Genomic DNA, 119,819 nt, shown 5'->3' with positions numbered 1-119,819 from the left:
GCAGTTGAAGGTAAGTCCCTTGGTAAGCACGACCTGATCAACAGGTTCCTGAGAGGCGCCAGGAGGCTGAACCCTCCTAGGCCATGCCTCTTTCCCTCATGGGACCTCTCCGTGGTCCTGTGAGGCCTTCAGAGAGTCCCGTTCAAGCCCCTAGAGTTAGACGAGTTAAAGGCTGTCTAATTAAAGACTGCCCTCCTGACTGGTCAGGGACCTGCAAGCGTTCTCTGTCAGCGATTTCGGTCTGGGAGACTCTCACGTGATCCTGAGATCCCGACTATGGGCTATTGGGCAATGTGCCCAAGGTTCCTACAACCTCTTTTAGGTATCAGGTGGTGAGCCTGCAAGCACTGCCCCCGGTGGATGCAGACCCAGTCTTATCATTGCTGTGTCTGGTGGGTGCTTTGTGCATCTACTTGGATTGCAAGCAGAGCTTTAGATGCTCTGAGCAGCTCTTTGTCTGCTTTGGAGGAGAGCGGAAAGGAAACGCTGTCTACAAACCGAGGCTTGCCCACTGGATTGTGGACGCCATTGTGTTGGCCTACCAGACCCAGGCCATGCCCGCCCCCTTGAGAGTTGGAGCACACTCTACATGGAGTGTGGCATCCTTGTAAGCACTGGCCAATGGCAGCTCTCTAGCAGACATCTGCAGAGCACCAGGCTGGGCAACACCCAATACCTTCACGAGATTTTACAATCTCCATGTTGAGCCAGTTTCGTCCCATATAGGTATGAACAGGTAAGTTTCGTAATGTGGGGCAGCTGGCCGGGTGTACCACTTGCGTATAGCTCCTTTCCCCTCCAGGAGGTGAAGCCGTATGCTCTTCTCTCCCATGTGAGTTCAAGAACTGTGAAATCTGGATGACCTTCCTCCTAGCCCTCCGGCTCACAAATTCAGCGGAGGAATTTGTTGTTGGACCCAGTATTTGTGCTACATGCCCCGTACTGGTTACCCTGGTAACCTCCTGTGATGTATCTTTCGTGGCACGGTCTCCCTTTGGTAGACCCGCATATCCCTTGGGCAGAGTCCTCTCTGCCCAGGTCGCTGTGTTTCTAGAGCTCCTCCCCTTCGAAGGGCAGGACCTACCGCCACGCCCCTTGTGCGGCCTTGAGCCCATGTGATGTATTTGTCACATGTTTACCCTCCGTTCGGGGCAGAGTGTGGTCTCCACGGGGTCTTTTTCCCCCTGAAAGAATAGGAAAGGAAAAGAAGGCATTCCCCTGCACATTTTATGAGCATTAAAAGACCCCAGCCGAATCTAATACACTGTGGAGAGAAAAACTGCGGCTGGCGCGCCCTGCTCCCATACTAGATACGTCTCTTTAGCCCCAGGAATGTGGGGAAATACACAACATTTTTTGGGCCGTCTTTGGAGGCTACATGCAGTCCGAGTGCATCTGTTCCTATGCTTGCAGTAACCTGCTTAAACTTGCATTGGCAGTTCACTTAACACAGTTCAGCCATTGTGGCGTTTTATATAGGGAACCCTAGTGTCATTACATCGACTCAATGTCGAGTGAGTGACAGAAGGGGAACGTCTCTTGATGACCATTCCCTGATGGAGGGATCAAGATGTTGTGTCCCTCTTGCCACAGGCTGTACTACACGCTGAAATGTCTGGGACCCTGTCTTGGCTCCTCAGCACAAAATCTGAATGACCTCTGCATTCCAGCTCCCTTTTATACCTGTATGTCTGGGGGAGTGGCATGCAAATTCCAATCGCCAATTCTCGTTAGCCTTTTCTCAAAGATTTTAGGTGTTTTGGGGCTCTGAAGAGCGACCCCTAGTGTCACTACATCAACACAAGGTCTCATTCCCTCCATCAGGGAATGGAGGTTACGGCAGTAACCGAGATATTTCATGTTTTCTCATATTTTTTTTATGATTTCAATGGTTTCAACATTTTTCAGTTTTGGTGTGTCATATTTGTATTTACTGTATTTATTTGTAATGTTTAAACTGTCTGTAATGAGATGTTTAATGGCATCTCCCCATTGTTACAACTTACCCCACACGGTGTGACAACCCTAATGTGGGTTGCCCCACTGTGTTGTGTTTTCAATATAATTTTTTCCTTGGCAATAATAGTAAAATTGTTCAAGAGCTTTTTTTAAGGTACACATATGTGAGAAAATTCTGTGAAACATATTTTAGAAAATAACTTAAAAGTAAATTTAAATGGTAAAGTAATATTATTATAATTTTAGAGAAGTAATATGTAGTGGATTACTTTTTGAGTAGTACAGTAGTTGACTTAAAATAAACTTAAAAATGTACTTAAAAAATGTCAACCAGCTCTGTTCTCCTTGATCTCAACACATTTAATTTATACGCTTATCAGTGAGAAACCACCAATCCACATTCATAACTTCCTCGCTAAGCTTCCTCTCTCTGATGACAGGCATGGGCATAGACAGTTCTGAATAGATAATTATATCTTGATCTTAAAATATAAATGTACAGATGGGGCTTATGGCAAAAATGTAAATTTCTCACCTTTAACCACCATTAGTTTGACAGTGACCAAGTCTCCCATAACTGCGAGAGTACAGTGGACTGAGTTCAGTCAGGTGAGAGGTGACAGGGCCATATGTTGGATCTCCTGCCAGTGACAGGCTGTCATTTGGAGAAGTGTGCCATGTGGCTGTCTCTCATCCTGTCTTTGAGTTGAAGGATGACCCCTCCTGCTCACTGGGGCTTCACCGGCCTTGCCATCCCTGTCTCTCAACCTCCACGTCTGACAGGAGACATGACGTCCGAGACTCGTCGACTCCATCTTTAGGTGGGCCTGTCCTGCGTTTTTGGTGATGTTTCAGGCAGGGAGAGAAAATGAGAGAGAAAAGTGTGTGTGTGTGTGTGTGTGTGTGTGTGTCTTGTTATTTCTATAAGTACAGAAGAGATGTTTCATGTAAATTATAAGGGGGACCGGTGCTAGTTGTCTCAAGGACAATATCTCATTAACTATGAGGTTTTGAGTCAAAAGACCAAGTAGACAAATGTGTGTTTTCTCTAGCAGTGGTTTTTATGTTTGATTGAAACACCTAGATACTCTTGAATTAGAGAAAAAGTTTGTAAATTAAATTCTACAAACTAAAATTCAACATCATCATATTTTTGCAAATGATCACAAAACCATGCTAGCATACAGTATAGTTAGTCAAGAATCAGCTATATAATGAAGGTAGTTTTTAACTGAAATGTATTTACATATAATATTAGAATTACAATTAATGACCAAAACAGTGGCTTGACATTTTTGTATACATTATCCTTAACCTTTTGCTAATGGGGCATGTTGTCAACTTGTGCTGACAACTGTATCTCTTTTTCCAGGCCAATAAACGTGGACATTTTTTGTTGTCAAGACACTGAAAAGAAATATTCCTTGGTTTAACAACAATAATGTTAGAAAATAAATAGCTTTTTACTCAGAAACAAACATATTTATGACATTTATAGTTTTGCAGTAATGTGTACAATGCAAAATATGACTTATAAGGTGAACTTCAAGAGATACATAAAGTAAAAGAATAATTGTGTGTTCGTTGAACTTCTTTGGCTTGAAAATCAATAAAATCAAGATTTTAAGTAATACTATCTCTTGTGGTTGAATAATTTAAGAACATTTGTTTGGTCCAAATGAACTTATCCAAGCATTTAATTTGTTCTTATTAAGAATTCATAGAGATTTTCTCTCTTTTTAACATAGTGATGTTGTTTTACTGTAATTAGTTGTTTTGTGTAGTATTGATGTGCACTTGTTTGGGGAATCAATTGTTTAAAGATTATTTTCTCTTGAGCCTTTTAAATTAGGTAGAAACATTAATATTAAAGTTAATTTGAAAAAAAAAACCTATTAGTTTTTAAATTTTAATTGTGTGACATACCTTTTTAAGTAAATAAAGTTGAATGAACTGATAAATGTGTGTATATCTAACAAAGGTTTTCCAGATATATTGACATAAAATGACCATAGGTTGAATTTACTTAAAATGTGTGATGCAAAAATGTTACATATACAGTATATTTTAAGTAAACCCAACACATAATTTTTTTCAGTGTATGTGCCTATACAGAAATTGACTGAGAAATATTAATTGTAGTTAAAAGTGTGACAACTAGCCCCTGACCTCATAGAAATTGATATTTTAGAAAGTGTATTGCGTACCTTTTAAACCAGCCTGAAGACCAAGCCTCAAGGTTGAGTGTTTTCATGGAGGTGAAAGGTGTACTTAATGAGATTTGGAGGATATTTTCACCAAAAATCCTTCATCGTTGACATAAATGCATTCTTGCAATTAACTGACCTTCCTGATAGAGTAATTTAACTTGATTTGTGGCTATTTTGGAGGACAAAATGCATATCAGTTCTCCAATAACAAACATATTCATCATTTTCTCACACAGTTTATAAAAACAAAGAAATGAAAAAGCATGTCCATGGACATGTAAGGACTTCATTCATTTTTCCTTAATTATGTGTAAAGCACACACGCATAACTTAAAGGATGAAATACTTCAAACAGCAAGCACACAAATGTGTGTATTGGGTCTGTCAACACATCACAACATAATCATTAATGAGAGGAGGAACTCAATGGACAACATAGTGCAGCCTACATATTGTAACATCTCCAAATTTCTACCCATCTCCAACTCCAACTCCATTCTGACCTGCTGTATCACAGTCTGGTATGACAGCTGCACATCCTTAGACCGGAAAGCCCTTCAGCGGGTGTCAAACCTGCCCAGTGCGTCGCTGGACTCAGCTACAGGCCACCGCCAGCAAAGTGCTCTCCAGATCATCAGGGATTCCATCCACCCCAAAAAAAAGTCTGTTTTCGTCTCTGCCAGAGGCCTGTACTGACACATATGAACACGGACCAGAAGACTTAGGAACAGTTTATTCCCTTGAGCTGTTGCATAAGCTAAACTCTGCCCCCCACTGTCATCTGACCTATTCTAACATCACCTCTCTACAAATCCAACACTGTACAACTAATTACTGTTGCTTTACTAATATTGTGTAACTGCATTTTATATACAATTTTTTCTCCATGATACCATACTGTTCATATATTGTATATAGTCAATTTATTTAATATACTGTATACTGTTATTTCCAATGAAATTACATACTATATACCTTTATTTGCTAGACTATTGATAGACTTTCTTTTGCCCAATCACATGGTTGTGTCACATATCTTTCCTTATTATTTATGTTTACATGTTGCATTGTATCTAACAGAGTTGCATCATCAAATTTGTTGTATTTTTGTTGCAAAATTACTATGGATGAAATTAATTTAATTCTTGTACAAATAAAGATACGTTTTGCTATGACCCTAAAGCAACCTGTCTCGTAACAAAGTTACCAAAATTACTTAAATTAACAAGGGACACAAAAGCAAATGGATTAAAAAGTCAGATTTTAATAAACAGTTAAAAAATAACACAAAAGGATCACAAAACTCCTGCCTTTACATAAATTAAAAAAATAACTAATTGTATTAAAAAGTTCATGATGTTTTAAAAACTTTTAAATAATAGGCATCCTTAGTCAGAACACATAGTGCAGTACATTAGATGTATAATATATATGAATATATATCAGTTAGTTACGGCTGCATCACTGTGTGTGTATCACTCCACTTGTATTCGTGCCGTTCTAAACTAAAGCGTAAGAGCAGTGCATATGTGTTAAGAGTTCTGTTTGTCTATTTTTTTTTTTTTTTTTTACATTACATACAGTATGTTAGCCAGCAAGTGGTGGCAAAAGATAATTTTTATGTGTAATATGAGCCAGTTAGGTGAGGTGAACCGAATCCTTGTCAGCCGTTTACATAAAACAGCTCTTCGTGATCACTTGTATTTCTACTACTAACACTAGAAAATAGCTTTAAACGGCATTAAATGAACAACTTCAGCATTGCGGCTCATCACAGCTGAGAGACACAACAGACTGTTTAATTACACAATGGGTGCTGTTTAAAATGACGGAGGACATTGCGGTTTCTATAGTGATCGACTATTGCAAGGCTACTGCAAAATAGGGAGAAATACCCCCGCTTGGATGCTACTTTTCCACTGAGATAGCATCTCTGCTTGGGTGTGGCAACAGGTGATCTCACATGCTCCATCTCTCTCTCTCTCTCTCTCTCTCTCTCTCTCTCAAACACACACAAACATCAATACACATCAAGGTCACACATCCTTGTTTATCCAATAACTTGTTAGAAACAGCACAAGCCATGATACTATTTCTCAAGTGACATTTTCGAATTACTATCGAAGGCTTAGACGTATCATTTGTTTTGATCCATTAGTGGCAGATCCTGATCCGTCACGTAATAAAGTATTTCCATGCACAAATGCGTTTTTATGACTGTACTTGGTTTTTCCAAATTTTTTACAATTTACTTGTTCATTGAACTGTTGTATATAAGCAATATCACACTCGCAATCGTGGTATATGGCCCTACATCAGCATTGCTGTGACGAATCACAGCAGTGCTGATGTAGGGCCATATAGCACTCTTGCTCAAGTGATATTGCCTTCATATATGTATTAGCCTAAATAAAATATATATGAAGCATATTCAGTAGATTAAACATTAATCAGGCCAATTATTAATCATCAGGAGAGAAATTAATGCAGAGTGAGAAAGTCAAACACGGTTTCTTTTTTCTTCATCTTCTTTTTAAAAAAATGTTTTTAGATGTAAGCACATTGTCCTCCCCTGCTGCAATATCAGAGTGTAGCTGGACATATTTGCATGCTCAGCACTGTGTGTCTGCAGTAATTCATCATTGGTCTCTGAGGTATTGAAAGCATCAGCATCCGTCAGCAAGCTTATGTCAATGACTCTGTTATTAAAAGAACAAAATAATTATTTCTCATCAGAAGAGCTCTTATTTTTAAATAGCCTTGTGTCTCCAAAAATATCTCCAAATGCAGTGGAGAAGAAAGTCGAACATAATGGCCTGTAAGACCACAATACTGACAAAAAAATACAAAATAAATAAAAAATATCAAAGATCCAACTGCAAAACTGGCTATATATGCCCAGTGCAGCTAAAATGACTGCCAAAGGTCATATTTGTTTTAAACTCTAATAATAATCATAGATATATACAGTTTACTAGCCTACTAACAAATACAACCTTATTGTACTTGTGTTACCATGACAACAAAAGATCTGCTCAAAAACCATAATATTCAAAGTTTAAAAGATATAGATATCCAGAGAGTAACAGATGCACATAAACATTGTCTTCAATGTCCACTGGTGCACATTACTGTGCAACAAATAGGCTAATGTATAGGCCTGCTATTTATCTTGCAATTATGTATATTGCCACTTTATATAAAATAACAACAAAAGATCATGTCCGCTCTAAGCCCTAATGATAATCAAAGATGTTAATTCCCACTGACACTATGATGTTTTACCGTATAACTGATTTTAAACACTAATAATCTAATAGCAATCATAAGTCCAGTGTTAAATGTGCTCTGTGCCTAGCTACTCTAAACAAAGAGATCAGATCGCATTGCGCAAGATTTGTTTATTTATGCTGCGCTGTCTTGTTTGCGACGTGACTCCATCAGTATAAAGTCGTCATGTCTTGCATTTGCAGCAGAGGAGCGTAGATACGCAGACGAGCGCGTCTGTCGGGGAGAATGACACGCGTGCCACTTTGCTGCGCGTGTTTTTTGCTCCTCATTCTTATGATCTCCAGCTGCCACATCAAACGCCTCCTGCCCTTCTCCGTCTCTTTCTCCCATCAATTAGATTTAATCGCCCCGGTGGGTCACATATAGCCCAGATGCGTGTGATCCTGGGCCCCCAAGATAGTTTTGATCAAGAAAAGTAGATTAGTAGATTAAAAGAGCTACCAGGACCTTTAAGAGCAATTAAGAACGCACCTCACTACTCTTTGTCCATAATAATTATGCCTTGGGTCACATTGGGGGAAAAATGTGACCTTAAAGGGATAGTTCACCCAAAAATTTTAAGTTCTCTCAACATTTACTCACCCTCATGTCATCCCGGATGTTTTTTTTTTCTTCTGTAAGCACAAAATGTGATTTTTCAAAGAACATCTCAGCTCTGTAGTTCAATACAATGCAAGTGAATGGTGACCAGATCTTTCAAGCTCAAAAATCACATAAAGGCAACATAAAAGTAGTCCAGTGGTTTACTCCATGTCTTCAGAAGTGATCTGATAAGTGTGGGTGAGAAACAGATCAATATTTCAGTCCTTTTTTTTATATAAATCTTTACTTTCACTTTCACATCTACATTCTCCTTTTGTTTTTTGGTGATTTGCATTCTTCTTGCATATCAGGCTGGTCAAAGGTGGGAATTTATAATAAAAAAGGAATGTAATATTGATCTGTTTCTCAACCAAACCTATAAAATTTATTTAGAAGACATGGATTTAACCAGTGGAGTGTAGGGATTACTTATATGCTGCCTTTATGTGCTTTTTTAGCTTCAAAATTCTGGTCACCATTCACTTGCATTGAAAGGACCTACAGAGCTGAGATATTCTTCTAGAAATCTTTGTTTGTGTGCTGCAGAAGAAAGAAATTCACACACATCTGGGATGGCAAGAGGATGTGTAAATGATGAGAGAATTTTCATTTGTAGATGAACTATTCCTAACTGCGCTTCATGTGGTAAAATCGAAATTAACTGGTTTTATTCAAGTAAAGAAACTCATTAAACATTACTAATACATAAGGTTACACCACCAACATATTACCAAGATACCATATGTAAATGTACATTATTTGTAGATATTTAGTGAAGCAGCTTGGAAATAAACTTTGCTACTATAAATGTAGGCCTTCTTAACTATAGTAACAGATAACAATAATAAATTATATATTATATAATAATATATTATGAATAAATAAAATTTTGCATGAAAATGTAAAAAAAAACTTTTTTTAGTACCATTATGATTATTTGTAAAATTATTTTCACGACAATTAAGCATAATAATAAACTGTAATTAACAGTTTTGGGATGTTTCACTTTTGCAAATTATCAATAGTGATTAGTGCAATATTACAATAGTTTGTAAGTTTCATAGTGATTCTCATAAAAATCTGATTACTGTAAAACAATAATTCTTTAGGCTTTTTTTAAGTAAAATATAATATATTTTCTTCTTTTGATTTTGGGGTGAATATATGACTAGGACAAGTTCCTGACAAGTTCCTGAGACCCTAATAGTGAAAATAAAGTGTTCATTGCTGTACCATTACCATTACATACAGTATATTAAGCAACTAACGGCCTCTGCTGGACAATTCCTAAATGTATCCCATGGGAATAGCTGTTGAAAGCACATTTTATGAAGTGTATTTTGTTTTCTAAACAAACTGAAGTACACATTTTGACAGCAAAATAATAAAAATAATTAAAAAAAAAATAAATAAATAAAAATAATAAAAAAACTATACTCTGGTCTAGTACAACTGATGTGCTTTATTTGGCAGTTTACAGCATGTGCGATGATTTGATTGTGTGGTCCATCTGAGTCTTGGCTGCGGTATATGCCGTTTTGTGCTTTTCCCAACAGCTATTCAGTTGAGGACAAGACTTTGGCTCTGTACAACAGTCACACGCAGGAAGATACATTTCTCAAGAACCTCTTAACATAGCAGTTACACAGAAGTAACATGAAGAAGAACACAGTCATTACAAATTGCGACTCCAAAAAGGAACAACTGGCGTCACTAGCATGTTAATACACTTTAAAACATTACATTCTCATCCTTCAGGTCATAATATGCCCGTCATCAAGATATCACTCCAATTCTGTTGAATATACCTGCAACAATAATAGTCCAGATGGGTGTCCATATACACATAACATGTAACATTGATACTGGCATTTCAGGGGTTAGATGCCAGATTTTAACACTGAATAAAAAACAAACAACAAAAAAACAATCACCATGTTGTCATATTTTGACTTTATATAGCATTACTCTTTATTTCCAGAGTCTGTAGGAATAAACCTGGTAGTATGAGCAGTATTGAACTGTCGCATGATCCTGGGGGCTGATCTGTCATTGCAGACCGCTTTCCTGAGACGCACCCCCCTACGGATGGTCTTCAGCATGTCTCCTCCATCCTGGTCATGCCCTTGATCCTGCTGGTTGTCCTGGATGGGCTGGAGGTCCGTGGGGAACGGGAACTGGCCTTCACCAAGAGCATGAGCATTAGCAACCAGCTCTCCAATCTTCTCCACCAGACTGTGGCGGTTGGCAGCGAGTATCTGGTCTTCTTCAGAGCTGAAGCCCATAGATCCAGGTCGCTGACCATACACGCTCCTCTCTTGTCCACCTCCACCACCCCGAGCTGGGTTAGACAGACTCATTCGCTTGGGAGAGGCCTTGTACACTAGAATGTCCATCGAGTCGTCATTGTACAGGCTTTCTTCACTTCCATTGTGCTCCGGGGGAGGGCTGGGAAATCTTGGTGAGTCCGGGACAGTGGGGGTCTTTACAGGGACGATTGGTGGTCGAATTGGAATTGGACCACCAATGGAGGGGGTGCGTCTCACATTTGTTTTAGAAGAAGGGGTTCTGCGAATGGTGGCTGTTCCTGAAGATATGACACCACTTCCTCCTTTTCCATTGGTTGTGGGGGCACCCTGGGCACCCAATCCTCCATGCAGCCCAGCAGTGCTGGCAGGTCTCTTGGATTGGATCATACGTCTGTAGTTCTGAGCCAAGTTGCTATGGCGAGGGACGGTGCAGGACTTGTCAAAGTCTGTCTGAGAGTCGTTATCAGGATCCCCATTCATAGAGTAACAATCATATTCAGATCCTTCAAAGAGAGAGGGGGAAGAGAGAATGTCATTGCAAGTCAACCTGGGCCTTATAAACACTGACTTCTAACAAGGATACTTTTTGTCTGTGACAGAAAAGGTGTCCTTTGAATATAGACGATTAAATTGATGAAATTGTGTCTGTTCTAAAGCCTGGTGAGCTACTAATGCAGATAGCATTTTAAGGCTTTCTTCTGGGCAACTTCTAAGGTTGTATTGGATGTATTCCTTAAGGAGGGGGCAATCTCATAATGCACTGCAACGAGCTCACTGAAAAAATAGGGATGGGCAGATTGATCCTAAAATACCAATACTTTTGATATTGATGTTGTATCGAGAATATCAATCCTCACATAAAAATATTTATATCGGGAAGACACGCAGGCTTGAGTGAAGTTTGAGATGCCATTTACTTGATTGATGTAAAACGGGAGGTAATGTCTCTCTCTTTGGCATAGGCCCCGTCCGAGGTAGTTGTACCCGGAACCGTCATGTCCTGCCGGAGATAGGAGGCAGGGGCGAGGAGCCTACCCCCCTGCGAGACAGGGCTCAACTGGTGGTGGTGGGGAGGTGGAGGTTGCAGTGTTGCACACCGAAACAGCAATGTGATAGATTGTGAGCGGACTTATAAAGCATTGGCTTATGTGTGATTGGCTAGGAGTTACCCAGCTAATGGTGTGATGATGTTCACCTGCTGGTCTTCCCGCTAGAACTACGCACCACTTCCATTGATTGTAAAGTGTTTTTTTTTTTAAACTAGTGATATTATTATATGATTACAATAAACATGGATATTAATCATAAACTTCAAAGTGAAAAAAAGAGGATTATATTAACAAATACTTGCTCAGGATGGGAACTGCTTATTCTTACACTCATCTTAACGTGTATAAATGCTGAAAGACGCGAGCAGCGACACAGAAAGTGATTGCGTTAATCAGTCACAGCACTTGTTCAAACAAGAGGGAGAATTGCTTGGCTGAGGTAATAGAAAATCAGAGAAACTGCTTCTGGAGTTAATTCAAACTAAATAAAGACAAATTTAAAGGTGACATTTGTTACAATAGGTTCATGTGACATTTGTTACAAGTTTATTTAAATTAAAGGTTGTTAGAACACTGATTTTGTTCTGTAATTGTTGTTAATAAATGATACACTTAAGAAAATGAACCATGGTTTTACTATAGTAATATTATAGTAACTATAGTTAATTTTGTAGTAAGTATGGTTTAACTAAATACCTCCATTCAAGATGTCGGACTAAGTGAGAGAAACCCCTACGTCCGAATATGCATACTTTGCTAAAGTCAATGGAGTAGTATATCCTCACTATTTACAGTGCATTCAGAAGTATTCAGACCCTTTTTTTTTTTTTTTTACATTTTGTTATGTTGCAGTCTTATGCTAAAATGCTTTAAATAAATGTTTTCACATTTATCTATATATATATAAATCTATACTTCATACTCAATAATGGCAATGCCAAAACCAGATTTTTGACAATCTTGCAAATTTATAAAAAAATACAAAACTGAAATATTAAGTTGACATAAGTATTCTGAATCTTTGCTTTAACACTTGCAATGTAGCTCAGGTGCATCCCATTTCTCTGGATCATCTTTGAGATGTGTCTACACTTTGATTGGAGTCCACCTATGGCAAATTCAATTGATTGGACATGATTTGGAAAGGGACACACCTGTTAATATAAGGTCTCACAGCCGAAAATACATATCAGAGCAAAAAATAAGCCATGAGGTCAAAGAAACTGCCTGCTGAGCTATGAGACAGGATCGTGTTGAGGTACTGATCTGGGGAAGGCTACAAAAAATTCAGCTGCATTGAAGCTTCCCAAGAGCACAGTGGCTTCCATAAATCTTAAATGGAAGAAGTTTGGAACAACCAGGACTCTTCCCAGAGCTCGATGCCCAGCCAAACTGAGTCATCCCAACGTTGAAGCATGGTGGTAGCATCATGCTGTGGGGGTGTTTTTCAGTGGCAGGAACTGGCGCACTAGTCAAGGTTTAAGGAAAACTGAATGCAGCAAAATACAGAGATATCCTTGATGAAAACCTGCTCCAGAGCGCTCAGGACCTCAGACTTCCAATAGATCAAGCCAAGACCACGCAAGAGTGGCTTCGGGACAACTCTGTGAATGTCCAGACTTGAACCCATTTGAACATCTCTGGAGAGATCTGAAAATGGCTGTCCACTGACGGTTCACATCCAACTTGACAGATCTTGAGAGGATCTGTAGAGAAGAATGGCAGAAAATCCCCAAATCCAGGTGTGCAAAGCTTGTTGCATCATACCCAATAACACTTTAAGTTAAGGGTCTGAATACTTATGTCATTGTAATATTTCAGTTAACAAAAATCTGAATTGTGCTTTGTTGCAGGTATAGAGTGTAGATTGATGTGAAAAAATAATTTAAATAATTTTAGCATAAGGCTGCAACATAACAAAATGTGAAAAAATGAAGAGGTCTGAATACACTCAATACATTAAATTTCTGAATGCTCTGTAAAAACAGTAGGCAAGAAATACCAAAATGACCAACTACATCTGGTTAGATTTTGAAGTGCACATCCACTGAACACTGTACTATCCAATAATGCCACAGGAGCGGAGGAGATGTCAGATTTAAATAGCTGAATAAATAAATAAAAGATACCGTGAGGTTCTTTCCAACTGTAAGAAATTTGTTCCTAGTGGTTAAGTTGTGCTTGTTTAACAAAAGAAGCGAAAATTATTTTCGCGGACCTACAGAACATACTTTTTTCTGGCCAAAAATGACGTTCTTTATCAAATGCAATACATACACTAACAGTAAGCAAATTTGGATGCAGGCAAATTGATTATACATATACCTATAATTCGTTCGGTACCAAGAAATATTGATGAAAATATTTAATTCTAATAAACAATATACTATTTTACACACTATTTGAATATTATTCACACATACAAATTGTGTGTGCTATGTATAAAAGTATCACCTATTTAGCTTAGCAACATGCTAATGCTAGACTCTATTGAAATAAATTGTAAATCAAAACTTACATTAATGACATGCCTGTGCTATATGTATGACGCAAGGAGTTATTGCCTATATAGAGCATTCCAAATCAGTCACTTATGAGGTTCTATATCAGTTAGGATGCTAAATGGAGCAGACAGCAAGGCAGCTCACTATGTTTGGAAACTGAGCATACGTGTTTATTTGTCAGTCATTAAGTTTGTAAATATATATTTATTTCTCTAAACGAGCTGGACACATATATACGATTTCTGTACCTTTATGGGCATCAGTAGTTAGGCTGTGTGTGTGTGTTTATGTTTGTCCTTATAGTTTACCCTGTGAGGGGATAGTGTCCTCTGAACAGGATGGAGTAGTGTTTTGTGTACTGTATCCACTGGAGTACTGCAGAGAGTCACAGCTGCTCTTCTGCTGCTGTTCTACACTCAGCCCACGAGTCAGAACCATGGCCAGCTCACTAGCAGCAGATGACATCGGCTTACCATGCTGAGAGATACAGACAGAAAGACAGAAGCAGGCCAATGGTTTATTGATATTTAATAATAAATTAATATACTATAGTTAATGAATAAAAAAGGACAAAGGAATAAAGGACCATTTTAAGTCTCAAAAATAAGGATGACCCTAGATGGGGCCAGTGTGAGGGAGTTTCGGGCCAGTTGGCGGAACTTTTACTTGCCCAATAGGGCCAGTGATACATTCTAAGACATCTTTCATGTTTTTATGCCTTAAACTTATACATACACATTTGGGTTTCTGTGATGTATTGAATTTTGTTGTTTTTGCAAATTTAGCTGATTTCAATACTGAACAAAGGTAAATATAAATAAACTAGTTAAGTTAGGTTAGTGTCTAAAGGTCAACAGTTTAATAGCAATGAGTAATTTTCTAAGTACCTTGGCAGTGATGTCTTTAGAACTCACTCTGACCCTGTAAGGATCCTCGGGGTGAATCATTCCATTCCCTCCCATACCACCAGAGGGCTCTACAGCCTCAGTGCTGTGTTGCTGGGCAGCAACTGTGTGCTCATAGTGACCTGCCTTTGACCAGTCCTGCTGCAAAAAGGAAATTGTCTTCAGAATAATGGAAATATAACCAGAACAGGACAGAACCTGCGTATGGATCAGCAGTTTTGTTTATTTTAGATATGATTTATTTGGAGCGTTTGTGGAATTTTAAATTATCCAATTAGTAAAAATAACAAGCAAACCTGAGCCTGATGTTAGTTCATTATGGAAAGCGGATGATACGGAAATGAAATGGGATGACAAACAAACAAAAAAGCTAAAATTAATAATGTTTTGCAAGGCATAACAGAGAATAATAAAGCAAACAAAGGGTGACCAAATGGTCAAAATGAAAAACACACCTTCCAGTAAGGAACCTTTGATATGGGTGATGGGGAGTTTGATCCTGAGGATTGGTTATAAGAAGGGGACGCAGGAAGTATGTAAGAGTGAGGCCTGATGGAGTCATTAAAACAGTGAGCAGGGCGAAAGGTAGCAAAGGATGAACCAAACTGTGGAAACGGAATGACAGGTTGGCCCAATCAAAAATGGAAGAACCACAAGACAAAGGCTTCAATGAATACCCATTACCAAATAACAGAGTAATCACAAAATAATATGGATCGCACACTTAACCATTTCATGCATGAATAATAATAATAAAAAAATTAGATCATTATTTGTTTTGAATGAACAACTGAATACACTGATAGAGATAAAGAGCATTATTTCTAACATTCCATGTTTCCCAATGTGGCAATCAAAACTTTAAAAGTTAACATGGAATAGAGTTCAAACTTATTTTAAATCCCTAATGTGATATATTTCTGAGTGAAACAGGATATTAAATGGAAAACACGTCAATGACTAACCCCTAACCTCAGGTGAAACAGAAAGTAATTTCAGATGTGGGGCAAGTTATTGCATTTTAAATAAAGCGATTACTAAGAAAAACAAATTTTGTAAATGAATTGTTCATAAGACCACTATGAACGTGTATTGTGTGTAACCCTTACCAAAAATCTAAACTAGCTGCAAACTTTCCACAGATTTGCAGCAAATTTACCACTCATGCAAATGAGCATTTGATTCACTGCAAATGTTTGCCAGAAGTTTGCAGCTCTTCGCTGGTAGTGGTGAACCTCTGGCAAACCTTTGGCAACAATGGTCAATTTGCTGCAAGTTTGCTGCAAAGCTCATTTACATGTGAAAATGATCAGTGGCGAATTTGTGGCAAATTTGCCTTGAAATCTAGATTTTCGTAAGTGTGTATAGTTCACCCAAAAATGTACATTTGCTCATCGTTTACACACCCTCACATTCTCTCGTAAAAGTTTGCATTCCCTCACAATACATTTTTCGTTTCCTCACAATAGTTTGCATACCCTCACAATACATTTACAGTGTTTTTTACTACAGTAAGCATATTTTAACAATGATATTCGTAGTGAAACCATAGTGATAATACAGTAAAACTAAAATAATGGTGGTAAAAATCATAATTTTGTGGTAATTATGGTTTTACCATGCAAATAACATTAACCTATGATTTTTATACTATATCTATATCTATATTTAACTATAGCGTTTGACGGAAATTCTGGTTTTACTATTGTCTAAATGTATTAACTATGAAAAGTAAGTTGAGTTACCATGTTTTTTTTTTGGTGGTATACTGTATCCGTATAGTAATCGTGTTTTTACTATAGATTTACCACGGTTAATATTGTGGTTACTGTGGTTTAAATACCATGGTATTTGTAGTAAAACCATAATAACCACAAAATTAGGATTTTTTTATCAATATAGTTTTCGTTTTCCTGTATTATTACTATTAGGGATGTCCTGATACCATTTTCTGAGAATGATTACGAGTACCGATACTTTCTTTCTGATACTCACCTATACCTGAACTCCATATTAACAAATAATTTCAATTTTATCATCAAAATGGTGTTTAAATAAATTAATGAATAAACTTTAAACAAATGAAAATATTAAAATGTATATTGGACATAATATTGTTTTATTTTTTTAATCAAATTAAGTGATTTTATACAGAACCTCACAGCAAAACCCAAAATAAAGCATTTGAGTTATATTTTTGTCAAATAAATTGCTGCATAACATAGCATCACAGATGTGAGATATGGCTTATATATAATACAATTACCATTAATTTATTATTCTAATTATTATTAGTAGTAGTAATATAAGTAAAACAATACATTTTATATAACTCTCCAATAGTGAAATATTTCTGTCACACTTTTATTTTTTTCATTTAAATTGAGCTTTTATTTGATGGAACATTTATTCGATTATTAAATATTTCTGTGTGATGACGGTAGCTTTTCAGTCTGAAAAAGCTGTGACTCAAAGTGATTATTAAACTGCAAAAGCCTGCTATTTATATATGTAAAGTATGTACTCTGTATGTGCCTCCCACTACAAAGTGAATTTGCACTCTGTCTGCTGTCATCTGCTACAAACAGAGTGCTTGATGCTAATAACAGTGTTTTTCCTGTATGAGCCAAGGGATGAGCTTTAAAAGGTACATGCGGCAGCCGGCATCTGCACAAAACTGTTTCCAAACATTCTTTAGTGCTCTGGTTACATTTGAAGTGCCCTGCACATGCAAAATAAACGATATATTTAACTTAATACGCAAGACGTTTTAGGTATAGGAGCACTTTTATGACCTCGAGGACAAGTACATGAGTATGGTATCATACCCCATTCCAATACCAGTATCGGGACATCCCTAATTACTATGGTTTCACTATGAATATAAAGGTTAAACTATGGTTACTGTAGTAAAATCATGGTAGATTTATTGTGAGGGCATGCAAAACGTATTGTGAGGGCACGCAAAACTATTTCAGAAAAAAAAAAAATCCTGCCCTGTCCTCTAAGGGGCTCCATACCCTCATGCCATCCCAGATGTGTATGACTTTCTTTCTCCTGCTGAAAACAAACAAAGATTTTTAGTAGAATATTTCAGCTCTGTAGGTCCATACACTGCAAGTGAATGGTACCAAAGCCTTTAAATTCAAAAAGCACATAAAGGCAGACTAAAAGTAATTCGTAGGTCTCCAGTGGTTTAATCCATGTCTTCTGAAGTGATATGATAGGTGTGGGTGAGAAATAGATCAATGTTCCTTTTTTCTATAAAATCTCCTCCCTGCCCAGTAGGTGGCAATATGCATGAAGAATGTGAATCACCAAAAACAAAAGAAGAATGTGAAAGTGGAGACTGATAATAAATAAGTACTTAAATATTGATATTTGTCTCACCCAAACTTATCATATCACTTCTAGAGACATGGATTTAACCACTGGAATCTTATGAATTCCTTTTTTGTTGCTTTTATTTGCTGTTGGAGCTTCAAAGTTCTGGTACCCTTTAATTTGCATTGTATCAACCTACAGAGCTGAGATATTTTGGGTGAACTATTCCTTTAAAAAAATTAATAGGGTCCATTTTTATGTTGACTTATGCCCTCATACAAGGACACCATGCATGAAAGGGTTAAATAAAAAGGAAAATATACATAAATTACTGTAAGGACAAATTATGGAAAATACAAAATACTGGCAAAATGAGTCGGTCAATATAACAAAAGATTGTATAATAGAGCTCATGCATCAACCCTTAACATGCTGTGTGCTAGTAGTGAGATACATTTTTTACTTCAATCATTTAATTTAATTTACAGATTGTAAATAACACTTACTATTGTGGGAGAGCCACACTCACTGACTGACTGACAGGTTTCTGAAGCTTCTGAGGATGCAGAACTGGATGACTTCTGTTCACCAGGGAGAGAGTTTAGAAAGCATTAAACAAAACAGTCGAACAAAAAAACACCAGTAAACTAAATGTCATGCTAATTACCTGGCTTGTGATGTCAGACGGCATAGGGGAGGGAGGTTTGGAGTGCACATTTGCATCCTGAGAGACAAATCCTGAATCATGAGAGGAGACGCTGCTCAGACGATGGGTGCCACCTGGTGGCAGATGCACCAGACTGAAAGAAAGACAAATAAACATCGTCATGCTTTATTCTCACAACATACATAAAACACAATGAAAACTATGTAATAAATGGATTATCACATTGAAATTGCTGAGGAAAACAGGTCACACCTCTATAACAGTTATAAATTTGACAAATTGCTAAAACAATGAAACTTTATACTGATCTTAAGTCTTAAAAGGTAAGAACCTGCAAAGGTTGCTCTTTCTGGAGCCGATACTACTGGGAGAAGAAGGTGGAGTCTGGTATGACCAGTTGTAGTCAGAACCCTTAAGATCCAATATGGCCTAATGGAAGAAATTAAATGCACTTAAAGGACCAACTGTGTATGTTTTCAAGTCGGTTTTAGGCTGGACTCTCGTGTGTGATTTAAGCACCTGTTCACTGGCCTCCGGTAGTTTATGTGGGTCAGTGGTCAATACAGTGAGGTCATCTATAATGGCCTGGAGATGTGTGGCTTCTCCCAGCATGGCAATCTCACCATTCTGAGAAAGTGGAAATATAAACTCAGATTGATGCACATTAATGTACCATGTCATGTTTTATTCATACACATTATTAATAAAAAACAGAAAACAGCTCTGCTGTGCTCTAAATTGAATACTTTCTTATTACTTACTGAATACTGCACAGTATACACAGTAATTTGCCTATTATTGTTTTAAAAATAGTAAGTGAAACAGTATGTAGTATACAATGATAAACATCTCAAACAGAATACAACATCGATCACACTACGTTGCATGATTAGTTAAGCAGGTGGCATACAGATATCATCTTGGGAATAAATGTTATATAGCTTTTTTGCAAATAATGATTCAAGAAAGAGATGTTAAAAACGACGGTTTATATGACTATACTGCATTACAGTATTCAGCCCACTTTATATTAGGTGTCTTAAATTACTGTGTACTTAAGCATTTGATACAATGTACTTATTATGTACATATGTGTTGTTGCATTGTACTTATATGTAAAGTAACTGCATGTAAGGTTAACAGTTACACTGTTAATCTTACCCCTAACCCAAATTTTAAATTAGCAGCAAATGTGAATCTTGTGAGAATTTTGCAGAACATCATGTAGTAACACAATAAAAACATTTTTGTAAGCATTTTTATGTTAGTACATAGTAGTTAAAGACAAATAAAATTAAGTGGGAGCCAGTATTCCTTCCACAATATGTGCTCAAAGTATACCCCATTTGACCACCAAGATATCTTTCTATTTCTATATGATCACCATTACAAATCATGAGAAGATGTCAAAGCTGAAATGTATTAAATACATTCTTAATAGCAACATAGAAAGATATGTCGTCAATATCTGTAAAATAATTAGGCAACTATACTTCAATAAAGGGTTGCAAAAATGAGTACACCCTTGATTAAATTTAAAAAATTTGTTTAATTCTAGTACTTATTAAATGTCCTCAATTTCTTTTAAGCATGGCTCTGACCCTACTTGACACTGAGTGCACTAGTTCAAAACACATCGTCACGTCTATCCTGTTCCACTCCTGGAGGTGCCTTAATGTTTGATGGGGAATGCTTCTTAACTTGCCTCTTCAAAATGCCCCACATGTGTTCAATAGGGTTGATGTTGGGATACATACTTGGCCACTGCAGCACTTTCAACTTGTTTTTCCTCAAGAATGCAGCAGTAGCCTTGGAAGAATGTTTAGGGTCATTGTCATGTTGAAAAAGTGCTCGATGACCCAGGGTGTGGAGAGAGGGTAGAATCTTCTCTTTCAAAATGTTCAGTGCATCTGAGAATTCAAGATGCCATTGATGATTGCAATTCCCCCACACGTTTAGCACTCATACATCACCATTAAATAACTTTACCACAACTTTGCTTTACAGTGGGGATCATGCACTTCTCACTGTATATTTCCCTTTTGCAACGGCATACATTTTGGATGCCATCAGATCCAAAAAGATTGACTTTGGGCTCATCAGACCAGAGTAAAGATTTCTGTTCTTTAGGGTAGAATGAGCCTCCACTGTGACATGCACAATGAGCCACGTGATAAGATGCGTGGATTGACTTTCTCAAAAGCGGAGGCAACTGAGACGTCCTCCACCACCCGGATTGAGGTGAGTAACCACGCCACCATGAGGAGGAAGTAGTGGGAATTGGGCATTCCAAATTGGGGAGAAAAAGGTGAGAAAAAATAATAATAATAATATTTTTTTTTTAAATTGCTCATCACAAGATGAAAGCTTCTACATTTCAGGGGGTTAAAACATTTTTTATATAATTTTTGCTATTGTGTTCTGACTTAATAACAGTGATTTGATAGTCCTCTTGCCCTCTTTTCTGCAATAAAATCTTTTTCTTTCTCAAGTCTCCGGAAAATTCTCTCCAATGTTGTCAGCATGAAGTCTGAGTCATTCAATGGGTTAAGTTACATTTTTAATTCTTAATTACACCTGTTTGAGTGTGAAGGTTCAAAACACTCATGTGCTGACTCATTCTGCCCTTAACTAACACCAGAAAACATTTTATTCCATTTTATTTGTTACTTTCAAGAGGGTGTTCTCATTTTTGTAACATTGCCTTTTATCATTTAGATAAGAAAATCATATTTTCCTGTTAGGTATTGACATGGTTCATTGCTGAATTATAAACCAGAGTTGCTGGAACATGATATCCCAAATATGTCCTATATGTAAAGAGAGGTAGCTGAATTTGTTAGGTTTCCGAGGAGATCTACTCTATTTATGCTGTGTCCTGTATATTATATACTGCAGAAATACTAAGAGTCGAATTGTAGTATACTATTTCAAACAGAGCCCTTGCTTTCCTCTAGTGATTGGTGCTTTCGAAACACTGCTTCATGAAGCTTCAAAACTTTATGAATAATTTGTTTTGAACCAATGCTTCGGAGCACATATAAAACTGTCTAAGTCGTGTGATTTTACACAAACGACATACTGTTTTGAAATGTTTCTCAGTTGATCCCACATTAAACCCTGAGTCAGTGTTAAATAAAGTCTGTAAGTTAACTAGATTCAGTTCAGCAATAACTTAGGTCTATTAAATAAGACTGACTCAAACAAGAGTTGCTGATTTTAATTTAATCATTTTAATTTCCCTGTCGATCACACTTGAGTTGTGTTCCCACCTATCTACGGTAGATTAATTGACAGATATTTTGTGATATTTAAAAATATTTTTTTACAAAATGTGACAGTTGAATTTCAACTATTGTTCATGATAACACACCTTTACCTTCTTTTTTTCTTTTTCTTTTTATTAAGTAAACACAATTTCATATGGTTACAAATGCTGTGTAGTGGATAACACACTTGCCAATTATTCTCAAGCATTCAATATTTGTGGTGGAATCCCATACTAAGTGAAAATAATACACATAAAGTTCTGTTTTCATGTTATGTCTAGATATTAAGCTGATTTGAAATCTGTTGTAGTCCCTGGGACTAGTCTCTGCATGTCACAGGAGTGCGCACAATATACGACCATTCGTTGTGAGATCTGAGACTTCTCTTTGCAGACCAGTTGCTGCCTCAAAACAGCAAAGAAAACGAGCTGGAGTCATGTAGTGTACAATTGGCTTTAGCGTGCAGTATTTCGAGTGCTTCGAAACAGTGAATCTATTTCCAAAGCAATTGGTTCAATTGATTCAAAGTTACACAAAGCTTTGTTTCTCCCATTTCATCTTTTCTCTAGATTCCTAGATGTAACCTTTGACCTAGAACCTGAACTCATTCTCACCACAACAGGCTGCAGGAAGTTGATGAAGTTGCAGTAGCGCCCCCTTTCCTCCAGGAGGGCTCGGCGCACTGCCTGCTTTTCAGTCTCTTCCATCAACAGGTACATGTCACTTACATCCTGCATGGCACTGTTTAGCTGAGGCTGCAGACCTCCTCGACCTGAGAGGAAGACAATGTGAGAGAGATACAGTGAGACAGGAGTGAGATAAAAGGCAATAAAAGGGTGGGCGGAAAAGTACGGAAGGGATAATCAATTCATTATGTAAAATTAAGGCCCTGGCCCAAAAGCCACTCTAAGCCCTTTCTCCAAGTCCGAGCTTTGTTTACATAATACCCCAGAGTAGTCACGATTACAAAGTAATCATTTACTGTAATCTAATAACTTTTAGTGAAAGAGCAGTGTAAAAGATTACATTCTTGTAATCAGACTTTCAGGTAGTTTTCACACTGGGCATTTTGCTGAGGTCCGAATCCCAGTGCGATTGTTCTCAGCGCCACACGTAGCTTTGGTCTGGTTTTAGACTTTTCAGATTCGGTCGAACTCGTGCCTCTGTGTGTAGCATGCCATAATTAATCAAATATGCATGTCTGGGACAAGGCAACTATTTATGATGCTTGCAAACTCTCTTTTTGAGGAGACAGCTGATGGCGAGTAATGTATTTGCAGCTCTGCTTAAGTTACGCTGCCACTCATGGTGCATATGTGTGTGTTTGTGCAACTGATGATATCGTCATGCTTAAATCTGCAAAAACTTGTGCTTAAGTTATTTTAGTTCCTGAACAAGTGCGGACCTGAGCACAGGATGCTTTCTTACTCATGCAATCCCTGCCACAATTCCATTGCAACTGAGCTCAGCCTATCTCCTACAGGTAGTCTCGGGTTCGGTACCACTGTCTGCAAAACAGCTTTCATATTACCAATTTTTCATGGGAAGTGTGCTCCGTTTCGGACTAAACTGCTAGTGTAAAAGCCCCCTCAGTTACATTGCAATTACATTTCTTGAGTTATACATATTTCTAAAATAAAATGTTTGTGCATTTAAATCATGAATTACACTCATGCGCACATCTACAGTATTTGCAAAAGTCATGCGCCACATATTGTGTCATTGTACAGTAAGGGGGGAAAGCATGGTGCTGAGTGTATGACTTGCATACATCAAAGGACAAGGAGCAAATATAGTATAGACTACATTTTGAATTCAATGCTGAGTGTGACCGCCCTTTTAGTAGATGTTACAGAAAGTAACTTTAGAGAAGTAATTAGTAATTTGTAGTGGATTAAGTTTTTGAGTAATTTACCCAAGATTGCTTATGTGCACCCTTTAGAATAATAAAATGACAAATAGGAAACCCTCATAACTCTCATTAACTTCACAGACACGTGAAAATGACGATCATAGCAATGCATTTGGGACAAGGCCATAGTCAAACTCATCATGTGTGACAAGATGCACTAACTGGATTATGAACTGAAAATGCAAATTGTAGCTATGATGTGACACATGAAATGTTTGATGAAGATGTTAACATAGATGTCCCAATGGTCAGCACAACCACAGACAGATTAGGGTGGATAATGTCAACACAGCAACCAGGCATTCTGTCGGCCTTCATGTAAGTAAACATTCTCGACAACGATGAAAATAAAGCACATTGATAGAGTTGATGCTTTGTATCTAAACAACCCAAGGTTCAAATATCTCATGATTGTACATTGTGATTTACTTTCACAACACTGATGCTTGTTATGTCTGATGTAAAGAATGACAATGAGATGAGTACACTGTGTAGACAATGGGACTGTATGCAGTGTCTCCCAAGGACAATAAAACATTCCAATGAAACACACGCAAAACATTTCTGTTGTATAAATTAATTATGAGTTATGAGTTAGTCAGAAAGTCATGCTAATCATGGTGAAGGAACTGCCTACATACCTGGTAGTTCTACAGTTTATATGCAGAAGCCAAGCGAATCATAGTATGGAAGAGAGAAAGACAGAAAAGGAGAGAGAGACAAAGATAAAAAGAGCATTGCCATGAAGAAATTGCAAAGGTGAGGGAATGGACCTGTTTCAGAGCAATACAAAATATAAATATTTGGATAGGAATAAAAATGAGTCTGTGAGGGATAGACTTATAGTCTCTTCAATGGCTTGTTCTGTTGTTTATATTGATTTTGATCATTCCACTGGTGAAACACTGCAAAAAAAATCTTTCATTATACAAAAAAAATAACAAATACCATAAGTATTAGTTAGATTATATGTAATCTAGTAATCTAGTTATACATCTTAAACAGTTCACACCATTGAAGAGACTAGGGGCTCTATTTTCGTAAATGTGCAGAGCCCAACGCTACACGCCAAAACCGTGTGCTATATCTTATCCAATTTTCATGACAGTGCTAATTCTAAGTGCAATTTTATGCCAAGACAAAGGGCAAGTGGGTCTAATTTGAGTTTTTGCGCAATCTGTGGGTGTATGCATGCAAACTGTGGTTGTATTGTATGTTAATGAAGTGCCGCAAAGTGCAATTTGCTATTGGCCTGAGATATAGGTCATTACGCTAAGACGTTTCAATACTTGTTTTCAGCACAGTCTAAATTCAGTTCCAACATTTGCAGTTTGGAGATTCCACCAAAGGGTGGTAATAAAGTTCATGTCCGACCTCTGAAAATAAAGTGAAAAGTCAAATAATGTCCATGACGATCAATGTTGTAGCCATTTTATTAAATACACATTTATGAGATTTGAATTTTGATTCTATTTTAATTTCATTTGAAGTGTAATTTGAATATAGAAATATTTGTGATTTAATTTTTTCATGCTTCAATAAATAAATTACATTTTTCAAAATCAAAATCAACTGTTAGAAGTGAAGTGTGTTTCGATACAATCACTGTTAATACTAGCCATGATTTGTGTGTCAGTAGATGAAAATCGTTAATAATACTTACATTCTCTATAATTTAACAGAGCCTACATCCATTTCCTGAAGTGCATTTTCCATGCATATAAAAGGAGCGTGTCCCATTCAACAAGGATGCAGTTAATGTGCAAAGTCCATATTTCTATTCTTCTAATTCACTACATATAGTTCATTTACACTACCAACTTCTTATGAATGTGTTGTCTTTTTTATATATCACAGGTGGTTGACAGGGAGTTGACTATATAATTGGATGCAGACAGTGGAATAACCAGAAAAGAAACTCAGAATTAAATTGCACTTCATCCAGCCCATTAAGCTTTGCTTGCGTGATTTCGCCAAACTTACTTGCTCCTAGACTTAGCACATGCTTGCACAAATATACCAAGACATTTTTTTAAAGACCATTTTCCACCCTCCTTCTGACTCTTAGAATTCAACAAGTAATTATTTTGCTCCTGTGTCTTTAAGACTGTATTAATGCCCTATTCACATGTGAAATTATTAAGAGCGCTTTGATACACTCACACACAAGTTAGATTTGCTGTTGAGTGCATTCCAGTTATTAACTGCCCTTTTATAATAGCCTCTTTGCCATGTCTGCATGATACTGTGGCAGCTTAATAATTACAGCTGTCAGAATTAACACGTTAACGCATGCGATTAATTAAAAAAGTTTAATGCGTTAATGTTTCTTAATCGCGATTAACACATTTATCATTAATACAGCATTAACACTTGTATGAAGTGCGGAGCCTTTGTAATGTATCCGCCTGGAGTCATTACACTGACGCACACTTCACACAAACAGACACAGCGCCATAGCCCTTCTACCAAGGATAGCCTACAAGTTTAGCATAACGTGGCGATCCCATTTACGGGTGGTACTGTCCTAATACTCTCCTATGGTACAGCCACGGAGGTTGTATTACAATAAATAAAAGAATCTCAGACAGCACTTCCCTGTAGCTCTGAATGATGTACAAAACAAACCCCAGATGGGGCTTGTAAGGCACATTTTAATTACCACAGAAGCAAGTCAAGTCTTTAACTATCACCAAATGCATAAATGCAGCTTCTCGTTTGCTGTAACAAAACGGATAGCCACAGTCTACTAGCAGATTAATATTGCAGAGGATGAGAGTTTAAGAGACTTAATGCGCATTGCAATGAATATGCATCCTATGGGGAAACTAGTTCTTTCAATTTGTCAAACTCCCACTTACACTGGTGTCCAAAAATGTGGAATACTGTACAGATTTTGATGTTTCAGAAGGAAATTGTTACTTTAATTCACCAAAGTGGCATTCAACTGATCACAAAGTATAGTCAGGACATTACTGATGTAAAAAACAGCACTATCACTATTTCAAAAAAGTAATTTTTGATCTAGACAGACCCCATTTCCACCAGTTTGAGAAACAGATGCCTTACATGTCCTCAGCTGACAGCTTCATTGAATTCTACCCGCTCAACACCAGTTTCATGTACAACAGTAAAGAGAAGACTCAGGGATGAAGGCATTATGGCAAGAATTGCAAAGAAAAACCCACTTTTGAAACAGAAAAACAAAAAGAAAAGGTTTGAGTGGGCAAAGAAACAGACACTGGACAACAGATAATTGGAAAATGTATTTTAACCCCATTGAGATTTTGTGGGATCATCTAGACTGTAAGGTGCGTGAGAAGTGCCCGACAAGACACATCTATGGCAAGGGCTACAGGAAGTGTGGGGTGAAATGTCACCTGAGTATCTGGACAAACTGATAGCTAGAATACAAAGAATATGCAAAGCTGTCATTGCTGCACATGGAGGATTTTTTGTTGAGAACTCTTTGAAGTAGTTCAAGAAGTTCTGAAAAAACAATTTCAGATTGTAATAGTAATTTTTCATGTTATTTATGTCTATGCAGTTTAATGCCACTTTGGTGAATAAAAGTACCAATTTCTTTCCATAAGAGCAAAATCTGTACATTATTCCAAACGTTTGGCCGCCAGTATAGACTTTGGGAAATGTTTAATGTTACTTAAATTGGTGCTATTTTTGTGTATTTATTGTGGCTTTGTTTTGAAAATGTTGATAAAGCATTATATTGTTACATATTGTTTTGTTTTCTTTCCTAAGATGAAAATAAATGCACTTTGACAAGAAAATAAGTAAATATAGTGTCAAATTTCAGCACTTTCAAAATCTGCAATTAATCACGATTAACTACACAAAAATTATGCAATTAATCACAATTAGTGACAGCACAAAAAAATGCAATCCCCACCAAGTTGATTAAATAGGTGTCATTGACGTGTATATGTGGGAGGGCATTTGTTAATATTTCAGGTTTCTGACTGCAGAAACAAGCCATACAGGTCTATCCAATAATGTCTGAGTGCTGAAAACTTTCATTGTCAGCACACAGCGTTCTTGTCCAAGAGTATGCACGTCTCACATACGTTTCTCAGAGGTGCTCTAACAAGGTTCAATGCTACTGGTGTTGAGACATACAGTAACGGACCCATTCCTGAACTGTTGTTTTTGTATCACATGTTCACACACATGGCTACGTTCACAGCTCTAGTTTAGCTCAAAAATGCAAACCTTTTTATCTCAAGCATACAGCTCAGTTTCAATGGTCTTTTTGGACTGGGGAGGAGGTTTTCAGTTCTAAAAGTTACAGTATGTTTTCATAGTACAAAGTACTCGTTAATTTCAAATAATTGAGAAAATATTTTTTTTTTCATTATAAAAGCACATAATCAAAATAGAAGCCTTCTTACTTAGACTGTGGTAGGCTGTACTGTTCATACTACTGCAACAATTTGACCTCACTCTTGAAACCTTTTAATCTGTCTTTGACCTAATTACTCTTGACATCAGAAGTCAGCAAGCAAGAGAGGGGGGAAAGAGCCCAGCACTGACACATATTCACTAATTCTCTAACATACTGATAGCACTAATCCTCTAAAAACTTATATTCATCGAGAAGTGACAGGGAAAGAGAAAATCATTCCGTTCATAGACGAAAAGAGAGACAGACCTTTTCTAGCTTTCTTCTGGAGCTTTAATGTATCAGATGATTTCTTCTTGATCTCCTGCCTAGAGCGCTTGTACTCTGGTGAACAGAAAGAGGTGTGAATTGAGGACAGAGACATTAGTATTCCAGAGAGTGCAAAATGTTTTTCTCAGTCAATCCTTCTGTACCTTTGGCGTGGTCTTTATCAAGCAGGGCAGTGGTTTTCTTCCACTCTTCTATCTTGTCTTGGAGTGGGCCGATCATTTTTTCCATAAGAGCACTTAATCGAACAGGGCAAGAATGAAACAACAAAAAGAAAACCAGGGGCCAACATGTGGTCAGCAGCATCATTGTATTATTTAAAAGAAAGAACATTTGTAACAATTTAAGTTTCAGTGTTCCTCAAACAAAGTTGTCATATGGCTCGTGTTTCACGTGTTCTACATTTATACTAATTATATCATGCTTTTTTGTTATTTTTGGAGCTTGACAGTCCCAGTAACCATTCACTTTCATTGCATCAAAAACTGTGTGAACATTCTGCTTCCTTTCTTGTGCCACTGAAGAAAGTCATATAGGTTTGAATAACATGAGAATGAGTTAATAATGACAGAACTGTATTTTTAGGTGAACTATTCCATTAAGATAATCATTCATATACAGTATGTAGTTGCTTATTTGCTCCTACTTTAGTCTGCAAGCTAATTTAGTCTCTCTGAAGACAACACATTAAAGCCTTCGAGCAGTGTGTTTGATTTATGGAAGTTTGCTCATCTCTGCAGTGGAAAATCAATGCAGGCACAGATATAAAATCCTATCTCTGCCATCTAACTGGTGGGTTGCAAGGCATGAAAGTATTCACACCATAGTCAGATCGATCACTCACTTGGTGAAGTGGCGCAGTTTGGCGTCGATGCTGCGGTGTCGCATGCACATCCGGGTCAAAGCGGAGCCGATATCCCTGGTGGCACCTGACAACAAGAAAGATTTATGTTAATTGAAGTGGTAAATATGAAGAGTCAACACTTTGTAGTCTTAAATTGTGTGGCATTAGACATCAAGAGTCACTACTGTAAGTTTCATCTTTGGAAACATTCGACAATCTTGTTTTTCACAAGTAAACGCAGATACAAAAATGGCCACAAGGGTGCAGACTAATCAGGAACACAAAGGCAGGTCCATTAAAGTAAAAACTATGAGTTTTGTCAGTGAAAATGCAAGATAACTGCACAGTATTCAAAAGTGACATAGCTTCAAATACCACAAACAGTGCACTTTCCAAAATCCATGGCTCGAATCCATCAAGAAATACTCACTCAATTGGTGACCTTAATTATAATTACATAGCGGTGTTAACTTTCCTCTCCGGCCAAGTGTAATTAAAATGAGGTTTTAAGCTGTAAAGCCCAGACTGGGCCATAACACAACCAGTTCAGCCAAGATTTTCCCAATCTTACAGCCATATCTGATGAAATTTAACCCTGGCTGGCAATCAGTGCCAAGGTCTCTGTTCATAGAGTTCATTGGGTGAGTGGATATCAAGGAAAATCTGTTGAAGCAATGTTCGGTAAGATATATGATTCTTCCAATGAAACTTTCTTCAAAAATTTTAAGAGGACGTGAAGATGTCATATTGAAATAAAGGCTCAACAACAATGTTTTAAAGGAATAGTTATTACAAAAATAAAAATTCTCTAATCATTTACCCTTATGCCATCCTGGATGTGTATGAATTTCTTTCTTCAGCAGACCACAAACAAAGATTTTAGAAGAATGTATCACATGGATCAGCATAAAAGTAATTCATCTGTCTCCAGTGGTTATTTTAGAAAATTTTTACAATACAGTATCTCACAGAAGTGAATACACCCCTCACATTTTTGTCAATATTTGATTATATCTTTTCATGTGACATCACTGAAGAAATGACACTTTGCTACAATGTAAAGTAGTGAGTTTACAGCTTGTATAACAGTGTACATTTTCTGTCCCCTCAAAATAAATCACAGCCATTAATGTCTAAACCACTAGCAACAAAAGTGTGTACACCCCTAAGTGAAAATGTACAAATCTGGCACAATTAGCCATTTTCCCTCCCCAGTGTCATGTGACTCGTTAGTGTTACAAGGTCTCAGGTGTGAATGGGGAGCAGGTGTGTTAAATTTGGTGTCATCGCTCTCACACTCCCTCAAACTGGTCACTGGAAGTTCAACATGGCACCTCATGGCAAAGAACTCTCTGAGGATCTGAAAACAAATGTGTTGCTCTACATAAAGATGGCTATAAGAAGATTGCCAAGACCCTAACACTGAGCTGCAGCATGGTGGCAAGACCATACAGCAGTTTAACAGGACAGGTTCCACTCAGAACAGGCCTCGCCATGGTCGACCAAAGAAGTTGAGTGCATGTGCTCAGCGTCATATCCAGAGGTTGTCTTTGGGAAATAGACATATGAGTGCTGCCAGCATTGCTGCAGAGGTTGAAGGGGTGGGGGGTCAACCTGTCAGTGCTCAGACCATACGCTGCACACTGCATCAAATTGGTCTGCATGGCTTTCGTCCCAGAAGGAAGCCTCTTCTAAAAATGATGTACAAGAAAGCCTGCAAACAGTTTGCTGAAGTTGGATTACTGGAACCATGTCCTGTGGTCTGATGAGACCAAGATAAACTTATTTGGTTCAGATGGTGTCAAGCGTGTGTGGCGGAAACCAGATGAGGAGTACAAAGACAAGTGTGTCTTGCCTACAGTCAAGCATGGTGGTAGGAGTGTCACGGTCTGGGGCTGCATGAGTGCTTCCAGCACTGGGGAGCTACAGTTCATTGAGGGAACCATGAATACCAACATGTACTGTGACATACTGAAGCAGAGCATGATCCCCTCCCTTCGGAGACTGGGCCGCAGGGCAGTATTCCAGCATGATAACGACCCCAAACACACCTCCAAGACGACCACTGCCTTGCTAAAGAAGCTGAGGGTGAAGGTGATGGACAGGCCAAGCATGTCTCCAGACCTAAACCCTATTGAGCATCTGTGGGGCATCCTCAAATGGAAGGTGGAGGAGCACAAGTTCTCTAACATCCACCAGCTCCGTGATGTCATCATGGAGGAGTGGAAGAGGACTCCAGTGGCAACTTGTGAAGCTCTGGTGAATTCCATGCCCAAGAGGGTTAAAGCAGTGCTGGAAAATAATGGTGGCCACACAAAATATTGACACTTTGGGCCCAATTTGGACATTTTCACTTAGGGGTGTACTCACTTTTGTTGCCAGCGGTTTAGACATTAATGGCTGTGTGTTGAGTTATTTTGAGTGGACAGCAAATTTACACTGTTATATAAGCTGTACACTCATTACTTTACATTGTAGCAAAGTGTCATTTCTTCAGTGTTGTCACATTAAAATATATAATCAAATATTGACAACAATGTGCGGGGTGTACTCACTTTTGTGAGATACTGTATATACTTCTCCCTGCTCAGTCAATCTCCACTTTAACTTTCAAATTTTTTTTGTGTTCTTGGTGATTCACATTCTTCATGAATATGGCCCCTACTGGGCAGAGAGAAGAATTTCTAATGATCTGTTTTTCACCCACACCTATCACATCACTTCTGAAGATGGATTTAACCACTGGAGTCTTATGGATTACTTGTATGCTGTCTTTACGTGCTTTGTGGCACGTCAACATTTTAGCACCCATTAATTTGCATTGTATGGACATACAGAGCTGAAATATTCTTCTAAAATCTTAATTTGTGTTCTGCAGAAGAAACAAAGTCATACACATCTGGGATGGCATGAATTATGAGAGAATTTTCATTTTTGGGTGAACTATTCCTTTAAAGAAGCCCCCATGAAAACGCAAGATGAGCTCAGTCTTCTGTCCTGTGTTAACATAGGCTATTTCCTATTGAAACAGGATGTTTGGGTGGGACATATATTGATGTGCCAAAACATAATGACCACTCAACAGTCAATTCCGTTGATCATCTCCTAAAAAGGCCATACGTCAAGGTCTGTGTAGATTAGATGGTAAGCGAACAATCAGTTCTCATAGTCAACTTGTTGAATGAAGGAGAATTGGGCAGGAGTAAAGACGTGAGTGACTTTGACAATGGCCAAATTGTTATGGCCAGACAACTGGGTCAGAGCATCTCTGGTCAGCAGTGGTGAGTACCTACCGACAGTGGTCCGAGGAAATACAAAGCACAAACCGGTGACAGGGTGTTGGGCACCCAAGGTTCATCGATGTGTGAGGGCAATAAAGGCTATCCCGTCTGGTCTGAACCGACAGAAGATCTACTGTGTCACCAAATTTTTTATTGATGGTTACGTGAGGAATGTGCCACAATACACAGTGCATCGCACCTTGCTGCGTATGGGGCTGCGCAGCTGCAGACCAATCAGGTGTCATGATGACCCCTGTCCAACGTCGAAAACGCCTACAATGGGCTAAACTGGACCTTGGAGCAGTGGATGATTCCCTTTTTCTTTTACATCACACAGCCGTGTTTACCTGGGAAAGTGATGGCACCAGGATGCACTGTGGGAAGATGACAAGCAGGTAGAGGGAGTATGATGCTCTGGGCAATGTTCTCCAGGGAAACCCTGGGTCCGGCAATTCATGTGGATTTTTCTATTAGTTGTTTTTGTACATCAAATATAAATCTGTGTGTGTGTGTGTGTGTGTGTGTGTGTGTGTGTGTGTGTGTGTGTGTGTGTGCATTGTGTATGTGCAAGTTGAAACAGGAGCAGACCAGAAGAACAGTCCTGCCAGACCTCTCCCATCTCTTCATCCAGCCTGGTCCAAAAGGAAAAGGAGGGAGCCCGGTAAAGGGATATCCCTCCATTCTTCTACTCTGTGTCTGCCTTTCCTGTCTGCTCATGTTTCCTAAACACCATTATTACAGGAGAGAATGGGAGAAGCCGGCAATAACCTGCCCTACTAAAACCACACACACTCACACACCCCGACTCCTGAAAAAACTTTTACAAACAGCCTCCTACATGAGAGCCCATACCAAAAAAGTTAATTTTTGGGGGAGACTTAAATATCTGTAAAGTGTATACATTTGAAGATTCAGCTTAAATAGTTAATTCACCCAAAAATAACAATTCTGCCATCATTTACACCCCTATGACGTTCTTACTTCTGTGGAACACCAACTTGACTTGACTTGAACTAAAAGCATCATAAAAGTAGTTCTTATGACTCATGCACTATATTTCAAGTCTTCTAAAGACATTTAATAGCTTTGTGTGAGAAAGAGGCTGAAATTGTAATAATTATTTACTGAAAATCTTGCTTGACAGCACGATCAACTTTCATTGTATGGACAAGATCAGCATGAATATTGTTCTATAAATAACGTTTTTTGTGTTCACAGAAGGAATAAGGTCAAAGAGTTTGGAACAATATAAGGGTGAGTAAATTCTTCAAACAATATTTGATTTGCTTTGAAAGCTTCTTTATCAATAAATTAAAAAAGAACATAAAAACACCAAAGCATAAATGAAAAGTAAGTTCTCTTCTTTGAAATTGGAGCAAATATTATCATGTTTTCATTCAAAGAAAGTTTCATGGCTTCATAAATGCACATTTCACAATTTGGTTGCATTGTGTAGAATAATGACAGATTAAATGGCTGCCAAAGCAGATGACAGCAGAAAGGCTACAGTTCATCCAGCTGAGTCCTCAGTCAGATGGGCTGTACTAAGTAAAAGATGTTGAAAAAATTCCCTGTATCTCCCATTTGGCTCACAGGTCTATCTGATAGTGTCTGTGTGCTGATAAAGTTCATTGTCAGCACACAGCGTTCTTGTCCAACAGCATGCATGTCTCACATCCGCTTCTCTGAGGCGCTCTAGCAAGGTTCAATGCTACTGGTGTTGAGACATAACGGACCCATTCCTGAACTGAGTTGTTTTTGTATCACATGTCCACACATATGGCTCAGTACTAAGTTAACAGCTGTAATTTAGCTAAAAAATGCAAACCTTTTTATCTCAAATACAGACCTTCGCTACATCACTGCTACATTCAAGATGATACGCTACATACACACACACACACACACACACACACACACACACACACACACACACACACACACACACACACACACACACCTGCCAGGATCCTCTTTCCTTCCATTGAGGGATCAGCTGACAGCTCCATCCTGAAAGCATTAAGAAACTTCCTGTATCAAGAGTCTCTTGGCTTCCCACACTGGACGGACACATGCAACTCCCACTGCCTTCCCTTTAGATCACATGACTGGCCTCAGATGCTCCATTCAGCTCACTGCCACCAACACCTGCCCGTGACTGGGAAACTATTATGCAGACCTAGGGCTGTGGATGCACCGGAAACCTTGATGAATTACTTGTGATCAACAGCTCTCTAAGTTTGAGACAAGGAACAGTCCTCCTTTAATCAAAACTGTCAATGTTGATAAAAATTGTTGAGATGGTAAAGAATATTGCCATAACATAATGGAGAGATGTTATTATTGTCCGCATATATTAAAGTGCCACTTCTTAGGCCAGAAACATCCTCCATACAAACATGCTAGCACAAACACTCCCCAATTTGGCATGCCCAATTCCCAATGTGGTCTAAGTCCTTTTGGTGGCTTAGTGACTCACCTCAATCCAGGTGATGGATGACAAATCTCAGCTGCCACTGCGTCTGAGACCGTCAATCCACGCATCTTATCACATGGCTTGTTGAGCTCGTTACCGCAGAGATATAGCACACGTGGAGGCTTCAAGCCATCCACCGCGGCATCCACGCACAACTCACCATGCGCACATCATACCACATTATAGCGATCGCGAGGAGGTTACCCCGTGTGAATCTATCCTTCCTAGCATCCGGGTCAATTTGGTTGCTTAGGAGACCTGGCTGGAGTCACTCAGCACTCCCTGGATTTGAACTAGCGAACTCCAGGGGTGGTAGCCAGCATCTTTACCACTGAGCAACCCAGGCCCCCAATAAAATAAAATTAGTAATATTAATTGTTTCTTATTATACCAGTTAGAAGGTCCACTGTTTAATTAACAGAATTAGCTGAGAAAGAATATCTTTCATATGACAGTAAAATGTATATTATAACTGAAATATACTCAAATGAATCGTATCGAATAGAATAGAAATTGAAATAAAAACATGAGATGGTTAATCGGAATCGAATTATAACAGGACATCTAGAGCCCTAGTGGAAACGCAGAACATTCAAAATGTGTAGCTTTTTGTTGTTTTGTATGAAAGCAAGCAAATAAGACCTTATTACAGGCATTATTTTAAAGCCCTTTTCCACCAAGGGGCCGAATGTTTTTTATTGCAGAATCATGCCATTCCATATACCAATCTGGGTATAATGGCGTGGTTTGTTTTTCCACTGTGGTGCAGTGAAATCAGAATTAGAATAAAAATAACTGTCAACTGGCCAATCGTGAGTCACCACATCATTACAGGCGTTCCACCAGCACAGATCTCTCTCCTGAGCACAGTTTTCTAACCATGCTAAGAAGTCTGTGGCAGGAACAATTTTTAATTGCATCATTCCAAACTGTGTTCAAGTAAAAATGCTATTGGAACTATTAATCACCATGTTCAGAAACATTCTACCTGATGGTAGAAAAGCGTCTTTAATCAAAATTTCTGCCTTAGCAGACAAGTGCCTGAAAATGTTGAACTAAGGAGAAGTCCCTAATACTTTCCCTATCTTACTCTGAAAGGGTACATGTGCAGGTGCAGAAGACGGGCTGGCAAACACTCTTAACAGAGCCGAAGGATGACTCTGTGAATGGCTGGCACTACATCAGTCGCAATGAGAGAGTCAAACAGAATTATTCATGGATCTTCTCGGTCTCCCAACAGCTCATCGTGAAGGTTCTGCTTCATGCAAACTGCAGTCAAAACAGCAGAAGATAAAGTAACTGCTTCATCGGTATCACATTTTATTTGACATGTCAAACACCGTGGGAGGGCCAAGGTCTCATAAGTTAAATAAAAATAGAGATGTGAACTACAGTAATTTGTTAAGCAACACAAAGAAATGTCTTTTTGAGCCATCGTAGTATCTCAAATAATGTACCACATAAAACAAAAGGCAGGATATTCAATGATTTCATGTAAATACATCCATGTAACCCAACGGTAACCTCAAACATACATAAACACAAGTAAAAACAAACACATCAACTGCTTTTCCTCTTTTCTCACGTTTTTAGCCGCATGAAGTTCTCTGTAAAAGTTTCTGAGGGTTATATAACAATTTAATAAACAGTTGTCTAATAAACAAAAGGAATGAATGTTGAAGACATTAAGGGGTGTATATGCCTCCTATGCACGTTCAGTCCCACATGAGTATGCAGAGAGAGAGAGAGAGAGAGAGAGAGAGAGAGAGAGACAGCAAGGAACAGACAGGAAGACCAATGAGAGCAAAGCTGAGCTTGGCCCCCTGCCTTCAGTCTGTCTGTTCTCAATTACTCCAGACTTCCCATGACTCTCTCCTGGCATGGGGAGGGGACAGAAAGAGTGCTCGTGTGTGTATGGCTTAGTGTACAGTATGTGTGTGTGTTTACAGCCTCTAAGACTTCCTGTCTAGGGGACCGAGCACTGCTGCTAAAAATACTCCATAGTCCTCTTCTGCAGATGTGCTTCACATTAAAGTTACAGCAATAAAATCACATACATTTTTTTACTATGGGTCTCAATAAAAGACATAGTTGAGAGCTCACCTCTCTGTCTCTCTCCCTTTCTCTCTGTCCATGACAGCAGTTCAGTCAGTAGGAGAGAGATGGAGATAACTAGAGGAATATTTATATTAATCAAAATGTGTGTACGGCATTACGTCATTACGCTGAAAATATTATGGTACTTGGATGTTCTGATTTGACCAGAGGTGGTACTTGGCCTAAAAGTTTGAGGACCACTGCTCTAGCATATTTGTTTACACTTTCTCTGTTCTCTTTCTTTCTGTGTTTTCCTTTTTAACTCTCTTTTCCACAGGATGTAGCTGAACATAGTGTTCTGTTCTTTTAATACTTTTTTTATTGTTTTCATGCCTCTCTTTGTTTGGCTTCAAAAGCTGAATGTAACTGATTCCAAGCGTAATGTGCTGATACTGGAAGCTTTAAATGCACTCGTGCTTTCCTCTAAATTGAGGACAATTTTTGTGGTAAAAGCTGTTATAAGAGTCATTCTAGGATATAAAATAAGAGTTTGCTTTCCTGATCTCAAATAATGTAAAACAGAAGTCAACTTTCACATCTGCCTGAGTGTTGGTTCTTCATTCTGAATTTAAACTAAGCTTCACTCTTAGGTTACTATATGTTCAACAATCCTCACAAAACTTAATGTGACCGTACCATGGTACAGTGATGGTATTACCATGGAATATAGAAACTATGGTGCTACATGTGTAAAAAATAACATGTAACTGCAAAGTTACATGCCCAAACACCATGGAAGTGTCATTGTATTTTTTTGTTATAATGTTCAGGATCTATCTTTTATATGCTTATAGTTAACTTGTACACATGTATTAATTTGAATTCATTAATAGTTAATATTTACAGAATTATTTTGTTATATATAGGCCATAATATGTTAGATAAAGATAAGGGTCAATACACTAATACACAAAACCCCATGTTATGTGGTAATCACTAAGTCCCCATGAATAGTTTGGTGACCCATAGACCTGCTAAAAAGAACTGTTTTAATAGAAATGAGTGAAATGTAGCAAGTGTGAATCTGACAGTAATCTCCAGTGCCAAGCAAGGCAAATTCTTGCCCATGCCCCACACTCCAGATGGCTGGCACGGATACATGCCATCTGTCAGTCCAAAGCTGCGGGGAAGATTAGCAGCCCACTGCGTCCCACTGACACACACTCGAACTGACATGTACAAACTCAGTCTGTAAGTCAGAACAAGGTAAAGCGGATTACACATCTCTGCCTGGCCACTGCAAGCCGGGGAAATCGCCTCCAAGCTCCTTCCATGTTTAGACATACTGTACATCCGCATACAGGGAAGAGCATTGTAACACTTTTTGGTTTTGTAGATTTATTCAGAAAATGTTTAGCCTAAACGTTTTTAGAATTTTGTTTAAACGTCAAAATTTTGCCTAAAAAATCTATGATATATTAGCAGTCATTATCTGTGTTAATTCAATTTACAACCCAATCAAATGGTCCGTTGATACTTTCATACTACCGATGCTCAATAGCCAACTCTAACTGTGGTATGTGATAAATGTCACAGGAAATGAAAAAGCTCTATAATGTGAATAATTATGTTTTATGAGTACATACTAATTTTAGACATTACACAACACATTACAAACACATATAGACATATCATAAGATTATTCAAGAAGTGCTTTAATAGTGACATCTAACTGTATGCATGCACAAAGCAAGCCAGTTGAAATGGCAAATACAGCTTTAAATAAACTTTAAACATCAAAGCACTGTATAAGAACAAAAGTGAAATACAACATTAAAAAAAAATCTACCCTTCATCCACATTTTAATCACTCTGCCTACCTAGAGACATCTACATTCATACAAGTAGGAAGAAAGATAGGAGTTTTTGTAATATCAAATCAGGCCTGAAAACCATGACAACTTGTGTAAGGAGAATGTTTAAAAGTATGCATGATTTTATTTATTAATACAATTACGACCCTAAAACCAAAAATTAAAAGATGAACACATCTAATTAATTTTTCCAGGACAGTTTTGTTTTTAATATTCAAGAAAATTATTTTGGAAGGAGGTTTGGAGGATTGAATTATGCTTGCATAAACATGATATGGCCAATGTTACACTTAATGAGTATTAGAATTGTTCTTGTTCTACTATATATACTGAACAAAAACATGTAGTGATGAAGTTAATATAGAAGAAAGGATTAAGTACTTTCTAAAGTTAGATTAAGCGTGAACTTAAAAATATTAAGTAAATTCTGAAATTTTACTCAATTAAAATATGTGAAAATTAATGCTCAAGCTTATAATTAAATATTATTTATGATTGTTTGTTATCTTTACGATGCATCGTCATGTATCAATCCTAAGTAGGAAACCTCGTAATATTTATTCGCTAATTTGAATAAATCTGATTTGCTTTTAGGAGTGGCATTTTGTTTGGTCCCACACTGGTCACACCATCCATGTAAGCTTGATTTTTTGTGACCTTAAAATAAGTACATTTTATTTAACTTTTCGAAGCTGGTGTTCCCAGGATGCATCAGGCTTGGATAATTAATGAGCTTTCATGGTTTCACTGTTTGTATGTTTATTTACACCATTTTTATTGTTGTTTTTGTTGTTATGTTTGGTAACTTTTTGTCATAATCAAAAAAATAACTTGTGATTGTTAACGTCGTCAAGTTTTTTTTACACCAAGTGTTGAGGTATACATGCACAACTCTTTATCTTATTTCTATCACTAGTAAGGCAAAGTGAAATTGTATAAAAGACTACATTATGCTTTCCCATGGAAGTCATAGTATGTCCTGTGTACATTATTAAACTTACACCGATCAGCCACAACATTTAAACCACATGCCTAATATTGTGTAGATCCCCCTCATGCTGCCAAAACAGCACCAACCCGCATCTCAGAATAGCATTCTGAGATTATATTCTTCTCACCAAAATTGTACAGAGTGGTTATCTGAGTTACCATAGACTTTGTCAGTTCAAACCAGTCTGACCATTCTCTGTTGACCTCTCTCATCAACAAGTATCATACACTCATTGATTGTTTTTGTTTTTGGCACCATTCTGAGTAAACTCTAGAGACTGTTGTGTGTGAAAATCCCAGGAGATAAACAGTTACAGAAATACTCAAACCAGCCCGTCTGACAACAACAATCATCATACGGGTCAGGAGCTTCAAAGTATTCAAAGCAAATGTTTTGAAGTATTCAAAGTGCTTTACACTGTGACTCATTCACCCATTCACACACACATTCGTACACCAGACGTCCTCATTGGTCAGAAAGGCCCCTCAGCAACCTGACCTACTTGAGTTAAAGCAGACTTTTGTAAGGTTACAAGGACCATCAGATTTGCACAACTCTATGACATTTCATCTTAATCTAGCCTTGCTACATAATGCTGAAAATCACTTTGAACTGTGGTAACGTTTGTACCTGACAAATTAATGATTATAGACTGATGGACCTCTTTAAAATGTGTGTAGCGATATGCAATCACCTATAAGTGATAAGTATAATCTTTAATTTTGTATGATTCATTTCACTCTACTAAGAATGGTAACTATATGGTTTAATTTGATAAAATACAATGATGTGTGGTGCGGCACGGTGGTGCAGCAGTTAGCACTGTCGCCTCACAGCAAGAAGGTCGTGGGTTCAAACCCTGGTTGCCCCGGCCTTTCTGTGTGGAGTTTGCATGTGCTCCCCGTGTCTGCGTGGGTTCTCTCCGGGTACTCCGGCTTCCTCCCACCATCCAAAAGACATGCAGGCTAGGTTAATTGGTGTCTCCAAAAAAAATTGCCCTAGGTGTGAATGTGGATGTGGATGTGGATGTGGAGGTGAGTGTGAGTGTATGTCTGTCTATGTGTGGCCCTGCGATGGACTGGCGACCTGTCCAGGGTGTCCCCCGCCTTTTGCCCAATGTTAGCTGGGATAGGCTCCAGCCCCCCGCGACCCTGTACACAGGATAAGCGGTTGACGATGGATGGATGGATGGACAATGATGTGTAAAACCAATATGATTTTGTAAACAGGGATTTTCATGTTTTATTACCTACACGTATAACAGCCATGAAAAATGTCATATTTGGTATGCAAGCATTTGTTTGGGTACATAGAGAATTCTGATGACAACGAATATCGTGTCTCTTGTACCATTTGCAAGATATAAAGTTCATGATTAAATGTGCACTAGTTTTGAGCAGGAAAATAGTGAGAATCTCTAACAAAGGACCATAAATCGACTATCAGAATGGACAGCCCAGTCGACCATGTGACTCTGAAAAGTCACTTCTGATTGGGGCAGGACACCTTTGGGGATGCGGCCAATTTCAGTTTAAATATTTCCAAACAGGAAGAACACCATCTTCCTTCTCTCTTCTCTTCTCTTCTCTTCTCTTCTCTTCTCTTCTCTGTCTCTTCTCTTCTGCTTCATCTTCTGCTCCGCTGAATGCTCAGGCTTCGCGCTGACTCTACCCCATGTGAGATCCACGGAAGCTCGGGACTCGACATCCCGAGAAGGAGTGAGAAGGCCTCGCTTCACAGCTAACCTCACTAATTCATACAGACAATAAACTTCAATCATACAGAGTCAAAAACATAGACGGAACAAACTTTTGACCAAGCGCCAAGAAGCAAGCAACACAAAGAATGCAAGTATGTCTCCAATAAAGTGCTGGTGTATTAATTAAATAATTTGGGTAATACAATAGCATGTAGACTCAAAGAAGGATAAATGGTTCTTAAGGTATTGTCAACAGACATTTTCACTGTACTGATCACTCTTTTCACCAACCTGTCTTATGTATATACAGTGAGGAAAATAAGTATTTGAACACCCTGCTTCCACCGTTTCCAAGGTTACTGTTGGTAATACACTAAGACGTCATGGTTTGAAATCATGCATGGCACAGAAGGTTCCCCTGCTTAAACTAGCACATGTCAAGGCCCGTCTTAAGTTTGCCAATGACCATTTGGATGATCCAGAGGAGTCATGGGAGAAAGTCATGTGGTTAGATGAGACCAAAATAGAACTTTTTGGTCATAATTCCACTAACCGTGTTTGGAGGAAGAAGAATGATGAGTACCATCCCAAGAACACCATCCCTACTGTGAAGCATGGGGGTGGTAACATCATGCTTTGTGGGTGTTTTTCTGCACATGGGACAGGGCGACTGCACTGTATTAAGGAGAGGATGACCGGGGCCATGTATTGCGAGATTTTGGGGAACAACCTCCTTCCCTCAGTTAGAGCATTGAAGATGGGTCGAGGCTGGGTCTTCCAACATGACAATGACCCGAAGCACACAGCCAGGATAACCAATGAGTGGCTCTGTAAGAAGCATATCAAGGTTCTGGCGTGGCCTAGCCAGTCTCCAGACCTAAACCCAATAGAGAATCAAAGTGTGTGCAAACCTGGTGAAAAACTACAGGAAACGTTTGACCTCTGTAATTGCAAACAAAGGCTACTGTACCAAATATTAACATTGATTTTCTCAGGTGTTCAAATACTTATTTGCAGCTGTATCATACAAATAAATAGTTAAAAAATCATACATTGTGATTTCTGGATTTTTTTTTTTAGATTATGTCTCTCACAGTGGACATGCACCTACGATGAAAATTTCAGACCCCTCCATGATTTCGAAGTGGGAGAACTTGCAAAATAGCAGGGTGTTCAAATACTTATTTTCCTCACTGTATGTGTTAGATTAGATTTAGGTTTATAAATTATTATTATTATTATGTATAATGGTCTAATTAATAATGGTTGTCAAACGCGACTAATTCCGTTATACATTTCATTACCTAATAAGGTACAATAAGGACAGTTTAATTTAGTTCATAGCTCACATATTTCAAGACCCTAAATTCCCTTCTAAATTTAGCATACCAAATATCCTTACATATAATGGTGGTAGAATGCATGCAAAATACCCTACATAACTGATCCCGTCCACATCTCTAAATTATATATGTAATACCCTACAGTACTAACCCACTGCATACCGGGAACACCCCACAAGACCTGTCGTTTTGGAGATGCTCTGACCCAGTCATCTAGCTATCACAATTTGACCCTCATAAAAGTCGCTCAGATCCTTTTGCTTGCCCATTTTTCCTGCTTCCAACACATGAAATTCAAGAACTGACTGTTCACTTGCTTGCCATTGTAACGAGATAATCAATGTTATTCACTTCACTTGCCAGTGGTTTTAATGTTGTGGCTGATCAGCGTAAATACACAATGACTTGGAAGTGTAACTAAAAACCTAGTCGAACAAAGCATGTGTCATTACAACTGACTTGTGTTCCAGTAAACATCCCCCTCTGACATTCATCACTGGAAGTGAATGTAAGCAAATGCAGCTATTCATAGATACCACTCACACAAACGCAAGTCAAATAGACATCAAACACTTCCCTGCCTGTCTTACATGTGCTCAGATAGACTGCCCTCAAATTGCACATCTTCTCTATAAAAATTATGACAATAAAGATCACAAACAAGCCAGACAGTTGGACTCCTTTTCTACTTTATAGCTTTAACTGACCTTTCCTTGAGAATATATCATTTCTACAAGCAAATATAAGAACAAACAACTGACCCTCCACCTACAGTACTGTGGTCACAAAAACAGGTAAGATTTGGAAAGATAAGTCACACTTAAAAATATATGAATGTCATTGCATTTATTAGAAAGTCAGCATAAGCAAACTTTTCAACAAAACATTTAATTGTAAGGTTTGAAATTATAAAACAATAGATATACTCTTTAAAATTAAGACAAAAATAATTTGTGCAACTTTGTGTAACATCTCCATATTAATGTAACGAATCTTTAGTGTGATTATTTTCTAGGTATTTTGTTGTCTAATACAATTATGTTAATACATTTTAAATTTGGCTTTTAGGTGAAATTTGTCATTTCTGTGCTAAATGGAATTAACGGAAAAATAATGAAAGGTTTTCCAAACAGTCCCGCCGTCTGCCATCTGGTTGGACAAAAAGGTAATTCTGCCCCAAATTCACACCATTGATTGAGCCAGTGTTTCTTTGTCAGGCTGGTTGGGATGCTCAAACAGATGCACAAACTAAACTGTACAGTTATACATCCATAAAGATGAATTTGAAAGATTAACCAAAGATCTAACACTTTACACGTGCAACATTTATAGGGTCTTGGTCCTCTGTTAATGTGAAAGTCCAAAGCGGTAACACCAGTGACTGTGAGTGATTATGGAGCTCCTAACTGGGGTGATGAAGAAAGAAGTCAGTGAGATGAGAATCTGTCTGATGTTAGTATTTTAGCGAGATCTCCAGCTGTGCCAGTGCCCCTAACCTGTCTCTAATTCAAAGAGAATGCATGCCTACTGTTGCTGACACTTAATACCAGAGATGATATACTGCACTCTCATTGGTGGATTGGTGAAGATACAATTTCAATTTGGCACTACAAAAAAACAAGGCCATTTTGTCCACACAAAAATGATAAAAAAACAAAAATAGGGAAAAGGTCACTGCCCAAAGGTCCTTCAATACATTACAGTCATAGTATAACTACTTGTAACTTTTAAATCAACGCAAAGTCATAAATAATGGTCTGTTCACAGTCAGACAAGGTCAGAGGTTAAAATACTCAGATGACAGGCATCCACTAAAAGTATTGACAGTTCACCAAACTAATTTATGGCAGTGCTGTGTGTTTGGAGTCCTGTGCAGAACAAAGCATTCCCCCAGGACAAATGGAATCAATCTGGTTCACTGACATATGGTAATGATTCTGGACCGGGCAACAGGGTGAAGGTGGATAGGTGGCTGTATTTTAGTTTAAGACTTTGCATTGGCCTTGACTTGAAACAATTAAATGTGCAGTGTGACTCAGGCCATGTCCACACTAATACGTTTTCGTTTGAAAACCCATCTTTTTCTCTATGTTTTGGACTTCCCTCCACACTGAGATGCGGGTTTTTGACAGCAAAAGCGGCCATCGTTAAAAATGGGTACATTTGAAAATGACGTCTTTGCATTCTAATGTGGACAGGGAAACAGAGATATCTGAAAAAGTTTAAGTATTTGTTGTCATGTGATCCATGTAACCCAAAACATTCAAGATGGCGGCCCATGTTGTAGCACCATTGCTGTACCTGCGATACACTTTGATACCATTGTTAAAGTCGAATGTTACTTTGTACAACCTTCACATTGCATCCTTCAAAGGCGATGGGAAATTTACTGGGAATTGCTGTCTGGTGACAGAATAAGATGATAATTGCGTTTCAGACCATATGGAATGGCCATTAAATATGTTTCTGTGTGGATGAGCAACCTTTGGAAAATGCTTGAAAATGGCAGTGTGGATGGAGATTGTTTCAAAATCGAAAACGCAGTTTGCAAATGTATCTGGATTAATGTGGACATATAGCCTTAATTTGCTTACACTGCAAGTGTTGTGATTTAACCAGCTTCAATAAAGCTATTGGTCACTCAAAAACTGCAGTGACTGGCAGAGCGAACAAGGTTGAGAGTGAAGTTAAACCAGGCTACCACACTGGATTTTGGGGTAAAAATGCTCCTAGCATTGATTTAACCTCTCTGCTGAACACAAACCAATGGCTTACTGCAATGAGCCTGATTAAACCTTATATAAACATTGTTTTTGGGTGATCCAATCACAGTCAACAGCACTAAATACAATGTAAAAGGGGTACAAAATGCTGAAAATGCATGCGACACAAAGCATTTCAAGCGTAAATGCTAATCTGTCCTGATGCTTCCTGGAAGACAATGAAGGACCACCTTCTCATTTGTCAATCAACAATTGAAAAAGTTCTATACGTTGCCAACTAGATACTGATTTAAAATAAACTAACTATCCGATATATATATATATATATTAATTATGCAGACTTCAGCATACCATAAGTACTAGGTGTAAACAAGGCCTCGACCCAACCCAACCGCCAAAACACTTGTATGTGCGTAATTAATGTTTAAAATAAACTATTCCATCATAATTTCTCTCCAATGGAAGACAAACATGTGCTTTTCATCTATTCAGTATGTGGTCTCTGTGAGGTATCTAAGCAATATAATTCCAGTGGAAGCTGAACTGGCAGATTTTGGTAGCCAATACCAGCTGGGACCTTTGCCTAATGTGGTTGGAAACACCCTAGTACTGTACACACAATCGCACATGAACTGCATGGGATATTAAGATTAAGTTCCAGTGCATTTTGCACTTGTGTACATGTGATGCAATTTACCATACAGATATAAATTATTAATTCTGCTCTAGCCTGTCAGCTATGTCTGACCCACATACTATGACTTGTTGATAAAGACTAGATTTGTTTGGCCTTGTCTGGTCCCTGCAGGCAGTAACGAAGGACTTTAATGGCGCAGGAAGGATTCAGTTTCAGATATCCGATGGTTGCTTGGTAGAAGCACATTTAAACAGTGCGGAAATATGACTCTGAGTCATTTCCTCATTATCAGTCCTAAAAGCAAATGAAAATGGGAGATATAGAGCAACAAAAAACTAATTAAAACCCAAAGAGACCTTTCTGCTGTATTATGATTGGAGGATGACTCTCTGCCTCATTCCAATGGCATTTAATAGACTACATTTGGCACTGTTGACAATCATAGGTTGATATAGTCACCCATCAGCCTGACTGCACCCCAAAAACCTTGGTTCGTCACTGTGACCTCATTATTTCAATTGTAATTCTCCAGCTCAATGGAAAGACTTACCTCTCGTGTTGGTTGCCATGTCTGCCACCTTCTGAAAGGCATCAAGGAAAGCTGCAGCAGCCAAAACTGTAGTTCTGTGAAGGGAACAAACATCCAAATATTTACAAAAAACATTTAGCACCAATTTAGGAACAGCAAGCGAGATAGAAATAAAAATGAATGAATATCAATTTCATTCCCATCCTGAGATTGCAGATTATGATGAACATAAAAATGTGTAATGGACACCTATTTTACAAAAACGATGATATCGAAATTTTGTCCATGTGTGTTTGCATTGAGTCTATTGGCAAATTAGAAAATTGTCAACACTGGAAAGAAAACAGCGCTTGTCAAGCCAGTTCATTTATTAAAAAAAAAAAAAAAAAACTAAATAATGAAGAAAATATCTTGTGAACTGTTAGGGCATCACCTTAGCTGAGAGTGTAGTTTTGTGGCCTTTGCAATAAAGTCTTCCCACACTGGATAGGAGTACTACAGAAGAGGAAGAAGAAAGAGACACATAAGAAAGTTAGAATGGACATAAACCTCAACACCGGACTGCATACACATAGGTAAACCAATACAGACACATTTAGAAACCCATGAACCACAAAGACAGTGCAAAACACTTCAGATGAGGACCAGATGTCTCTTTAAGTACAAACAGTCACTCTTTCACACTCTTGCATCTGTTTTGGGAGAACATTCTCTACATCAGCACAATATTGTCCAGTTGTGCAGACCTTGTCTGTCACCATGGCTTAACAGTTCTCAGTTAACAACAGTAAAGTGATAACAGAGTGACTGAGATTAAAGATCTTTAAAAATATGATTCAGATCAAGCTTCAAGACGCAATAACTTTTACAAAATACAAATGAAAACCTGCTGTTCCTAGGCCTACAGCTTAACTAACATAGGATCAATTCAAGAGAATGTCTGTCTTTAGAAAACCAAAATTTATATGGACTGGAAAAGTGTTTATGAAATGGTGCTGTAAGCCCTTTTTAAAGGGAAATTACATTTACAATGTACAAATGGTGACAACAAAAATTGTCACCATTTACTCACTCTCATGTTTGTCCAAACTTGTATGAAATTCTTCCGTGTAACACAAAAGAAGATGTTGGGCAGAATGTTAGCCTAAGTCACCATTCACTTTCAGTGCATATTTTTTCCCATACAATGAAAGTGAATGTGACTAAGGCTCACACCATGCCTGACTTTTCCTTTTGTGTTCCACTAAAGAAAGAAAGATAGTTAGTCATAATGTTGGCCTCAGTCACCACTCACTTTCAGTGCATATTTATTTCTATACAATTAATGTAAAAAGTTAACTGAGGCTCACATCCTGCCTGACTTTTCATTTTGTGTTCCACTAAGGAAAGTAATAAAGGTTTGAAATGACATGAGGGTGAGTGAATAATGAAAGAATTTTCATTTTGGGTGAAATAACCCAAAATGCTTAACAGACTTAACACTAAACCATCTGTAGGTAACAGTTTGTCTGTTTGACAAGGCATGGTCTCAAGTCTAAGAAAATATTTGACCTGTGTTTTAAAAGTGCATTTCAATTGGAAACTGATATTCATCAGATTTAAAGTCCAACTGAATGTCAACCACATTCTTAAAGCATATTTGCGTTAAAAGTTGGAAAGAAGGGAAAAGTGGTAGTCAAAAACTGTTGCATGTGTGGCTTCTGAGACCAGATTTGCTGACAAAACCACCAAATGTAGAGAAAAACACAAGGCACGTGCTTAAACACCTGAGATACATATATTCTGAACAATATACAGTGGTTTCTTATTATTTAATACAAGTTCTTTCAAAGCATGGATCTGTGCTTTTCACTCCCTGTGAGAAGAGAGCCTGATGGTTTAGTTGTTGACATTGGAATTAAGGTGTTGTGTTATTATACAGTATGTGTAACTTGTGAGTAATTCAGCGCAACAGTCCACTGTGTAAATAAAATGAAGGATTTTTGTACTTAGTAATTTCCATTTCTAAAACTGCCTTAAACATAATCCTAGTTTAACTAACAAAAACGCACAAGTTCAATATATCTTTTAGACTCCAGCACTAACTCTAACATATCTATCTCACAGGTGGTTAATTAGCTTTCAGGTAGCAAGGGCATGATGGACAGGAGGAGATTGAGATTGAGACAGATTTAAACCAAAAAGGTTGTTGCAGGTTAAGAACATATCTTAGAACCTCAAATCCAGGAGGATCCCCCCATTTACATAGTATCAGCCAGCTTTTAACTTTAATACGTCTTGATCAGCCTGGTCACTTTAGCTGATACTGTGGCCAATTCACATATACTGCAAGGCAGCAGTAGATTTGAGTTTATTTACTTAGCTTATTTTATGTCATCATCTTATATATATATATATATTTAAATAGTTCAGGATATTTTATAGCATATTTTTATCTACATCTATATTACCTATCATTATAGATTAACAAAAATCAGGTTGAACCCATTTGACTTGTGTATAATCTTCTCTGATTAAACTATTCCGTTTTAGCTGTTAATCAACCGCAAGGTTTTTATAAAGTATTTCATGGATGGTAAAAATGTTCCTTGTCTTTCCTTACTATGACAGGTGCAGACATAGAAGCTCCAAGAGTCAAAAATAAATAAAATCCCAGATGCAATTGATTGTGCAACCAAAATTTAAATAACAAAAGAATCCAGATTTGGTGCATAACATGGGACTTTTAACTATAAACAAGCCTGAAATTCAAAGAGGACTCTTATTATGCTCTATTTTTAAGTATTTACCAAATCAAGATTTTTATAGCCAATATATTCACAAGATAATGGATTTTGCAAACCCTCAATTCAATTTTGAACACTAAATATGCATTGAAGTGAGGATAAAAATGTGGATGAATATTGCCAATGATGAAAGATTAAGATCCAGGAAATCCCCAATAGGTGCTAATTATTGTTTACTGTTATACTGAAGAACCAAGCAGCTTTAACTGTACAATCCGTCATCGCTGCCACAGAGGAACATGGAGGAATAGTAATAATAATAATAAAAACCTTTCAGCAACTATCGCCATAGTTTTTACAGATAACTGAGTTCCAAATAGCAACTAGAATCAGAATGAGCTTTATTGCCAATTATGCTTACACACACAAGGAATTTGCCATGGTGACAGAAGCTTCCAGTGCAAAGAGAATTTACAAAAAATATACATATACAACATATACATTCAAACATTTGAAATATACATATAAACATATATACGTAAACAGTGAAATAAGAATACAAATTAAATACAACAGATAAATATATAGAGGAAACTTACAGCAATAATAATGTTGTTCAAATTTGTTGTATACAGTTATGTGCAAGGTGATTGCATGTATTGTGCAGAAGAGGTAGTATATGTCAAATAAATATAAATGGAATATATTTAAGAATGAATAGTTGAAAATGCACATGATTGTATTGCCATAATGGAGAGTATTGAGGGCAGTTTTAACTGTTCATAAGGTTAATGGGCTGAGGGAAGAAATTGTTCTTGTGCCTGACTGTACTGGGACTCAGTGCTCTGTAGCGCTGGCCAGAGGGCAACGGTTCAAAAAGGTGTGCTGGGTGAATGGGGTCCAAAGCGATTTTTCTAGCCCTTTTCCTCACTCTGGAGGTGTACAGATCTTGAATGGTGGGAAGGTGAGAACCAATAATCCGTTCAGCAGTCTGAACTATCCTTTGAGGTCTTCTGATGTCTGACTTGGTAGCTGCACCAAACCAGACAGTTATTGAAGTGCAGAGGACAGACTCAATGACTGCTGAGTAGAACTGGATCAGCAGCAAATGTGGCAGGTTGAACTTCCCTAGCTGGCAAAGGAAGTACAACCTCTGCTGGGCCTTTTTCATTATGAAGTCAATGTGGGTCTCCCACTTCAGGTCCTGTGAGATGGTAGTGCCCAGGAACCAGAATGACTCCACTGCTGCCAGAGTGCTGTTTAGAATGGTAAGCGGGATCGATGCCGGGGTGTTTCTAAAGTCCAATATCATCTCCACTGTTTTAAGTGTGTTCAGCTCCAGGTTGTTCTGACAGCACAGCTGTTTAACCTGTGAGCTCATCCAGGTCAGTGGCTGCAGCTTCAAAAACACTCAGTGCAGTCAAAACAGGCTTGCAATTCCAGCTCTACTTCATTGGTCCCCTCTTTACAGTCTTAACTACAGGTATAGCTGATTTTAGTTTCTGCCTGTAGGTTGGAAAAAGACGAATCAGACAGTGATCAGAGAGTCCCAAAGCTGCTCTAGGGACAGAGCGATATGCATCCTTTAATGTAGTTTAACAGTGGTCCAGTATATTTCTGTCTCTGGTTGGGCATGTAATGTGTTGTTTTTATTTGGGCAGTTCACGTGTGAGGTTTGCTTTGTTAGAATCCCCAAGAATAATAATAAGTGAGTCCAGATGTTGTTGCTCTGTGTCTGTGATGTGATGAGCCAGCTGTTGCAGCGCTGTGTTCAAGCTCGCTTGTGGAGGAATGTAAACATTCGCCAGAATAAACAAGGAAAAATCCTGTGGCGAGTAGAAAGGCTTACAGTTGAGGAAGAGCGCTTCTAAATTAGGGCAGCACATCTTCTTCAAAGCTGTTACATCTGTACACCAACTTGCATTGATGTAAAAGCATGTTCCACTGACTCTCGTTTTCCCTGATAACTTTGTTATGCGATCTGCTCTGGTCAGCTGAAAGCCCAGCAGATGTAACGCGCTGTCCGTAATGGTTTCACTCAGCCAGGTTTCCCTGAAGCACAGAGCAGCAGAGTTAGCAAAGTCCTTATTTGTACGGGTTAGTAAGTAGTTTGTCCGTTTTGTTAGGAAGAGAGCATAGATTCGCTAGATGTATTTGTCAGAAGTCGCATTGATGCCGTTTGACCAGCACGCCGGCTTGCTTCCCTCGCTTGCGTATTTCAGTGCGCTTGTACAGCCCGCAGCTCCTCCAACAAAAATGTGCAACAAAACATCAGAATTATCAAATACCGGTAAAAAATTACCTTGTGTTTGCTGCTGAATATATAACAGTTCGTCTCTGGTGAAACTGATCTAAAAGACATTACTAAGCAAAGGACAAACAAACAAAAACAGCAGAAGAAATATAGAGCTCCACACCGTGGTGGCTATCTGCGGTGCCATCGTAGATTCTTATCCAATCATTAGCTGAAAGTCTGATTAACCCTAAAATATGTTGTCAGTTCCAATTAGACTGCATACTACCCTTTTTAAGGTATCCTACAGCCCCTGTGGCCAAAAAAACACACCAAACAAAGTGTAAAGACGTAACACACCAACTCAAAATGAAACTATGACCTTCAGCCATTGAGATTATCTTTTTTCATGAAGGCTCTGTTTATCACCGATACCATCACCATCATAAAGTTTGCAAACATCAAAGATGTTGACCTTACTGCAAAATAATATAAAAAATATAAAAATAAAGAATGCTATTCACTATATGTACAGACAAAGTGATTTTTTTATATGTTTTACATAGTTTATTAGAGTTATGAATATCATGAGCAAATTTACTGAAATGATATGTTTAAAAAAACAATTCACAATTGAACAAACATAATTAAAACATTTTATAATCAATTAATTTAATAAATGAACTGTTATGAACTCCTGATTATAATTAGGTTTATTGAATTTAATTTAATATTAGTTAAATTCCATTTAATTTCATTTTTGTAGGGAAAGCACCATATGTTTTCTGTTTTATTTCATACAGTTGAAAGAAAACCTTTGGGCTTGACTGTAAACCTTTTTATAGATTTTGGTCTTTGCTGAAGGCACTGAGTACCGAAAGATATGAGCATTTTTTAAGAGGAGTTTGCCTTACCTACACATATCATCTGTGCCCTCTTTCCAAGTGTTGATAAACTGCATGTCAAACATGCTGAGCATTGCCAGGATTTGTCCTAAGCCAAGTCTGGAGCCTTTCACAATATATGAACACCAGATCTGGCATCTGGCCACTGAACTTGACTCAAACACCAACTTTCAGTAATAACATTCACTACAGGAGCCACAAGAGAACACGGAAACCATTTATGGAATGGTACATGCAGCCACAGGGTTCTGCTCCAGCAAAGCAACAGGCTGGAAAGCACTCCAAAAAACTTGAAAATAGCAGAAGGAAACAAGATCATGTCTGAGAGATGGCCATAAAAGGCTGCGAAGTGTAACTGTGTTACAGGAGAGATTATATCCAATTTATGACGTAAATGTACAAAGACCTTAGCTCCCACCTTCAATAAAATACTGCATCCTGATTAGTGGTTGACCGCTATGTTTTTTTTGTTTTGTTTTTTATGGCGATGCCGATATTGATATGTACAGTGCAGAAAGAATACAAATGCCGATGAACATAATGCAATTTAACAACAGCAAATAAGTACACAACATTTCTAAAGAAAAACAAACACTTAATTTATGCAATATTGTCTCAAATTCGCATAAACGTGAAAAGAAAAAAATTGAAAACAAAAAGTGTTGATTATCCATTGACAAATCTACTGGCACAAGGGAAAGTGAACACTTCTGTAAATCTGCCAAACAAACAAGGTTATTGATACAGATGATCGCAAAATGGCCAAATATTGGCTGATTAATCGTCATGGCCGATAATTGGTCTATCACTAATCCTAATTTTAATGACATCACACATTTCCCACAAAAATATTTATTTTAAAAACACTTATGGTTAATTATGGCATGTTCTACAATAGGCTTTCTAAACATAAATATATGGAAAGCACATTGTGCTAAGTGTAGTGAAATCATTTACATGCCATGTTATATTGTCTCTCTTACTGATATTTGGAAGGCTATATTGGACCAGACTGAACAACTGTGATTACAAAATGTATCAATCCCAACATTACCCACAGTTGAGCATAAATGCATTTATATCCTTTTCTAAAATAAATATTCACTTTATTTCCATGCAAAAAAATAATTAATTATGAGACAAAACAGGATTCTGAAGAAGTGAGAGTGCAACTGAGGTCCAGGTTAAAATGAATCTGATGCGAATGCATTTATATCACTTTATGAATGAATATTTTTTAATGCCTGCGCAACAACATTGCTTTAAGAAATCATCTATATGAAAGCGAGTCCACCTGAGTGATATTTTGACTGGAGTCCAAAAGTGGTTAATGTCTTTTGCTTATTGGACAACCGATAGCTGGGCAGATTTGTTAGTGCACCATTACCAAACCTGTAACATCTAGTGGTATGGCATATTACATTTTGGTGGATTTTGTGGCACATCCAGTGGCATTTCTGTTTTTTTAGTGGCACGTTCCACTGAATTTTGTGGCACGTCTGGTCAACTGACACATGCCACTGTATTTTAAAGCATATTGTAGACGCTGTCAACAATACGAGCCAGTTTATTCAACCACAGTGCTGGCATGCGGACATACTGCATAACGTGCGTTGCATCCAGACATTAGCTTTTAGCAGGCTACCCGCACATAAATGTAATAGATAAGAAAATATTATTTTACACTGTATTTTAGGTCTGTCTCATGTTCTGCTGTAATACGCATTATGCCATTGTAATAAAGCCATTGTCATTTCATAACACATGTTGGCCTTTTATTACTTTGCTTTAACAACATAGGCATTTTATTTTGAAAATGTGCTCTAACAGCTTAAATATTTAAACTGCTTAACTTTTCATTATATTTGTGTGGTTAAGAGATGTCATTGTGATCACCAATGTGTGATTATTCTGTAAAATTTAACTGTAAAATTTAAAGAGAGAAAAAGGACAATTTGCCACCAAGAATTTACAATCAGGTTTGGCTTAGATCATTTGTAGACTAGCAATGTGGAATATGACAAGATTATACAGTGGCACCGTTTGTCCTTTGTCTGGAATTACATATGAAAGGACCCTACAGTTGAAATTGCAAGTGTCCTGGACATCTATAAACTGGCACATCACAATTCTGTGTAAACATAGGTCTAAAGATGCCATCTAAAACCAAAAGGCAATGTATACTTCCATTCCTTTCACATTGTAAAAAAGAATAGCAAAAGAGAAATATATATTTTAATCAATCATTCCTCCAAATTGTTTGCATAAATGATATTTAAAGCCACCAGTATTTAACCATCAATTAATTATTTTTGATTTATCTGTATTATAAATTAACTTGTAAATTATGTTACTTGTGCCTTTACCTGTTCACACACACACACACACACACACACACACACACACATAGATGTTATATTTGCACCTTTGTCAAATTCTTAATAGAGGATGAGTGCTTAAAAACACAGATTTATGTATACTATTGCAAAAACATGCAATGGACATACAAGGTAGACATGGTTGCAGGGAGACATTAAGAGTGATTCTGGATAAATTCTGGATGCATCAATCACATGGGTTCACTATTTTTCAAATACTTCTTTCAATGGCTAATAGCTATTCCATAAATTTTTACAGCACAGTAGAGTTTTGTGTGCTGCTGACTTCTCAAGTGTCTCTTAGATGAACATGTTCCAAAATGGATTATCGATGGTATCAAAATGCAGCAGCATGTGTAAGTGCCACAAAATCACTGGTATATGCCACAACTTCCAGTGGCACATGCCACTCACAACCGGATGTGCCACAACTTCCAACGGCATCAAAACATAAGATGCCATCCCACAAAATGTTAATACCACTACTGGGTAAATGTTAAGTGCTATATCAGGAATAATTCATTGGGTTAAAATATAATTATATGCTCCATTTAAAACTAGAACTATATCTCAATATTACCCTAAACATACTAAATCAGACACCAGGACGTATGAAAAAACAGATATATATTCTAACATATAAGGTGCTTCCAAAGGCTATATCTTGGCTTATATTATTTGAAAATGATTTGACCTCTTATACTATGCACATTCTTTTAAATTGTCTAAAATATAACAAACACAAAAGGAACGAAAGACATGCTTCAACATATTGTATGTTCTAACATATACAAAAGGGGACCAGTTTTCATTTCACAACAAAGCCCTCCATGCTGAGACCCCCATACCATTAATCACAGCATCAGTGGTGCAGGCAGCTGGAGCTCTAATGAAAACAAAGGCAGTAAAACACAGTCATCCGTTTTGCTACATATTGGATACTTTGCATCAATTAAACACAGCTGGTACCTTCATATCATTGACGATGGCCTGGAATAATCCACCCAGAGCTCCGCACTCCTTCTCCACACTCTCCATCACGTCACCAAGTCCTTGATTCTTGTTCTACTCTCAATGAATTAACTACACTATATCAAATATTCTGATCCAAATTAATTAATTTCTTCTTCAGGTATGAAAGTGGTCCATCATCTCCTGATACGTTCGGCTTGTTGGTGTGGATGCAAATGTAAGCAACATGCAGCAGATGCCAGCAAAAAAAAGGAAACAACAACTGAGGCTGTCGGGTGGCTCTGTGCCCGTTATCCAGGGAATGATGCAGCTGGGGTCAAAAGATCTAGTTATCCCCTCCCAACCCCCAGTCTAGGCTCCGTCAAAGGAAACAGAAGACGGCTGGTGTTTCATACTAACAATATGCGCAGTCCGTATGAACAATCTTAGGCGACCGGCAACAAGAGGTTCCGCTCAAACAGAGAAACTGGCACTTTTTAGGATGAAATACTGAGACGAATGGTGCAGAGCGAGACGGATGCGATATTAGATCCTCCAGGTTGGTGGGCGGCGCCTTAGGGGCTGAGGGGCGGGGCTTAAGGGTGAACATACTGTTTAGCGAGTTGGGAGAGGACAACAAGGTCACTTTTAAGTAGCTATTGTTACTGAAAGTTATTGTTGTGCATGAAAATCCCAGGAGATCAGCAGTTAAAGAAATATAATATTATATACAGTAGACATCACATATAATATTTTATAGACGAAGTTTATTTCCAAGTAGGCCTATACTTTGATCACATTTCATAGTGCTCTGTGATATTCTTTTTGTCTGACAATAACAATACAATAAACAACATTTCAAAAACTTGCCCTAGACGGTTGTCCGTTTCTGAAAACAATAAAATCAGTTTAACCTAAAACTGAATTTCTGATACAACAAAATATTTAGCTGACAACTGAATAAATGTCTGGTGAACCATTAGCTGGTTTGATATACAAGTATTATACTGTATGAGCCAACTGCATTTAACTGACCACAGTGAGACAGCGACCACAGTTTCCTGGACTACTGCTAAAGAAATATAAAAAAAACTCCAGAACATTTCCAAACGAGTATGATGTTGTTTTGTTCTTGTAACCACACAACCAGGAACATTCTGTTCTTTAAAGCAGCTAAATTCCTTCAAAAGACAAAGTCAAGGAGCCACCTCTGACCTTCACAGTGTTTAAGCAGCTGTATACCTCATAAATTTGACATGTGTACTCTTGAGCCAAGATGGAAGCTTAATGTTTTTCAATGAAATGCAGCCTTTGTGTATACAGTTGTGGCCAAAATATTGGCAACCTTGGTTAATATGAGCAAAGAAAGCTGTGTAAAATATGCTGTATTGTTTATCCTTTTGATCTTTCAATCAAATTATTCACCAAAAATAAATCTATCCTCTAATGGATATGAAACAATTGCAAACACAACACAAGTTTTATCCATTTTTTAAAAACATTATTTTTTTTTTTTTCAAATCTATGTGTGCCACAATTATTGGCACCCTTTTATTCAATACTTTGTGCATCCTCCCTTTCCCAAGCGCCGAGTCTTCTCCTAAAATGCCTAATGACACCTGGCAAGTGATCTGAGACCATTCCTCATTACAGAATTTCTCCAGATCCTTCAAATTCTGAGGTCCACGCTGGTGGACTCTCCTCTTCAGTTCACCCCACAGGTTTTCTATGGGGTTCAGGTCAGGGGACTGGGATGGCCATGGCAAAACCTTGATTTTGTGGTCAGTGAACCATTTTTGTGTTGATTTTGATGTCTGTTTTGGATCATTGTCCTGCTGGAAGATCCAACCATGGCCCATTTTAAGCTCTCTGGCAGAGGCAGTCAGGTTTTGATTTTTTATCTGTTGGTATTTGATAGAGTCCATGATGCCATGTATCCGAACAAGATGTCCAGGACCTCTGGCAGAAGAACAGCCTCACAACATTAAACACCACCATTTTTAACCATGGGCATGAGGTACTTTTTCATATGGCCACATCTCTGTGTGTGTCAAACCCATCTCTGGTGTTTGCTACCAAAAATCTCTCATTTTGTTTCATCTGACCATAGAACCCGGTTCTGAAATTCTGCAGCTGTGATCCTTGGAGAATGTTTGACCACTCAAACCATCCTTCTCACTGTGCGTTGAGACAATATAGACACACGTGCTCTTCCAGGCCGATTCTCATCTCCAGTTGATTGGAACTTCTTAATTATTGCCATGATGGTGGAAATGGGCATTTTCAATGCTTAAGAAAATAGCTAATAGCCAATATTTCCCCAATGTTAACTCGCAAGTAAGGAATCTTGGTGTCATTATAGATCCTGACATAAGCTTAGTAAGACAGATAAATTCAGTAGTGACAAATATTTTTTATCAGTTACGAATGATTGCTAAATTTAAATCAGCTTTATCTTTTCAAGACCTGGAGACTGTTATTCATGCCTTTATCACCTCTCGATTGGATTTTTGTAATTCCCTTTATTTTGGACTTCCTCAATCCTCTCTTTTACATCTTCAATTGGTTCAAAATGCTGCGGCCAGATTTTTGACATCATCTAGAAAATGTGATCATATTACCCCAAGCCTCTTTGCACTGGCTTCCTGTTTATTTCAGGATACAATTTAAAATACTGTTGTTTGTTTTTAAAGCTCTTAATGACCAGGCCCCATCATATATTAGGGACTTAATACGGCCATACTTACCTACTAGGTCTTTAAGATCTGCTGACAAACTATTATTGCCTATTCCCTGGTCATGTCTTATACATAAGTGTGAAAGAGCCTTTGCAGTTGCTGCCCCTAGGCTATGGAAATAGCTACCACTGGACATTAGGCAAGCTTCATCACTGTCTATTTTTAAATGCAGGCCTGAAACGCACTTGTATTTTCTAGCATTTTGCAGTATTAATTGAGATTGTCTTGTCACATTTTATTGTATGTATTTTAATGTATTTGTTTTATTTTACTATATTGTAGAATTTTCTGTTCAGCACTTCGGTCAGCTTTGCTTTTTTACTTACTTTACTTACTTCCTATATTGTAAAGCTCAACAACCTTTTGCTGCACATCATAACTTTATTCTTTGGTCTTATCAATTGAGATCGATGATTAAGGGAATTTGGCTTTCATATTTTTACTCCTGTGAAACAGAAAGCCATGGCTGAACAATTTCATGTTCCTATAGTCACCCAGGTGTGCTAAATGTTTTTGAATATGAATGGAAATATACTTCAGATATATTTTACTCATAACAATTTCTAGGGGTGCCAATAATTGTGGCAAACATGTTTTTGAAAAAAATAAAAAATATGAATTATGACATTTTCCACCCCTTTCAAATAGTTTACTTCAATTAAAGGTTAGGTTTTTGTGATTATTTTGAATGAAAGTTCAAAAGGATAAAGAAAAAATACATAATTACCAAGTGTGCCAATATTGTTTTGCCACAACTGTATGACAGCTTTCTTGGGCATCTTGGATGACAGTACCACCACACACAGTCCATCAGACAATCTCTATGACCCTTGTGGGTGAAAAAGATTGAATAGAGAGCATTCTTTGCAACGTAAGTATCTGAAAACAGTCCTGATGCATTTTAATCCATATAAGTAATAAAAGAACTCACACTCAATTCAAGATATGCCATGAATACAAGTCTTAAAGGGATAATTGACCTAAAAATGAAAATTTTGGCATCTATTAGTCACCCTCGTGTTGCTTAAATCCATATGACTTTCTTTCCTATTTAAAACATTAAAGTAGATATTGGGTAGAATGACAAAAGTAGTCACCAATCACTTTCATTGCATCTTTTTTCCATACAATGAAAGTGAATGGTGGCATTGTATTCCATGGAAGAAAGAAAGTCACACAGGTTTTTTTTTTGGTTTTGTTTTTTTCATAAAAAACAACAGTGCCATAATATAAACAAACTGGCATTTAAAGGGTTAAAATCCTGAACATGAATGAATATTTGTTAGTTATGATTAGGACTGAGGTTGGTTAAAAAAATTAACTCATTGAAAGTGGAAAATAATATTAATATATAATATTATTATGGCAGTTTTTTTGACACCAACCTTTTTTTCCCCTCTAAGGACCTCTGAGTAACTTTTTTAAATTGACGCACAAGGGTTAAGATGCACATATGTTTGAGGAACAGTTATTTTTTATGATCATGGTGATAGTTAAATACCTTTCTAACTGTCTGCTGACTGGAGGAGAATCATCTGTTGTTCATTCCTCTTGGCCCCCTCGCTGCCCCTGCATGCAGAGGAGTTGGTGGGATCCTGGGTCCTTGATCCACACTGGGGCTTTCACTGAGAACATTTGAGCCTGTGGAATTTCCTTTTGCGCAGCGTACTAAGCCAAAGGATTCCTCAAGATCTGCTAAACAGCACAGAGGCACGTGCATCTCCTTGTGCTTGTGCAACAGACAGAGTGAGGGAGAGAAAGAAAGAAAGTTGACAAGGAGCAAAATATGCAGAGAGAGCATGAAGCAGAGTGTACTGGATGCCCCTGTGTGTGTGTGTGTGTGTGTATATATATACACATATATATATATATATATATATATTCTACGTAGAAACACAGGGAATGTGTTAAACTACACCTGTGGTGAATTTGAAGGAAAATGACTAAACATCAAATAAAAATAAAATTAACACCATTTGGTTCACAATTAACTGCATAAATAGCTAAAAAAGGAAAATTAATTCTTAAATATAGTCTAGAATAATTTGTTAGCAGATCCCATTTCATTTGATATTATGATATTCATTCAGTTTTAAGTGTGACTTAAAGGAATAGTTCACCCAAGATGATTTGCGTTCTTTGTGCATATCTGTAATATTACCCATATCCACACTGTAAAAACTCCTTCTTGAAATGGTCCTAGACTTAAGTAACTTTTAACATACACCTTTACAATACTCTAAACAACCTCTGCACTGTAAAGCCACTTGTTCTGACAAACACTAAAAATATTTGTCACAAAATCAATTGTATAAAAAAACTGCAGGATTGGCCTGCGATCCATCTCTCTCCATCAGACTGTCAAGAGGAAAGCAAGAAGCATTTTTCCTCACTCTGTTTTCCTTAGGGAAGGACTCTGACATACATATAAAACAATACAAGGTATCTTAACAGAGGGCAAAAAAGGCCAGGTATCAAAGACTGGGCTGCAGGAATAGAGAAAGCTTGCCATGGGACAGAGACCCAAGGTCATAGTGCCAAGTATAATACTGCAGCTTTCTGAAAATGCGTTATAGTGAAATTGTATTGGGGGAACCCGGGGAAGTGCAAAGAACATGTAAATGTTGCCCTCTGCTGGAATTCATGAGAACATGTACTGAATTCTACTACAGCCGTGGCCAAAAGTATCAGTGACATACATTTTTCGTTTTGCAAAGTTTACTGCTTCAGTATTTGTAGATAATTTTTCACATGTTTCTATGGTATACTGGAAAACAATGATAAGCATTTCATGAGTTTGAAAGGCTTTTATTGGCAAAAACATTCAATATGCAATATTTACAGTGTTGACCCTTGTTCTTCATAACCTCTGCAATTTGCTCTGGCATGCTGGATATCAGCTTCTGGGCCAAATCCTGACTGATGGCGATCCATTCTTGTCTTATTAGTGCTCGGATTTGATCACAATTTGTGGCCTTCTGCTTGTCCACTTGCCTTTTGAGGATTGACCACAGGTTCTCTATGGGATTAAGATCCTGGGTGTTACCTGGCCACAGATCCAATATTTCAATGTAATGCAGGATGCTTCACTGTTGGCACAACACGGGACTCATGGTAGTTTTCACCTTTTCTTCTCCGGACTACCGATTTTCCAGATGTCCCAAATAGTCGGAAGGGGGCTTCATCAGAGGACATATCTTTGCGCCAGTCTTCTGCTGTCCAATCCTTGTACTTCCTGCAGAATTTCAGTCGGTCCTTATGTTTTTCTTGGAGAGAAGTAGATTCTTTGCTGCCCTTCTTGACACCAAGCCATTGTCCAAAAGTCTTCGCTTCACTGTGCGTGCAGATTCACTCACACCATCCTGCTGCCAATATTGAGCAAGCTCTGCACTGGTGGCGATACGATTCCATAGCTGACTCCTCAGAAGGAGACGGTCCTAGTGCATGCTGGATGCTCTGGGACGTCCTGAAGCCTTTTTCACTACAGTTGAACCGCTCTCCTTGAAGTTCTTGATGATCTGGTAAATGGTTCTTATGGTGCAATATTCTTTGCAGCAATTTCCTTGCATGTGAGGACATTTTGATGCCAAGTAAGAGATGCTGTAAACATTGCTAACAAGAACACAATGATTGGAAGCACTTCTTCCCTCCATTTACAGCAATCAGAATTATTGAGTGATTTCACCTGACTAGTACTCATTCACACTTTCACTGCTGATATGATTAGTGAAATTATATTAGCTGGTCATTTTGTGGCAGGGCATTTGGTTTTTGTGATAAAGTTTCTTTGCAATTATTTCAAATGCATCTGATCACTGCACAATAATCTAGAAAAATGTGTATAAACAGCAAAACAACTGAGCAGAAAACTTTGCAAAACACAAAATGTATGTCACTGCCAATACTTTTGGCCATGGCTGTAGACTAGCTCAAGTGCAAGTCATTAAATAGATCATTCGTAAATACACTTGAATATGAAAGATTAGAAATATAACACTAAATCAGAAAAAAATATTTTAAAACTGTATTTTAATCATTCTACATTTGCTGTCTCATAAGAATTTTAAAAGATACAACAAACGTTTAATGTGATCAATCAAACAATCTGCTCAATGCACACGTCATTTACCTCTGCATAAAAACAACACAATTTTCCTGTATTCTCTGCATCTGTGACTGTGGCCAGGTTGACAAACTGTTTTGAATTAAGTTAATACTGTTGTACTTGCAAAACATTTCTTGTCCTCATAAAGGTCTACAGGCCATTTTGCCATTTAAGAGGACACATATACAAAGAGATGTATAGGCATACAGACATTTACATTACAGTCCTCAAATGTAATTACAGAATTAATTTTAAATAATAACTTGTAATTTGTTGATGGGATTCTCTCCACAGAATAAGTTTTATGCTCTCATGTTCTTCAGCAGGTTAGCTGCAGGTCTAATTCAAGTTGGTAATTTAACTGTTCCCAACAATGGAGCAACACAAGTTGAAACACTGAATAAAACAGCACACAACACACTTTGTGGACACAAAAACAGTACAAAAGGAAACACAAGTCTGTAATTGACAAATGGTACAAAGCAAATTGATGATATTGGAGTGAAAAGAGAAAAAATATTGGAGTGTTCAGTACAAGCAATCTCAGAGAGCTGTCTCTTTAGACTCCGTCCCCGCTGGCCCTGGCTGGAAGGTCAAAATTTCTGTGAAGGTGAGTCCTGGAAAGAATAGAGAAAATAAATGGAGGGGAAAATGTAAAAAAACAGATATTTCTTATATCACTGGAATAAACCTGAAATTATAAACAAACTTGTCCAAATAGTTTAATTTAAGAACTATTTACCAGTCAATTAAATATTACATTTTTGCATTTGGCAGATGCTTTTTTTTTAATTCAAAGAGGCTTACAGTCCATTCAAAGTAGACCTTGCCATTTCAATTACAAGGACACAGTAAATCCCATAAAAGAGTAAAAGGAGTAAAGTAAAACATTTATTTTCCCCAGAATACTGTCTAATTAACCCATAATAACTTCAAATCTCATAAATGTGAACCAAGCTTCACTCATATCATGCTTTCAAGTTCATGTGTAGAACACCCCTTTCCCCAAACCTACTTTTCCACTGGTCCACTGACAGATCAGCCTCATCCAATGAATGATCATATGGTGGGGCCTCGGTTTCCTCCTCTGGTTCACGGAATTCAGAGAAGAAAGGAAGAGCCAGTCCTTCTGCTGCTGTTATTCTACTTTCAGGGTCCAAGAGTAACATGCAGTCTAAAACATGAATCGCTGAGACAGAGAGCAACAAGAGTCATAGTAGACAGACTTACTGTATTTGAAATTCAAACATGTTTTCAGCAAAGACATGCATGACAGGATGCTTTATTTTATCATGAGCTTCTGGGCATGAAAAGTCCCTGGACTTTTTTTAATCAACATCAAGATTTCAGTTTAAAATGTATGTGAATATATGCCTCAATGCCTTCATATTTCACTTTAAATGGTTCAACGGTGTGGGAAAACAAAACAAAAACAGATTTTCCATGTAGTCTCTTAATTAATGAGGTCTGAACACAAAATAATTATAAAAGAATGAGCAAAATGCTTTATAAAATATTTTTAGCTAGCATGTCACACTGCAGGATGTCAACTAACCAAATGTATGATAAAAACAATGAAAACCCTAAAAACATGCATGCATTTCCTTTTTTTGCACTGTATCAATTTAATATATGAAAACAATATTTTTTTCAAAATGATCTTACCTTGCTGGTTAACATTTGGTAACAATGCCCGAAGATCTCTCTTTCTATGTTTTGGCAACTTTGCAACATAGTTTCTAGCCTAGAAAATACATATCACATTATTTTGGATATTCATATCTCTAAAGCTTGCATGACATACAGTACTGTGCAAAAGTTTTAGGTGCATGAGAAACAATGTTGCATAGTAAGGATTTCTTCAATAATGATCTCATAAATATTTTCCATTCATCAATTAATGTTATACTAAGTCCAGTAAACACAAAAAAGCTAAATCAATATTTGGTGTGATAACATTTGCCTTCAAAACAGCACCAATTCTCCTAGGTACACCTGGACATGTTTTTTCTTGGCTGTTGACAGATAGAATTCACCACAGTTCTTCTATCTATTTAGGCTGTCTCAATTGCTTCGGTCTCTTCAAGTATTGATGTTCAGTAGGGGATCTGTTGGGGCAATGACTTCTGTTGCAGGGCTCCCTGTTCTTCTATTCTTTTCTATTTGCAAAAGGAACATTTGGGAGTCTAACATTCATATTTCCCATTGACATACTAAAGCTGTAGATCTAAATAACCATCTTAAGATAAATGTTTTTGTGAAACTTTTGCACAACAATGTATCTGATGAGAATTCTGCAGACGGATCTTAGTAAGAAATGAAACGTACATCTTCAGATTGTAGTTTGGCAGTAAACTCTTTTGTGGGGGTTCCAGTAATCTTCATGATCTCCATCAGTTGATCCAGGTCTAAAGGAGTGGGGTCAAGGATTACAATAAAATAAAAAACAAACAAATGGAAAATCATCTAGTGAGTTGCTATTTGAACATTACAATCACAGATTTGCAGCAAGGAAGGATACGGTCGTTTCCTTTGAACAGTGGTTTCCCAAGCAGCATCTCTGCCATGATGCAACCAACCGACCAGATGTCCACTGAAGAGAATTTTAATTAAACATGTTCTGATTAACTGCATTATCATCAGTTTAAATACCAATTGTTCAATTCTAATGGTGTATCTCATTAATCAAGCAGCTTCTATTGCCTTTATGAGGGCAATAAAATAGATTAACATCTTCAGCCTAATTAAAGAACTTTGTAGATCCTCTTTAGTTCATCCAAAGCTACAGCAATAGAGTAATTCCAAGAACAGTCTTCAAGAAGCAACCTGTACTCAGTAGAGTGAAAAAGACATTAAATGCAGCGAGTGAATTACCAGTCTGTGTGTAATGCATCCAGCTGAGTATGACCTCTGGTGCTCTGTACCAGCGTGTCACAACGTAGCCCGTCATTTCACTGTCTGCTTGCCTTGCTAGGCCAAAATCCAAGATCTATTGCATAACACAAGGCTTTATTTACACTCAGAGCTGGCTTGAGGCACAAAGCATAAAAGTGGAGGATGCTACCAGATGCAACAATACATACAGTGTCAAGGAAAAGTATGTGAACACTTAGAAATTTACTGCATTCATGTATAAAATTGTTTTACAATCCGGTTTGATCTTCATCTAAGTTACAATAATGAACAAACACAATCTGTTTTAAATAATAACATACAAATTATTGTATTGTACTTGTACATACTGAATACATCATTCAAACATTCAAAGTGTAGGTTGGAAAAATATGTGAACCCCTAGGCTAATTATGTCAACAAAAACTAATACGAGTCTGAAGTTAAAAAACCTGGCTTCCAGTTAATGAAACGAGATTGGAGTTGTGGGTTAGAGCTACTTTGACTCATAAAAAGCACTCAAACATTTAGCATTTGCTATGCACAAGAAGCATCTGCTGACAAGGATCATGCATCGCAAAAATGAGATCTCAGAAGACCTACAATCGTGAATTGTTGCTTTGCATAAAGCTGGAAAGGGTTACAAAGTTATCTCGAAGAGCTTAGATATTCATATGTCCACAGTTAGAAATGTTTTCTATAAATAGAGATTAATTTGTACTGTGGCTACTCTTCCTAGAAGTGGAAAATGTTTTGTGGACTGATGAAACTAAGGTTGAATTGTTTGGGAGAACATGCAGCACTGTGAATGGCGTAAAAATTGCACTGCATATCAACATGAAATCATCATCCCAACGGTGAAATACAGTAGATGATTTGGGGCTGGTTCACTGCTTCGGGGCATGGACCACTTGCCATCATCGAGGGAAAAATGAATTCCCAAGTTCGCCATGATATCCTACAGGATAATGTCAGGATGGCTGTGTGCTAGCTAAAGCTTCAGTAGAAGTTGGGTGATACAGCAGGACAATAACCCTAAACATCGAAGTAAATCCACTACAGAATGGTTTAAAAAAATAAAATCCACCTTTTGAAGTGGTCCAGTTAGAGCCCAAAGATTCACTTTCTTTTTCCACAGCACTGTGATTGTTTAATGGGATGAGTTCAATAAAGACATGAAAGTATATAACTGTTGTGTGTTGTTAGCCTAATGTTGTGACTTTGATGAAGATGAGATCACATTTTATTACCAGTTAATGCAGAAACCAGCTGATACAAAAGGGTTCACATATGGTTTCTTATAACTGTAAAGAACTTTCATACATCCACATGGTGAAATACCTTGAGCTCACATTCTTCATTTATTGCTAGATTGCCTGGTTTGAGATCCTGCAAGTTTAAAGAGATAAAGTCAGTGGTTTGTAGAAATAAATACAGGTATATGGATAGGACCAAATTAAGTGTACTCACCCTGTGTATGATCCCAGCAGCATGAATATACTGTATTAACATAAAAAGACCAATGAAAACATGCTTGAACGAACATGAGGATTTTCAATAAGAGCTTAAAACTCACTTTGAGCCCTCTTAACATTTGGTAGACCAGGTACTGAACCCTGTCCTCTGACATTCTCTCCATTTTCATCAACTTTCCAAGATCTGTACCCATGAAAGGCATGACCAAGTAACTGCACAATTGGATGGAAGAAGGGGAGAGAGAATATAAATCTTATTTTAGGGAAGAATCATAAATCTAAGGATAACTATGCATCTATCAACATGTAGCAACACACTGACATATTGAATGATGTATGTAATCACAAAATCAGAGGCATAAAATGAAAGGTGGTCACAGGAGATGTATTGTTACTTCCAGGTATAAATAGTTATCCGTCTCGTCGCCTGATGACTTGTGAATGAATCACCTGAGACACATGTTAATACCAGGTGTCAGGGCCCAAGACAAGCGGACACAGTGAGTTGACTATTAGAGCAAAATGTCAAATTACAGCGGTTTAGGATAGTTAAATGCTCACAAGTCGTGGAAATTGTCGAGAGATAGGTCTGCGGTGAAAACATCCAGGAGTCCAATAACCTGTACCAATTACAACAAAAAGGTGCTTGTCAAAAAGAGCATAAAGCCTGAAAATCTGCTCATTCAAGTGAGATGAGAAAGTTTGAACATGGAGTGTCAGTCTTTGGTTTCCTACATTTTCATGCTTCATGTGTTTAAGCAGCCTGAGTTCCCGATAAGCTCTCTTAGCAAACAGGTCAGACTGGAACGGACGATGGAGCTTCTTTATGGCCACCTTTGCCCCCATCCTCCGGTCAAATGCATAGCTGAGGAATAGATCAATTGTAAATCTTTAAAGGCATTTAGAATAACTGGTAACACTTCACAATAAGGTTGTATTTGTTAACATTAGTTAACTACATTAGTTATTATGAACCAACAATGTACAATACTTTTTCAATACTTAATCTTGATTGCTGTTTATTTAAAAAATACAATTATACGTTACCATTAGTTAATGAATTATAAATAACTAACAATAAACAACTGTACTTTTTATAAATAAACATGAACAAAGATTAATAAATGCTGTAAAAATATATTGTTAGTTCATGAAACCTACAGTAATGCATTTACTAATGTAAAAAATTATAAAATGTTAAGAGCTATCAAATTAATTTGTACACAACAGGATTGCTGGATAAAGTAATTAAGACTTTTTTAAAGTCCTGAACAAATAAAATGAATCCTTTATCCCAATACCAAAACAAACCCACACAATAAATCATGTATCACAGACTCTCATAAACAGGCAGTGACACACATTCAACATGGCCTAAACATTGTTTATCAGTAAAAGAGGGTAGAATATATGGAAGTTTAAAATACTCAATGTGTTTTCCACATATTGTATTTATCACATTAAAATTAGTTACCATTATATATAAAAAATAAATAAATACAAATTAGAGGTCGACTGATATTGGATTGTGCTGATTCGATAATGTGCTGAAAGCAAGCCAGTAAGTTTCCAAATAGTTTATTTTAAATTGGTAGCCTATATTAAATGTTCTTAGTCTTTTTTATTTTATTTTTTCCCTGTGATGGGGATTGCCAGACACTACTAGATTCTAAATTTAATTAAATTCCAGATGCACTTTAAAGACACTTTAACCTTGAAATACACCCGGGACTCTTATTTTGAAATGTTTGCGCTTCACTGATCCAGCTGCTCATTAAAACAGTCCTACAAAAAATTACAATATAAACAGTTAAAAGTAAACATTGTCATATTTCATCAACACTATATCATCAACAGTTGATCTTTAGTGATGGTTTGTCATAAATACCCGATACAGCTTAATGATTGCGAACTGCTCTGCAACAGCTGAAAACACTCACAAGCCTGCGAGTTCTTGGAGAAAATACAACAGTGCTGCGTTTTAACTGCATGTAACGCATGCATATATTTAATTAAATCATATTCTTTAAAAGTTTGATAATCACATTAGGCCATATCACAATTCATGTCCTGCCCCCAATTTTAAGACTTTTGTTTCGCAAAACTGAATTTAAGACAGGATCTGCGGGAACCCTGCACAAATACAGATGCATCTGCCTTGATTATAAGGCCATAAGGAATCTGCGGATTAAGAACTGCAAAGATTTCCGATGAATCGCAACATCTGTCATTCGTAAGTTTTACCCATTTCTCAACCCTTAAGTGTTTATTAATTATTTAGGCTAATTTCATGATGTACTGAAATGAGTGCAGAGAATTCCGCAGATTTTTCCTCGAAATCAGTGCAGAAAACGCTGCAGATTCCATCCGGACAAAGAAAAGCACATTACAGTAAAACAACTCATGGTAGAATAACATTCCCCAATCCATGCTGGATGCAGTGCATTAAACTATACATTACTTGACAGACAATTGACAACTGATGTTCACAATTAAATAACATTTGCAAAACATCAGATGCACTTTCATATACATACTGTTGTTAAAAGACAGGAATGCACGGACATAGAACCCTTACAAAACGAGTGCTGTTAATTTTTTTTTGCTGCTTGTTCAATTTAATTAAAATAAACTAAAGCAACACAATCCTAGAACATTGTCACAACTTGATTTCATTGCGTTCCATTTAAATTTATAAAAGTTTACTCAATCTATTAGAGTTGGGACTACAAATATATTAAATGTAGTGTGAAAGTAGTGTTGATGAAACTAGGGTTTGAGTCCACCTGAGTCAAGTCCATGTCTTTAAACAATCGAGTCAGAGTTGAGTCAGAGTCCAAAAGGGGCCGAGTTGGACTCAAGACCGAGTCCATAACAGGCCAAGTCCGAATGAATCTGAATTAAATTTGTAACCGTAAACTCAACATCAATATTTTAAGCCTATTTTAAACTTCACAACTAAGAAAAACAGTTTGTCAATATAAATGTTACAAAAAAAAAACACTGTTGCCTTTCATATATATATATATATATATATTTATTATGACTAGTTTCCTGCTGAAGAAACTTCAAAGTGGTTTCAGAATGAAAGCATATGCTGTAGGTGTATATGAAGATAAAACTGTCCGTCAACAATTCTTATTGCTTTCTGTTGACATATCAGTCATTTGTTGCTGTTCCCCTCCACTCAAACATAGACTAAAGAAAGTGAAAGCTACATTAGTCATTACAACCAGAGATATTATTTCTAATTTTAATTTAGTTTTTATTTCTACTTTTCGATTCAATTTAATTGTGTTTTATTTATCCCTATCTTATAATAATAGTCTATACTGAGATCTCTTTCTGAATCTTTTTCTACTGCCTACTGATTTGGGAAAATACAGAACACATTAATGAGTCAACACAGTAGTAATAAGCACTCGTTTACGATGAAGACAAGTTAGATGTCGCACATGAATTGTATTGCTCCCTTTGTTCAATTGCTGTGCTAACCATATTAGAGAGTTACTAAACTACACTCTGTAGTGCTTCCAACCAGCATGTTAAAGGAAAGTTTCAGTACAAGTTATGCTCAATCGACAGCATTTGTGGCATAATGTTGATTACGACAAAAACATTTTTTTTTCAAAAAAGCAAATATAGGTTACAGTCAGGCACTTACAATGAAAGGGAATGTGGACAATATTTGGAGGGTTTAAAACCAGAAATGGGAAGCTTATAATAGACAACATAATTTGAAAGTTAAGAAAACTCATTTCAAACACATGGAACCACCGTGGTACACTGAATACCCAAAAAAATGGTAGCACTGGTATTTATGGTACTTTTTCATTAGTAGAATTTTTTTAGGGGAGTACTTTCTTTGAGGAATGACAAGGACAATAGCAGTCTATAGTTTTAACTAAAAAATATATATATTATCTGTTGCCTCATATATGGTCACCAATAGTAAAACTTGTTTGTGTAAAACATAAATTGTTTTAATAGCAAAAACAATCATATGTACATATTATATATGATATCGTCCATGTAAAGCTGGGTGAGAGAAAGACGATGCAATACAAACAAAAATCAGCGCACGCTCTGAAGTGATCGGACGACCAGCATGCAATTAACCATTATCACCCGACCAGACAGCATTCGTCAACAGCTGCCATCTTTAATTATTAACCAAATACTTCTATCGAACAAGCAGTGTAGTTTTGCATTCAAACGGAATTATCCATTGAAAAACGACGTTTTTGTGACTTGTATACATTTATAAAAACACAAGCATACAGCCGAAACACTGAGTAATACGTAGATGCCTTATTCCCAATTGCATTACTGAATCAAAACATTGTACATCTTATATCTGTAAAGCAAACTTACTTTCACTTCTGCTTAACACTATCTGTTCACATCGCTTGTTTTGAACACAATCTTGCCACATGGATCGACCTCTATTGACGGGATGTATTCATTGTTTTTAAAAGAGAAGCCAATTTCAGGAAGTAGTGAAATGAGACGCACTCACCATACTGTACCATATGCCCCTGTCCCCACCTGTTTCAGATCTCTGTATTTCTCCGGCACCTCCCAAACTGTTTTATTCACTTCCTGGCGATAATAGCCAGGTCTTGAGCGGACTGACATAATGGTGAATACGCTTTTAAGCCTGTTACTTCGAGTCCAGCGGCGGTGATTTCCAAATTTACCTGAGCAATGATGAAGGTAGTCTACCTGTGCGCGTACATGGACGGTGCGTGTGCACGCGACCGCTCCCTCTCCAGCGTGGCCGTTTGTTACGTCACTGAGACAAAACATCCAAGAACTTGGTCCTTCAATGCATGCGAGAACTGCTGCCTGCTTATTCATCCACAGCATTGAATATAAAAAAATTTAATTATTTAAAAGTACCATCGAAAATTGTGTTTTACAGTATAAACAAAGAGTGTTTCACCCTCTGTATAAGACATTTTCCTGTCTGCAAATACTTGGCACTGTTTAGAATATATTTTCCATACCTGAACCCGTATTAACATGTTCCCAAACTATTGGGCCCCCGGCACATACATTCCTCACCAAATAAGCACAATAAACACTTTTTCCTCAGCACTCACTATTAAAAGGTTTTAAGTGTATTTTACAAGTGTAAAATGTTGACTTTACAAAAATAATACTGGTTAAGAAAACTAGAACACAGATTTGTGATATGTTTATTATATTACTTTATCTTGGAAATACTGCATATTACTCAGGGCAGTTCATAAAAAGCTTAAAAAATAAAAATGCAAACCATGTCTGAAAAACATCTGAAATTCTGTTAATCATATTTGGAACAGAACTGAAAGAGAATTTCAGGAATGAGCACAAAGGATATAAAAATACTCCTCCAGTTGACTCCAAAATAAAAATGTGTAATTACAAATTACCCCTCCCAATGATTTGTGATGCATTTTGCAATTACATTTTTAAAAATATGATTCAGTTTTGCCAAAGACAGTTGGGAAACCTGGAAAATATGCTTATTGAAAGTCAGGCCACTTTTGCCAAGTATAACCAGCTTTTGACTGTTGCAAACTAGTACAATGGGATTAAGTACTAAATCAGTGCTACATACTAACTACATGATTCAAAGTGAGATAGATGTCCATTAACGGATTACACCTGTTTGTGCATTTAAGCTTCATTGCTCAGTGGCTTGCGCGATTAACTACGAACACCCTTCTACATTCAAATCCAGACATTTTACTGTATATATATACTGTATATTGAGGAAAAACTTCTGTCTTTCAGACCAAGACCTGTCATTGTGAGACTGGTAATCTAAGTCTTCATTCATAACCAGTTTAACAAACAGAGATAAATGTGCAGGACTGTAGTATGAATACTGAAGATAACAACGAGATTATCATTAAGCCTTTACACATGATCTTACTGCAAGTTTTTAACTGATGGACAGGAGTTTAATACCTCTTTTAATGCCTTCACTGACACCCAACCAGCTTCTGCAGGATTATTCTGCATTAAGGAACAGGTAGGTTGTCATGAAGGTTTTAAGATGATCAGGTGACACAGATCTCATTGGCCCAGGTAGGGGGCCTGCTGTCATATGGGACAAGTCCTCGAGCCTCTGCTCTTGATCCTATGCCCTCTCTTGAAGTATTCCCATCTTCTCCTGCCTCATCTCTCTCTCCTGGATCCTCCACTTCTCCTCTACCCATCCAGCCTGGCTGTTCAAGACCTTCCTGCACAGAGAACGGCCTTTCCAACACTTTCAGAACTCTCTGGACCTAATGGATTTGAGAAGATGAAAAGTTGGACAAAAGAAATGGACAGAAGAAATGCACATTTCTAACTCTTAGAATTTTGATTATATGGACCAATACAAATACATCACAAGAGATATGTAAATTAATGCAGATCACAAAGAATAGGACTAATCACCTCTGAAAAGTCACCATTTTCAGCAGCCTCTATAGCATTCTGGGCGATGTAGTTTCTGAGAACCACACGTGGGTTGGTGCTGTTCATCACATGAACTCTCTCCTCCTGTACAGCTTTGAAATTAACTGCGAACTCACACTCACGAGCAAGCCGCTGCCTTATGAGTTGAATAGACAACATGTGCAGTACATTAAATTGAGTTTCAGGTCAATAAGTGTAGTATCGTTAAGGAAAATAAATCAAATAAATTAAAAAGGGCCATTCAGAAGTGGATAAAGCACTGATTCTGAGAAAACAGAACTTTGGAAATGAAAAAGTTTCATACTAAAAGTAAAAATGTCTAGTGATACTACTGTATGCTGCTACAGTTCATTTCAGTTTCAGATAGCAATGCTTTATGAAAAAAATAGTTCAAAAGTCTCTTTACCAACCACTCAAAACCACCTTAAATGTACCTGTATTTCTGGATCCAGCAGGTCCAGTCTTTACTCTGCTTAGCCTTAAGCTGTTCCTCACTGATGTCCATCAGCTCCTTCAATCTTGAGAGTCTCTCCAGCTGCTGGGCCAGTGTTTTCCTGTCTGACAACATCTGGAACAGTGCAGGGTTACTCTGAGCCATGGACAGCAGCATTGTAAGCTCACTATGTGGAAGGAAAGGAGACATTGCAACAGAATGCCACAAATACAAGATATATTTTAGGCTAGGAACATTAATGTTACCGTGGGTCCATGGTAGGTCTGTTTGCGGCTTTCAGCTCCTCTAGAGAGGCACACTGCTGTAGGAGCAGCTCTGTGGCTTGTCTAATAGCCTCATTGTCATCTTCTCCCTCCTCCTGTGTAGGGCAGGATATTTGACTCAAACTGCGGAAAGTATTGGTAAAGTCTGCACCTGAGAGGAGGAAGGGGTGAGGCAGCAATCAGAGATAGAAAGAGGGTCTACTACCACAAAATATTAAATTTTTTGGTTGTGATAAGTCAAAAAAATCTTCATACCAGTGTTATGCATTGTCTGCATAAGTTCTGTGATGAGCATCTCGTCCTCTGGTTCCTCATTCCTTAGCAGACCCAGTTTTTTTCTCATGTTGCTCAGGTAGAAGGCATTATAAAGAGGCAGGTATTCATCCAGCAAAGGTTCGGCCCGGTCAGGAGGTAGGTCAGGGACTAGGGCTTCTGCTAGCCGAGCTAAATTCCAGCGGCAGATGGCCGGCTGTGCCTGGTAAGAGTACCGCCCCGAGTTATCAGAAGCATTGCAGATGAAATCTGGGTCAAAACTAGAGAAAACAAGGAAAGATTTGTTCATGTTCAAATTATGAATACTTTGTGGAATACTAAACTGAAGAATTAACTGAATGATGTATTAGTACTCAAAGTAATCAGTCACTGACCACCAGGTTATTAAAGCCATGATTTTGTGTGAGGGTTTTACCGGTCCATGAAGCTAAAAGGGCCATAGTCCAAAGTGATGCCCAGGATGCTCATGTTATCAGTATTGAGGACTCCATGACAGAAACCCACACACTGCCATTGTGCCACCAGCCTAGCTGTTCGTACAGTCACCTAGAAATAAAGATACACATACCTGTACATTAATGTAAATCTAAACACAATAAAGTTGCACAAATATAATATATCTGATATTAAATTTATTTAAAAATAATATATATATTATTTAGAAAGAATATCTAGGAAGTAGTCTGCACAAGTGCCACTAAAAATGATAGTCAACTTACTAGTTTGGGTTATACAATATATATTCTGTCAAACCTTGAACTTTATCTGAGATTACAAAATATATAATAATAAATACTTTTATAGAAGAAAAGAATTAAGAAATAAAAATGAATTGTGGTCTTATTTAATTTGGCCATATTATGAATACAACTTTTTTTAATTGGCTAGCTATATCACTGATTAAAGCCAACACTGTCCTGGTGCATGAAAAGCTAATCTGTTGACGGCTGCCTCCCAAATACTGTCAATTAGGATAATAAGGCGACTGGAGACAGTAGAGCTGGGCGATATTCAAGAAATATATTCACGATAATTGTATTAAAAAAGTATCGCGATATCCGATTACATTGTTAACCCCCCTGCCCTCACTGCCAAAGGATCAGTGAATATTTTTGCTTTAAAAATTAATGTATTGAAACATGAAGAACTTAAACCAAAGTAATTTCAATATTCAAATTGCACTTGCAATTAAAACAACGAACTGGTCAAAAAAATCTTATATACAACAACAGGGGGATAACACGAATACAAATTAAGGTCTAAATAAAATTAGCAAACTAAACTCAGAGCACCTAGGTCATTAGACGACACTATAATTGCCAACTGTTTTTAGATGCCTGAAACAGAAAAGAAAGTGTGAGAAGAAATGTTCCACGAGACACGCTATTGCACCTCTGAACAAACAACGAATCAGATGGCTTTTCTTTCATCTGTTCTACAAAATATAATGAAGTGTGTTTCTTCAAGCACGTGTTTTGTGTCTAACAGTATTTATTGTCGTGTAGTAGTGTTGTCAAAAATACCGGTACCAAGTCTGTACTCAAACAAAACATTTTATGATACCAGAATTTCTGAAGGTACCAGAGTACAGAGTACCGGGTCTACCCGGTTCCCAATTGGAGTCGGGAACTTTTGAACGCTCACAACAAGCAAAAGATGATGACAAGCAAAGCTGCTGCTGCTGCTGCTGGAGGCTCAACTTAATTTGTCGAAATGAAAAGTGGAAAAAGTCAGGTTTGGAAATTCTTTGGATTTAAGGCTGATGAAAAGGGAAACATCATAGATCAGCAAAAACCTATTTGTAAACGGTGCTTTCACAATTTTCTGACGAAAGGAGGAAACACATCAAACTTAATAAAGCACATGAAAGACAGATGCCCGGATTTATTCAAGCAAATAAAGCAGGTGAGTTTAAAAGTATATTATCATTTGCATTAGGGCTGAAACATTTAGTCGACAACGTCGGAAAAAAAAAATTGTCGAGAAAATGTTTCGTTGTCTAATAGTCGTTTGATCTCATTGAACGTAACATGAAATCACATTAAACTGTAATGATGAAGCGTGAGAGCAGCACTGCAGTTCACGCCTGATGGAGGAGAGGAATAATTACACAGATCACAGTCCAGATGCACTCTAAACTTTCACAGCTTCATCTTATGTAGATCCCAAAGTATTAGGGAATTATTAAAAAGAATAATAATAAATTCAGAAGCACTCTCGTTGTGGAATAAGCGGAGCCGGAGCTCTTTAAAGGAAACATGCGTTACATCTTAAATGCAGTTATTTTAATGTGTTATAGCTTTATTAAAAGTTCAAATAATACAGAAGCAGATCATGTTAATAACTTTAACCTCAGAAACTGGCATTTCTCTGTGTGGTCGGTGCCTCTTCTAGGAGTTGCGCGAATGTCACGATCTAAGGGGGAGAAACTGAATCTGCACCCGGCTGAGAGAGACTCTGCCTCGGGGACGCTCATCCCTCGAGCGCAGACGCTTAATGCAGCTAGATTATAACGCGATGGCTTGCAACTCATTTAGTCATAATATATGTCACTGTGCATTTATTATCGTGAAGAAATTTGGCAATATGCAGCTTTATTAATACGAGAACACTTTGCACATTAGTTTGGAAATAGTTTTTTATTCATTCTATTGTATGCTTGTTTATTTAGTTTTTTTTAGTACTTGGTAAAAACTTAAAGTAAAAGTTGCAAAAGTTGAAGCAAATCTTATATAAGTGTACAATGTATGCTTAAAGTATTTTTGAACAGTTTTGTTATAATTCAAAAAGAATATATTTAACTTGAAGTGTTGCTCAATGGTATATTTTTGTTGTTAATTTGTTAACTTTGTTAATAAAAGAGTGTTGTTCAGTAACCTGTTTTTGTGTTTTGCTTTGGTACAGAAAATGGTATCGAGTACCGTAAAATTTCAATGGTATTGGTACCGACTTCTGAAATTTTGGTACCATGACAACACTATTGTGTATCACTCAGAGACATCTTACAGGTCGCCCGTCACAGTGTCGGATAGATGAGCAAAATTACCAGCATTTGACTAGTGCTAATTTCATACCCTGTGATACTATTTCATATTTTTGGCAACCTCCCAGCTCCATGGTTTTGTCATTTACCGACATTATCGATCATCATCCGTCAATGAATGTAGGAATCTGCATGGGGATATTTGATTTCCGATTAGAACGTCCTATCGCCCAGCACTGAACTACAGGAACTTATTAGTGCAGCAAAACATGACAATTATTTTTCAGGTGACTTGGTGTAAGGTGCCAATACCACAACCACAGCACTGATATTATTAAGAGAAATATTTTTATCTCAGTCTACCTCTCTAAAGAAGGCAGTGATCCTCTCTACACGGTCTGAGTGACTCTGCTGGATCTCGGGGTAGAAGTTCTCAATTACATAATCCAACATCTGGGTTCTGATCTCATCATAGCCATAGCTGGGACCTTGACGCCCTGTAAACTCATCAGCTCGCTTGAAGATTTCAAATGATCCAAATCTGGAAGAAGAGAATCAGGAAAGGAGCTTCTTTACAGTTCAAATATATATATATATATATATATATATATATATATATATATATATATATATATATATATATATATATATACATACACACACACACACACACACACACACACACACACACACACACACCTAAAGGATTATTAGGAACACCTGTTCAATTTCTCATTAATGCGATTATCTAATCAACCAATCACATGGCAGTTGCTTCAATGCATTTAGGGGTGTGGTCCTGGTCAAGACAATCTCCTGAAATCCAAACTGAATGTCAAAATGGGAAAGAAAGGTGATTTAAGCAATTTTGAGCGTGGCATGGTTGTTGGTGCCAGATGGGCCGGTCTGAGTATTTCACAATCTGCTCAGTTACTGGGATTTTCACGCACAACCATTTCTAGGGTTTACAAAGAATGGTGTGAAAAGGAAAAACATCCAGTATGCGGCAGTCCTGTGGGCTGAAAATGCCTTGTTGATGCTAGAGGTCAGAGGAGAATGGGCCGACTGATTCAAGCTGATAGAAGAGCAACTTTGCCTGAAATAACCACTCGTTACAACCGAGGTATAAAGCAAAGCATTTGTGAAGCCACAACACGCACAACCTTGAGGCGGATGGGCTACAACAGCAGAAGACCCCACCGGGTACCACTCATCTCCACTACAAATAGGAAAAAGAGGCTACAATTTGCAAGAGCTCACCAAAATTGGACAATTGAAGACTGGAAAAATGTTGCCTGGTCTGATTAGTCTCGATTTCTGTTGAGACATTCAGATGGTAGAGTCAGAATTTGGCATAAACAGAATGAGAACATGGATCCATCATGCCTTGTTACCACTGTGCAGGCTGGTGGTGGTGGTGTAATGGTGTGGGGGATGTATTCTTGGCACACTTTAGGTCCCTTTGTGCCAATTGGGCATCGTTTAAATGCCACGGCCTACCTGAGCATTGTTTCTGACCATGTCCATCCCTTTATGGCCATCATGTACCCATCCTCTGATGGCTACTTCCAGCAGGATAATGCACCATGTCACAAAGCTCGAATCATTTCAAATTGGTTTCTTGAACATGACAATGAGTTCACTGTACTAAAATGGCCCCCACAGTCACCAGATCTCAACCCAATAGAGCATCTTTGGGATGTGGTGGAATGGGAGCTTCGTGCCCTGGATGTGCATCCCACAAATCTCCATCAACTGCAAGATGCTATCCCATCAATATGGGCCAACATTTCTAAAGAATGCTTTCAGCACCTTGTTGAATCAATGCCACGTAGAATTAAGGCAGTTCTGAAGGCTAAAGGGGTCAAACACAGTATTAGTATGGTGTTCCTAATAATCCTTTAGGTGAGTGTGTATATATAGTATATATATATATATATATATATATATATATATATATATATATATATATATATATATATATATATATACACACACACACACATATATATACACACACACACACTTAGTGTTCATAATTCAACTAAGTCAAGTTGAAACAAATAATACATAATTTCAGTATCTCTAAACTCAGTATGAATAAGTCAATTTATGAATAACAAACTAAGGTCACCTAATGAAGCTGGGAGCAATGCGCAAGACTACAGAGCATCTTTCCATCTGTGGATTCCCGTCGTAGTGGATATCCCTCACGACCCACGAATCTGAGGTAACTACAGATCCTGCTCTTGTGGTTGGCACTCCCAAGGAATAAACCGCCTCACTGCAAAGGAACTCACGGATGCTGGAGCGCAAAACTTTTCGGCCATCTGCTTGCCTGAAGAAAGCAGGAGACAAAAAACAAACAAAAAAAGTTTAACATGTCTATGCCCTTAAGTGAAAATGATTCTTCTGTCTCAGGACCTGGAAATAATTAAGTCATTTGTTTACTCTGTTCCAGTCATTTACTGTCTTTTGTATAATTTAAGATGAGTATGATATAAGGTATAAGCAAGAAATAAAGGCAAATCAGGATTTAAAAGGCACATTTTATTTTGCATGACTTACCCAGCCAAGAACCAGATCGTAATATGTCAAGTCAATGTCAACATAATATACTGCTATATCTCACTCACAAAAGGCCTACCTAGAATATGGTGTCAGCCCAGCACCTTTCACCTGGATTTCCCAGCGACCTGTGGGATTCTCATGCTGTAACTCAGGGCACTGATCCACTGGGGCTTTCACCTCTCCCAGATAGCATGCAGCTCCATCACCCAGCTGTCCTGCAAACTGTCCAAACTGGTGCCCGCAGTAGCAATGGGCAGCAGGCTCTGATCCAGGCATCAATTTAGACCCACTGAGATACTCTGGGCCCAGTGGATCCTTCAGGACATCATTAGCATTAAGACCCAGAAGTGCAAGAGCTGGCCCCGAAACTGCCACAAACTTTGGTTTATTGAGAGGTGTTGGTAGTACTCTAGAGAAGCACGCACCTCGTACCTGTCGGACTCCCGGTTCAGTGGATGGATCCAACGGGAGTTTTTTAAGGGCAACATTGTCAAACTCCAGCCGCTCAAGACAGGAACGGCTCATGCTGATGCCCATGTCGTCCATTCCTACATGAGAAAGAGATCTACGTAAAATAACACCGGAACATAAGCTATAAAGCCGTGTTAAACGACCTCCAGTATAAGCCATTCATACCATACTAACGTCTACAAGCTATATAACTTGTTGAATCCTTACGTAAAGCACAAATGTCCATGGAACTCCGGTTCGTTCTTGTTTTTATTCCCCCTAGAAACAAACGCATCCGGAACGAATAGTTGTTTATCTCTTGACAAATGTCGTATATTGGAAAAATAATTTTTACATATTATTTTAGATTGATGCAGTTTTAAATATATATATATATATATATATATATATATATATATATATATATATATATATATATATATATATATATATATAAATACACACACACACAGACCACTTTATTGTGTACACCTGTACACCTAATTATTATTGCGATAATCTAATCATCCAACCGTGTGATAGCAGTGTAATGTACAAAATCATGCAGATATGGTTCAGCAACTTCAGCTAATGTTCACATCAACCATCAAAAAAAATGCGATCTCAGTGATTTTGACCATGCCATGATTGTTGGTGCTAGATGGGCTGGTTTGAGTATCTGTAACTGCTGATCGCCTGGGATTTTCACACACAAAAGCTAGAGGCTAGAGTGTAAAGAGAATGGTGCGAAAAACAAAGAACAACCAGTGAGGAGCTATGTGGGTGAAAACGACTTGTTGATGAGAGAGGTCAGAGGAGAATGGCCAGACTGGTTCAAGCTGACAGAAAGGCCACAGTAACTCAGATAACCCCTCTGTACAATTGTAGTGAGCGGAATAGCATCTCAGAATGCACTACATTTCGAAAGTTTAGGCGGCTCGGCAACAACAGAAGACGACCATGTCAGATTCCACTTCTGTCAGCCTAAACAAAATACTGAGGCTGAAATGGGCCTACCATTTGTGTACCTCAGCAGAAATCCAGATTTGTCAGGCCAGGCAATATTTTATCCAATCATCTACTGTACATTTTTGGTGAGCCTGTGCCCACTGCAGCCTCAGTTTCCTGTTCTAAGCTGACAGAAGTGGTACTTGGAGGGGTCTTCTACTGCTGTATCGACATCCGCCTCAATGTTCAACAGGAATGCTTTTCAGAAATGCTGTTCTGCATAGCACGTAATACAGTACTGTTGTAATGCTGTTGTGTTTATTTGGGTTACTGTAACATTCCTGTCAGCTTGGACCAGTCTGGCCATTCTCCTCTGAGCTCTGCCATTAACAATCTGTTTTCGCCCCCAGAACTGCCACTAGCTGGATGTTTTTTTCTCTTTACACTCTAGAGATTATTGTGTATGAAAATCCCAGGAGATCAGCAGTTACAGAAATACTCAAACCCATCTGAAACCAACAATCATCCAAGCGATTATCTAATCAGCCAAACGTGTGGCAGTGTTGGAGTGCATAAAATCATTCAAATACAGGTCAGGAGCTTCAGTTAATGTTCACATCAACCATCAGAATAGGAAAAATGTGATCTCAAGTGATTTGGACCATGGCATGATTGTTGGTGCCAGATTGGCTGGTTTCAGTATTTCTGTGACTGTTGATATCCTGGGATTTTCACACACAACATCTCTAGACTTTTCTCAGAATGGTGTCAAAATAAAAAAAATATCCAGTGAACAGCAGTTCTGTGGACGGATATGCTTTGCCTTAGTTGTTAAATCTTTTTGTCCATACAAATATTTACACATGTTCAGTTTGCTGAAAATAAAAGCAGTTGAAAGTGAGAGTACGTTTCTTTTTTGCTGAGTTTATATATAATTTTTTAATGGAAAATTAATATTACAATGAGCTATTGATTAGTAGAATTAACATTTGTATGTAGACAATGACAAAAAGACAACTGTATGATCATTTTATTCCCCTTTCCATAGTTAACAATGGTTAGAAACTATTTCATTTGTAGCAGAAAAGTTAAAGGATGTACAATAATGATGTATCAAGTATATCTTGCCCATGCCCTTTCTCACAATATGCATTGTATCTATGACATCAAGTGAAGTACTGCATAAAGTTCACAGGAAGACCAATGTTTTTTTAGTTTACAGGAAAACAGCAGCATTTTGAGACCAACATTAGAGTAGGGGAAGAATGGGGTCATTTAGTCCTTCTACATTTTTTTTAATACATTAAGTTATAATCCATCTAATCAATCCAATAAAAAGAAAGTTAAATGCAGAGGGGAGTTGCTCTACTGATATCAGTACTCAATATAATTATGCACAAGGGCCACTGACAAATACCTCAAAATGCTATTATACATTTCAAACCACCACAATATTGTGTACAGATTGCTTAAACTGTGAGTATATGACAATAGGCCATCTACATTTAAAAATCATGCCAATACATTAGACCTTTTTTTTCCTAATTTCTCACATAAACACACATGGTTAATATGCAAAGTTTTAAACACATCTTAATCTGAGCCTCTTCATGGTTCAAAACCGATTCCCTTTCTAAAATCTAGAGTTCTGGCAAACTAGCCACAAATTTTACACTCATTATTTTCACATGCAAATGAGCTTGTGTTTCGCAATGTTTGCCAGATCTCTTCACAATTACTGGTGAACCTGTAACAAACTTTTTGGCAACTTAGGACAATTTTGCTGCAAGTTTGCCACAAAGAAAATTGGCATGTGATAATATTAAGTGGTAAATTTGTGGCACATTTGCCAAGAACTCTCGATTTTTGTAAGGGTTGGTTTCCATTAAGGGCAATGTAAAAAGAACAAATAATTTTTGGCATGACTCATTCTCCCAACACTTTTATAGTCACACAAACATTAGTATTGTGCTTAGAATGTCCATGTGACCAGGTTGACACCTCTGAAATTCATTATCAGTCATCCTAACAGACATAATAAGCGACATATGGAAAAACAAAATCAAAATGTGAAGAACAGGTAAAGGCAGCAGTTTAAGGCTTTAAGCAAACAAACAGCAGAAATACCCTCCACCTTCCCCTATATATATATATATAAAGCATAATTCCAGAATTGGTCCATGCAAGAGATGGCTTTTCTTACTATTTGCATGTCAAATTTACATTCTTATCAAATCATATTTGATGGTCTCATTTGTCATTTAGGACTAACAGCTTCAGATAATGATTAATAATGGAGATAAGGTTACAATTCATAGCTTGATTTTGACTTTAAAGTATTATCAAATATAAAAAAAACATAGTACTATTAGAAATTAGCTTGAACTTTTTAGTTTGACCAATTTTGTGAATTGTACTTCCATGAACTCAGGAGTGAAAAAAGCAATATTAATAAGACGCATTTAAATTGGAATTAACCAGAATTGATTGCTTTTGCGTTTTTGTTTAAAAAGTGAATCATTCAAACAGCCTCCTTTCAAAACAAAACAATCACATAAACAACAACAGTAACTTGTCTAAATACTTGTAAAAATACTTGTTTCACTTGTTCTTAGACAGTACATTCCAGCTATTAGCAAGATTGGTTATTTTACCTATTAATAAGTGGAGAGGTGACGTGTATAAAACAGAGGACTCCGAATTTAAAAGTACCCATTTATTATGACTATATGGAGAAAGAAAACATCAATCTGACCAGTATTTATTACTTTTAGCCCTTTCCAGGTCAGAGGCACTTGATAGCTAACATGGTCAAAGTTTATGATGGGCTTATCAAGAAACTACAAAAACCAAGCAACCACACTTTCCCATAGACCGTACAATTACACATTCAGTGAATGTAACTATGTGTGATTTGGTTGATGGTTGGGTGGCTTTACTATTCATTCTGAATGAACTACAGGTTTTGGCCCAGAGTATGCTGTATATTAAAATGTTGACTTAGAGGGCATTGTAATACTGGACTGCCTAACTCCACCAGCTGAAAAATACACTATCACCCAATGGCTGGAGCCAACCATCAAATAATCACAACAGAATACAATTAATTTAGTTTAAGTTAGGTAATAACATGTCAGAGAGAGGGTGTCCTGCTACAACTAATTACCTAGAGAGTCAAACTTTAAGAATGAGAAAAAATGAAAAGGGGAAAGAAAGCATGGTCCAATTTCTTTGGCAGTAAACTCTGCATCCACAGGTACACAGAGCAAATGGACAGAGGGTTGAGAAGATGACAGAGAGCAAGTCAAAGGCTTCCACCCATAAAATGCAGTTCACTTCACATGGAATGGAGAATATGTCTGGCTCTAATCTTCCCCTTATCCCCCACTTCCATCCTGTAGTTAAGGCTATTGGTGTTCAGTTTGACATCCAGATCTCACTGTTGAAAAGTCTGTGCCAATTAGAGTAGGGTCAAACGGCAGGTGTTCGTATATTTTCAAACAATGATTGGACAGTGGGTAGGGGGTGTAACGCCCTGACCACTCCCTTGCTGGCACGGAAACAGGCATAACCAAAAAGCCCCCACATGGCTCCCTTGAACACGTTGCGTAATACACGACCAAATAGAGATGGAGGAGCCACACTAAGAGAAAAGAAACACAAAGATTTTTGTCATGACAAATCTGGTACAATTAGACACCACCAGTACATGGGTAGTTGACATTTCCTGCAATGTGACACGCTATACTCCATCTTCAACTATTTTAAATAGCATTTTGCCAATTCTTTTATAATTTTTATACATGCAGCTTTTAAGACCTCATATTGACTGCCACATTGTAGGTCTATTTAAATTAACTTGAAGGCAAAAAGTTTATTATAAATGGTAAAAATCTTAAAAGAAATTGTACACACCAGGAATTGGAAGTTAAGCCTCGTGAAGCTCTGAAGCTTTTCACTGATTGTTATTGGAAAAGATTCAAAGCCTTGTCAAAAAAGTGCCATCTGGGGGTTGTTTAAATTTAAAGCAGCCATAAACCAGGGTATGCATCTCCATTAAGGCCAAAGTACACTTTAGTTGTCCGCGTTGCTGATCGTTCCACGCAGAGTACGCATGATGCAAAATTTGTCATCAGCAAAGATGCGCAGCCTGACTGTGCATTACCCAGATTTTCTTGACCTGCGCAGCCTCGTCTGTGCGCATTGACAGCGCATGCGCTGGCCATTGACTGTACTGAAAGATTGTCACAAACCATAGTAGAACGCATGAGTCAAACACGTTCGTATTCGCTCGAGGTTGGAATAGTATACTTTAGGGGGCCTGGGTAGCTCAGTGAGTAAAGACACTGACTACCACCCTGGAGTTCGTGAGTTCGAATAACACCCAACACCCAATTCCCAATAACACGCTCAAGCCACATGATAAGATGTGCTTGTCTCAGACACGGAGACAAATGAGAGTCCTCCACCAGCCGGATTGAGGTGAGTCACTATGCAACCACGAGGACTTAAGAGTGCATTGAGAATTGGGCATTCCAAATTGGAGAGAAAAAGATAAATAAATAAATAATAAATGTATTGGCGTGATCCAATCTGAAATACGGAAAAACTAAATATACCTGGGCCTTTAAGATGAAGACCCAGATGTAGTTTTACTCCTGTATACAAAAATAAAAGCATAACAGTGCTAAGTGTGTTTTCACCTTCTGAAAATATAACATGTAATAAAAAAGGGGGCATCAAATATGTATTAATGCATCTAACAAAGAATCAGTGAAGAATTGGAAACAACAAAGAAATGAACTTTAATGTTACTAGTTAATGTAACTAATAATGTTTTTCTTGTATCTGGATTAGCTGTGCATGTATATGTAGTGTTTATACATAGTTCTACAGGTCTTCATTCAGAGAATGTGACATCCACAACACACAATTAGGCAAAGAAATGTGTGATGCACATTTCCTTCAGGTTCAAAGCAAATGTTAAATTCTTTCAGGCAACATGAAATAGTGAGTTCCAAAACTTTACTGTGATAAACCGTTTGGTCTTTAGTTACATGAAATAATTATCTGAACAAAATTAACCTGTAATAACCGGTTAGCAGCATTTATTAATAACTTTTTCACTCCGGAACAACTGAAAATCCCTTTGTTCTGGTTTCCGGATAGGTTCTGATCAAATGTTGTTCAATTTCGGGTTTTGTTTTATTTCCTTGAACCATTCCTAGTCCCTGGATTACAGGTCGACCGATTAATCGGCCGGCCGATTTTGTAAATTTTTTAACATAATCGGCATTGGCCAATATCCAAGTATATCAAGCCGATTATTAGGCAGGCGCATACGTGGACAGCCTAGTGTTGTTGTGGAACACGTGTTCGATGCATGCTGCCCCTAGAGTCATTTTCCAGCAGAGTGAGCAGACCTCATCCAGTGCCTAAGGAAGGCCTCATCCAGTGCCTAAGCTCCTTGGAGAAAATGGTAAGGATTATATTTGTATAACTTATTTATATTTAATTAAAAACTTTTGCTATGTTACTGCCAACTTCGAGAAAAAACGCGACATGCCGTTCAGCTACTTTGGATATTGATAGCGTAGTTGAAGTTGCATTATCACAGCTATCATGTCACAATAAGTAAGCAAGTATTTTGCAATTACAGACAGTGAATCTGAGACTTTTATTTGTTCTGTTTGTGTGTCTTATATTTGAGAGGGTTGTCACTCAATGCAGATAAATAAGTAATAAAAAAGATACCAATGCACAGTTGGTTAGTGAAGGACTGGCTTTGGTAAGCTCGGACGTTACCGGTTCTGCTGTCGGTACTGGAGAAATTAAGAAAATACATTAATTATTGCTATAAAGAGAAAGTTATTTTATCTCGCCAGCCATTTCTATGTATAATAATATGAAACCATTTGTCTGTGATGCAATTTAGCTATTCGCAGTCGGAGAGAGGGAGAGAGAGAGAGAGAGAGAGATCTCGCGCACAGCGAGCACAACACGAGCCCTGCTTAATGAGTGACATAACTAAACATTCAAACATAGCCTGGTTTAGATCTGTGATATTAGTCTGATTTTATTTTACATTTCGCCTTCCAAAGATTATAAAAATAATATTTATACATAAGTCGCATTCTGTCTAGCACAACTTCCTTCCCTTCACAGCGGTGCACTGACATTTCTCCCTAAAACTCAAACTTAACGTTAGAATCAGCACGATCGGTGATTGTTGTAAAATGCAGTCTAGCAACTGTTGCTAAATTGCGGGACGAGTTTAATAATAAAAAGAGCGCAAGAGATACCGTTCCCAAGGCGGCGCGCGTTCTGAAACAGACCGCAAAGAGACAAGCAAAGTATAGGCTACTTGGGTTTCATGTGCGCGTCTAAACGATCAACTATACACAAAAATATGTCAAAACGACCGGCTTGGAGATTCACTTAAACACAGTTTATGTCTTAAATGGACGTAGTTATGGAAATAGTTGGGAGAAAATATGGCGCATCAGGAGTCTATTATACTCTGTCTTAAAGGGGAAGCAGTCTAATGAACATGCTGACGATCGAGCCATTACTGCGAATCAAACAACAAAAGGCAAAGAGAAAATCACTTACAGCTCTTGAATGAATAACTTCTGCATTAATCTATCTATGATAAACTATGCAGTGTTATTTTACAATTGATTACTTTTTAGATTTCTTTTTAGACCACACCTGAACAGTAATGTTAGTAGACCTTCCTGAAATTAAATCACTGTGCCTATATAACGTTTATCTTTGTTTAATATATATATATATATATATATATATATATATATATATATATATATATATATGCTCTGTGCTTCTCTTGGATGCTCTGAATATTGGATTACGTGTCTGGATTGCCCCTTAATTAAAGCTGCATTTGGATCTCAACCTTCGTGTCTCGGAGCAGTTCGTAACACCTGCTTTGTTTATTTAATATATTTGTTATACAATATTTATACAATATGTTTTAACATTATACATTTTTAATTTAAGTGTACAAGTGCAGATTGGTCAAGTGTTCAATAAATGTATTTGTTGAGAAATTTTGTCTATCTTAAGTAATTATTTGTGTTACATTTTATCTTTCAAATAAAAGGTTCAAATAAGAGCTTAAAAACAAGGACATATCGGCCAAATATCGTCCAAAATAAATCGGCAGCATTAATCGGCCATCGGCCGACCCGGATTTCAAAAGATAGGCATCGGCCTGAAAAAAACAATATCAATAAACAACCTCTACCCTGGATAATAACAATAATATTTACATAAATACGACTACGACTAGATGTGACTGGACAGAAAGTGAGGCTTCGTTTTTTTGCCGATCACGAAATTCTCAGAAAAGAATTTACGCTCGATATGGGCTTCATTGGAAATTGTGCTGCATACTCAACACAAGCATTGAACCTTCAGTGTCATACGTAACATCACTAGATACAGACACACACACTGTACTTTTTTGTACATTTCATAATATCAAAATCTTGATGTTGATTTAAAACAAAGTTCATGGACATGCTTTGCAATGCACTTTATATCTGTGACTGCACATACACACCTCATGATCTCATGAATATTGAGCTCCTTATCCCAGTTCCTCTCAATGCCAGGGACATGACCCATCCCAACCACTCCAACCACAACAGCAGGCACTTCTGAGAAAGAGGAAATATGAACAAGGATTCACACAACAAAAAATAACATGACTCAGTACTTCAGACTCAAAATAAAGTCTGAAAATTTCAGAATAAAATTGTGAAACAATACTGCAGTACTCACTCTCAGCACTAGTAGGTGGCTCCACGAAGCGTGCTGCCTGTCTAAGTGTATGTGTGAGGTAGATGTCTCGTTCTGCAACAATTGTGCGGTGGAGGGCTGGAAACTCGCCAATCATCTCTGACATAGTCTGCTCTAGAAGATCCTTTTGTTTACATTTCTCTACATCCTCTTTACTGATAAAAGCACAAAGACACATATTCACTTTTCAGCTGAATCTCATGAACCCTGTCTAGGACATGTCCAGGGTAAGATTTTAAATTTTTTGGGGGGATGAATGTAGATCTACAATAGATGTAAATCCAAAGTGAATTTTTGTAAACATGTTTGCCAGGACAGTTATAGCTTTTATAGACTCTAAGAGACCTTGTGAAAAAAGCTCCAGGAATGTGACTGCTGTACATACAGACAAAGTAGTGTTTGTAGATATCGGGCTAGTACCTACCTGATGGGGTCAGATAGGAAGCACAGGCCCCAGGCCAGTCGAGCCTTCTGCCACAGACTTAAAGCAGCAATTGCACGTTTAAATGTTACTGGGATGGGCCGATCCCCAAGGTGAAATTTACAGAAGGGCACTTTTCCTGCCTGAGTTAGGTATAAAGAAAAAAAGTAAATCCATTTTGTTAATTTGTGTAGAGCACTCATTGCTGTGACACGTATTGTAGTGTCCAAATGTTTCATATTTAAAGTTTTGTGACCACTTGCATTTATTGTGCTTTGATAATTGGTGCTTAAGTCAGAAATTACTGCACAAGTTACAGAGCATGTCAGGACCATGAGGACCAGAAATGAGTGTTTGAAATAGTCGGAGCATGTGTATGAATGCTGACCTCTTTAAAGGCTTCTCTAAACTCTCCTCCGGGGGCCATGCCCAGCTGTTCTGTAATGTGAGCCGAGACCTTGAGCAGCAGTATCTGCATGAGGCCAGACATCACTCCATTCTGACACAAGAAAAGAAAATGGAGAAGAAACAAGAAAATAGAGACAGTAGATGTTAGGTTACACTGACAAAATCAGAGATTTTGAACGAATGCAAATGAGTTACAGAGGAATGTGCTTGACAATGTCAGCACTGTCTTCTCTTTCATGGCTGACCTGTTTAATGGCCTGCTGGACCTTTTCTAGGTTAATGTCTTTAGCTTCCTTTAGCAGCGTTTTCTCATCCATCTTGAGCATTGACACTCTGTATTGACATAGCTCCACCACCACCACGTCTGGCTGGACTGCTCGGATCGTCTGAGGCAAATAGCATTAAATTTAAATAGAAAACATCTAACTGATCACACAGTGGAACTATTGGATAGTCCTTATATTGTGTTTTACATGTTTAACAAAAAGAGCAGTATTTGATAAAGATAAATCTTACAGTGGCAACATCCATCTTGCTGCTATCACTGAAGTGGGCGGTGCCAACCAAGTAGACAATGCTGCCTTCAGGTGTGGTGAGACATGTCACTGTGTCCGGCAGATCAGGCTCTGCCTGCCGTCGTTGCGCACGAACCTGCCACAATACTTCCACTGCCTCAGAGTCCGCTAAAAGAACAAAAACATTTCAGATACCCAATATCATTGCATCAGAATGTGGAATGTGAATGTTGATTTTGTAACATTGCTGCCCAGCCATGATAGATGTGTAGCTACCTGAAAATATGTTTAGTGAGCCTATTTTAGCAATGAGAAACAGAAACGAAAATGAAAAATTTGTCCTAAACAAAACTATGTAAATATCCTTTTCTCCATAGGAGCTTGTATTCAAAAGCAGGCATTGCAAGTCAATGAAACCGCAATGAAATAATCTGTAATGTGATCTGCCTGGGGAAGAAGGAAGTTTCTAACATATATGGTTTGGACTTTTGTGGTGGTGTAAGGTTTGGAAAAAGCCATCATAAGAGACAGTTGCTGAATTTAGTAATTTATTTATTTTTTTTATACAGTTACTTGCCTTGATTGAAGTAATGCAATTATTTTACCCTTTACTTAGCTAAACCTAACTAAGGTGGGTCACTTTTCACTGCACAAGGAGAGTGTAAACATTATACAGTATGCATATGTGAACTTCACCTTCCCTGCAAATCAAGACTCATTTAAGGCATTGTCGTAGTCTACATAGCACCACTCACAAAATCAATTTGAAAAGAAACTGGGGTTCAGATAAAGACTACATTGTTCAATTTAATTAGGCAATTACTCACAGAGTCCGAGAGGAAATGAAGGTTGTGCATCATCTTCTGGAGGGCCAACAGAGTCATCCTACAAACAAAAATGACATACATATTATAAAATGCATATGCACACATACTGGTAATTTACAAAACAGGTGTAAATAAGCTCAGCATTAATTTATAGGAAGCAGACACTCAGAAATTTGCTGTTTTATTTTTGAGGTTGAGTGAATGACAACTTATTAAGCAGATGTGAAGCTTTGCAAAACAAATTCCCTGCGAACACTGTGAATCTCTTCACCGTGAGAAAAGCCCACCTAAATAAACAAAAAATCTCAAACATTATTCCACTACCCACAAGAAGGCAGCAAAGAGACAATATACTGTATTTAATGTATAAAAACATCAGTTTTGTAGCCATTTTTGGTATTTCTACTTATAAAGTAAATAAGCTCCTTTGATTTTTAAGTACATGTCCCGGGCTTTAATCAAATCCTTATGATTAGTTACTAAACAGCTTGCATAATAACAGATAAAATAATAAATTATTTTTTTTAATCAAAATATTCCCACCTTCCCTCCCAAACAAGTGAAAGCACTCCCAAATAAGTGAAAGCAAACCACCCAAATAGTGTAAATGTCCTGCTCAAACCGCTCCGAACGTGAGTCGAACCGGAATCTACTGAGGAGGAATGGCTACAGCCTCTAGTGTCAGTAGCTAGGGCACCTCTTGAGACCAGGGGAGTGAGGTTTACACATACCGCACAGCCATCGCGTACCAGCTGGCTCCCGTTACACTCACCCCCCTAAACCTCACTCCCATCCGGGCCACGGCACCACAGTAAACGGTCTTGCTCGACTTGCTCTGAACGTGATTTGAACCGGTGTCTCCGGCATGGGAGGTGGGCACACTAATGAGGAGAATAAAGGCTACAGCCTCTAGCGTCAGTCTCTAGCGCACCTCTTAAGGCCAGCGGAGTGAGGTTTACACATTCCGCACAGCTATCACGTACAAGCTGGCTCCCGTTACAAAGACAAAAAGCAGATATCCTGGGTTTACTCCTGCCAAATTCTTACCTCCGAGTTGTTGTCTTGTTCCATTGTCTGCCGTTCAATAAACTGACGACTCAACTCTCTACCTGGAGAAAAGATTATATAAGAGTCAGATAAACCACAAACAACCCACATATGACTCCCACAAAATGACTGTGAGACATTCAACAGGAACAGAGTTGAATGGCCCTGTGAAAAAACTGTTTAAAGCCCTATGAGAAATAGCTGACTTGCTTTACTCAACACTAGGGCTGCCCCTGACCAAAGATTTTCCTAATCAACTAGTGGTCATTAGCTTAAGCCATTAGTCGACTAGTTGTTGAATGTTTATAATTTACTTAAATATGTATATTCTGGGGAGCATCAGGAAATGGTTTGAGTTACAGGGCTGAGAAAAAAAATGTATAAGTAATATTGTTAGCACTGTTCTACATTTCAGAGGAATACTAAACCATAATAATGATCCTTTAAAATATACATTTTACAAGCGCACGCACGAAGCAAGACACACTGACACTGGCAAAAGTGGTAATGATTCTGAATGTGTCGGAAAAACCAACATGGAGACTGTCTGAACATTTCATTAATTTATAGAGAAATGCACATTAGGGTTTTGCCGACAGACGATGATTTCGGGGATCGACGATGGTCAGCGTGATCACCAATAGCTAGCTGATGCTTTGACGATTTCAAGATGATATTTGGCTCGTTTTCCCATTAATGTATTAAATTATTATTAGGCTATTACTATTCTCAAATTAATATTACAAAAATGTTTCCCGTATACACACACTTGAAGAAACACACTTTATTATCTTTTTAAGAACAGATGACAGAATAGCCGTCTATGCGCATGTATGACACACTGTTTGTACAGAGGCATGCGGTCTCGTGGTACACGCTCATGCAAAATGTTCTCTCTCTTTCTTTGTTTCGGTCTTCTGAATTTTTTTGACAAGAACAGTATCATCTATGAGTGCTGCAAATGACCTCAGACATCTCATCTCAGGAGGTGCATTGATTTCAGTTCGGTTTATTTCAACAGAGTAGTTCATTGTGAACGCAACTCTGCAGCCTGTACATCTGTGATTAAATCATAAAATAATACAAAAACACATTCAGGTAATGATTTATATTTCAATGATTATTATCATCATTATAATTATTATTTTTACATTTATAATTTTTCTTATGTCTGGATTTGTGGAAGTAATTTTCCACCTGCATGTTTAGACGTATTCTTACCTGATGGTAAATGGAAAGGTGGTTATTAATAAATAAATAAATAAATAAATAAATATATATACTTTTTTTGATCACTTAGTTATTTTAATTGCTTTTCATTTCGAGTGTGAAATGTATTTGATTAAAACATTTTATGTATTAAATAAATACATTTAATTTTCAATGCAAAATCACTAAAGCAATACAAATTAAATACAAAAATCAGATATCGCAAATATATTTATTAAGGCTGTCAATTTAACACGTTAATTCAGTGCGATTAATTTTATTAAAAATAACGCATTAAAAAATTAACGCAATTACTCTAAACATTTGATGGACTGCAAATTCGAAATAAGGGATCTCAAGATGTGTTCTAAATATTAAACTATATTTAATTTGACACAGTGACCTAAAAATTTTATGTTTATGACGCAACACACCCGAGATGCTACACAAGCATGTCTGACGCGTCCTTTATCAAGCCCTCAAAATAAATCTCAAACATAATGAATCTCAAAATTCACTTGCAAAATGGATTGTGAACTGTATGCCAATGATTGGCTTATGTTCAATAATATGGTAGTAAACAATACATTGTATTCTAAAACCATTTTTTGTTTTGTCTTATCAATGATTAACTCTTCTGCTACAAGAATGTAATGCATTTGAATTATCTCTCTCTCTATATATATATATATATATAATTTTTAAATATTTAAAGATTACTATGTATAATTATTTCATCATCATATATTGAATTATTGTTATATGAGGGGCTTTCTCAGCAAATATTTGTATATGCGATTAATTAATCGGGACATCATGTAATTAATTCAATTAATAATTTTAATCAATTGACAATTTGAATCTCATGGAGGGAAAAAAAAACTAAGTTCTACACACATATTTTCTCAGACAATGAAATACCCGACCAGTAGAGAATGCACAAGATGAGGTAGGTTCACAACTGTTGTAAAACCATCTTTCAAAAACTTGAACACCACACATTTTAATTGCAATAAAAGAAAATCCAGTTTCATTAGAATTTTTTGTTAAAATAAATAAAGATCAAAGTTTAAAATCAAGGTGTCTTGCTTTATTGTGTAGGCTTCACCCTAAATCTGCTTAACAAAAATTACCCCATAGTAACACTTAGCGTTCAACCAGCGGTAACACCAGTTGGAACCGTGTTCCATGGTTTCCTGTGGAGTTTTATTTATTCTGTGACCAACTGACTGATCAAAACTTGGTCGACCAAGACTCTTCCATGACTAACGTTTTAGGGGGCAGCCCTATCTGAACCCAACCCAGACACTGTCTGATTAAAGTATTTAACCCTTGAGCGTTAATAAAAACAAAAATGTCCACATAAAAAAAGGACATAATAATAATATTATTTTCTACTTTCAATTAATTCATTTTTTTAACCGAAATCAGTCCTGATCATAACTACCAAATATTCATTAATTTTCAGGATTTTAACCCTTTAAATACCAGTTTGATTATATGACACTGTTGCTTCACACACACACACACACACACGTTGTGTTTCCATGTTTTATGGGGACTTTCCATAGACATAATGGTTTTTATACTGTACAAACTTTATATTCTATCCCCTAAACCTAACCCTACCCCTAAACCTAACCCTCACAGAAAACTTTCTGCATTTTTACATTTTCAAAAAACATAATTTAGTATGATTTATAAGCTGTTTTCCTCATGGGGACCGACAAAATGTCCCCACAAGGTCAAAAATTTCGGGTTTTACTATCCTTATGGGGACATTTGGTCCCCACAAAGTGATAAATACACGCTCACGCACACACACACACACACACACACACACACACACACACACACACACACACACACACACACACTTAGCTGCATCATTTATTCAATTGTCCTGCAGTGATCTATAAACACAGCAAACAGACAATAGGAAAAAAGCATGTATTTGCTCCATAAGCTAAACATGAAAAAAATAAATGGTGCCATCAGGTGGAATATATTCATTTAAATTTAGAAGCCAGGGCTCCTGAATGAAAGCATAATATCATAGAAATCCTGATTTTATGCTTTAATGGCAATGGGATCAAAACATTTTGGTCCTGAAGATCCTGAGAGTATCTATTTTGTGTACACAAAATATGTGTATTATAGATGTATTTTAGGAGGTTGAAATATCAAAATTCCCCCAAAACACACATTTGGCAAAATGTATGCCGTTGTTACTAACAAAGACAAAATTATCGAAAAAACAAAACAAAATGAAAAAGACAAAAATGTCCCGAAGGTCGCACAAGGGTTAAAACTTTTCAGACTTCTTTAGTTGGGTATGGCTGTGTAAAGTGAGTCATCATAAGAACAGGCTCGATTATCTGCCTGCCATCTTGATTTATGCGACTAGACCACGTATAATTTTCCACAACTACTGGTATTCCAGCATATCAGTTTTGCTTAAAGGTTAGTCTGGGATCTCTTAAGAACCAACTCTTTGAAGTCACACTATAAAGCAGATCTAATCCTACAGATGTCAGACATTAAAAGGTGGCGCCCTGCTGTCATCAGACCACCTGGCTAGCATATCAAACTCAATTTAGACAGCTTGCCGCCTTTATTTTTCAAAACTACTTCTGTAAACTGTCAAAATTCGTAAAAAAACGTTAATCGGTGCCATTTCTAAATTCAAATTCTAACGGTCGCAGCATTTTTAACTGACTATTCTGACAGCAGCCGCAGTCTGCTGGACTAGATGCAATCTCAATCGCAACTCCATAATAAATAAATAAATAAATAAATATATATATATATATATATATATATATATATATATATATATATATATATATATAACACCACTCTTACATTTGATTTGGTAGATAGCTTTTCCACTCTTTCCACCAGTTTAACCCACCGGACCAGTTCGGATTGTCAGTTTCGAGAGAGGTATGATTCTTGAAGGTAGGTCGGCTACAGGCTAACTGCGCACACTCACATGCAGCTGTTAGCCGATGCTATGCTAATATAAGCCAAGATCCTTTAAAAACTTAGCAAAACTGTCCAAGGCTAAGTCATTTTGGAATGGTTCTCCGATCAGTCTTTGTCACGATTGTAACGTTGCATGTTTTATGCTAGATAGGTTTAAATTACACGAAAACAACCACCTAGACTTTTGTTTGGATGCTAGCCTCGAAAAAAAAAATGAAATGATTAAAGTTAGAGGTGCAGTCAGCTGCTTACATGATGTGAATCTGTAGTTTCCGCCCATAGAGACAATGCTCTCTGGGTAACGTAGTTTATTAAGGAGAGGAACGCGTCTACTTCTGGTACCTGAGGCAGATTTTTATATTGTTTTTGTAACCCACGTGTTCTTTTGAAATTGACTTGACTCTCTTTGTTTTCAGGTCCCAGAGAAGTAAGTAAAAGAAATAGTAATTTCGAAAAATAAGCATCTGATCCGATCAAAACTCATTTGACTGTCATTGTTGCTTTAACCCTCTGCTGTGTGTAGCCTATGCTAATCACAAAATGATAGCATGTTATCAAGTCTAAATTGTAATACTCAGTAAACATATGACTAGGAACAGTCAAAAGTATCATCCCAACACTTCAGTGTAAACTTTACCTTTTTTGTGACATCAAAAAAGCTTTGGGGCCACAAACAAATCATTAGGGTTATTATCATTATCAGGTTATGTTGCTTAAATAATTGTTAAAATCATTCTAGCAAGTGAGTCCTCTGTCGGCCATCTTTGGAATGCTCTCGGGAAGCTAATTCCAGTCATGAAAGTGCAGCTTCTAACTATTTGAATAGGGAAAGATCAAAAACTGTTGGCCAAGGTTACGATAAAAGAACATATTTCAAATTAGCAGTAAATTCTGACAACACTCAAATATTGTGCTTCTTTAACTCGTTAAAAAAAAAATCCTGGCTTGTATAGCTAATGCGCATGCACGTTCTCAAGTTGATCGACAGGCGATGTCTGATCACAAATTTGGCTCTTTTACCTTTAAGGTGAGACTTCCTTTCTACATCCATTGGGTTTTCCAATTTGTCAAATTCTTTATTTTAATAGAAGTGACTCGTCTCTGCTGAATAATCTCTGATGTACACACACACACACACACAAAGAAAATTCTCTCATCATTTACTCACCTTCATACCATCCCAGATGATTATGACTTTATTTCTTCTGCAGAGATCCAATCGATTTTGGGTAAGAATAGACCAAATTGTAACAAATCTTTCACTGTACATCTTGTCATTGCAGTCTTTAGGCATTACACATCCTAATGCTTGACACATGCAGTGCTAGATGTGCTAGGAAATGCAATCAAGTTTGAAATCATGATTGCCAAGGAGACTGCTGATGTCAAGATTTATAGTGATAATTTTGTTGCATTTTGGTCTGTTCTTACCCTAAACCGATTGGATCTTAAGATATAGATTAAACTATTGGGTCGTGTGAATTACTTTTATTCTGACTTTATGTATTTTTTGAATCTACCTACCTACAGAGCTGAGATATTCTTCTAAAAATCGTTGTTTGTGTTCACCAGAAGAAAGACTGTCATACACATCTGGGATGTCATGAGGGTGAGTAAATTATGACGGAATTTTCATTTTTTTGGGGGGTGAACTATTCCTTTAATGTAAACATTACATCCTTTTTCAAAATGCAATGTATCGATGTTAGTCACGTTATATTAAAGCAAACAAGAAAGACTACATTACTCTGTGACTACAATTCACCATAGATACACAATACCTCCTCAAATCCTATGAAAACCTTGCTTTAAATAAAATTATGAGCTTTGTTCACCTATAACAGAGATATCTCATCAAACACACATTTGTGGGACAGTTCTTCTACAAAGTGCTTTTAAATCACATTGCATGAATTGCATAGGTCAGACAGATGTAAAGATAAAGGGCTGACCTGTGCAAGACTAGGTGAGAGTTCAAATTATTCAAATCATTTGTATAGTTTTTCCTATGGGCTGAAATATGTGCCACCAGAAACTGAATTTGAACCATTTATATTTGAATTTGAATGGCTAAACTTGAATAATTGCATTAAAAAACTGAATTTGAATCACATAATTTGAAATTGTATTGTTTAATTAAAATTTAATTTATTCAAAAACTGAATCTGAATTGTATCATTTGAAATTGAATTTATTCGTTTGGAACTGAAGTCCAATAAAATTTGATCCTCACTGAAAATTAAACTCTCTATATATCTTCACATTCACTTCTCACAATTCAGATTCAGTTCTCAAATTCAATGTATTCTCATATGTATTGAGAAGCCTGGCAAAATCTTACACTTGATAAAAACATCAATATCATTCCAGAGCTTCTGAGTGTAATGACACGACCAAAATAAATGAACCACTGTTTCATCAGAATTCACACAAAAAGAGCATGTTAGCTCAATGTCAGATTTAAATCTTTGAATACATTTCTTAACAGGATAGAACCTGTGTATCAACTTAAAGGAAATTTCTTTCACTTTATTTGTGAGAATTAATTTCTGCTGTAAAGACCAGATTTTTTTCCAATTAAGGTTACCAAACAAATTATTCCAAAAGGAAATAACAGGTGGAACAGAAATCAAATCCTTAAGAAATAAAGATCTTATAGTTTTTAGCTTTCGACTCTGAAAAACAGATTTGACCAACAGAAGTATCACAAGGTTTAGGAAAGGATGCAGTAGATACTGGGGTGAAGTAATTACAGTTTTTAAAAAGCATACATTATCCAGAGGGAATAGCACCCATTACTGTAGCAAATTCTTTTGGGGTTACTGGTATTTGGTATTCAGAAAGAAATTCTGAATATCTGAATAAAAGACCTTGCTTATTAAACAAATGCTCCACTCCTCCTCCTCTTGTCCTTCAAGGCAGCTTGAAGTAAGTTCGTGTTACTAAAGTAACCAATAACATCGATAAAAGTTTTATTCATGTAACGTTACAGTGTGCAACAGTTCTGGCTTTATTTTGCAAATTTATTGTTTAACCACTTCAGCTCTGCAGGATATTTTGAATTTTTTAGAGAATTAGGCATATCTGAATTTAAAAGAGCGTCCTGCCCACATACATTGGAGTAAATGGATAGAAATTGTCTAATTTTACAGAAAACACTCTAAATTTCAACACAGTGGTGGAATATTGCATATATTTTATTATATTTATTCACAATGTTTTGATAAACACATATAAAATATCATATTTTTATATATTTGTTAATATTTTTTATTGTCATTCACAAGTTTGCAATGCACTGATGTCATGGCATGATGTTATGTAGTTTGATTGTTTGCTCTTTTGCACAGTTATTATATTCAAGGACGTGTCAATGTAGACAGTGCAGATATCAAACTGGTCTTTATTCTACAGCAAGGCAGAAATCTTGGTGCAGATGCTGCATCTGCAGCTGTACATAACAACCTTGAAATTCTTAACCAGTCGCTCGGGAATACCAGCACAAGGCAGGGTCAGCAGCAGTCCGTTCAGCAGTCGGGGCAGAGTCAAACAGTGGACCAAGATATGGCCAGGTTTCAGTTTTGCAGTCATGACAATGACAAAACAGCAACATTTTATTTAGCATGCATTTACAATACAACAATAAATTTGCAAAATAAAGCCAGAACTGTTGCACACTGTAACGTTACATGAATAAAACTTTTATCGATGTTATTGGTTACTTCAGTAACACGAACTTACTTCAAGCTGCCTTGAAGGACAAGAGGAAGAAGACGATGCCGCTCCGTGTCTCTCCTGAGAGCTCATCTTTACAGACTGATCGAAGACGATTATTAGACGATCGAAGGTCTCATATAATATTAAATTATATAATTATAGGTCAAATATTATTTACATATTGTTAGTAAGTAATACAACAAAGCACGACGTATTGCATAACTACAAATCACCGCGAGAGCTTTCCAATATGCGCGCCACTGAGTGACGTCTGTACATCCGGGTCAGAGAGCACCTGTCCATCAAAAGCTCACTATCCAATCAGAGTAGATCACTGTTAAGCCCACCCCCACGAGAGGTTTGTCTCAAAACAGCAAACGAAAAACTGCGAAGCGTTAGCGAAATCTGTGGCAATGTATTCAGAATCCACGATTTGCGAAAACGAATCTTTGAAAAACATTAACAAAAATGAAGCATATTTGAAGAGCCTGTTAAATTCGTGCGACTGAGTTCATTTTATTATTTTTTTTTCATTTTAATTGTGTTTTTCTTCTTTTGTAATGGAATATTTTTGATAGTTTCTGAAAAAGTTACGTTCAGTTTTATAAAGTTACATTCATTATTATTGACATTATTATTCATCGTAATTCCATAGTTTCATGGCGGGTAACGTACTGTGCTCCAAAACATTGGTGCTGATTGGCCCAAGAGGAGTCCTGTGCGCCAATGAACGCTATCTATCGATCTGCGCTCGATTGCTCTTCCTTCATCCTCCAACTACCCGGATGTCTGTCTCAGTAACTTGAAATTGAATTTGAGAACTGAATCTGAATTGTGAGAAGTGAATGTGAAGATATATAGAGAGTTTAATTTTCAGTGAGGATCAAATTTTATTGGATTAAGTTCCAAACGAATAAATTCAATTTCAAATGATACAATTCAGATTCAGTTTTTGAATAAATTCAATTTTAATTAAACAATACAATTTCAAATTATGTGATTCAAATTCAGTTTTTCAATGCAATTATTCAAGTTTAGCCATTCAAATTCAAATATAAATGGTTCAAATTCAGTTTCTGGTGGCACATATTTCATCCCATATTTTCCAGTTTAATTTATGTAATATGAGTTTAATTAACAACTGGACATGCCATATACAACCCATGTGATAATCTAATCTTTTCTCTTTTTTAGCATAGTCTAATTTATTTCTAAAAGCAGGTTACTTGGTTGAAATGCTGCAGCTCCATGAATATATAATATATACTGTATATAATATATATTTTTCTTTAAGAAATTCCAATTTAGTTTGTGGCACAGAAATAGAAACAAAATAATAAAAGCAATAAAAACATATTATGGCAGTATAAAATTTAAAAATAATAATACATATAATAAGTAACAAATGTGATATGTGTCTGGAAACATGAACATGATTTTAAGACTTTTGATACATACCTTATCTAACACCATTTGGACATGTCGGCTCAAAGACTAAGTGTGATTCAAACATTGTGCAATACAAGCATTCACAGATTAGCACCCACATATCATACACAGTATTTTTCAGATCTACAAATTCAAGTCTGGAAAAGTAGCCATGGTTCTTTCCACTTTAATGGTATTATCATTCATGATCTGTGTTCCTTTTATCATAAAATCACTACATAAGTATTGCACTCTGATCATGGTATGTGCAAGAAATACCGCGAGCTGCAATAGTTATTTTCACAATATCAATCTCATGCCATGTGGTTATACAGTATGTGCGCTGGGATTCTAATTGTTGTCAGTTCTGGTGTGCTTTTTGTATCCACACAATCAGTGTGTAATAAGGGTGTTTTTAGCAGGCTATTCCTTATACTTGCATCACCACAAGGTGCATCAGTGAATGTGAAATGTTTTGATCGGATTTACAATGGTAGAATGACAATATACGCGAGATGTGGTTCATGCAATCGTGACTATCAAAAGCATTGTTTCCTCTTCAATTTGAAACGCTCAAACAGAACTTTGCTAAACAACCCTGTCAGTTCAAAAAAGCTGGTATAAGGATCCATTTGTTTTCAGACTATCTAGTATTTAATGTCATTAAACACTTTGACCCTTTAACACAGTGATTCAGTTCCATTAAATAAGTGCACCAAAGGTGTGTGGAGAAACAAGCCATGTGTTTTGTAAATTAGTGATGATCATTTTCTAACAAGGAAAATTCCTAAAATATTTCACATAATTGTAAAAACTACTTTTTTCTATACAGCTCAGTATATACATTCCAAGTCTGCATATTATTGCAACAATAATAAAACAAGGTTGCATATTTTAAGAATACATACAGTATATTGCGTTGGATACCTCTACATTTGTGAAAAATGTGCTGTGTGAAAGTACATGAAACTGGATTGAATTTAATGTCAAAAATGAACAAATCGTGCTTGTGCAAAACTTTGATGTGCCTCTGCCTTCATTTGAAGTGTTATTAGAATATTGTTAATGTTATAAAAAGGTTCCTATAATGTTATAAGAATGCTATTAATAAATAACATGTTACAAATGTTATTAATTGGGGACTCTCTAGACCATATGGTGAGCACCAAGGTCTTGGGTGTGTCCCCTCTTTGGGTGTCATCCATCCATAAATTATTTGTATGATACAGACTGTATCTATCTATACATCACAGCCTCATTTACATCCACACAAAATTCGATATGATTGTTTACTACCCTAATTAAGGTCTATGGAGAAACATATGCATAATGGTGTAATTGTGGCATCTACCTGCAGCTAATTGGAGCTAACTACTGAAACTAACCAGCCAAACCCTTGACCCCCAAAGCACAACATAGGCTGCATTTACACTGTAACAAAAAATCAGATTTTTTTAAATTCACAACTGACACAGATTGGATATTGTTGCACTCATGTAAACATAAAACAAAAACACATGGATCAGATTTTTTCATGAGGTTGTGGTTATGTGGTTTTAAAATCAGATACGCAATATATGCACATCTGACCTATGTCTAAACATTTGCACCTGATTCTCCTTGTTTTTCTGACATTATTGTCTGCTGAAACATAATTTCAATTTGTCTTTACATACACTCACTGAGCACTTTATTAGGAAAACCTGTAAACCTACATGTTCATGCGATTATCTAATCAGCTAATTGTGTGGCAGCAGAGCAATGCATAAAATCATTCAGATACAGGTCAGGAGCTTCAGTTAATGTTCACATCAACCATTAGAATGGGGAAAAATGTGCAAGATTGTTGGTGCCAGACGGTCTGGGCTGAGCATTTCTGTAATTGCGGATCTGGGATTTTCATACACAACAGTCTCTAGAGTTTACTCTGAATTGTGCCAAAAGCAAAAAAACATCCAGTGAGTGGCAGTTCTGTGGCCGGAAATGCCTTGTTGATGAGAGAGGTCAAAGGACAATGGCCAGACTGGTTCGAGCTGACAGGAAGGCTACAGTAACTCAAATAACCACTCTGTATAATTCTAGTGAGCAGAATAGCATCTCAGAATGCACTACATGTCAAACCTTGAGGCGGATGGGCTACAACAGTAGAGGACCACACCTGTAACTTTATTAGGACCATTGTGTTCCTGATAAAGTGCTCAGTGAGTGTATATAACAAAGTTATTTTGGATTTATAAGATGTCAATCAATTATGAAGTTTCAAGCACTCATTTAACTGCAAGGAGACAAACATTAGCTACAAAAAGAGCATAAATCAGTACACAAACAGGTGAAAGCTTTATGATACACTTAAGTCTAATTATGTGAGTACACATTTTAACATAATTTAAAGGATATCAATGAAAATTATTAGTTTGAATTAAATGTGCAGATTTAGCAAAATGCAGTGTAATGCAAGCCGCAGTATTTGCAGAAGAGAATAGCGGTAAAAGAACAAGCATGTTTTCGTTTATCCGAAACGTGTACAGGAATATTCTGAATAAATGAACTTTACTGAGCATTTAATCTTTTTTTTGAATTTTATTTATTTTTTAATAAAGGCTTGTAATTAAGGTCATTTGGAAAATTACCTTAATCTGTGTTGCGCGTATAATGGCGTGACAGACGGGCTCTTTAATTAAATCACTCTCTGTTAAAGGTAAGGTTAGTGAATGCATGCATGGGAATTCTTGTGTGAGAATTTGGAGAGTTGTCTTTGAAGAATTAACTGTATTCTTGTAAGGTTATCGATATTCCAAGAAAATTTTGAAAGTAAAATTATAGCATGTTTTTTGCGGTTGATAGTTCTAACAATGCTAAATAGTGCTGACTAACAGCCTATTGTGGCTTGGCAGGTAATTAATATAAATACATGTTGGTTATTACTTAAGTGAATTTTAACAGACAAGACAAAAAAATTGGATATGGTCAAAAGACTGGAACTGTTCAAAAAAGTCGGCATAAAATAAAAATTCACCCTATCTATTTTCTAAATGCATGTTATTGATCTTTGGGATACATCTCTAGCGTTCTTTATTAATGAGGAACCGGGATCCAGATAAACATCCAAGGTAAGAATTTTATTTCTCCACTTTTCAGTGACACACAAGGGTTTGCTTTTCAGCATAACAAAAACACACAGAACACTCTGCTGTGTGCGTCTCTGTCTCCTTCGGCAGGTTGGATTGCCCTTTTATCTGTGCAGCTCTCACTGCAACACAAAACAGCTGTTAGAATTAATTTCCCACATGTGTCAATCCTTACCGTTCTTCTCCCAGCCTCACTCTCCACAGACGTTGCTCGGCCACGGCCCCATCATCTTACGGTGAACATTTCATCCATGCATTAAATTTTTTTACCTTGTAATCTTTAATCAAAATGTCATAACTCGATTTTCAAGTGAAACAACAGACTTCTCTCTGGTGACGTATGCAGGACTTCTCCAATCATTTAGTCCGCTTAAACCCTGCCCCTTTCTTATAAAAACCACAACCTTGTGTAGAGGTGAAAAAAACATCAATCGCATGTTGGTGAAGATGGCAAGGTGTATTTTTGTCTGTTTTCCTTCAAAACTATCATTCCTTAACCCAAACTTGGTTACGGGTCAGCTGGCTTGAATTTACATTTCGACTGAGGAGGAATAACGTTTTTTCTTTCTGTTATATTTTGTGTATTGTGATTCAAAACGTTAAAATGTGGTTATCTTTTACTCGCTTGTTTTTCATCAGCTACAGCCTCTTCGAAAGCAAAGAACACGATGTGCTTGTGCATTCATGTTGTCAGTTTGATCATAAATTTGTTGAGATCGCTGCACAGTTTCACCTATAACTGGCTCTGACTCGAACAGCACGATGGAAGCGGTGTGTGTGTCCACTGCAAACTCGCATTCAGATCTGCCTCCGTTCTGCTATGCAACGCCCATGTTTTCACAATCCATTCAACAACCAATGAATAAACTCAAATCCTACCTGACATTTTATTTCTTGTTCGATAAGCTGTTTCACTCAGAAATACGGAAGTAAAGTCGGTCGCAACTTCCATTTCATGCCGACTTTAAGCCTTGCAGGGTAAATGCAGCCATATTGTCACTTTAAATTGTAAATATAAACCTGTATAACTTCTCAACCTGCCCCAATGTCCCATAATCATCATCACTGAAAATGAATTAATCTGAGATCCACCCATAATGAGAGAGACAAAAATATCACCCTAAAAACCTGCACATTCCTTTGTGCTTTCAATCATATTCTCAGTGCTATTGCATTTGTGTGTGAGTTTGCACGTTTATCTGATTTGACTTCAGCACTCTCCAGCAGCAATCAGTTCACCAGGTCTGGCTAGTCTGTCCCTTCTGCTTTGCTCCTCCTCTTCCTCATACAAGGAGTGATGGATGCTCAGCATTGGGTGTGAGGGGTTTCTGCTAAAAGGCCCAGGTTGGCTCTCAGGTTCGTCCCCCTGATTGAGTGGATTCTTGACCTTTGGGGAGTCCAGAGGTGTCAGGTTGGTTGTACCACCATTCATATAGGATGTTGTGGAGAGTGTGGCAGTGGAGAAGGCGGTGGTGGACAGTGGAGGAGACTCTTTATTCTCTAAGGAGATAGAAAGGTGATATACAAAGATTTTTCAGTAATAATGATATAAACCCTTTTAAATCAAGCAGAATCTTGTTTAAACATAGAAAGACAACAAGAGGGTCTGGTTACCCTGGTGACAAATCCTTAAATAAAATCTAGACATACCAGTTAGAGAAGAGGAGACATGGACAACTGTATGTGGGCCCTCAATGTACACATTATTGAGAGAGTGCTCAACAGGTGGTGGCTCTGGGTTCACCGTTTCTGCTTTTGCTTTCTGGATGGTTAGCATGTAAGGATGAACATCCAGTGTGAGATTAAGGGTGTGTTTTTTCTCTATATTATATGTTTCTGCAGCTAAAAAAAATAAAATTAGAAACAGGATCAGAAGAGATTTAAAAGATTTTAACCACAGTAAAATAAACAATACTGACTTGGACCAGGTTTAACTCTAGTATTACCTTTGTTAGTAGGAGGATATTGTGTGCTCTTACTGTCCAGAATTGGAGCAATAATGCTTTCAGTCTTCCTCCGCACTGGTTTAGGTTTTTCTGCTTTTATACTATTTTCCAATCTGGTAAGAGTGAGGGGTTCCTGTTCAAACACAGAAATATTTAATTAAATATTAATTTGTTAATTAATTAGTTAACTGAAGGATCATCCGAAAAGTAGGCTATACACCACTTAATTTAATTTCCTGTGATTCCACAGGGGGTTATGATCAGTAAGCAGTAAATACTTGATTGACTAAAATTGGTTCCATAAATCTGCTTATAAATGCTCCAATTGAATGAAAACTTCATGTCAGATCTTACTTTAAATGACTGTGGCAAAGGATTAGATGTAGGGATCCATTTGATCTTCTTACGGGGTCTTTTGATAACTGAGGGCTCTCCACCCAGCTCTCCAAGTACAGAAGGGTCCATACTGGGGTCAACAGTCTGGATACCAGAGTCTCTCACTGTCGGAGTGGCATCGTGGTTGGACTGAGCTAATGCTGCCAACAGCTGCCGCACCACATTATCATACATAAGGTCACTCTCATTAGTGATGAAATCCAGTCTATTGAGAGACTTAATGTGGTCTCTGTTCTCATTACAGAACATGGCCAGAATATTGATGTCACAAAACTGTGACTTCTGCCAGCGCCTGCGTGTTTTAATGCCTACTTTGTGCAGCTTGTCGAATACAAAGTTGGACTTGCGCACCACAAACAAATGAAGTAAGTTCAAAAGGATAATGAGGTTCATAGTACAGAGCAAGGCAATATCCACTGCAGCCATAATGCGCTGGAGCTGCACGGCTGGCAGCTTGCAATTAACACTCAACCGGAGTTCAGGAATGCTGCTAGTGTCTGGCGGCTCACCCAGGGCACATGTGAACTCATTCTGCCTCTGACGGGCATAGTAAATACTCAGGTAAGTTATGGGGATTGAGCTGAGGCAGATGATGGCTAAATGCCGCGCCAGGTACAGCTTAGCCAGAAAATTATTCTGCCCTCGCCGTTCTAGATACTTTTCAAACAGGTTCTGCTCAGGGCTCTTCTCCTTCTCAGCATTCTCGATGATCTCCCGTCGTTCGCGTTCTGTAATCCCTGGCCCTTTGGACTGGATCTGCTTCTCAATCTTGGGTGCTCGGCCCTCGGCTGCCCTGTGGTAGCAGTTATCAATCTCTTGAAGGAGAAAGTTGAGCTCAGAGGTGAGGCGAGTGGAGGCCAGGAACTCCCATCCAAGGGCAGGTATGTACATTATGCCTGCGAAGGCCAGCAGAGCATAAGGCAGAAACTTGTGCTCGAACAGGGAGGGCCGGAGTTCAGGGTCAACACCAGGCACTGCATCCCGCAGCTCTGTCCAGCAGTAGCCCCTGGCATATAAGGCCTGATCTCGTGTGAAGTTGTGTGGAGTGTAGCAATATATTGATTCCTCTAAAATGGAAAGAAATAATTAATTTACCACAAGAAAACATAAGAATCCCTGTTTTGAAAATAATTCTGATTATGCCACACTTAGCAATCAGTTAGATACCCCAACTGCTTCTGTCCAGGAAAATCTGCCAATCGGTATATCCCATGTTGGTAAATGCTGGTTAGTGCTCAATTGGTGCTGGTCTAGATGGTGGACCAGCATAGCTATGTTTTTCACCAGCAAATCCTAGCTTGTGAAGTTGGTTGACCGGCATGGTCTTTCTGGTGATGGATCAATAATAACATTTATCTACATTTGTGTGGACATAGCTAATTATTTCACAGCAGCTTTAGCTCTTCACTCTGTGTCTTAGTTGATTTGACCTCTGTACAGAATGAAACTTTCATTACCAAAAATGCTAATCATACAATACATTTTGATCATTGTGACAGGGCGGCGGGCAGGACCGGGTCGTGATTATACACACCTGGTCCCTTATCAGGCTAATTAAGCCTCCGAGAGGGAGGCCGGTTCTAAAGGCCGATTGCGGACGGTGGTGCGACGAGAGAGAGATAGTTTACGGACATGTCCGTCGTGTGTGTGTGTGTGTGTTTGTCTTTTGTTTAAATGAATCATTAAAATATTGTTTATATCGTCAGGCCGGTTCTCGCCGCCTCCTTTCCATTGAACTGTGTTACACTGGTGTCAAAATCCGGGAAGGAGGAGGATATGCCGTAGTAGAGTTCTTGCCACTACCATCCACCCCAACGGAGCAGCTGCCGACCGCGAGGGGAGAAGGGGCTCCTAACCGACTACCTGGAGCGGTCAGGGCTGCTGTCAGGGGCGGAGGAGTCCCCTACTGGCCACTGAAACGCAGCGGGGTCAGAGACCGCGAGCGGTGAGGGGCTAGCTGCTAAATGCCTGGAGTGGGAGAACCGCTGCCAGGATCGGGGGAGACCCGTTCTGTTCCCCGAGAACGCAGTGGGGTGTTCCGTCCGCCAGGGGCTGTAGGACTGCCTCCGGTCTGCCCGGAGAGTATCGGAGAACTGGCGTGTAAGTGTTTTTTTTTTCATCTCTCTCTCCTCTCTCTCACTGCCGATCCGCGCTGGCATTTTCCCATCCCATTTAAATTTAGTGTTTTTTTGGGGGGGTACTACACTGTTACATTTTTAATATTTCTGTTTCCCTCCCCTTGTCCCCTCCCTCATCCAGGTAGACGGGGATGACCTGCCGGCAGATGGGGCTTAGGGCACGCCCTCCCCCAGGGAAAGGGGGGGGGGTGTATGTCATGCTGGGGGCTCCCCTGCCTGAGAGAACGAGGGAGGAATGTGAACTGCTTTACAGTCATATGTTCTAGTGTCCATAGAAAAAAAGTTTTTATCTTCTCTCTATGGATATAAGCTGTATACCTGTACTTATTAGATGTGTGTATACTGTCTACTTTTAGTCATATGTTCTAGTTCTCAAAGCAATACTTTATGCTTGGTGTGTCTAGATGGACATAACTTCTTGCTTTTATGCTCTTCTTAAGCCCCATCAGTGCTTATACTAACATAATTTATGTAATAGTGTTTCAGATTGTGATTCAAACTACTGTCCCTGCATTTGATCTTGTAAACCGCCTCATCCAAATGAAAGATAATGGTTTGACCTTGACTTGTACTCTTTCCTGAACACCAATAAGTGTTTATGATCAAGGTTTATTTCCTACCAGAAAATCTCCCAACGTGAGTGGTAACAGCCCTCGTATTAGATGAATAGGCAGCTAAAATTGCCTATTCATCTCACATGAGTTCCAACCAAAAACCTTCCTAAGCCAGAATGTTAGTACAGTATATCGCTAACAGTTATTCACATCTAAACTATGCTGCATGTTTCTCCTCTGGAGGATTCTCAGTATTCCTCCAGAGGACAGTGGTGGCTCAGTGGTTGAGGCTCAGGGTTACTGACCAGAAGGTCGGGGGTTCAAGCCCCAGCACCACCAAGATGCCACTGTTGGGCCCTTGAGCAAGGCACTTAACTCCAGGTTGCTCCGGGGGGATTGTCCCTGTAATAAGTGCACTGTAAGTCGCTTTGGATAAAAGCGTCTGCCAAATGCGTAAATGTAATGTAAATGTAATATTCAGTCTCAGCCGGTTGGTGCTGCTATGCAGAAGGACTGACTCAGCATTTAGAGTTAACCTCTCTTTATCTCTCTATCTGCTCTCTTCCTGTTTAATCTCCCCACGATCTCTCTAGCAAAGTAAGCAATGTGTTTTAACCCCTCCTCTTCTGGGCAGCAGTGGTCAGCAGGAGTAAAGAAAGCCCCATAGAGCCGTTAAAGCTTAAAGGTAAGAAGGTGATGCTAACAAATTAAAATTGGCACACTGTCACCAATGCTTACTCTAAAACATATCTGATATAGAATTTCCTGACATGCATGACATTCATGACAATGTGTTGTGAGCCTAGTTGAATGTATGTACAGTATCATGCCACGCATTTGGCAGAGGCCTTTATGCAGTGACTTACAGGGCATTCAAACTATATATTTTGCTAGTTGGTGTGTTCCCTTGGAATCAAACCACAACCTTTGTATTGTTAGCACCATGCCCTACCAGTTGAGCTACAGAAAAATAATACTCAAATAATAAGTGGCAAAGATGATGGAATGGTTTGGAACTGCATGGCACAAAAACCAGCATAGTTTGGTTACAGCTTGGTGCCCACAAGTGCAATACAAATATTACCCAAATAGGGTCAGCTTTAATGAACATGTACATTTGTCCAGAAAAACTGTCATAACACGCTTTCGCTGAGGCACACCACTAACCTGCAAAGTTCCGTGTGAACACTAATGTGACCAGCAGTATAGGGATAATGACAGTTCCTATGGTGACGACCCGGTCAAAGGGCAACTCTAGTTTGAGCTGCACCATGAGACCAGCGAGTACCCCACTTTTCTCATCTTGGGTGGAACCTGGCAGGATCAACTCCTTCAGCTTTTCACCCGCAAGCAGAGCCGTGGCCATGTCCAAGTTCTGCTCGAGGATATTCTGCATTCGGCTCCGGCAGCCTGCTTGTGACTAAACTCACAACACTCCTCCTGAAACACTTCTGAAGCTCTTCCTCCTAACCCGTCAGCCACTGGACTGGCTGAGGGCTGTTTCCTGCAATATTATGATGAGTTATGTTATATATAAGAGGTGTTGACTCAATGGATGAAAGTGGATCTTCTAAAAGTCACAAAGAGAGCATTGTGGACAGCCTGAGAAGGCTGCCTGTTAATGGATTGTGCCCTTTCTGATCTTGTCAGAGGTGGACTGAAGAGAGGGAAATCAGAGTTGATTTGTTGTTGGTGCAGCTCATATGGACAGCTGAGATGAATCTGTCAGAGAAACCACTCCACTTCTCCAAAAACCTGTAAATGAACAAGAAAGTTACCAAAATGCTTGTGATAACATGGCATGTTAACTATGAAAGTAGTTTGACCTTATTCCGCATGTTCAGACTCCTTGAAAGTGCATGTTCCTTCAGTTCAGTGACCAATGAAGTGTGCATTTCTGGAGAGTCCACTGAGAGCATGCACTAGCTTTTACAAGTCACACCAAGGACAAAATTACATCCTTATTAGAGTCTAAATCATTCAAGACAGTTCATGTTAGAGTACAGAGATAATCCACTGTACTGAAGGTATTCAGTCATTGGAAGGTTTTATTGGATGTTTTTCAACTATAGAAGGAAGCTCATACATCTTTAAATCAATATACCTTGCGTTGAGGTCAATAAATTAAGAAGGAACTGCTTTTTATCAAACAGTTCCTGCCCAAAACAGGCAGGAACTCCTGAAAAAGCAAGCATGCTCCTTTTCCACAAGTGATGTTACGTAAACTTAATATCTGTATAAACTTAAATTTCCATGCAATTATTTTTGGCATGGAATAAATCAGTTTTCGTCTATGCATAGTTCCACTGAATGGACTGAATTTATTTTAAGTTGAAATAAAAATCAAACAATATTTATAAAAATTTAATATGTATACTGTATAGGGTACAACAGGGCTAAAAGGTACACCTTAGAAAATTAGCTTTTTTCTGTTCACAAAATTTGTCAAGATTAAATAATTTATGTCTTTTTATTTAATATTGATGGAGCAACATAATTTGAGTGAAAATAAATATTAACAGAAGGCTGTTTTGATTAAAATTCAGTTTTTAAAAAAAGGTGGTGAGGGTTATCTCACTCTTAGAAATGCTAAACCCAGTATTGCTTTTAGGCCACCTGTTGATGTGTGGCATCACTTCCGGTATGTGTAATAATGCAGGATTAATGAAGGGGTGAATAAATGTCCTTCAATTGCAACAACAACTGAATTCCCCTGTGACCCACCACTGCTCTCTCTCTCTCTATCTCTCTCTCTCTCTCTGACAACATTTGTTTTCTTTGTTTCTCTCCTGCTAGCAGTGTTAGAATGGATGGCATGTGCACAAATATTTATTTCTGGGTTTAAGATAATTTTGGTTATATTGTTTTAATCTTCCATGTGCTTTAAATTTCTTCAGGTTATAGATTTAATTAGCTGAAAATAGTTCATCTAAATTTCACTGATTGAAACATACGGTATAAGGGGGCTAAAAGGGGTAAAAAGTTCTTTTTTTTTTTATTAAAATGTTTCTCCCAAAATATTAAATAGCAACACAAAATACCACAGCACTTTCCATAACATCTGTTTTTTAGTATACACTGCAAAATTTTCCTGATCCATGAGATCTTTGCATGTGTAATGACGACTCAGGTTGGTTGGGATCCATCAGCGATTTATTAAGGTAAGCAATGTCAGTACAGGCGAAGGTAATTGGCAGGCAAACAGGAATGTACAGGCAGGCAGAATCGTGGTCAAACAGGCAAGGAATCAGGGCAGGCAGTAATTATCAATGGTAGAGGGACAGGCGTAAACTCAGTAAAGGCAGGCGGCAGACAGACTTAGATGGTATAATCAGATAAGGGTCAAAACACAGAGAATCAGGAATAAACAAGGATAAACGCTCAGAAATGCAGCCGGAGCAAAACAAGACTTCGCAATGAATGAACATGCAAACACTGTTTAAGTAGTGTGAAGTTAATGACAGTCAGCTGGAGCGTAATCACGCCAGGTATGTGGGTTTATGGGAATTGTAGTCTAATGGTCAGTACTCGGGTGAAACCGATCTCAGGTGGCCGGTTGAGGAGGCGCCTTCACCGGCGTTCGTAACAGCATGTGGTGTCTAAAGTTTGATTCTGAGGAAATCTGATCAAATGTGTTATATTTATTTAAATGTTGCAGATTTATGTAGCTAATGAAAATCCCTAAAATTAACACATTTATTTTTAGACAAAACACTTATCTATCATTCTCATTTTGTTCAAGGCCATTAAATCAAAAGTTTTTTTTAATTAACAGTCCAATAATTGAAAGGATAATATTTGGGCTAAATATCCCTATAAAAGACATTGATTTAAAATGGGGGGAAATCGGTTTGTCATGTAAAATGTTCAAAGTGAGCTCACATTAACTGACTCAATAACAATAGTGATTTCTCTGTTTAAAGAATAGTTGAGATGTTATAAGATGCCACCTGTGATTGAAATTAACAGGAAATGATGCACCCTTTTCTGAAGTACTAAATCTGTGTAAGCATTATCTTAATTTGTTTCTCCAAAAAGTATCACGCTGTCTCAAAATGATTTGCATTAGTTGACAAATTTTGCACTATAACTATTGCCCCTATATCTACAAAAATACACCTGGGGGCCTTTTACACCACACTTCCTCACCACCTTTTTTTTTTAAACTGAATTTTAATCAAAACAACCATCCGTTATATTTCTTTTCACACAAATTATTTTGCTCCATCAATATTCAATAAAAAGAAATGTTTTTTATCTTGATCCATTTAGTGATCAGAAAAAGCAAATATTCCTTAAAGTGAGCCTTTGTATCCTGCATTGTATTGTCTATATAGCACTGATTAAAGGAAACTATAAACATTAAAAATGTGTTTTTACCTCTGCCAGGCACAGTGTTATCTTACATTAACTTAAAACAATGTGGCCTAGTTGGGGATATGCAATTAAAATCCTCCATTGGACACTACTAAGAAGACTGAAAAACTCTTCAGAAGTATTTCACAGTTGATGAAACTTGCAAACAAGTTGATATTGATTATGAATGTGTCACGCAAACTTGCATCAACAGTTCAGTATAGCTTTCAACAGAAAACACACTCAAAACAGCCTCAGATAAAATCTAGCTTTATCGACTGAGCTTTAATGACATGGGCAGACATATTGACATTATCAGTGTTAAATGTTCAGGACCATGAAAGGTCAAGCAGTGCACATCACTTACGCTCAAACGAGGAGCTGTCCAGCCATCAGTGCTACAGCCATCGGCTGATTCATCACTGGTTAGAATGACACACAGCAGCTTAAAACATAAAAAACGATAGCAGAAATTATGCATTAGAGAGCTCGAGTAAAGAGAGAGTGAGATAACATTTGCATACACACTCGCCTTCATGATGTGTCACATAGCCTACCTGTGCCAGTCGATGATAATCAGGAACGTGCACAGCTGGAAGCACGTAGTCAAATAATCAATATCGAGAAAGATCAACGCACAGCAACAAGCACCCAAAGACAAAAGACGCAGATGCGGGGACTAGAGCTTTACTCAGTGTTGTGCATCTCTGGCGTTTTAAGGGTTAATCTGCAGTGCGGGTGAGCCGCTTCAGCGTGTATCCGGGCACACACACCGGTTTGTTCCGCCTCTCGCCATCCTTCTCACCCTCCCCTGACAAACCTTTCACTTCTCCGGTTTACTCGATCATCAGACAGACCTTCAAGGAGATTTTCTTTCATCGCTTGTTAGCCACATATCGTTTTCGTCTCAGGAATTTAATGTGTATGGATGCAGGATTGGGAGGATTACTTTTGAAATGTATTCCATTACAGATTACAGAATACATGCTGTGTATTGTTTCACTTGTTATGACGATAAAAACGCACACGTGTTAAAAAATACATTCTTTGAAAAACCTAAATATATTATGCAGTGTTGTTTCCAAAACAAGATAAATTGTTCTTGTTTTAAGGATTATTGGATATTTTTACAGGAAAACAATACAAACATTACTATCAAGAATATGATTTTTGCCTTAATATCAAAGGTCTTACTAGAAAAAAGGAAATTATAATCCAACGTGAATTTTCTTGATAAAAAAAAAAAAATATGATCATTCCTGATAATATAAGAAATAGCATTTTAGATTAGTGTAAAGCTGACAAGTTACACAAGGTTTATTTTTATTTCTTGTGCTCCAAACTTACTTCAAACGTGCTTCTCTGTCTGCTCGTATGAATGTAAAACATCATAAGAAAGTGTTTCGCCGCTGTTCAAATGTACTTTGGATCACATAATTTATATGTATAAATGTTTTCCATATGAAAGGACTAAATATTAAATGAAACAAATTACAATAAAATGCAAAGTAATCTTCTCAGTAATTAAAATACTTTTGAATGTAATTGTATTCTAATTACCAATGATTTAAATTGTAACTGTTGTGGAATACAGTTACTTACATTTTGCATTTTAAATATGTGATCTTTTTACATGTATTCCGTTACTCCCCAACCCTGAATATATGGAAATACAAACAATAAAGGTCAACTAATATTTAAGGTGACATTTATAAATTCATCAAGATTTATAAAGGATATTTTCCAAAGATCTCTATTGTAATATTTTTGCTTGCACTTAAGGTTATTTCTAAAGAACTGCTGGTCTCTCTATCTAAAATTCACACTCCACAAAAACATCCTCTAAATTTTACTGATCTTCAAAACCATTACAATGTAGAACTTACATTTTTGCATTTGTACAAAATTAAAATCTAATAAAGTGAAACTGTTGTCTGCAGCTTTGCAAATGGTACCATTCTGAACTACAATATGGTACATTACAGTGTGTTAGAATTTATAAAGACATAATTCATTAAGACCCTACTCTGCCAATCTCTTGTATAATACGTGCAGTTTCAATCTCAATAATGCAAAACAAGTACTGTGGATTTTAAATGCATGGGTTACAATTTACTTGCATATATATTTTGTTGTTCAGCCATTCGCTCATGATTTATATTTCACACTGCTGTGGTAGGCTATATTCATGATTGTGAGACACGACTTGCACAAAACCTGCCACACTTTGTGACTTGGGTCTTTTCTTGACTAAACTGTCATTTATTTAATCAAATCTATATACTCTATGACAGATAGAGTATATAGTGTCAGCTGATGGTTATTACAGAATTACAATTTTCAGATGATTCCAGTTACATTCCTTCATCCGTAACATTCCATTTCCTCTCATGCTTGCAAAGGTTTGTCAATCACTATCTCCACCAAGCAGCTTTTCCTGCCGACATTCTCATTCTCCACTCACACTCATCTTTCAATTTCTTTCCATATTTTTTGCCTTCTGATTCATGTATCTGCTCACTGGGCCATTTGGACCACCACTGCTTTCCAGGCCTTGTCTTTGTCAAACTTACTGAGTGTGCCATTTTACGTCTGTTGCTGTAAATAAAGAATGAGAGGAGAGGCTGACACAAGAGACTGAAAAGAAATAACCCGATGACATATTCCAATGGCCACCATGACATCATCCCTGGTCAATCAAAAAACCACCATAGTGACAGTAAGATGGGCGGAACAACTTAGCCATTGCAAGGTGCCTGTGTTTTCATCTCACTACAGTGGGTGATGTACAGTACAAAGTTTTCAGTCTATTAATCTCTCTCTGTTAACATTACGTGCATTCACAAGGACCATACAACACACACAGTACAACACACTTCATGTACTCAAATGACTTGTCAGTCATGGTATATAAAGGTATGTTTGTATGTTTACCTCACAATGTCTTGCATCCCATTCATTTGCTCCCATGCGGAGACGGCTCTTGTATGAAGCACACTGTACTATAGTGGCTAATGTCAGCACTGCCTGCACCAGCAGTAGCCCCATCAGAACAAGCTGCAGTATGTCAAAATATTGCTGCATGCACAACACACGTTCACAGCCTTAATGCACTTCAAACAACCTCTAAAATGGGTGTAAAAAAGAGAACGTATCTGAGGTGTAATATATCTCATGCCGTTCCAAACCCATACGCTGTTATTTGTACCATGGAACGCAAAAAGTGCCTATGTCTAAAAAAAAACATTATAAAAGCACCATATAAGTTGTCCATATGACTCATTTGTTATATTTCAAGATTCGTTCAAGATGGCGCAGAGTATGGCTGCTACGTTGCGAGCTCTGACCCAATATTGCGGTTTTTTTTTGTTTTGTCTACAATTCTTATGTCCACATGTCCACCATTGTGCCTGTACCAAAGCAATCCAAAATCACTTGCTTAAATGACTGGCATCATTTTGCTCTGACCCCCATCATTAGCAATTTCTTTGAGAGACTAATCTGAGATTACATCTGCTCTGTGCTGCCTACCTCACTTGACTCACTGCTGTTTGCTTAACCACTGATGATGCCATTGCATCTACACTACCCACTGCTCTCTCCCACCTGGAAAAAGGAACACATACAGTATGTGAGAATGCTGTTTGCAGACAACAGCTCAGCATTCAACACCATAGTGCCCTCCAAGATTGATGTGAAACTCCAAGCTCTGGGTTTAAACAGCTCGCTGTGCAGCTGGATCCTGGACTTACTGTCAGGCAGACGTCAGGTGGTTAGAATGGGTAGCAGCATCTCCTCATTTCTGACCCTCAACACTGGAGCCCCGCAGGGCTGTGTTCTCAGCCCACTCCTGTATGCCCTGTACACACATGACTGTGTGGCAAAACACACCTCCAATGCCATCATTAAGTTTGCTGATGATACAGTGGTGGTAGGTCTGATCACTGACAATGATGAAACTCCTACAGAGAGGAGGTGAACACTCTGGTGTCCGGAGCACAACCTCTTCCTCAACATCAGTAAGACCAAGGAGCTTGTGGTGGACTTCAGGAGAAAAGACAGAGAACACAGCCATATCACTATCAATGGAGTACCAGTGTCCACATCACAGAGGAACTCACATGTTCCGTCCACACTGGGGCTGTTGTGAAGAAGGCTCACCAGCGCCGCCTCTTCCTGAGATGGCAGAGGAAGTTTGGAATGAACCACCACATCCTCACATGGTTTTACACCAGCACTGTAGAGAGCATCCTGACTGGCTGCATCACTGCCTGGTACAGCAACAGTACTGCCCTCAACCGCAAAGACCTGCAAAGTGTGTTGCGAACTGCCAGACATATCATCGGGGTGAGCTTCCCTCCCTCCAGGACATATATACCAGACAGTGTGTGAAAAAAGCTTGGAGGATCATCAGAGACTCCTGCCAACCAAGTCATTGGCTGCTCTCACTGCTTCAGGCAGGCGATATCGCAGCATCAGGACCCGCAGCAGCCAATTTCATGACAGCTTCTTACCCCAAGCAATCAGACTTTTGAACTCTTGATCTCTCACAATCAATATACATCAGCACTGCAATTTTTTAATCTTATTATCTCACACTGGACTGTCATAAATTATATTCTCTCTTCTCTCAACACACTGGCAAGTGACTATCAACCTGAATGTCAATACAGCACAATACAACCTACTGTATATTTTAAATATACTATTTTTATTGTATACTGTGTATTCTATGTTGTGTGTATATTGTGTGTATTGTTTACGGTACATTGTATATTATTAGTTGTGTATTGTGTTGTGTGTAATTATGTGTATATTAGATGTGTAAATCTGATGTTTATTGTAAATTGGTATATGTCTCATCACTGTCATGACTGCTATGTTGCTAGTAACTGCACCCAAGATTTTCTTCAACTGTTGCACTCGTGTATTTTGTCGTGTGACAATAAAGTGATTTGATTTGAACTTCTCAAATCAAATAAGGTGGCACACAGATGTGACAAACATAATCACTATGAAC

At 37.7% G+C, this 119,819-nt stretch overlaps 6 protein-coding genes and 1 long non-coding RNA gene across 16 annotated transcripts in view; 1 reads left to right on the top strand and 6 right to left on the bottom strand.

Annotated features, from left to right (window-relative positions):
• Positions 1–9,469: 9,469 nt before the first annotated feature.
• On the bottom strand, positions 9,470–60,736 carry LOC127661430 (protein MTSS 2-like). Of its 4 annotated transcripts, none has more exons than XM_052152137.1 (15): positions 56,311–56,475; positions 47,533–47,594; positions 47,121–47,194; positions 29,510–29,594; positions 28,812–28,903; positions 28,648–28,722; positions 22,684–22,841; positions 19,320–19,427; positions 19,132–19,229; positions 18,801–18,933; positions 18,640–18,714; positions 15,265–15,414; positions 14,792–14,950; positions 14,213–14,381; positions 9,470–10,854 (listed from the first exon to the last, which is right to left on the bottom strand). In XM_052152137.1, the coding sequence occupies exons 1-15, from the start codon at positions 56,377–56,379 to the stop codon at positions 10,007–10,009; spliced, it is 2,355 nt and encodes a 784-aa protein (XP_052008097.1). In that variant the 5' UTR covers positions 56,380–56,475; the 3' UTR covers positions 9,470–10,006. The 4 variants fall into 4 exon arrangements, with proteins under 4 accessions (XP_052008097.1, XP_052008098.1, XP_052008100.1 ...); XM_052152138.1 differs by having other exon boundaries at positions 14,792–14,947; XM_052152140.1 differs by lacking the exon at positions 56,311–56,475 and adding an exon at positions 60,532–60,736 and having other exon boundaries at positions 9,471–10,854.
• LOC127661432 (uncharacterized) lies at positions 43,812–56,610 on the top strand. The gene is made up of 3 exons (XR_007972762.1): positions 43,812–44,004; positions 44,279–44,375; positions 56,474–56,610. It is a non-coding gene; the product is annotated as an uncharacterized LOC127661432 (long non-coding RNA).
• Positions 60,737–63,031: 2,295 nt separating the features above from the next.
• LOC127661832 (mitogen-activated protein kinase 12) lies at positions 63,032–72,271 on the bottom strand. 3 transcript variants are annotated; one of them, XM_052152752.1, is made up of 12 exons: positions 72,022–72,271; positions 68,238–68,367; positions 68,064–68,122; positions 67,604–67,715; positions 67,498–67,527; positions 67,369–67,416; positions 66,010–66,124; positions 65,657–65,728; positions 65,464–65,543; positions 64,801–64,879; positions 64,151–64,324; positions 63,032–63,752 (listed from the first exon to the last, which is right to left on the bottom strand). In XM_052152752.1, the coding sequence occupies exons 1-12, from the start codon at positions 72,138–72,140 to the stop codon at positions 63,679–63,681; spliced, it is 1,092 nt and encodes a 363-aa protein (XP_052008712.1). In that variant the 5' UTR covers positions 72,141–72,271; the 3' UTR covers positions 63,032–63,678. The 3 variants fall into 3 exon arrangements, with proteins under 3 accessions (XP_052008712.1, XP_052008713.1, XP_052008714.1); XM_052152753.1 differs by lacking the exon at positions 72,022–72,271 and adding an exon at positions 71,877–72,014; XM_052152754.1 differs by lacking the exons at positions 63,032–63,752; positions 64,151–64,324; positions 64,801–64,879 and adding an exon at positions 64,915–65,294.
• Positions 72,272–72,697: 426 nt separating this feature from the next.
• On the bottom strand, positions 72,698–81,223 carry selenoo1 (selenoprotein O1). Of its 3 annotated transcripts, XM_052152475.1 has the most exons (10): positions 81,178–81,223; positions 80,576–81,047; positions 80,063–80,266; positions 78,292–78,469; positions 75,361–75,491; positions 74,928–75,205; positions 74,655–74,823; positions 74,390–74,575; positions 73,935–74,091; positions 72,698–73,780 (listed from the first exon to the last, which is right to left on the bottom strand). In XM_052152475.1, the coding sequence occupies exons 1-10, from the start codon at positions 81,194–81,196 to the stop codon at positions 73,544–73,546; spliced, it is 2,031 nt and encodes a 676-aa protein (XP_052008435.1). In that variant the 5' UTR covers positions 81,197–81,223; the 3' UTR covers positions 72,698–73,543. The 3 variants fall into 3 exon arrangements, with proteins under 3 accessions (XP_052008435.1, XP_052008433.1, XP_052008434.1); XM_052152473.1 differs by having other exon boundaries at positions 80,576–81,214; XM_052152474.1 differs by having other exon boundaries at positions 73,553–73,780; positions 80,576–81,214.
• A 1,643-nt stretch (positions 81,224–82,866) lies between these two features.
• Positions 82,867–98,452, bottom strand: LOC127661736 (traB domain-containing protein-like). 3 transcript variants are annotated; one of them, XM_052152588.1, is made up of 10 exons: positions 98,305–98,452; positions 92,940–93,001; positions 91,893–91,950; positions 91,067–91,233; positions 90,796–90,936; positions 90,531–90,641; positions 90,146–90,285; positions 89,704–89,876; positions 89,483–89,579; positions 82,867–85,540 (listed from the first exon to the last, which is right to left on the bottom strand). In XM_052152588.1, exons 2-10 carry the CDS (start codon positions 92,961–92,963, stop codon positions 85,369–85,371), a joined length of 1,083 nt encoding a protein of 360 aa, XP_052008548.1. In that variant the 5' UTR covers positions 92,964–93,001; positions 98,305–98,452; the 3' UTR covers positions 82,867–85,368. The 3 variants fall into 3 exon arrangements, with proteins under 3 accessions (XP_052008548.1, XP_052008549.1, XP_052008547.1); XM_052152589.1 differs by lacking the exon at positions 98,305–98,452 and adding an exon at positions 97,774–97,889; XM_052152587.1 differs by lacking the exon at positions 98,305–98,452 and adding an exon at positions 97,014–97,358.
• A 3,412-nt stretch (positions 98,453–101,864) lies between these two features.
• LOC127661483 (pannexin-2-like) lies at positions 101,865–108,964 on the bottom strand. The gene is made up of 5 exons (XM_052152220.1): positions 108,919–108,964; positions 107,710–108,818; positions 107,356–107,488; positions 107,060–107,251; positions 101,865–106,909 (listed from the first exon to the last, which is right to left on the bottom strand). The coding sequence occupies exons 1-5, from the start codon at positions 108,962–108,964 to the stop codon at positions 106,620–106,622; spliced, it is 1,770 nt and encodes a 589-aa protein (XP_052008180.1). The 3' UTR covers positions 101,865–106,619.
• An 8,421-nt stretch (positions 108,965–117,385) lies between these two features.
• The window catches only part of LOC127661880 (membrane protein MLC1-like), a 17,208-nt gene continuing 14,774 nt past the window's right edge, over positions 117,386–119,819 (bottom strand). The window contains exons 11-12 of the mRNA XM_052152824.1: positions 117,734–117,877; positions 117,386–117,397 (exon numbers count right to left, since the gene is read on the bottom strand). Of these exons, the coding sequence (XP_052008784.1) occupies positions 117,386–117,397; positions 117,734–117,877 (156 nt within the window). The remainder of the gene's footprint in view (positions 117,398–117,733; positions 117,878–119,819) is intronic.

This window comes from Xyrauchen texanus, chromosome 21, assembly GCF_025860055.1.
Source record: "Xyrauchen texanus isolate HMW12.3.18 chromosome 21, RBS_HiC_50CHRs, whole genome shotgun sequence".
Classification (NCBI taxonomy): Eukaryota; Metazoa; Chordata; class Actinopteri; order Cypriniformes; family Catostomidae; genus Xyrauchen; species Xyrauchen texanus.
Note: the sequence above shows the minus strand (reverse complement) of the source record. Positions and strands in the feature narration are given on the sequence as shown.

Excerpts from the sequence above, each read along its gene's own strand:
- LOC127661430 (XM_052152137.1), bottom strand. The coding sequence starts at position 56,379 with ATGGAGAGTGTGGAGAAGGAGTGCGGAGCTCTGGGTGGATTATTCCAG. Across the intron at positions 29,595-47,120 it reads CATGGCAACCAACACGAGAG|GTGCCACCAGGGATATCGGC; the intron begins GTAAGTCTTTCC and ends TCTTGTTGTCAG. Across the intron at positions 28,723-28,811 it reads TGATAAAGACCACGCCAAAG|AGTACAAGCGCTCTAGGCAG; the intron begins GTACAGAAGGAT and ends TCTGTTCACCAG.
- LOC127661832 (XM_052152752.1), bottom strand. The coding sequence starts at position 72,140 with ATGTCAGTCCGCTCAAGACCTGGCTATTATCGCCAGGAAGTGAATAAA. Across the intron at positions 68,368-72,021 it reads GGGGCATATGGTACAGTATG|CTATGCATTTGACCGGAGGA; the intron begins GTGAGTGCGTCT and ends TCTATTCCTCAG. Across the intron at positions 64,880-65,463 it reads CCAAACTACAATCTGAAGAT|GCTAGAAACTATGTTGCAAA; the intron begins GTACGTTTCATT and ends TGTATTTTCTAG.
- selenoo1 (XM_052152474.1), bottom strand. The coding sequence starts at position 81,129 with ATGGCTTATACTGGAGGTCGTTTAACACGGCTTTATAGCTTATGTTCC. Across the intron at positions 75,206-75,360 it reads CCTTTTAGCTTCATGGACCG|TTTTGACCCAGATTTCATCT; the intron begins GTAAAACCCTCA and ends TGTTTTCTCTAG. Across the intron at positions 74,092-74,389 it reads TGCTGGATCCAGAAATACAG|GCAGCGGCTTGCTCGTGAGT; the intron begins GTACATTTAAGG and ends TCAACTCATAAG.
- LOC127661736 (XM_052152588.1), bottom strand. The coding sequence starts at position 92,963 with ATGGAACAAGACAACAACTCGGAG. Across the intron at positions 90,937-91,066 it reads GCAAGATGGATGTTGCCACT|ACGATCCGAGCAGTCCAGCC; the intron begins GTAAGATTTATC and ends TATTTGCCTCAG. Across the intron at positions 85,541-89,482 it reads AATATTCATGAGATCATGAG|TGTGGCTCCTCCATCTCTAT; the intron begins GTGTGTATGTGC and ends CTTTTCTCTTAG.
- LOC127661483 (XM_052152220.1), bottom strand. The coding sequence starts at position 108,964 with ATGGGATATACCGATTGGCAGATTTTCCTGGACAGAAGCAGTTGGG. Across the intron at positions 107,489-107,709 it reads CTTTGCCACAGTCATTTAAA|GAACCCCTCACTCTTACCAG; the intron begins GTAAGATCTGAC and ends GTGTTTGAACAG. Across the intron at positions 106,910-107,059 it reads TGTCTCCTCTTCTCTAACTG|AGAATAAAGAGTCTCCTCCA; the intron begins GTATGTCTAGAT and ends CTATCTCCTTAG.